The 144,179-nt window shown below is 39.5% G+C and overlaps 1 protein-coding gene across 14 annotated transcripts; it reads left to right on the top strand.

Moving 5' to 3' along the window:
- The first annotated feature begins 37,968 nt into the window (after positions 1 to 37,968).
- On the top strand, positions 37,969 to 120,891 carry DEUP1 (deuterosome assembly protein 1). Of its 14 annotated transcripts, none has more exons than XM_027581433.2 (16): positions 37,969 to 38,171; positions 40,263 to 40,333; positions 53,003 to 53,189; positions 58,166 to 58,337; positions 59,721 to 59,816; positions 67,911 to 68,045; positions 72,095 to 72,208; positions 74,179 to 74,421; positions 82,327 to 82,472; positions 85,651 to 85,756; positions 90,423 to 90,620; positions 93,237 to 93,323; positions 101,595 to 101,618; positions 104,542 to 104,738; positions 110,922 to 111,036; positions 119,924 to 120,891. In XM_027581433.2, the coding sequence occupies exons 4-16, from the start codon at positions 58,200 to 58,202 to the stop codon at positions 120,098 to 120,100; spliced, it is 1,776 nt and encodes a 591-aa protein (XP_027437234.1). In that variant the 5' UTR covers positions 37,969 to 38,171; positions 40,263 to 40,333; positions 53,003 to 53,189; positions 58,166 to 58,199; the 3' UTR covers positions 120,101 to 120,891. The 14 variants fall into 14 exon arrangements, with proteins under 14 accessions (XP_027437234.1, XP_027437231.1, XP_027437229.1 ...); XM_027581435.2 differs by lacking the exons at positions 37,969 to 38,171; positions 53,003 to 53,189 and adding exons at positions 39,014 to 39,114; positions 40,637 to 40,798; XM_027581434.2 differs by lacking the exons at positions 37,969 to 38,171; positions 53,003 to 53,189 and adding exons at positions 39,014 to 39,114; positions 40,634 to 40,798.
- The last annotated feature ends 23,288 nt before the right edge of the window (positions 120,892 to 144,179 follow it).

The raw sequence follows: 144,179 nt of genomic DNA, 5'->3' as shown, positions 1-144,179 counted from the left end.
AACATAACAATTTCCTGGGAATAAACATGGTAGTAATCAAAATCAAAAGCATGAAGAAAAAACTTGTCTAAAAAGTATACATCTGAGAGTTGAACCAAATACAAAGAATCTAGTTTACTTTATAGGGGGTGTTAAGTCTCTCTTAATTTGAGTCTCCTCAAAATCTAGAGAAATTTTTCTTATAGTCAACACTGAAGCAGGAACCAAATCCTGTACTTACCTCAGAAGGAAATTAGATGCAATACTTTTTGAAACAAGGCTTTTAGCAGAACTTGTTTTAAAGAAATGTGCTTAGGATTGTCTACCAACACAATCACTGCTAATGTGGCCTGTTTACTCTACCTCTTCCCTAAAAGTGAATGGTAATGAAGAGTGTCTCATGATTTTCTACTCCATGAGTGCAAAAGAGAGGAAACATATCTTTTATGGGTTTTGTTATGTTTTCATTTTTTTGTTTTATTGTGAAATACACATACATAAGTACATGAAACATATATTTGCAATTTAACAAAAAAAAACCCTATAAAGTAAAATTGATATAGTCACTACTCAGGCCAAGCAATAAAACATTGTGAAGACTCTAGAAGTGCCCCCAAGTATTCCTCTCTCTGGAGGAAACCACTGGCCTCGCTTTTGGAATAAATATTTTCTCATTTTTCCTTGTAGTTTTACTGCAGTAACTTTTAAAATGGGTTACATCATACACATTGTGGCAAAATTTATGTACAACAAAATGCACCATTAAAGAATATAGTTTAGTGAGTTTTGCAAGTGTATATACCTATGTTACCACTACCCCAATCAAAACACAGAATTTCTATCACCCTGGAAAGTTTCCTCATGTCTCTTTGCAGTAAATCCTCTCAGTCCCAACCCCAGACTACCACTAATCCACTTCCTATCACTATAGGTTAGTTCAGCCTCCAACTTTTACATAAATAGAACCATACAGTTTATACTGCTTCTTTCACTTAGCATAATCTATGCCTGAATCATAATGTATGTTATGATTCCTTCGAGTCTTGCTTTTTTGGTCAACTTTATATTTATAAAATTCATCCATAAATTTGCATGTACCTATAATTCATTTATTTTTATTACTGTATACAAACCATTGTATGAATACAGCATAATTTATTTATCCTTTCTGTTATTAGTACAGTTGGGATATTCTATAGTTCCATGGATGACATGTACTGATTCTGTAAGTTGATTTTATATCCAGCTAGCTTGCTAGCCTTCTTATTAGTATAACAACTCCTCTGTAGATTCTTTTGGATTTTCAGTGCATATACATCTTCATATTAGCAGTGAATAATGACAACTTCAATCTATAAAATCTCTATATGTTTTATTCATTTTCCTTGTTTGTGTGACTGCTCTCGTAAGGACCTCCAATACAAAGTTAGATAGAAGTGCTGATAGCAGCATCCTTGCATGGTTCCTGATCTCAAAGGAAAAGTTTTTTATTTTTATTTTTTTTTAATTTTAATTCCAGTTGGTTAACATACAATGTTATATTAGTTTTTAAGTGTACAATAGAGTGACTCAACACTTCCACACATCACCCGGTGCTCATCACGACAAGTGCCCTCCTTCATCCCCATCACCTATTTCACCCATCCCCCCACACACCTCCCCTCTGGTGACTGGCAGTTTGTTCTCTGTTAAGAGTCTGTTTCTTGGTTTGCCTCTCTTTTTTCTTTTCTTTTCCTTTGCTCATTTGTTTTGTTTCTTAAATTCCACATATGAGTGAAATCATATGGTATTTGTCTTTCTCTGACTGACTTATTTTGCTTAATATAATACTCTCTAGCTCCATCCATGTTATTGCAAATGGCAAGATTTCATTCTTTTTTATGGCTGAATAATAAATATATATACTACTTCTTCTTTATCCATTCATCTATTGATGGACACTTGGGCTGCTTCCATAAATTGGCTATTTTTGGCTTGATAGGATGTCTACTATCAAAAAAACAGAAAATAGTAAGTTGGCAAAGATGTGCAGAAGTTGGAGTTCTTGGACACTATTGGTAGGAATGTAAAATGGTACAGCTATTGTGGAAAATAGTATGGTCACTCCTCAAAAAATTAAAAATAGAATTACCATATGATCCAGCAATTTACTTCTGGGTATATATCCAAAAGAAATGAAAACAGAATCTTAAAAAGATATTTGTATCTCTTCGTGTTTATAGCAGTAATATTTATAATAGCCAAAAGGTAGAAGCAACCCACGTGTTTGCTGACAAATGAATAGATAAACAAAATGTGATACACACACACACACACACACACACACACACACACACACAAAATGGAATATTATTCTGCCTTAAAGAGGAAAGAAATTCAGACATATGCTATAACATAGATGAATCTTGAGGACATTTTGCTGAATGAAATAAGCCAGTCAAAAAAGGATAAATACTATATAATTCCACTCATATAAGGTACCAAGAGTAGTCAAATTCATAGAGACAGAAAGTAGAATTGTTGCCAGGAGCTCGGGGACATGTGGAAGAGGGGGCATAGGGGTTGTTGGACAATATTGAATTTCAGTTTTGCTAGAGGAAAAGAATTCTGGAAAACTCAATACCCCTTTTGATAAAAACTCTCAGTAAGGGCGCCTGGGTGGCTCAGTTTGTTAAGCAACTGCCTTCAGCTCAGGTCATGATCCTGGAGTCCCGGGATCGAGACCCATATCGGGCTCCCTGCTCAGCAGGGAGTCTGCTTCTCCCTCTGACCCTCCTCCCTCTCATGCTCTCTATCTCTCATTCTCTCTCTCTCTCAAATAAATAAGTAAAATCTTTAAAAAAAAACTCTCAGTAAACTAGAAATAGAGGGGAACTTTCTCGGTTTGATTAAGACCATCCATAAAAATACCTACAACTAACACCATGCTCAATGATGAAAAATTTGGAGCTTTCCCACTAACATCATGTGCAAGGCAAGGATGTCCCCTCTCATCACTCCTTTTCAAAATCATAGTGGAAGTCCTTTTTTAAGGGAAGAAAAGATATACAGATAGGAAAGGAAGGCATCAAACTCTCTCTGTTTGCAGATGACATGATCATCTGTATGGAACACACAAAAGGATTGGCAAAAAAAAAAAACCCTCCACAATTAATAAGTGATTATGGCAAGGTTGCAGGATACAAGGGCAATCCACAAGAAGCAATTGTTTTCCTATATGCCAACAATGAACAAGTGGAATTTGAAATTCAAAACATGATACCATTTAAACACTAGCACCCCCAAAATGAAATACTTAGGTATAAAACTAACAAAATATATATAAGACCTATATGAGAAAAACTACAAAACTCTAGAGGGAAAAAAACCAAAGAAGAACTAAATAAATGAAAAGATATTCCATGTTCATGGATAAGAAGACTTAATACTGTCATGATGTCAGCTCTTTTCCCAACTTGATCTACAGATTCTATAAAATCCCAATCAAAATTCCAGCAAATTAGTTTATGGATATTGACAATCTGATTCTAAAGTTTATATGGAAAGGCAAAAGACCCAGAATAGCCAACACAATACTGAAAGAGAAGAACAACGTTGGAGGACTTATACTACCTGACTTCAAGATTTACTATAAATCTAGTAATCAAGACAGAGTAGTATTGGTGAAAGAATAGACAAACAAATCAAAAGAACAAAACAGAGAGGTCAGAAATAGACCCCCATAAATTTAGTCAGCTGATCTTTGACAAAAGAGCAATAGCAATACAATAGAGCCAAGATAGCTTCTTCAACAAATTGTGTTAAAACAACAGGACATCCACATGAAAAAGAGAGAGAGAGAGAGAAGAAGAAGAAGAACCGAGAGAGAGAGAGACCTTATACACTTTACAAAAATTAACTCAAGAAGGGTCACAGATAGACCTAAATGTAAAATGAAAAACTATAAAACTCTTAGAAGATAACATAAGAAAAAACCTAGATGACCTTAGGTGTAGTGATGAGTTTTTAGATACAACACCAAAGATATGATCCATGAAAGAAATAATTGGTAAGTCAGACTTAAGTAAAATTAAAAACTTCTGCTCTTTGAAAGACAATAGCAAGAGAATTACAGGATAGGCCACAGTAGGGAGAAAAATATTTGAAAACATCTGAAATAGGACTGTTATACAAAATAAACAAAGAACTCTTAAAACTCAACAATAAGAAAACAAACAACCTGATTTAAAAATGGGCCAAAAAAATAAATAAATAAATAAATAAAAATGGGCCAAATGCCTTATGAGACACTTCACCAAAGACAATATACAAATGGTAACTAGGCATATGAAGAGATGCTCCATAATGTCATCTGGGAAATGCAAATTAAAATGATAAGATACCACTACACATGTACTAGAATGGCTGAAATCCAGAATACTGACAACACCAAATGCTGACAAAGATGTGGAGCAACAGGAACTCTCATTCATTGCTGGTGGGAAGGCCGTACCACTTTGGAAGATTGTTTGGAGGTTTCTTGTGAAACTAAACATGCAATCCAGCAATCATGTTCCTTGGTATTTACTCAAAGGAACTGAGAACATGTCCACACAAAAACCTGCAATGGATGTGTGTAGTAGCTTTATTTGTAATGGCCAAACTTGGAATGTCTGTCAGCAGGTGAATGGTTAAACTGTGTTAAGGCATTGGGATATTATTTGGTACTAAAAAGAAATGAGCTATAAAGCCATAAAAAGACAAGGAGGAACCATAAATGCATATTTCTTAGTGAAAGAAGCCAATTTGGGAAGGCTATATACTGTACAATTTCGGCGGCATGATATTCTGGAAAAGGCAAAATTATGGAGACAGTAAAAAGATCAGTGGTTACCAGGGGTGGGGAAGTGGAGAGATAAATGGGCAGAGCACAGAGGATTTTTAGGGTAGTGAAAATATCTATGATATAATGATGGAATATGTCATTATACATTTGTCCAAACCCATAGAATATACAACACAAACATGAACCCTAAGGTAAACCATAGACTTTGGATGATTATGATGTGTTGATGTAGGTTCATCCTTAGTAAAAAAAAATGTACCTTTCTGGTTAGTGATACTGATGATGGGAGAGGCTATGCATGTGTGCAGACAGGGAGTTTATGAGAAATCTCTGTACCTTCCTTTCAATTTTATTGCAAACCTAAAATTGCTCTAAAAAAGAAAATCTTAAAATTAAAAAAAAAAGTAGTTCTGGAAATGGATGGTGGTGATAATTGCACAACAGTGTGAATGTACTTAATACCACTGAACGGTATACTTAAAAATGGATAAGATGGTAAATGTATGTATTTTACCACATTAAAAAAAATTCTAGGAGGAGGGTTGGCTCAAATAACCTCACTGACTATTACTAGAAATGAAAGTTGGCAACTCACATTTACATTGAATAACTAATTACTCTTTGCCAAGGATGATTCCATGTGCTTTCCATTATTACTTCATATAATTAGTAATAATTTAAGTAAGAGCTACTTGTTGCTTTGGCAAGCAGCCACTCAGCAGTTATGTACTTATGATGTAGGTAGGCATGAGGCTAGGTGCTAGAGATGGAAGAGTACACAGCATGAGCTCAGGGGCATCTGGGTGGCTCAGTCAGTTAAGTGTCTGCCTTCAGCTTAGGTCATGATCTCAGCCCCGCATGAGGCTCCCCACGTTGGGCTCCCCGCATGGGTCTCCCCGCTGGGCAGGGAGTCTGCTTCACCCTCTCCCTCTGCCTCTCCCTTCCTCTTGGGCTCTCTCTCTCTCAAATAAAATAAATAAAATTGTAAAAAAAAAATTAAACCGCACAAGCTCAATTCATGCAAAGGGCTAACAGTCAATGTACTAGTGCAGGATATAGATGCCATTACAGGACTACGTGTCAGAACGGAAGGGGAGGACCTTCCTCTGGCTTGTTCTGTGTTGTAGGCTGCCTGCCAAACATTTACATACCTTATCTCATTTAATTCACCCAACAACTCTGAATTAGGAGTTCTTGTCCCCATTTTCCAAAGGGTAATCTTAAATCTCAGATTTAAAGTACGTGAGATTGTGCAATGGCTAAGGGAGTGGTAGAGCTGAAATGCAAAGACCAAGACTGCTACTCCAAAGGCCAAGTCCTCGCCACACGTGGGCTCCCAGCACAGTTCTATGGATCAAGCTGCCTGGAGGCAGCATTTTACCATGAATAAAGAAAAGAAAACAGTGAGGACAATACAGTGAGTTTCCTATTTAAAAAACAAAACAAACCTGTATTCCATTAATAAGCTGTCCTATATACTGCAACTTGCCCCCTTTTATAGTTTGGTACTAAATGTTTTTATTTTCTCTTATGAACTGATCCCCATCATAATAGATAGTAGTTGTCACTCTTTTTTAGGATCCCAATATCTAAACTCTATTCCGACGTTTGGGAAATTGCACACTTCGTAAATCTTTGTGAGAAGCACAGCCTGCCTCCAAACCTAGAAAATCACTTACCCACCTACCTTGCAGCAGCGAGGACATGAGCCCAGGAGCCCAGGAGCTCCGCTCCGCTAATGCTAAATGTGAGCCACATAAAATCCTCATCATAAATTCTTTCTTCCTTAAAGCAGCCAGAATCCGTTTCTGTTGCTTGCAGCCAAAAACCCTAACTGTGAGAGTGGTTGTTTGTTTTAATACTCTTCTTGACAATCTAGAAAGTATCCATATTAAGCAGTTCCCCCAATTTTGTGAAAAAAAATGAATATTGGTGTATGGAATTCAAAAATATTTAGGAACCACAGCTGTGTATTATAATGCTCTAAGTTGTGCATTCAAAGCTCTATCTAATGAATTAAACCAGAACTGATTTTTCATTTGGACTAGGATAGTGACTAACCATAACTCTGGGTAACCACGTGGGCTGTATTATTTCATTTTTATTATGGCCAGATTGCAACAAGTCTGTCTTCTTAGCAAACAAACCGGATAAACCATGGGTCTATATAATTGTTTCTCAACCGTTGTGAATTGTTTGATCCAGTTAACAATATAGATCAGCTCCTCTTTTTAAAAGATTAAAACAGCATGTAATTAATTAACTAATTACCATATTGATTCATTATATTTACCACTGAGCACAGCTATGGGTTTTTATGAAGCATGATGCCCGACGTGCACAAAAGACACAAAGCTTATGATCTCGATTATAAACCATTCTTTCCATCTCCCCTGAAACCACCATTAGTGGGCCAACCACAATGACTTCTTGTCTGGGCTTTTGTAATTGCTCTCTAGCTGATTTATTTTCTTCTACCCTCGCTCTTCTACAATCCATTTTCCATTGAGGGAGTAGGGCGTTCTTTCAAAACATTAATTGGGTCATAGGGCTGCTGTGCTATAAATCCTTCCAAAATTTTCCAGGATCCTTAACCTTAAATCCAAAGTTGTTAATACAACCTGGAAGGCCCCATGCCATCTGCCTATATACATTCTAACCTATCTCACTCCTGCCCCCGTCGCCTCTCCCCTGTCACAATGTCCCAAACATACTATCCCCTCAATTCCTGAAATGCTTTGATCTCTTGCCTGACTCAGGACCTTCACACATACGATTCCTTCTGCCTGGAATGTGTTCCCTCCTAACTTCATATGGCTAACCCCTACGCAGACTTCCTATTTTAGATTTCACTTCCTCAGAGACACCTTCTCTGAGCACCCCACTGAAGATAGATTCCTGATTTACTCTCTCAACACATCTGATTTTTAATATTTCCTTTCACAGTTCTTATATTTACATGTTTATTTTAGTGTTTGTCTCCTCTACCCTAGTCTGTAAGCATTAAGAAGACAGGGGCGACTGTCTTATTTACCACCTTGCACCCAGCAAAGCTCCTTGGATGGGCTCCTGAAACATTGTTGACTGAAGGAAGGAAGAAATTAGCAAATGAATCCAAAGCTTATAAAATTCCGCATAAAAATGGTGTTCGGGACAGGAAGTGCTAGAAATCACAGAAAGGGGGGAACTCAGCAGGAAGCTAAGGGAAGTCTCTTAGGGAAGGTAGCACTTGAGGGGGACCCCCAAAGTTTGGGTAAGATAGGAAGAGGCTCTAGTCCAGAGACCTCTGGGAGAAGCTTCATTGCTCAAGGCAAGGGGGGTGGCCTGGGGAAAAGGTGGCCTCTGAACAGGAGACAGTGAGGTCTCACTCCTGGATAACAGAGAGTTAGATTTCAAGTGTATAGTGAGGCCATGAATCAATTTCTTATTAATCCTACCTCTTGAGTAAACACATTTAGGGAATGAACCTACTCAAGATATAAACTGCCAGGTGTGTGGTGGTGGCCTGCGGTGGACATGGCATTGCCCAATTCCATGCCAACCCCTCAAAGGAGTGTGCTTGCTCCGTGCTGGAGCCTAGGAAGCTATGACTATACACCCAGCTCGATCTAGAATCCGTCAGGCAGGTAGCCCCATGCCAGGTTTGGGAGGCCGTGAACATGGCGCACAAGGGCCCATAATTCTGCTACTGCTTTTTGCAAACACAATTGTCAAAGCACTTGTTTCTTGTGTTTGGTTTGGTTTGGTTTGGTTTGGTTTTTTGAGGCAGTTGTAGCAGAGATCCCAGAGTCTGGTTATTAGCTTCCTGGTTATTGAAAGGCATGGCACACTATATCCCTTTGGCTCTAAGCTTGATTTTGTAATTGCTCCCTACAAGTTTCTCCCTTCCCACACTGAAACTAGGTAGGGCCTGCGAGACACTGCCCACTTGCAGGGTGTTTGAGGGTATTATCCTTCTTTCTTTCCCTCTTGTTCTTTATCCAGCTTGCTTTCCGGTTTATGGTCCCTATGGGAGTAGAGAGCAGAGAGGTTGGAAAGAAAAAGGGAAAGGAAGGTTCTTATAGGTACTGTTGTAAGATGGCCTTACACTTTCTAGGTCTGGCAGGTGTTTCAACTTGGCTCACTTTCGAGGGTTCTTTAGAGACCTCACTCTCATGGTAGTCTATCACCTGTGGTTTTTCTAATCTGGGCAAATGCCTGCGATTCCTGCACTTTCTTGCTCTCCAAGCTCTAGGGAATGGGTGATCCGCTCAGCTTCATTTCTGTTGAGGTCTCATTGTCCCTTCGGTGTTGTGAACGGAAAAGATCTAGAATAGTTCTCCCACTGACTCTCGAGTTCACACATATGGCCCACACCTCTGCCAGAGGAAACATTCACACATTCCTCTTCCAGAAACTACACATAGAAACTGTGTGTAGCATAGCAGCCGCCCTCCCTCCTCTGCCACTGAAACAGTGTGCGAGCCCAGCTCCAGCCTCTAGTGTTCCAGGATAGGAGCCAAACCATACCCATGCTGGCTCTCTAACTACAGGGGGAACAGCGAGCTCCCACAGTGATTGCCTCACAGCCCCTCTCAATCAACTTGTGCTCAGAGTAGACACTCTGCCCTCTTAGGATGGGGGCTTGAGAGGCAAAGCACTCCAGCATCTTTCTTTCAAACCTTCGCACCAAACCCTCTCTCAATCTCCACCCTGGACCATTTTAAGCCCGTGGTAGGAGTGACTCACCTAATCAGTTCCGGGACATCTCTGCCACCTACTTGCAACTTTCTGCAGTCATCTGTTTCACAACTCAGTGATCAAGTTGTTGCCTCGGGGGATACAAGCATTTTAACATCTTTTTGCACCAGCGTTGATGTCTCCCCACCTCTAACTTCTGCCTTCCTCTGAAAACATTGGTCTTTTTGGACTATCGATCCCATCTTTAGCTCCTCATGTGGATTCCAGCCAGCCCTAAACTAATTAGGAAAATGTTCTCCTGGCCTATTACTGGTTCAGGTTCTTGTGGTCATGAGAAAAACATCCCAAGAGCCATACTGAGCCACAGAGGAGGCAAAGCTGAGACCCGGGGCCCTCATGGTGGCGTGGCTTGGATTGCTGTCCCTTTAAACTTCTTGTTGTAAGGGAAGATAAAGGTCCTTATTATTTTAACTAATTTGAGTCCGAGTTTCTGTTTTAGCAAGCAAAAGGTAGTGATCTATACATTCCCTGTGTCAGGTTGTAAGGCGCGAACCATTCACTATAGAAATATTTGGTAGCAGAAAACATTTGGTTGTGGAAAACATTTGCTGATGGAAACAAATGGAAACATGGGGTGATGGAGAACATTAATGGGCATATGGCAACATCGTTGGTTTCTTCAGGAGAACCAGGGGTGGAAGTCATTTTCCAGGACCCAATGGGCTCCTTTATATTTGGGGGAAGGGAAAAGGTCGAGGAATGCCAGAGGGGCAGACATTAATGAGACTAGAGACAAAGCTTTTTAAAGCAACTTTTGAAGCCATTCTCTTGGGTGACTGTGGTTTTAATGTTCCAGGTGCCTGGGCACTTTTAACAGCACCTGGGCCATTAACATCCATTCAAGACAATTACTTTGCCTACTTTGAAAAAAGTCCACTATGCTTGATTATTTCCTTTCCAGTGAAATTTTTAAACTAAGTTGTATTGCCTTATGAGGCTAATAGGTATTCCCCCCCAAAAATGCAAATGTATTTTATAGAAAGATACCAAATCAACACATGAACTTATGAACTTCATTTTTTTTTAAGATTTTATTTATTTATTTGAGAGAGAGAGAATGAGAGATAGAGAGCACGAGAGGGAAGAGGGTCAGAGGGAGAAGCAGACTCCCTTGCCGAGCAGGGAGCCCAATGCGGGACTCGATCCCGGGACTCCAGGATCATGACCTGAGCCGAAGGCAGTCGCTTAACCAACTGAGCCACCCAGGCACCCTTATGAACTTCATTTTTAATTAAATAAATGTCTTTAGGTGAAGTTGCTGTTTCCAGCCAACAAGGCCCTTTAGTTAACCATTTTGTTTATATTCTATTGGAGGCTTAATTCTCTCAGTTTGGTAAATTATCTATGCATTCTGTGTATTTCTGGGAAGCTTGGGATCTCGTTGTGAGTATTTTGATGTGTTCAATGTGAAGAAATATGATCAGGCTATAAGCAATGCCACTTTGCTCCTAGCTACCTATAGCATCAATGATAAAAATAGACAGGAATGAGATACTTAGGATGGCATCATCTGTACTATGGTTGGAGAAATGATCAATAACCTCTGAACGTCTTTGGCATCTTCCCCTGCCACCACTTTAGTTCAGACTTTCATTATCTTGCTGGATTACTGCAAACCCCCTCAAGTGGTGTCTTTTTAATCTCCTGTCTTTCCCCTCTTCAGTCCAGCCTTCACGCTTTTTCCAGATAAATCTTCTAGGCACACAGCTCCCATAGCATCACTGTCTCACTCAAGAGCCTTCAGGGACCCCCCACTGTCGACCAAAATCAATAGCATTCAGGGCCCTGGTGTTCAAGGGCCTTATAAATATGACCTGAACACACTTTTCAAACTTTTCTCTCAATCTTTCTCTGCATGTATTGTATGATTTCAATCAACTGGACCGCTTGCTATTCCCCGGATATCCCTCATGCGCCCACTTCTCTGAGCCATGGCTGTGATCTTTTTTCTTTGATGGCAGTTGTCTTAGTCTGTTCAGGCTGCTATAACAAAAATGCCATCTGTGGGTGGCTTAAGCCACAAACAATTATTTCTCACAGTACCGAAGTCTAAGAAGTCTGAAGTCTATGAGTTCCAAGATAAAGGCACAGGCAGATTTGGTATCTGGGAAGAGCCTGCTGCATGGTTCACAAACAGTTGTCTTCTTGCTGTGTCCTCATACAGATAGCACTTGGACAGGGTTGCATGAGAAGCAAGGTCCCTCACTGCTTGAGAATGTCCAGAGGTTCCAGTGTGGAAGCGACCATCCAGGAGGGGAGGTGGGCAAGGGAACTCCCAGGGGAGGGGGATTTATGTGACTAGGTGATATGTCTCCGGATGAGAGACCTCTGAAGGGCCATAGCAGCTTCCAGCCAGAAGGTTCTACCTTACCAATGGCCGGCAGATGTGGGGTCAGTTTTCACCTGGTATGCAAAGCAGTGAGGCTCTAAATGGTTAAAAAATCTGCTTGTTTGGACTATTTTTAAAATAATTGGATGTGTAAAATTTTTGAGTGTGGTGTCAGTAGGCTTTTGAACTAATAGATCTCAACCTGCAGGGAAGTAATAAACAACCTACGGGTCAATATCCACAGACCATCTTTGGCTCATTTATACAACATTTTGGGCAATAACTAGCAGTCAGTGCCAAAGCAACCATTTACAAATTGAATTAAGTATTAAACATTTACAATTTAGTAGGAGCTCCAGCAAATGACTTGACATATCCTTTGGAATTATAAACTAGGAAAGAATGAAACTGATTTGATTGGTGATGGCAGTACCTAGGAATGGGGAGAATAAAGTCAGCCTAGGTGTCCCACTCTGTTTTTATTTAGAATTGAAACCATCGCTCACTCTCCCCTTTCTTCACAAATAAATCCATGGGAACTCCATTCAGCATTCAACTCAAGATGCCCAAATCACGTGTTGCTCAGTAGGATGGAAAACAGAGCCCACCCCACAACCCCCATGTGCTATGATCACGTTAATGGTGCCCCCTAGCGGCTGCTGTGTAAAGTTAGTTTCATGAAGGGACTTCCCTCCCAAATGGAGGAGATGAAAATGTTGGGTAAAATGTATTCTTCCATGAGGTGATGCACCATTAGAATTGTTTATGTAATCACAACTTAAAATGTCCCACAATTCACATTATTCCGTCAGAGTACATCTTCTTTGTTTTAAAATTGGAAGCTCCTACAATTTGGACTCATTTTCTACAGTCCAGAGTTGCTGAAAACCTCAATGATTTGTTTGCATATAGGTCCAGAAGCAGAAGCAGAGATGCTTTAAAAAAGGAGAGCTTAGCATTTTAGAAATCCACAAGTCCCTTAAGAAGTTTCTGGGTCATGGGTCACAATAAAACATAAGATTTTGATTACTGCTTAATAGTCCCTGGGATGTTTTCTACGTTCATTTGAAGAGGTAGTTTTAATTGTGTGACTTATGATATGTAGTTTTTGCTCAACAAATATTTATTGAGAACTTGCTATATGCCAGGCACGGGACCCAGAAAATGAGGACATTGCAGTCAACAAGTTCAACGTGACTTCTGCCCTCATGGTACGGGGAATGATGCAGTGGTCATAAAGCTATTCCAGACCTTTGCTTCCAAATTGAAGATTCTGATAAGGTAAGACAAAAACAAAGAGTTTTACTGTCACTTTCTTCTGGTCTGGGCTTCCCTGAAGCTGGAACTGATTGACTCCAGTTGCAAATCCTGCAAGAGAGAAAGTGCTTTTTTTTTCCTTCCTTTTTTTTTTTTTTTTTTAAGGGGATTGATAGCTGCGAAAGATATCCCTGGTTTGAGGACTTGAGTTTAAGCTCCAATTTGCTTCACCAAGGTCCCCGATCAGCCTCAAGGAGGCCAGTTCATGGAATCCCACAGTCTGATTTATCAAAATATTCATTTGACCTTGAAAACATTCTTGTTGATGCCATGCGGTAGAAAACAAATGAAGTATTCGAACAAAATGTTTGCATCAGTGACTCCAAATTGACACAAACTCTGTAGGTTGTCTAGCATGAGAAAACTCTCGAAGGCTCATTTTATTTGGTGCCTGCAGGGTTTTGTTTTTCTCTGCGCTAAAAGATGACAAGCAGCATGTTAATTAAAGAACTGACATCCTTCGATTTACTCTTTTCTCCCTACTTGCCACATTCCTCCTCCCCCAGCTCCCACCCCCACTCCTGCCGTTCCCACAGAAGTGTAAATGAAAGGTTTCACAGTTTTTACATGAATAATTTGGGGGCAGATCCTGTTCTTCTCATCAACCACTTCATAGCAAAGTCAAATTTTGTGCCCTGTTATGTTAAATTTTGATCTTTTTAACATAGGAAAAATCATTTTGATAAAGGTTAATGCCTCCTTAATATTTATACACTTGAACCATACGAAAATGCATTTTGAAATCCTGAAATCTTGAATTAATATGACAACTCGCACAGAGTGTGCGACACTATTTGTAATTCATTAGCACATACTTTACAATATATTAGCATCAACTGTGGAATGCTCTCTCATGGTTCTGGCAAGCCTGTGAGTTTCGACCTACTCTGTTCTCTAGCACTTTAAGGTTTTGACATAGATGTCCAGAGACAATTCCAAATGATTCTTGCAGATCAGGAATACATTAATTTATCCAGCAACCTGCTAGGTGTAATATATTACCCTGAGAAACATGCTTACCTAGCAGCCATCCAGCATGTGTTTGTCTAGTTTCAAGCAGATTTTGAACACCAGACTGCCACAATGGAAATGAATTGTGACATGATCCTGGTAAATTGGGGACTGCATCTGCTTTACAGCACCTGGACTGTGTCCTCCTTGCATAGTGAGTCTGCAGATGATTAACAGTCCCTACAACTCATATCATTTTTAAATAGTACCTCGATAACCCCACATGTATCATCAGTGGCTCTTGCAACAGATGGAAATCTAACAGTGTCATAGATTTCATGAGCTCATTCTTTGCTGATGTTGAAACCCTCCAGAATATTTATTTTAATGACCTGTCCTCCTGGGCATCTGAAAACCAGTCTCTGACTGACAGATATACAAGTGTCTAAAACAGTAATTTAATGGCTATACTTAGTTTGACTTTCCCCTCAAACATTTAAATCCTAGCTCTTAAAAGCTCCCAAATCTCCAAAAATCCTTTGGCATCATAGAATATTCAGAGTTCCCCAGGGCTTCAAAATTTTGTAAGGAGCATAGCACAGGAGTTTGTGTTTAAAAATACTTATAAGGATGTTTCTGGTTTTGTTATCATTAAAGAGAAAGCTGAATCATCTGAGTTTTAGAATTGACAGGCCTGTTACATAATTATTAATCTCTGCAACCCAACTATTTAGAACTGCAGTACAATATTTATGAGCCATTGTGTACTGTGTGTGCATAAGCATATGTGTGTGCATGTGCACATGTATATACACGCACAGATCTTTATGCAAAGCAGGAAAGTACACAACGGGATGCATGAGCATGGCCTTGTCTTTGTGATTGTTGTTGCCTGTACAAGTTGAGTTTTTCCTGCTTCTTCCCCTTGAGCAATGGTCGACAGCTTTGCTCAAAGCCTCATCCCCTCCATGCTTCTTCAACCCCCCAGTACTGTGTCAGGGACTGCTAATTTCTTCCCCATATCCATTTTATCTCCTCTATGGTAATATAATGCTGGATTTTAGCTAGACATATTGCTGCCCACCAAAATACAAACTTTCTGATCTTCCTCACAGCTAGATGTGAACAAATGAACTCATTTTATTTTATTTTATTTACTTTTTTATTATGTTATGTTAATCACCATACATTACATCATTAGTTTTTGATGTAGTGTTCCATGATTCATTGTTTGCATATAACACCCAGTGCTCCATTCAGTACATGCCCTCTTTAATGCCCATCACCAGGCTAACCCATCCCCCCACCCCCTCCCCTCAAGAACCCTCAGTTTGTTTATCAGAGTCCATAGTCTTCATGGTTGATCTCCCCCTCCGATTCCCCCCCCCTCATTCTTCGCTTCCTACTATCTTCTTTTTTTTTTTTAACATATAATGTATTATTTTTTTCAGAGGTACAAGTCTGTGATTCAACAGTCTTACACAATTCACAGTGCTCACCATAGCACATACCCTCCCCGATGTCTATCACCCAGCCACCCCATCCCTCCCACCCCCCCACCACTCCAGCAACCCTCAGTTTGTTTCCTGAGATTAAGAATTCCTCATATCAGTAAGATCATATGATACATATCTTTCTCTGATTGACTTATTTCGCTCAGCATAATACTCCAGTTCCATCCACGTCGTTGCAAATGGCAAGAGTGCATTCCTTTTGACGGCTGCATAATATTCCATTGTGTATATAAACCACATCTTCTTTATCCATTCATCTGTTAATGGACATCTTGGCTCTTTCCATAGTTTGGCTATTGTGGACATTGCTGCTATAAACATCAGGGCACACGTACCCCTTCGGATCACTACATTTGTATCTTTGGGGTAAATAGCCAGTAGTGCAATTGCTGGGTCATATGGTAGCTCTATTTTCAACTTTTTGAGGAAACTCCATACTGTTTTCCAGAGTGGCTGCACCAGCTTGCATTCCCACCAACAGTGTAGGGGGTTCCCCTTTCTCCGCATCCCTGCCAACATCTGTTGTTTCCTGACTTGTTAATTTTAGCCATTCTGACTAGTGTGAGGTGGTATCTCATTGAGGTTTTGATTTGGATTTCCCTGATGCCAAGCGATGTGGAGCACTTTTTCATGTGTCTGTTGGCCATTTGGATGTCTTCTTTGGAAAAATGTCTGTTCGTGTCTTCTGCCCATTTCTTGATTGGATCATTTGTTCTTTGGGTGTTGAGTTTGATAAGTTCTTTATAGATTTTGGATACTAGCCCTTTATCTGATATGTCATTTGCAAATATTTTCTCCCAATCTGTCAGTTGTCTTTTGGTTTTGTTGACTGTTACTTTTGCTGTGCAAAAGCTTTCTATCTTGATGAAGTCCCAATAGTTCATTTTTGCCCTTGCTTCCCTTGTCTTTGGCGATGTTTCTAGGAAGAAGTTGCTGTGGCTGAGGTCGAAGAGGCTGCTGCCTGTGTTCTCCTTTAGGATTTTGATGGACTCCTGTCTCACATTTGGGTCTTTCAACCATTTTGAGTCTATTTTTATGTGTGGTGTAAGGAAATGGTCCAGTTTCATTCTTCTGCATGTGGCTATCCAATTTTCCCAACACTATTTGTTGAAGAGACTGTCTTTTTCCCACTGGACATTCTTTCCTGCTTTGTCGAAGATCAGTTGACCATACAGTTGAGGGTCCATTTCTGGGCTCTCGATTCCGTTCCATTGATCTATGTGTCTGTTTTTGTGCCAGTACCATACTGTCTTGATGATGACAGCTTTGTAATAGAGCTGAAAGTCCAGAATTGTGATGCCACCAGCTTTGCTTCTCTTTTTCAATATTTCTCTGGCTATTCGTGGTCCTTTCTGGTTCCATACAAATTTTAGGATTATTTGTTCCATTTCTTTGAAAAAAGTGGATGGTGTTTTGATAGGGATTGCATTAAATGTGTAGACTGCTCTAGGTAGCATTGACATCTTCACAATGTTTGTTCTTCCAATCCATGAGCATGGAACGTTTTTCCATTTCTTTGTGTCTTCCTCAGTTTCTTTCATGAGTATTTTATAGTTTTCTGAGTACAGATCCTTTGCATCTTTGGCTAAATTTATTCCTAGGTATCTTATGGTTTGGGGTGCAATTATAAATGGGATCGACTCCTTAATTTCTCTTTCTTCTGTCTTGTTGTTGGTGTACAGGAATGCCACTGATTTCTGTGCATTGATTTTATATCCTGCCACTTTACTGAATTCCTGTATGAGTTCTAGCAGTTTTGGGGTGGAGTCTTTTGGGTTTTCCACATAAAGTATCATATCATCTGCAAAGAGTGAGAGTTTGGCTTCCTCTTTGCTGATTTGGATGGCTTTGATTTCTTTTTGTTGTCTGATTGCTGTGGCTAGGACTTCTAGTACTATGTTGAATAGCAGTAGTGATATTGGACATCCCTGCCGTGTTCCTGACCTTAGGGGGAAAGCTCTCAATTTTTCCCCACTGAGAATGATATTTGCTGTGGGTTTTTCATAGATGGTTTTATGATATTGAGTTATGTACCCTCTATCCCTATATTCTAGAGAGTTTTGATCAAGAAAGGATGCTGTACTTTGTCAAATGCTGTTTCTGCATCTATTGAGAGGATCATATGGTTATTCTTCCTTCTTTTATTAATGTATTGTATCTCATTGATTGATTGATGTTGAACCAACCTTGCAGCCCAGGAATAAATCCCACTTGGTCATGGTGAATAATCCTTTTAATGTACTGTTGGATCCTATTGGCTAGTATTTTGGTGAGAATTTTTACATTCTCATTTTATTTTTTTAATTAATTTTTATTTTTTTATTTGAGAGAGAGACAGCACAAACTGGGGAGAAGCCAGAGGAAGAGGGAGAGCAAGGAGCCCAATGTGGGGCTCAATCCCAGGACTTGAGCCAAAGGCAGACGCTTAACCAACTGAGCCACCCAGGTGCCCCCAAAAGATCTCATTTTAGCATTAAGATGTAAAAGAACCCTCCTTGGACTCCTTCCATCCACCTGCTGCCTAGAACACCAACTCAGTGGCTTGAGCCCCACCGCCGTCTTGTGCAAATATCAAGTGAGGTCCACGTGGTGACCTGGAAGGACACTTGTGCTCTGACACCCAGGAGACCTCACCAGTCCAAGGCTGCCCATCTTCAGAGTATTTTATGTAAGGGAGAAATAAATCTCAGTGTTGTTCAAGGCATTGTTTTTTTCTGCTCTTGTGTGCTCAGGCAAACTGAATCCCAACTAATAAAAGTATCCCGGCCATTTCTTCCACACCTGCCCTTGAGGCCATCTGTCTCCAACTCTGCGCCCTGCCATCCACATTACTGTGGTACTCCTGAGAGCTGGTTCTTGCCTGTCTAGTATCCTTGACTGATCATGTGAGGCCCCAAGATCCGATGATGGCCTCTCTGTCCAGCCTCAAGTTGGCCATTCCTCCTCATCTCCAAACTGCATGTCTTAGCAGTACTGAAATGCCTCCTCACATTTCCAGTCTGGGTTTCTTTTCTCAGTCTAGAATGTTCTCCCCATGCTCAACGATTTGAGAAATTCAAATCTCAACTCAAATGCTCAAGCTCTTCTTTGAGATCTTCCCCAAACAGAGCAGACTAATGCATCCTTTCCCCTACATGACCCTGCACTGGGTTAACAAATGGTACTGTGATCCTTTGCATGCCTGTCTCCATGTTAAACTATAAGCTGTTGGGGAATAAGGACTCAGTTACTTCTTCCTTGGACATCTTGTATCAAGCTCAATATAGTCACTCAACATATGAAGCTGAATGTAAAATGAATGAGTGAGTGATTCTGCCAGGGTCGCCTGTTAGGAAGCACTGTCCCCACTTTAAATAACAGCTTCGACTCCTTAGTTGCCTCCGTGACAAAGAGCCTCAATGCTGTTTTTAAACCATACTGGAACTTTATAGTCTCCTATTTTAATGTTTTTGTTTTTGCCTTCTTCATCTTGAATCTTTTTGGGGCTAAAAGTGGCATAAAAGTATAAGTACATTTTATATTTAATTAGTTTTCATAGTGGCCACTGTGTTTTCAGCACCTTACAGTGGCAACTTGGCCCTGCCAAGCATTGAGCTAAGTGTTTTACGTACTTTTTTTTTTAATTAAATTTTTGCCATAACCTATGAGGTGAGTATCATGTTCAATCTAGTTTAAGTGAAAGAAATTTACTGGCTCATGTAGCCAGAAGATCTGACGGTATGGGTTCAGGATCTAGGGCTTGAACTATATGGTTAAAGCACTGTACATATCCCTCCCTACATCTGACTCTGTACTTGTCCCTCCCTACCTCAGACTTGTTCTTTGTCCTTATCCCTACCTCTAACTCCGTTCTTGCCAATATCTCTAACTCTATTCCCCTCCCCATCTCTATCTCTATCCTCATTTCCATCTCAGTCTCTATCTATATCCCATCCCGATCCCTCCTTGTCTCTCTGGAAGTCTCTCGTCACATAGCAATCATGGTGGACATCAACAGACCCAAACTTGTATTGTCCCCCTTAGCAACCCAAACAGCAAGGGAGCATCTTTCCTACAGCTCTGGGAGTGAAATCTCAGACAATTGTCTGACTGGCTGCATCAGGTCATCTGCTTATCCCTGAAGTTGATAGTGATTAGGGAGAAGGGTAATGTGGTTAGCCAGGTTTGGGTCATACCCAACCATATGGATAGGACAGAGTGGGTTCATTCCCTACCTGAACTCCATGTGGAGTGAGTGTCCCTACAGAAAAAAGGAGTTCCAAAAGAAGGTGAAAAACAGCTAGGCAGGCAAAAAACAAAGGGGGGTGGATTTCTACCACTGGCATGCTCTCTCCTTACAGATAAGGAAACTGAACTCAGAAAGAGTATTTTATTTTCCCAAGGACACACAGGAGATAAGTCATGAAGCTGGGATTCAAATCCAGTTCTGACTCTAAAGTCTTTGTCCCCTAACCATTTTGCTGAATTATGTTCTTTTATACAGCACAAAAAGTAAACACTAAGCCTTCAAAATTTAACTGATGACCAGAAATAAAGAAAAAATAATTAATTTGTCTAAATTTGTGAGACAAGGCTAAGGCTGTGATCTGAATTGTCACCTGTATGCCACCCAACCAAGGTAAATCTCCTTACCAAAGAAGTATACTATTCTTTTTATAATTGTCCATAAACAAACAAACAAACAAAAACATTTGGGTCACTTTGTACCTTTAGGAGTTTTATTGTTTCCTTTTGGGGGGAAGCTTTATTCTTTAAACAGGTAGTCCCCACAGAGCTATTTTCTAAATGGTGCTCAGCTTCTTAATGACTTTTCCTAACTAAACATAATCACAACAACCTTAAACTACCCAAATATACATACACTATACTTGTCTTGATATTGTTCTTTTTTCTGTTTGTTTGTTTGTTTTTAATTTAGTATCTTTTTTTTTTAATTTGAGTATAGCTGACACAAAATGTTACATTAGTTGCAGGTGTACAACTTAGTGATTCAAAACCATAGTGGGATATCATCATACATCAGAATAGCTAAAATCAAAATGACAAGAAATCACAAGTGCTGGTGAGGATGTGTAGAAAAAGGAACCCTCATGCATTATTAGTGGGAATGTAAACTGGTGCAGCCACTGTGGAAAACAATATGGAGTTCCTCAAAAAATTAAAAATAGAAATACCATATAACCCAACAATTCCATTATTGCGTATTTATCCAAACAAAAAAACACTAATTTGAAAGGATATATGCACCCCTGTTTATTGCAGCATTATTCACAAAGTCAAGATAGGGAAGAAACTAAGCATCCATCAATAGATGATGGATAAAGAAAATGTGGTGTATATATGTATATGTATATGTAGGGAATATTATGTATGTAACCTAAGCATTCATCAATAGATGAAGGGATAGGAAAAATGGTGTGTGTGTGTGTGTGTGTGTGTGTGTGTGTGTGTGTGTGTGTGTGATATTACATAGCCATAGAAAGGATGAGATTGTATCATTTGAGACCACATGGATGGACCTATAGTGTATTATACTAACTGAAATAAGTCAGTCTTAGCATTGTTGTTAATACTGGTCATGTTTTTTGGTTTCCCTAACACAATACAGGCTACCCTACCTACATACTTTCTATGTTTAATTGCTCATCCATAGGAATCCTAAAGATGTAAAACATGCCATGTGGATATTAAGGGATTTGGGTGCAGGGAATCATCGTAGAGATCATTAAACCCAATCATCTCATTTCACAGATGAGAGAACTCAGATTCAGAGGTTAAGTGGCTTGCCCAAAGTCACTCTACCGGTTTGGCAGAATCTGGGGACTAGATTTTCTGGTGCTTTTTCTAATATTTTACCATTATTCATATTGTGCCATATCTCATTTACCATGCACTATTAGGTCTTCCTCTTGGGTACATACAACCTTCTCTGAAACCCTGTGGGCCAGAAAATTCAAGCAGTAAACATTTGCCCTGGCATACTAGCCATGTGATTAATATAAAGATGAAGCAAATACAGTCAAATTCCAAGAAATATGAAGGTGCCATTGAAAAATGCCAAAGATAGATTTATCGATTTATTTATTGATTGATTGTTTGATTTAAAAATTTTATTTGTTATTTATTTGACAGAGAACAGAAGCAGGGAGAGCAGCAGAGGGAGATGGAGAAGCAGGCTCCCCACTGAGCAGGGAGCCTGATGTGGGGCTCGATCCCAGGACCCTGGGATCATGACCTGAGCTGAAACCAAGACTTGGACGTTCAACCGACTGAGCCACACAGGTGCCTTAAGGGTAGAGTATTTATAGAAATTATTTGAAATTCTTCTGCACAGAAGATTTGTCTCATCTCTCCCATTTATTTATATCAGTATAAATAAATTTATTTTGGGGGGATATTTATTGTCTATTTGGAGTTATATTCCGAAGCTACTTCATTTATTTTGTTTCTCAAATTGTTCTTGTTTTGGCCATTGGGAGTTCTTTCAGTTAATTTCTGTGTTCCTTTGATATATCTTCATTATTGTGGGGTTTAGTTTAGTTTTATATTTTGAGAGCACTCCATTGCTTTCTGCCATTATACGATGTTCCAGGCTCATCTTGTATATGTATCTTTCCTGCTTCAGTCCTAGAATCAGCTCTTTCTCCAAGGATCTATGTTTCTTTGTATTTAAAGGGGAATTAGAAACCAATATATGAGCAGTAGGTATATTCATATCCACTTGGGATGTTCCAGGTGTCATTGATTCTAGGCCCTCTTAGCTGACAAGCAAGGAAACATTTATGTCTATACTAACCTGTGTATACATAAATATCTATAACTATGTCTATATGTAACCATTCATATCTGTATTACGCTAAACATGAGTTCCCACCATACAAATTAAAGACCACAATATAGCCATTTATAAAACAAAACAATATGGCTTTAAAAAATATTTAAAACACAGAAATTCATATTAGGAAATCCAATTATTGTTATTGTGTTGTTAATCTTACTGAAATGACTTCTATGAATTAAGAATACTTTCTGTGTATCTCTGAGTGTCATGTTTTCTGGTTATCCTATAAACAATGGTTACTGTGCAGTTGGCCAAATAAAATTGAGTTTGAGATACATGAAAAAGTACTTCAAACAAACATTAATGAATAAACATTCTGTCATCACGGTGTGGGGCTGCAGCACCTGTTTTAGAGAGATACCAGTGTTTTATCCATTTTAGTGTCACACTTCAATGATCACGTGGAACAACATACAAAGTGAAGAAAAATGACTCCCAGAACCCTCGTTGCTCAGGTCTGTGTGGCAAGACTACTCATCACGTTACCACCATTATGCCTCTTTTTGTTCCCGGTATAAAGCATGTTAGCATTGTCGCTGTTGTGGCTGAATATGAGTTGTTATGCCTATAATAAAACGTGATTCTAGGAGGCATCTGAGTTCAGCATTGAGGGAACATGAGTTGGCCATTTCCAATCGGGAAAAAAAAACCCAAACATTTTTCTCTTTTCCTTTTCCCAGACTAAAATTATGAAAACTCTCAGATGTGTCCAGAAAAAGAAGCTGAGAAATATGTAGCACGAAATCTAGTTCATGGTGCTCTCGCAAACAGGGCTATTTCCTGCCCACATGGTTGCATTTTACAGTGCTGTGATTCCGAACAAGGCTTGTTAGAAACAACTTTTGGCAATTTAGGGGAGCTATCTTCTCGAAAAAATAAATTCACATTATTCTGGTGGAACATTTTGGAATGTACCTGAGAGGTATACTCGCCTTCAGTCTGCGGTGACCTCAACATCCAGAAACCCAAATTATCTTGGAAAGTTTGTAAATTGCTTTGTAAAGAAGGCATTAATCTCATTATTGTGGTGTTGTGTCGAAATTCCTTATGCGGTCTTATTTCTGAACAGACTGGGGGAATTTTCTCAGCTTGACATAACTCCTTAGATGGTAGAGAATGATGACCACTGGTGAAAGGAAACCACACTTTCTTTTTTTTTCTCTTTTCATAGTTAAATGTTTCAGTTGCATTTTCTCACTTTAACTGGGCATAAGTCACTTACCCATTCATGGCTGAATGAAGTCTGCAAACCATGAAGGGAAAAAAATGTTCATTTTTCTGAGAGAGGAATCGACAGCAGTGAGCATTACCCTTCAGGCAAGAAAAAGATAATTTCAGTGTTCATTATTTAAAATTGTGCTGTTGTTTTCTTTTCTTGAAACCTCCTTTTTCTTTGAACATACAAGATGGGGAAACAGCTATATAAATGTTTATTTCCAAGAAAGTCAGCTGAGCATTGTAGAAAGAATGTGGGCTTTGAATTCATGAGTTTGAATCTCAGCTCTACCACTTAATAGCTACATGATTGTTGCTAACTTATTTACCCTCATTGGATATTAGTTTCCTCATTTCTATAGTGGGAAATAATAATGCCTAAAGGGCTGTAGAAAAGATTAAATTAGGTCAGTTATGTATATGATATACACTTGTCACATAGTAAGCGCCTAATAATAGTTGCAATTAGCATCATTATTATTGTTGTTTACTAGTATTATTATTTGTTATATAGCTATTCTGCTATGTTTAAAACAGAGAGGAAAGTATATGGCTACTTCTAGAAACGGATTGGCCTGAGCAAGTTATAAAATAAAGAACTTAGAGAATACTTGAATGATAATCGAATAGTGATAAAGGGGAAGGGAAAAGCTAACTAGAATAATTGGTTGCTAAGGTATTTTTTCCCCAGTTAAAAGTCCATCCCATGGGGTTAAAGGAAGACTTTCTGCATATCTGAATTTCAATGATTCCATCATTCATCCACTCAGAAACTGCTCATTTATATGTAGTGTGAAAGGCACTGCGGAAGAGGAAGGATCAAACAATGGGACCATGCAAGGAAAACGTCATCTGAACCGTAAATACAACAGAAAAAAAAAAAAAAAAAGCTCACCCTCAACAAAAGTTAAGGAATATAGATTAATAAAAATATCAGGTACTTTCTCTCATAGGACTGAAAAAAATTAGAAAGACTAATGACATATAAATTGGCAAAGATATAGAGACACTCTCATTCACCATTTGGGTAAATTGTTACAATTATTTGGGGGAGGAAATTTGACAATATCTATCTAAATTTAAAATGTGCACAGACAGACCAATTTTAAGAATTCATCCTACAGAGGGGCACCTGGGTGGCTCAGTCGGTTAGGTGTCTGCCTTCAGCTCAGAGCATGATCTCAGGGTCCTGGGATCGAGTTCCGCATCGAGCTTGCTTCTCCCTCTTCCTCTGCCCCTCCCTCTGCTTGTGTTCTCTCTCTCAAATAAGTAAATAAAATCTTGAAAAAAAAAGAATTCATCCTACACAAATAATATCCTGGGAACATAAAGATATTTCTACAAGGAGATTTGGTGCAGCATTGTTTACAATTGCAAAAAAGGAAGGAGGGAGAACGACATACTTCTGTTACATATTTCTGGGTGATAGTTACCCCAATATTAGCAGTTCAAAACAACAGTTCTTTATTATCTCACAGTTTAGTATTTCACAGTTTCTGAAGGTGGTGAATTTGGCTGTGGCTTAGCTGGGTGGTTCTAGCTCAGTGTCTATCATGAGTCAAGATGTTTGCCGGGAGCGCAGTCTTTGAAGGCTTGACTGGGACGGGAGGATCTTCTTCCAAGAAGGCTCACTCACATGCCTGTTGGCAGAGGGCTTCAGTCCCTCTCCACACGGACCACCTGAGGCTCTCCCTAGAGCTGCTTGAGCATTCTCATGACACGGCAGCTGGCTTCTCCCAGAGTGAGTGATCTAAGAGAGAGCAAGAGGAAGCTGCCATGCCTTCTATGGCCTCACCTTAGAAGTCACACACTATCATTTCTACAATATTCTACAATATCGATATTCTATCCATTCTAGAATATTCCAAGTCATCAAGTCCAGTCTAAGCTCAAGGGAAAGTGATTTTGTCTCCACTTTTTGGAGGGAAGAGTGTTGAACGATTCATGGACATATTTTAAAACCACCCCAACTTGTCCTCTGGCCATAAATAATTAAAATTATTTTCACACAGAAAATATACTCATCCCCTTCCAAACCTACCCCCATCCACCCCCAAGTCTCAACCCTTTATAGTATCAGCTTAAAGTTCAGAAGCATGTCATGTTAGTTGGATCCAGGTATGGTTGAAGCTTCTCAGGTGTCATTCCTTAGGTGCAGCTCCTCGAATACAGTTCCTTTGATCTCAAGCCCTATGAGCTAAAAAGACAAGTTATCTGCTCACATACATACCCAATATACATATGTGGGACAGGCAAAGGGTAACCACTCTAGACATTCCTGTTTAAAAAGAAGAAAATGGGAGGCCCAAAGCTATCACTGTTCTAAGTCACAATTTAGAAGTTTCTTGATTTGAATTCAGTCTTACTCCTGCCCAGGAATGATTCTCTGTGGCCCTTGCCTCCACATTCTGGGTGCTTGATTACCTCTTCTGATTTATCCTTCCTCTTCCTTGAAAAGTAGCCTGTTTTGAAGCTGTGTAGCTTTCTCAGTAAAATTTTGGATTCCAAATGCCTCATTTCACTGTGTACTATCTCTGTCTCCTTCAGTCTAAGCCAGTGGTATTTCTGTAATTAGAATTATTTTTAGGAACCTGTGGGCCTCCTGTGAGTCTTATTCAGGTCCACTTCATTAGACAAAAGCCACACTCCCAAATCTCTTCAATGTAAATTCTCTCGACCTTGGACTTCTGCAGAACTATGGAAGGACAGCATTACTTAAGGTTCTTTAAAGCTCTGTTGAACAGCTTTCTGAGGCACCATCTTAGTTAAGTGTTCCTGAAGTTGTACGTAAAAAAAGGTATTCTGTAGCTACACCCTCAACCTTATCTCTAGACTATGTCTTCCTGGCAGTGGCCTCAATTTGGTCTTCACTGGGAAGCCATTTCTTCATTTTAGTTTTGTTTGCCATTTGGAAGCATTGGCAATCTTCAAAACTATCCAGTCTGGCTTCTCCATCTTTAAGAATCCCTTCTTTAGTTCCCCACTTTCTTCTCACACATTCTTGTCACTGGCAAGAAGAAATTGGGTAGCACCTCAGCACTTTATCTGGACATCTCTTTAGCTAGATCACCCAGGTCATTAGGTGCATGTTTTACCTTCCACATTACCCCGGGGGACACTAAGTTTTCTGCCATTACATAACAAGGATCCCCTTTTCTTCGGTTTCCATAAAGCTTTTGCTTACTTGCTTTTGAGCCTTTACCCACAGCCTCCCAATGTCAATCAAGCTTTCAGTGATAGTTTCGTTAGGCTTTTCCTAACACCCTTCCTCAAAGCCCTGACAGCATTTGCCCACTATCCAATTCCGAAGTCACTTCCACATTTTTAGATTTTAATATGACAGCACCCAATTTCCAGGTACCAAAAGCAGTATCTGTTATCTACTGCTGTGTAACAAATTACTCAAAAATATAGCAGCTTAGAACAACCATGTAGTATATCACTGTTCCTGTGGGTCAGGAATCAGGAAGCAACTTAACTGGGTGGTTTGGCTCAGGGTCTCTCAGGTGATTATAGTCAACATGTCAGTCAGGGCTGCATTTCTTGGAAGACTTGACTGGGGCTGGCAGACCCACTACCAGAATGGTTCACTCAAATGTATACTGGCAGAGGGCCACAGTCCCTCACTGGCTATTGGCAGGGGCCCCTAGTTTCTTGCCATGTGGGCCTTACTTTAGAGCTGCTTGAGTGTCCTGGTGACACAGAACTGGCTTCTCCTTGAATGAGTGGTCTGGGAGAGAGAGAGCAAAGGGGAAGCTGCAATGTCTTTTATGATCTGTTCTCAGATGTCACACACTGTCGCTTCCGCCATATTCTATTCATTAGAAGTGAGACTCTAAGCCCACACTCAGAAGAGGGGAATTATGCTCCACCTTTTGGAGAGGACTATCCAGAATTAGTGGAGTTATTTTATTTATGAATGTATCTTTTTTAAAAAGATTTTATTTATTTATTTGACAGAGAGAGACACAGTGAGAGAGGGAAAACAAGCAGGGGGAGTGAGCAGGAGAGGGAGAAGCAGGCTTCCCGCCGAGCAGGGAGCCCAATGTGGGGCTCAAACCCAGGACCCTGGGATCAGGACCTGAGCTGAAGGCAGACGCTTAACGACTGAGCCACCCAGGGGCCCCATTTTATGAATGTACCTTAAAACTACCTCAATACCCATTAAAAGTAATGAAGTATGTAAAAAAATAGTAACTTAGAAAAATGTTGATACACCATTAAGTAAAAAAGAACAGAGCAAGTTTTTTTTTTTAATTTTTTTATTGTTATGTTAATCACCATATATTACATCATTAGTTTTTGGTGCAGTGTTCCATGATTCATTGTTTGTTCATAACACCCAGTGCTCCATGCAGAACGTGCCCTCCTCAATACCCATCACCAGGCTAACCCATCCCCCCACCCCCCTCCCCTCTAGAACCCTCAGTTTGTTTTTCAGAGTCCATCATCTCTCATGGTTCGTCTCCCCCTCTGACATACTCCCCTTTTCTTCCTCTCCTGTTATCTTCTTTTTCTTTTTTCTTAAAATATGTTGTGTTATTTGTTTCAGAAGTACAGATCTGTGATAGAGCAAGTTTTATAATATGTATAGCATGATCCTATATTTTGGGAGAAACAAATATAACCTTGCATATGTAGGTATAAACACAGAAATATCTAGAAGCCTACAGACCAAAATGTTGATAGTGCTTACAGAGATCTGGTAGATAGTTGCAAACTAGCCTCGGGGACTGAAAAGGAGTGGATTTTACATATTACTTTGAAAAAAGAGTAATGATTTTTTTTTTCCTCCTTTGTGTTGTTCTGTGTTTTCCAAACTTGCTAAAAGAAACATGTGTTACTTATATCATTAGAAGGTGCATAATTGGGAGAGATTTAACAGTTAGCTATAAATATTGAATTGAAATTGAAAGAGAACCGAGATGAGATCCCACCCAAGTCTCAACATAATGATCAAATGTCCAAGAAGAAACCCAGTTTGTTCCTACTGAAGATTTGATTTGTTAAAAGTTGATAAAAGCAGACATGTAAATTGTAAAAACTAATTTCAATTCTATTTGCAGTACTACACGGTAAATGTTGACAAGATTTTAAGAAAGAGTATGTAACAAATGATTTCTAATTAACACAAAAATATGGAAGACTGAAACATGCTTTACCTATTCTTCCCTCCTAAAACTTCAATACAATGACAGTAAAGGGTTACAAACACACACACACACAGTGGGAGAGAAGAATAGGGGAGAGGGAGGTACAGATAGAGAAGGAGGAGAGAGAGCAAAGGGAGAGAAGCGGAAAAAAAAGACAGTGGTACAATTTTAGCTGGATAACTGCTCTGGATAACTCTCACAATATTAAATGGATAAATCCACCATGGATAAATGGTGATGAACTCCACTGACCACAGGAAGCTGAAATCTAAGCCCACCAGGACTAAATCTAAGAAGCATATCAACCCATGCCAAGGATTTAAAAAAAAAAAGCTCAGGAACTGACTCTACCAAGTACTTCAGAATATGGGAGAACAGGTAGAGAAGAAAACAAGAGGGTTGGTTTGAAAGGCCACATAGGATATAGATTATTACCCAGGTCCTTTCCCCAGCTGGGTAACTGCCTCTTCATGAAGCTGGCAGAAAATCAGAGGTTTACTCTCTGAAGTTGGCAAACCAGAGGTCTCTGGACTTAGTGCATTCAGCAGAAAGAATAGGGCTACCATACCAAACACAGGGGAACTGAATGAAAGCCTCTCCTCTAAACAACCTCTTCCATGGCTCACCTCTTAGATGCTGGCAGCCATATTGAAGGGCAGGATATTGAAGGAATTCTCTCAGAGGAAAGTGATCAGCCAAAGAGGAAAATGAAGGGAAAAAATGAAATGTTGACACTTGGGAGTCTCCCAGCGAAATGGTTGTATTCTGCCCAATCATCCTCCCATGAAGCCCAGTCTTTAATAAGTCCTACTCTGTCTCACAACATAGGGCTTCTTTCTTAAATATGAGCCAAAATAAGAATGATGAGAGATTTGAGGGCAGCTTTTAACATCACAGAGACCAAAACTAATAGAAAAGATAACACAGGTGAAACTGACAACTTAAGAAGCAGAAGAAAAACAGATAATAATTATCTTCAGGGAAATAAGAAAAAGCATTACGTCCATCACACACACACACACACACACACACACACACACACACACACAAATTATGGAAAAAGAACATTTGGAAAACAAAATAGACCACCTAGGGGCACCTGGGTGGCTTAGTCGGTAAAACGTCTGCCTTCAGCTGGGGTCATGATCCCAGGGTCCTGGGATCGAGTCCCCTCATTGGGCTCTCTGCTCAGCTGCAAGTCCGTTTCTCCCTCTGCGCCTAACCCTGCTCATGCTCTCTCTCTCTCATTCAAATAAATAAAATCTTTAAAAAACAGAATAGATCACCTAAAAATTTTAAAATATGACACCAGAAATTACAAATCTGGAAGAAAATTTAGAATGCCTTAATGATGGGTATATAGAAAACTATCAAATGAAAAAGAGATAATTGTTTATTTCAGGGGAAACATAACATATAAGAAAAGAGTATAACAAAATATTGGCTCAGATAAAAATAATGTTTATATGGACAGAATAATGTAAACTCAAAAACTGATCTATGAAAAAATATTATATGGTTATATAGATGGGTGGATGCAGAGAAGTCTGTGGTTGGGGGAGTTATGATTGTCTTCAACAGTGGGGATGACCTAGGTAATATGTAAAATACAAAATTAAAAAATAGTACAATAAACTCATCCATTAAAAAGCTGTGATAGATATTTGTTATTTCTTTTCAGGCTGTCCAGTTTCTTTTGTAAAACATCATATTTGGGAAGTTTACTGCCATATGAGCCCTTTATCCCCAAAATAACCCCCAAATTCTGTTCCAGTGTCCTTGGCAGCTCACCTGGGCCCTGATCTCCACTACCAGACTCGCTCCCTTGAGCGCCTGCCTTCGAAGCGGGCACCTGGAGGAAGGGGCCCCCATGGAGAACATTTGGCCAGTGAGGGGAGTGGCAGAATCAGTCAGCCCCGGAGGGTGGCCACAAGGTTGAGTTTCAGAGCAGCATTGGCCCCAGTGGGGCAAGCGGTGGGAGAACTTTCTTTTTCTTTTTTTAAGGGCAGTCTGTCACATGGCTTTAACCTTTGTTCTTAGAAGCTTAGCACCCCAATGAGCCACCCAATTGTCTGAGTCCGTCTGCTGTTTGCAAGTAACAACCTGAGAACTGCCGAGGCAAATACAGAAGAACAGCCCCCAAACCTCAAATGGTCATCTTGGGAGTGAAAATCACGAGTGGGAAGAGGTGCATCAGGAGACTACTATTTTTTTGTGTTTTTTAAAAGATTTTATTTATTTGTTGGAGAGAATGAGAGCGAGAAGCAGGGGGAGCGGCAGGCAGAGGAAGAAGCAGGCTCCCCACTGAGCAGGGAGCCCGATGCCAGGCTCGATCCCAGGACCCCGGGATCATGACCTGAGCCGAAGGCAGACGCTTCACTGACTGAGCCACCCAGGTGTCCCAAGACCACTGTTTTTTAAGCCTTTGTCTTCCTATTGGGCTTTCTAACCATGACTATTTTAGTTTCTAACCGTGTAAACGTGTAAGTTTGAAAAAATTAAAATTGAAACAAAAGGGAAGAAAACAGAAACAATGAGAACTATCTTTTGGAGAGCATAAATGCAAGACACAGTGCTGCCCTTGTTTGTCTGTGGAGGACATTACTAATTGATAACAGCTCTTTCCCTCTGGGGCCTGGAAACAGACTCACAAACTTTCCCATTATCTATTTCTAGGTATAATGAAGCTGGGTCTTCTGATGAAAACTATTTGCCATTCTTAGCCTAAGAGGAAATACTCAATGTCTTATAGGCCTGGACCTGCATTCCTGAACTTAAGTGAAAACAAGCCCAGAATATGTTTTATGGTATACAGAATTAGAACATATATCCTGGTAGACCTAATTCTGACAAATAGGTTAATTAAAGGATATAAGTCACCACTATAAAACTCTATTATTCCAGCGAAATTGTTACAGTTGAAAAAAAAGCCATTTAGTTTTCTGAACAGGAACACGAAGATATATTTTGAAGCTTTACAGCACTATGATTAATAGAATTTTATTACTTGAGAGTTTTCAAAGTAGTGCACATCTCCTCACTGACAATATTGGCATAACACTATAGAAGAAAAAAATATTTCTTCAAGTCGACATATAGTTAATTCACATTTGCAGATAAGGCTACCATGACAATATGACAATTTATGAGGTTTGAACAGCTTCAGAAAAGGGATTATTGAAAGGAATAGAAAAAGAAATGTTTTGTGAGAGAAAAATAGAATACCAGAATTACCTGGACAATTTTTAACAGTCATTTGCAAGGACTTCTTGTCACTTCTTTTATTATAATTCTTTCTTCCTTCCTTCTTTCTTTCTTCCCTCCCTCCCTCCCTCCCTCCCTCCCTCGCTTCCTTCCTTCTTTCCTTCCTTCCTTTTATTCTTTCCTTCATTCCATTTTCATTTCCACTACAGTGGTTGGTTTATTTGTCTATGATGAAAATGAGTTTCTGTACAAGATCTAAGAAGCATACTTAAATCCATCAAGCAGAGCAGCAGTTAAAAATCTGCTGGCACTTTGGCGTGCCTGGGTCGCTCGTTCAGTTAAGTGTCTGACTTCAGCTCAGGTTGTGATCTCAGGATCCAGTCTCCTTGTCCAGCTCCCCACTCAGTGGGGAGTCTGCTTTTTCCTCTCCCTCTCCATTTGCCCTTCCCCCCACTCGTGCTCTCTCTGCCTCTCAAATAAATAAATAAAATCTTTTTTTTTAAAGATTTTTATTTATTTGACAGAGAGAGAGAGACAGCAAGAGCAGGAACACAAGCAGGGGGAGTGGGAGAGGGAGAAGCAGGCTTCCCGCGGAGCAGGGAGCTTGATGTGGGGCTCAAACCCAGGACCCTGGGATCATGACCTGAGCCGAAGGCAGACGCTTAACGACTGAGCCACCCAGGCGCCCCAATAAATAAAATCTTAAAAAAAAAAAATCTCAGGGCACCTGGGTGGCTCATTCAGTGAAGCATCTGCCTTCGGCTCAGGTCATGGTCTGAGCCCCATGTCGGGCTCCGTGCTCAACAGGGAGTCTGCTTAAGGATTTTCTCTCTCCCTCTGCCCCTCCCCACCACCCCACTCCAGCTGTCTGTCTCTCTCTCTCAAATAAATAAATCTTAAAAAAAACAACTCTTTTAAATTAAAAAATATACCCTACCCTTAAGAAGGTGATGGAGCATATTCTCTATTCCTTAATTGTGGGCCACACACGGTGACTTTCTTCTCAAGAGTCTAGTATGGAAAGGGTTGAGGGCGTAACTTTACACTGGAGAGAAATGACAACACCATCTCAACCAGGTGACCAAGATCAACATCAACATAAATCAGGTTGATAGCAGGTACCCTTTTTTAAAAAAAATTTATTAACATATAATGTATTATTTGTTTCGGGGTACAGGTCTGTGATTCATCAGTCTGACACAACTCACAGCGCTCACCATAGCACCTACTTTCTCCATTGTCCATCACCCAGCCACCCCATCCCTCCCACCCCCCACCACTCTAGAAACCCTCAGTTTGTTTCCTGAGATTAAGAGTCTTTTATGGTTTGTCTCCCTCTCTGGTTTCGTCTTATTTCATTTTCCCCTCCCTTCCCCTATGATCCTGTCTTATTTCTCAAATTCCTCATATCAGTGAGATCATATGATACTTGTCTTTCTCTGATTGACTTATTTCACTTAGCATAATACACTCTAGTTCCATCCATGTCGTTGCAAATGGCAAAATTTCATCTTTTTGTTGGCTGCATAATATTCCATTGTGTGTGTGTGCATGTATACACACAAAACACACACACACCACATCTTTATCCATTCATCTGTTGATGGACATCTAGGTTCTTTCCATAGTTTGGCTATTGTGGACATGATAGCTGGTACCGTTGATCCAATGTGCTAAAAATCGCAGTTTATTTCTGTGATCTTCCTCCCCAAACCCATAATCCCAGTCTAATCAGGAGAAAAACACTAGACAAATTCCATTTGAGGGACATTCCACAAAACCCCTAACCAGCACTTCTTGAAACTGTCAAGATGATCAAAAACAAGGAAATTCTTAGAAACTGTCACAGCCAAGAAATGCCCAAGGAGACCTGGTAACTAAATGTAAGGTGTTATCCTGGATGGGGCCCTGCAACAGAAAAAAAAGGACATTAGGTAAAAACTAAGGGAATATGAGTAAAATATGGACTTTATTTAATAATAATGTACCAGTATTGGTTTATTAATTGTGACAAAAGGACTATACTAACGTAAGATGTTGTTAATAAGGTCTACTGGATGTGGGGTATAAGGAAACTTTTTATATTATCTTTACAGTTTTTCTTAAATCTAAAACTGTTCTAAAATAAAAGACTTACTTTTTTTTTTAAGTCACAACAATAGAATAGCAGAAAACACATCCATCTTGACTTTGGCCCCAAGTGAAGGGAAATTCTTTCTCTGGAAATTTGTATTGTAAGTTGTCCCTACACTTATTTTTCATTCATTCATATTACCTGTATTGTCTGAAAATTTTCCTGTGAAGAATTTAATATAAAGTGGTTTGGGGTTGAGTAGGCCCCCAGGCAACTTCAAAAGCAAATGCAAATCCTCTCTGGAAGAATTTAACCTTAATGTAGCCTCAAAGATGTCTCAGAAATAAGTTCTTCTCCCCAAATTATCTCATAGTCAAAAATCATAAAACACACACACACACAAATAAGACAACATGATAAGAAGTAGCATTGATAGTTCTTGAAATTTTCGAGTTTGGAATCATAAGACACAAAATAAAAAATGACTATGAGTAATATGTTTAAAAAATTAAAAGAGAAGCTTGAACATTTGACACAGAAACAGGAATTATAAAAAGTGACAAAGATGATTTGCAAGTTATGCAAATTAAATCTTTTTATTTCAAATTAAACAAATACTTCTTGAGTACCCACTATAGGCTAGGGCATGAACAGGGTATATTCACATATATTATCTGTTTTATTTTCATAACAATAAATAATTATATTAAAAAATACTAAAGTTGGAAACCTTCATCTTAAAATATTTTTCATTGTTTTGTCTTCTCTCTACTATCTGCAAATTTTTTTCTGATCTATTTTCTAGTTCACAAATTCTCTCTGCACCTGTATCAAACTACTAGTACACACATCTGTCGTGTTCTTAATTATGGTCATTAGTAATTTTTTTTTTGGTTCTAGAATTTCTGTTTGGTTCCTTTTCAAAGATGTTAAGTCACCTTTTTTTAAGACTTTATTTGAGAGGGAGTGAATGGGAAGGAGAGGAAGAGAGAATATGAAGCAGATTGTGCTGAGTGCAGAGCCTGATGTGGGGCTCCACCCCACAGCCCGAGATCATGACCTGAGCCAAAACCAAGAGCCGGATGCTCAACTGACTGAGACACCCAGGTGTCCCGCTAAGTCACTTTTTATATTTAGTCTCCCTAAAGACTTTTTCAATCTTGTCTTTTTGTCTTTAGCCATACTATTCATAGTTTTACAATTGTTTTCTGATTCCAGGATCTAAGGCTTCTGTGGTTTTGTTTCTGTGGTCTATAGTTTCTATTGGTTTTCCCTGATGGCATCTTGTTTCCTGGCCCTGGATTATATTTGAGGATGTTCTGGTCATTGTATTTGAGAAATTATTATTCAGAGTAATTTGAGGTCTAGAATGATTTTAATCTTCACCAAAGAAAATGTCTGCTTGTTTCCTCCAGGTGTCTTAATCTACCAGTCCAATACTGCCTCATCCATGCTCAGAGACTGAGGCTGTCCTGAATTACCCAGGCAATCCCAAACTGGGTTACAAATCGGTGAGGGTACTTATTTATTTCCATCTCACCATTTTCCTGAGGGCAAAGCCCTGTGGGGTTCTGATTTAAAGGCAGAACTCCTTACCTGGAGTAAGGCCAGTCTTTGTCTTTTGTCCTCTTTGCTTCATAGGACCAACAAAACCACCTTTGTAGTTATTCCTTCCAGAGCATCAAATACCTCCCAGGCAAAAGCAGCATTGAGTGCTGGGCCCACTTCTCTAGGTTCTTGCCTTTTTGTAGACTTTGACCCAATGATTTCTCACTCTCATATTAGCTTGGGACTTGAAAATCTTTAACAGAGATGAAATTCTAGAACGAGTTGACTCCCCAGAGGGGGCTCCAAATTCGTTTTCCTCACTGGGACTTTTCACTTTAGCCCCTGCTGTGCCTGATCCCAGGAAATAAGTTATTCCATGAAGGTAGTCAAATCATTTTCACTCTTTGGGTCTGAGTTTCTTTATATAAAATGAAAGGGTTGAACCATGTTCCCTCTATGATTTCTTCCATTTCTATGATTACTTGATCTTTATTATATTAAAATTTCTCCTAAAATATTTTCCCTGGATAAGATGGACTTAGCTTTTCATTATAATGTATATATAATTTTAAACCTTCTTTTGAAGATAAAAAGTAAATATTTCCCTTGTAAAAAAGATGTCAAGCTAATTTATATAACCCTGTATATGCTAAAGTGCACATTCCTTTTCTATGCTGTTATTGCAAGTTTTGCTGTGAAAACTATTTTGTTAATGATAGTTTCTCCATTTTTAAGGTTCAATATATGGCTATGATTATTATTTATTTTATATCATTGGTCCCCTAGCTTCTCCTCCACAGATCATTCTTCTTCCTCAGACATATATGTCTTCTATACTCTCTTTTGACCATTTCTGGTTATATTTTATGTCTTATTCTGGCCTCAGTCTCTTTCAGGACTGAGTTCTCTTGCTATCTCCTACCAGCAGCCTCATCATATCTTCCCCTCCTTTAGACTGGGGGACTTCCTGCTTTCCTCATCCCTTTCACAACAATTTCATCTGAAAAGATACAGTAATAGGTCCACTTCAGGGTAAATTCCAGTCTTTGCAGTTACTTTTTGTTTGAAGGGTGGGGGGCAGTGAGGTGGTGGGAAGGTAGGTCTTTACATTTTGAGCCTCTATTCCTATTAAATTGAGTGGAGTGTTTCCATTCTATATTTAAATTTTCTTAAACTCCATCACATACTTATGCTTTGCAAGCCCTGCCCACACCCATTCTTTCCTGTAAAAATGTGGCTTTAAACACATCTACAGTTACCTATGCAAGTAGGTATGTCTGCTCAAGAAACCTACTCAACCTTAACTTTTGGACAGAGTTTGAGGAGCACTGAATTTAGAGTAAGACGATCTAGGTTCATTATCTTAGCTGCATTTGAACCAGATGTATCATCTTGGACAAATCCATTATCCTGAGGTTTAGGTTCCTATTCTGCTAAAAAGAACTATAATAACCCCTGTTACATATGTCACATGGTACTTCTGAGCATCTAAGGAAATAACGATCATGAAAGTACTTACCAATGGTAAAGCATCCCTCAGCGTGAGTGATATCGGGCATCCTAAAACTTCATTAAATTTTGTTCCTACTTCCATTTTCCCTTCTTCGGGTCATATAAATACATTGACCCATTAAGCTTAGACAAGAATAAAGAATATGACTTAAGGTTTCCAGAATAATGGAAAGTTTCAAGTTAAGATGAAATGATCACTCTCTTCATTCAATCATAATGAGAGCTATGAAACACTTATTAGAACAAATGACCTAAGTTACTTTACACAATTCATCTAGGAAACTTAATCTGTCAAGAAACAGCAAATGGTTTTTTGAAATTCAAATGGAACCTGGATGGAGGGATTGGGGTCAATGTTAAATTGATAGTCATTTTAAGGAGCAAATTAATGTTGATGTCATGAAAGTGCAGTGCAAAGAAAAGATTTTAAGAATTAGATGTTAATCAACTGGATGTTTGAGAAAGAACGCTGTTCCTAAAATTGAGGCAAAAATATTTTCCAAATACAAATTCAAGTGCTTAAAAATATTACCCAAGGTATCAATAGAAAAAATCGTGCGTGTGTGTATACAAGTATATATGCATATATTCTTTCCTGTTCTTTGAAATCAGAACTATGAGACAGAGCGTCCATCATCAATTATTCTTGGAATTCAGTGAAAAAAGAAAAGAATTTGGAATCAGTCACTCGGTTCCCTCCTTCCCCTACTTAGGAGCTATTTTCTTCTCCCTAAAAAGGGAGGCAATCCTGCCTGCTCCGCCTAACTGGCAAAGTTGCGCGAAGGACCAGGGCGCTGTGTGGGATAAACAGGGACAGTTGCTGCTATTAGAACGACCAGAGTAGCGGTGCGCGGAGCAATGGAGTTTGAAACCCCCCAGCTCTTCTGAGGTGAAAGACACCTTGGCGAAGAGAAAGGCAGTTCTCTTTACCCCAAGTCTATTTCATTTCTGATACCACTTCAAACGTGGGTAAGAGGGAGGAGGGCCGGGGGAATTTAAGAAAGTTGGATACAGGGGAGCATGGCTAGCTCAAGAGCATTCGACTCTTGATCTCTGGGGTTGTGAGTTCGAGCCCCACCTTCGGTGTAGAGATTACTTAAAAATGGAATCTTAAAAAAAAAGAAAAGAAAAGAAACTTGGATGCAGACCGCCTCCCCGCCTCCCCTCTTCCTTTATTCAACAAATAGTTCTCCGACCTCTGTTGGGTGGCTGACCCTGGGCTAGTGAGAGCCGCGAAGAGGAAAGGACCCAGAATGCGGTTTCCGGGAGGACGCTGTCTAGAGAGCACACACCGGACGCGTAACTGAGGGACGGAAAGGACCAGCGAGAACCGGGGAGCCCCCCCGCCCCCCGACAAAGCCCCTCCGCGGCGGCTGCCCAGCCCATCCCCCCGCACCCCTCCCGGGCGGCGGCCGGTTCCGGCTGCGTCCCCATGGCAACCAGTGGCGGCGCGGCGCGCAGGCGGCTGGCCGGGTGGGAGAGGCCCTAACGGCCTCGGCTGCCGCGCGGAGGGCGGGCCCGGGTGGCGGGAGCACGGCGGCGGGCGACGGGGCCCCTCGGGGCGGGCCGGGCGGAGGGTGACCCCGGCGTTCCTGCTCAGGGGACCTCAGACCCTTGGGGAGAGCGCGGCGCTGCGCAGGTAACCCGCCCCGGCCCCTGGGACCCGGTCTCGACCCCCCTCGACCTCGCCCCTCGGCGGGGCCTGCCCAGGGCGGGGGCCGGGGACCCCTGCAGGCCGGCTGCTGCGCGGGGGGCTGGGCGTGAACCGTGCGCGCGCCGGCGGGGCGAGCCCGGGATGTCGGGAGGGTAGTGCCGAAGCCGGGTCTCCCTGAGTCAGCAGGTGTAGGTTCTAGCTGTGTGGCCTTGGGCAAGTCACCTAGCTTGTCTGTGCCTCGGCTTCCCTGACGTTAAAGTGAGTGATTGAGGAGAACCTGCAAAATCGGTTTATTCATTTGTCCCTTCTGGTCAAGTTTTCGTTCCCTATCCCTGCTCCTCACCTCTCTGCTCCACACACAATCCCAGAACCTCTCTTTAATTCCTTTAATTTGGAAGTGACGTGAGCCCGGGAGTCTTCCTCCTCGTTCTGCCATCTTGTATGCTATTTAATTGTCTTTAATTCAGTGATTCGGAGGAGTTGAATTTCTTTTCAATACTTTGTCCATTTATCCTCATATATGTTTTTTTTTTTTAATTAAAACTTTGTTGCTGGGGAAAACGTTTTTCTTTCCTTTTCTTTCTTTCCTTCTTTCCTTCCTTCCTTCCTTCCGCCCGCCTTTCTTTCTTTTCTTTTCTTTTCTTTTTCTTTCTTTTTCTTTCTTTCTTTCTTTCTTTCTTTCTTTCTTTCTTTCTTTCTTTCTTTCTTTCTTTTTCTTTCTTTCTTCTTCTTTCTTTCTTTCTTTTTCTTTCTTTCTTTTTCTCTTTTTTTCTTTCTTTCTTTCTTTCTTTCTTTCTTTTTCTTTCTTTTTTCTTCCTTCCTTCCTTCCTTCCTTCCTTCCTTCCTTCCTTCCTTCCTTCTTTTTCTTTCAGCAAGTACTAACATCCAGGTAAACAGGTGCCCACAAAGCCATTGAGGAATTTTAAGATTTATATTTTTAGGCAACTCTTAACCTGTTTGTCCTAAATCTCATGGTATATTTATTCTAACAAAACCCAGAAAAGGCCAAAGAGAGAATTTACTTAAAATAAAGGCGAACTTTTAAGGGACAAGAAAGGAAAGTTTGAGAACATTTAGCTTTAACTCCTCTGCAATAGGAATTCTCTTTACTCATCTCATGTGATGAGCCCTTTGCAAAGTACCTGGCACCAAGCTGTTCTTCAAGAAATAGTGAATGAATGCTCATTTCAGCCAATACCATGTATTTCAACTCATGACTAAGCCAATGTCATAAATGCAGGGGGGGGGGGGTTTAAAAAGGTCCAAATTTCTGCATTTTGTAGGACCAAGAGCTACTACACTTGGAGAAGTGCACACTACGTGGTTTGCCAGTAGCAGAATTTTCTTGCTTTATAGGTGAATAAAGTAAGCGTTTTAGTAATCTAGATCATTTTCTCCCCTAATAGATTAAAAATCAAGAAACAAATCAGATGCAGCACTTTCTTGACATGGAGAACCAAGCCCATAATACAATGGGGTAAGTGTTGATTGAAAATTTTCAGTTTAATAAGTGGGTCCTCCTTAACTGTCCCCAAAACTCCCAGACGATACATGAATTTCAAAATTGAGTATTAATAGAAGGATGTACCAGTTACTTTTGGTGAGGTGGATGGAGGGAAATTCAAGTGATTCTAATCAAGAACCTATGGTATATATCTTTCCAATTTTGACTATGGGTCTCTATTGGAAAATCACCATTTTCCAACTTTTAGTGAGTTTTTCTGGTGGTTTAGGGTGATGGGTGCCCAAACAGACCAATGTGCTCTTGGATTCCCAGCAGCTCCCACCCAGTTTGCTCCTTTCTTGCTGCACTGAGTGTCCCAGGCTTTTCTCCACACTTGTCCGTGAAGCTGAACTCAACCCTTAAACATAGCTTCAGAACAGATTTGGCTCCTACAGACTCTAAACTACAGAAAACAAACTGATGGTCACCGGAGGACAGGTGGGTGGCGAGATGGGTGAAACAGGTGATGGGGATTAAAGAGTGCATTTATCATGATGAGCGCTGGGCGATGTATGGAACTGCTGAATCACTATATTGTACACCTGAAACTAATATAACACCGTATGTTAACTCTACTGGAATTAAAATTTAAAAACTTAATAAAATTAAAAAAAAAGATTTGGCTCCTCAAACAACAATAAGAACTGAAGATTTTACCAAAGGTCTCATGAAGAGATAAGGGCTAGAATTTATACAGCATTCCCCACTGCAAAAAATTAAATTCCCTTTCACAAATATCTGTCCCCACCCCTCCCATGCCACCACGACCACAAAGGTTTCTCTTCCTGTTGTTTCATTAGTCAGCAGGCCACTGGCTAACCCCAAAGCTGGGGGCCAGGCAGAGGAGGGGACAGGTGAGGGGCGAACACGGGAGGGACAGTGGGTAGGAGTGGTACTCTGGTGCCTAATCTTGACTGTGACTGACTTGCACTCATCAAACCTCTCCAGGTGTCTCCCTTTCAGTTATTCTGCTCAGACCATGACTTTGACATCATGCTAAAGGAAAGCTGCACAGGTCTGGGTAAGAATAACGGTCAGTTTTGTAAATCCTGCTGCATACGCCTCCTTACAACAGCCCGGCTAGTATTGTTCTCATTGTATAACTAAGAGAATCGAGTGTACTAGTTAGAGTATAGTCTAAGGTCTTGTAATCAGGAGACCCCGAAATACAGTGGTTTAGATAAGATTGGAGTTTATTTCTCTTTCATGGACAAGTTTTGGGATGAGCAGCCCAGGACTGGGAGGGCAGCTCTGCCATCCTCACTGCATGATTTTTATGTCTGGACCCAAAGTGATGGCTTCAGTTTCCACTGCTGTGCTCCTGCCAGAGCGAAGGGGGGAGGGCAAGAGGAGAGGAGATTTGGTTCCTTTTCGGGATGTGCCCTGGAAATAGCAGGCCTCACTTCTAGCCATTTCCTGTGGGCCAGAACTTCGTCCCAGAGCTACAGCTGGCTAGCTGCAAGAAAAGTTGGAACGTGTGATCTCTAACTGAGCAGCTCGATGGCCAGCTAAAGCCTACGTGACAAAAGGAAGAAGAATGGATATTGGTGGACAGTTAGCAGCCTCTGCCACATTTCTGAGCTGAGAAAGGTAGAAAGAAAGAGAAATAAAGCAGCAACTTGCCCCAGAATGTACAACTGGTTAGTGGAAAGGTAGGATTTGAATTCAGGTACATGTGGCTCTAATCCCTGCATGCTTTGCTCCCCTGGAAATGGGTGGTACTGAGATGTGGGAGCAGCCTGCATACTATCTGTGGCAGAGCCAGGTTAGGATTCGGGACTGAGCAGGTGTTAGGTCCCTGATGTGATGATTGCACTGTGGGCTAAGAGGCAGATTGAAGGTCTCGAACCTGAGGCCTGATACCAGATACCACTTTACTCCTGCAGATCTGAGGCCATGGAGACTGCTATTTGTCTTCATTCATTCTTTTGGGGGAAAAGTGTAGCATATTGAATGCATAGCAAGCACAACACTAAGTCTCTTGGTTTATACAAAGATCGTTAAGAAACAGATGTTAAGGAGCTTAGAATTTAGTAGGGAGTCATAGAGCTTGTTTGGGTACAATGTAACCACAAGCCAGCAGTGAATGAGAATCAGGTTTCCCTGAGGAACTACCCTACTCATCCCAGCAGACATGGGACCAGACATTGTCTACTGTGGTCTACAAAGCATGAAGAGCCAGGCTGGCTTTGCTTCTGTCCTGCATGCTATTGAGATATATGTAAAAATCTAGATCATAAAGACAATAAAACCTCATCAGGTTTTACAGAGGTGTGTTACAGAGCTTATCAAACCATGTCACCTACATACACGGTAATATTTTGTGGTGCAACTTCATCTAACAGATATTTATCTGGAGTTTACTATAAGCCATTGATTGGTCTCAGCACCAAAAGAGAGGAGTGAACAAAACGAGGCCACTCCTCCAAGGGTTAGTGGGAGATACTAACATGTTTCATATGGTCATATGAGGAGAAACAAAGCAGGCTAAGGATGGGAGGTTGAATGGGGTGATCAAAGAAGGGTTCCTGGTCAGGTGGCTTTGGAGCAGAGATTATATTGGGCAAAGAGAGTTCCAGACAGTAGGAACAGAAAGTGTGAAGGGGTAAGGAGAGAGCTTTTGCACAGAACATTCGTTGGGTGAGTCATTATTCTCTGACACCTGGGTTATCACAGGGTTTGATTTTAATCTTAAATCCATGATTTCCCTCAATTATAGGTGTTTGTATTTGTGCCGTAGTAATCAACTTAAACTCCTTCTAATCAAAACAGCCTTATCTGAGTTTGTCCTTTTCATTTGTTTTTAGAGTGTGTGCCCAGAACATAAATAATTACAGAATGAACAAATGGTGTATTTGTATTGGCCTGTTAAAGAGAACCATGTCTAGATTTTGCTTTGTTTCTGTTTTCCTTCTTAATTTCTACTCTTACTAGCTTGTCCTTGTATGATTTATTTTACTTATCTTGTTCTCCTGATTTTTGAGTTGAAAAATCTGGTTCAGTTATTTTTATGATTTCTGAATTTTATGATTTCTTTAAGTTTATCCTGAGCACAGCTCTGCTGTGGGCCATAGTATTAGTGTTTCCACTCTCATTTCCTAAATAGTCTGGTATTTCAACTTTGATTTCCTCTGTGACTAATTTGAGATATTTAAGACATGTAACTTCTGGGGGGCAGTGTTAATTATATTTTTATTATTATTACTTTCTAATCTCCCTACCACCACTATGGCCTATCTGATATTTCAGTTTTGTTAAGAGTGTTCTTATAATCTGTTGCATGATCAGCTGTTAGAAATGTCCTTTGGACTTTGAAAACACATGTATATTCTGTATTGGTGGAGTAAAAAAGTTAAAAAAGTTATATACAGGTCATCAAACCTTTTACTAAGTATGTTTAAATCATGTTTTCAAATCCATTGTTACCTTACTTTTTGTCTATTTGATCTGTCAAATTTTAAGAAAGAGCTTTACCATAATTGTGGTTTTGTCCAATTCTTATATTTGAAACAGTTTTTGTCTTACAGATTTCAGTGTTCTGTTACTTAATGCATTGAGGTTCATGGATGTTATATCTTCTTGGTATATTATAGGATTTAGCTTTATAAAAGATCTCACAAGTGTAGGTTAATGGGTTTTTTGTTGTTGTTGAAATTCTGCTTTGCCTGATACTCATATTGCCATCTCTGCTGTCTTTTTAGTTTACTTTAGTCTGTAATGTCCTGTTCATCCCCTTTGTAACGGAAGTAACTCAGTTTTTTCCTTTCTCTGTAGGGAGAAACTCAGTTCTTCTCTTCTATGTCTTTCTTCCCTCTGTGCCTTAATCTTCACAGAGAACATTTCACTTCTGATGCTTGCTTCTGGTCATCAAATGTGTGAAGGTTTTTCCCCACCAAGCAATTGTCTGTGACACCAGCTGGGTGTCCTACAATTTAACGCAATTCTGACACCGCCTACCTGGTGATAGCATGAGGTCACACGGGTGAAGGGCTCAGCCCCACAAGACTGCGCCTCCTGCCGTGTTAGATGCCAGGAGCAAGCCCAGGCTGCTGCCTGTGCTTTGGACCGCTGTAGATGGCAGGTTCCAGTGCCCCCCACCTAATTTGCTAGAATGGCTCACAGAACTCAGGGAAACACGTTTATCAGGACAAAGGGGAAAGGCTACAGATGAACAGCCAGATGGAAGAGAGGCATAGGGCGAGGTGTGTGGGAAGGGGTGCTTGGCTTCCAGGCCCTTGCCAGGTGGGCCAGCCTCCCAGTATTTCCTGCTTACCAACCCAGAAGCTCTCCGAACCCCGTGTTTTGGGGATTTTTTATGGCGGCTCCATTGTATAGGCATAACAGATCATTAATGGAAGGTGGGGCTGAAAATTCCAAGCTTCCAATCATAGCTTGGTCTTTACAGTGACCAGCCCTCATCCAGGAGCCCACCCAGAACCGTCTCATTAGAACAAAAGGCACTCCTATCACCCAGGAAATTACAAAGGTTTCAGGAGCCCTGTGCCAGGAACCAGGATCAAAGACCCAGATGTTAGAGCAAAAGATGTTCCTGGTGCTCTTATCACTTAGGAAATGGCAAGGATTTTAGCAGCTGTGCACCAGGAATGGGGGCAGAGACGAATATATATTTTCTACCATCTCACACTCTTGTTTTGAATTTTTTTATATCATATTGGAACATATAGTTAGATTTAATAATATACCTCAGTTGGAGAGTCTCTGCCATGAAAAGGAGGATCTATTTATTTATTTGTGCTAATATTTGACCCATTTTGATTTCCCCAAATTTACGAGTCTGATCTAATTTTCTTTTTCCTCATTTTCTCTTAGAAGTTTTACATCCTATTTTATAAATTGTCAGTGGACATTTTTTTAAAGATTTTATTTATTGAGAGAGAGAGAGAGAGAGAGAAAGCACAAAAAGGGGAGGGGCAAAGGGAGAGGGAGAAGCAGACTCCCCACTGAGCAGTGAGCCTGATGTGGGACTCTCTTTCAGGTTTGTTCTTCCCTCCTTCCTTCCTTTTCCTTTCTGCGTGTGTGTGTGTGTGTGTGTGTGTGTGTGTGTGTGTGTGTGTGTGTGTGAGTGAAAGTTTATAGGATTCTTTTTTTATCCTTGGAATTTACAAATTTATCAGGATAACTTTCTAGGTATGGATTCTTTTGCCATGATCCTTCACAGCATTTGGTGAACACTTTTACACTAAAGATTCAAATCTCTTCAACTCAGTGACATTTTCTTCTATTTCTTTGGTTAATGATTCTCCACTCTCTTGTTTCATTCTCATCTCCTAAAAGGGTCCTTTTTCTTTCTCTCGTAATTTCCATTGTCCTGAGGACTTTCTTGAGTTTTCTCACTTTTATTTCAGCACTGATTACGTTGTTTTTACTGCCTCTCCTGGGATCTTTAGTACTGGTAACCATGTCGGGACCATGAGATCAGGACCATGAGATCATGACCGAGCCAAAGTCCGATGGCTAAGGCCACCCAGGTGCCCCTAAAGGTCATTTCTAAATAGGAATTTGATAGGAATAAAATACATTGAGCAATCCTAAGGTCAACGAAATACATTTATAGAGTCCCAAAATGTATGAATTACAGAGTGCTGCTTTTTTTTTTTTTGAAGATTTTATTTATTTATTTGACAGAGAGAGACACAGCGAGAGAGGGAACACAAGCAGGGGGCATGGGAGAGGGAGAAGCAGGCCTCCCGCTGAGCAGGGAGGCCTACATGGGGCTCGATCCTAGGACTCTGGGATCATGACCCGAGCCAAAGGAAGGCAGATGCTCAACGACTGAGCCACCCAGGCGCCCCCAGAGTGTTGCTTTTAAAAAGTTTTTTAAGTTGCTTTAAAAAGTTTTTTTACTTATATAAGTGGATTCCCCTATAATGACTTACTTCTTTAAAATATCTTTTCTAACTGAAACAGAACATTTATCCAGATCTTTCTTTACTGAGTTACACATGTATATAGTTTAAAAAGTCATTTGGTTCCTTATTGCTGTTATCAAAAAACAACAGTCTCCTGTTCCCTCCCCAGTTTTCCATTCCCCAAAGGCAATTCTTTTGGTGGATTCTTTTGGTATTTATCTCCCTATCTCTAAATAACATGCTTTTCTTGCTACTTCTTGATTTTTCAGTTTTAGGCATTATCTGTTGGTGTCCATCATGGTTGTTACTTTTCCTGCCTTCACCACCTCATCCCCACCAGAAAACAGTCCCACACACACATACACACACACACAGTCCCACACACACAGAGTCCCCCCCCATAGTCTCACACACACACACACACACACACACAGTCCCACACATACACACACACAGCCCTCCCACACAGTCCCACACATACACACACAGTCCCCCCACACACATACACACAGTCCGATACATACACATACACACACACACACACACACACAGTCCCACACATACACACACGCACACATACACAGTCCCACACACACACATATGCACAGTCCCCCCCACACACACACAGTCCCACACACATACCCACACTCCCCCCCCACACACAGTCCCCCACCCATACACACAGACAGTCCCACACATACACACACACAGCCCCCCCACAGTCCCACACATACACACACAGTCCCCCCACACACATACACACAGTCCCATACATACACATACATACACATGCACACATACACACAGTCCCCACACACACACACAGTCACACACACACACACACAGTCCCAATCATACACATACACGGTCCCACACACACACACAGTCCCCTACCCACACACACAGTCACACACATACACACATACAGTCCCAATCATACACACACACACAGTCCCACACACACACATACACACAGTCCCATACGTACACACACACACACACACACAGTCCCACACACACACAGTCCCACACACACACCCACAGTCCCCCCCCCACACACAGTCCCCCCCACACACACAGTCCCACACATACACACACACACACATACACACAGTCACACACACACACACACACAGTACCCACACACACACAGTCCCACACATACACACAGTCCCAATCATACACACACAGTCCCACACACACATACACACAGTCCCACACACACACACACACACACACAGAGTCATACTTTGCATTCTTCCATCCTCTCAATACACTGTAATTCTGACTGGATCAACATTCTGTTTGCCTCGTTATGACTTTATAAATGCTCCTCACCTCTGAGCCATAGAGCATATGCCGTGATGACTCTTCCTTTCATATAAAACGTTTTGTCTTCTCCTGGAGTTAAGAACTCTAGTATCTTAACTATAATTTTTAAAAGTTTTCCTCTTCCTGGAGAAATTTCCTTCCAAAACTGTCTTTCTGTTTGTATTTGACCTAGTTGTGTGAACTGCTTTCCTCAAACGTCTGTGATCCCTGACTGCTCACTCCTGTGTAGGATGACAGAGTCAAAGCTGACAGGAAGCTCCAGTGTATACAGAAGGTGCTTGTTGACAGGGGGCTTCGCGGCATGTCATCAGCCTAGTCTTGCTCAGTCTCTGTCTCAGGCTGATCAGATTCTAGAGAACACTCTTCTAAATTCTCCTGCTTAGAGGGTGTAAATTGGGCTGCCAGCACTTACCCCCTCTACCTAGTTGGGTTGCTTCTTGGCTTTCTCTGCTGCTAGCTGCCATTATCTTTGTCCTTGTCGGTTAAAAATACCCCTTTGCTTCATTTTCGTGGGATTTGGGAAGGAAAAATGTTGATGTTCATCCATCTTCAACCAAAAGTCTTACCTTTCTCTACTAAATCTTTACTTTTGATTCTGCAACTTATATCTTAGTCATTGATCTTGTTCATAGAATCTTATCAAACCCTTCCTAAAAATCTGCTGCATGATCTGCCAATTTTTTTAATCTGCCATGAAAGTCATATTTTCAAAGAACCGAGACGGATAATAAAGCATAACCTCTCACGTCTAATTCAGAAAAATCCTTTAAAGCAGTACTCTGTGTGGGCATCTTTCTTAACCTTTTAAGTGTTCTTTCCCTCTGAGATATATTAATTCATACTCACAACTTTACTTCCCAGTTTCTTGTTTAATACAGTTTTAATTATAATTTGTAAAACATTCTAATATAAGTCAGTATATTGGTAGCTTAATAAATTGTAGTAATGTATACTTTTTTAAGATTTTATTTATTTGTGAGAGAGAGAGAGCGCAAGCAGGGGGAGCGGCAGAGGGAGAGGGAGAAGCAGGCTCCCCACTGAGCAGGGAGCCCAACGTGGGGCTTAATCTCAGGACCCCGAGATCATGACCTGAGCCGAAGGCAGCTACTTAACCGACTGACCCACCCAGGTGCTCCTAAATTGTAGTAATGCATTCTTTTTGTACATTGAAAATTCTTTTTTTTAATTTGGTTGATTCTCTTGCCTTCTGAATGGCCCAGTCTATACCCCCATTATTCTCTGTCCACTCTTTATTCCTACCCACACATATTCCTTTCCAGAGTAATCAAATCTGATAAGTTGTACTTCCTAGTTTCTCTGAAGAAGAAACAAAGTGAAATAGACTTGGGGTAAAATCCTGATCTTTTACTTTGAAGGTAGATCCTGAAATGTTAGCACAGTGCTTAGTGTTTATAGGAATTACTGAGTGATTTTGAGAGGGAGGAAGACACTAGGAAGGGGGAGGGGAGGGGGAACGGGGAAGGAAAGAAAGAAAGGAAGGGAATGATTCCTTTGAGAAACTAATTAAGCTGCTACTGAGTTCAGGCAAAGATTAAAAATGCCACCGTGTGGGATATATCCGCATATACTTTTTACAGGACAATGTTTATGAAAGGTTAATTACAGTAGTTACAAGTTACAAGTGATATGTGTAAACCCAGGCCTGTACATTACAGGCTAGGCCCACTGGCCGTGTAAAATGGGAAGTCACCGGAGGGCTTTGAGCAAAGCGCTGGCATTCTCTGACTTCGTGTTTTAAAAGGCTTACCCCGGTTGCTCTGTGGAGAATAGACCACAGCAAGGCAGGAGCAGGAGGGACAGACAAGCTAAGCTGTTGCAGTCATTCAGGTGGGACATGACAGTGATTTAGATCAGGTTGGTAGAGGTAGAAATAGTAACAAATGGGCATATTTTGACAGAAGTGCTGACAGTATTTAGAGATCGTGGATTGGATATGTGGTGTGCAAGAGGGAGATGAGCAAAGGATGATCCCAAAAGCTCTTCCCCCACCGTTTGGAAGGATAAGATTGTCATTCATTAAAATAAGGAAGACTAGAGAAAATGCAAGCTTGGTTTGAGATGCCTGTTACACATCCGGCTGAAGATGTCAAATAATTAGCTGTACATACAAGTCTCCATGCGGCTTTCTGCTTCCCCACCCTGAGGGGTGGGGCTTTTTTGTTTGTGGTCACCTTATGGCCGCAAGATGGCTGACTGCCTCAATGATTACATCTCCTTCCAGAATGGGAGCAGACGAAGGGCAATGGGGAAAAACAAAAGAGCACATGTCAGCATTTCATTTTGGCTTCTTCCAGAAGTCAAAGCCCCAAGAAACAAGGATGTGGATGCAAGTGGTTTATTTGGGGGATGAAAAATGTGGTATATTAGTTTCCTCTGACTGCCGTATAACAAACTCAGTGGCTTAAAACAACCGAAATTGACTCACAGTTCTGGAGTCCAGAAGTCCAAAATCAGTATCACTGGGTCAACATCAAGGTGTCTGGAGGGCTACTGTCCCTCCAAGGAAGAATCTGTTCCTTGCCTCTTCCAGCTTCTGCTGGCTGCCAGCATCCCTTGGCTTCTGGCCACATATCTCTGACCTGTCAAGCCAGCATCTTTACGCCTCCCTCTGGTTCATCTCGATATCCCTTCTCCTGTGTCTGTCACATCTCCCCCTCCCTCTTTCTCAGGGCACACCCAGATAACCTAGGAACATCATTAACTTATGCAGAGACTTTTCTTCTAAATGAAGTAGCATTTATTTATTTATTCCAGAGATTCAAATGTACTCTTTGGGGTCCTTGTTTCAGCCTACCACCTATGGGACTAGGGAAATGAAATAAGGAAGAGCAAGTTATGAAACCAGCTATCACTGAGGGTGACTGGAGCGAAAGCCTAATGGGGAGACTCTGGAACCCAGTCTAAAGCACAGCCCTCAGAGTTATCCCATCCAGGGAGCAAGTGAGTATTTACACACCAGGAATTGACAATCGCAGGTTGAAGATTGCTCCTGGGAGGGCTTCAATTTCCTGTTACTTCTGGCCTACCGTACTGGTGGCAAGGAGGATCCCCAGTGGCAAGAGGAGGGATTCAGGCAAAGAAATGCAGGTTCTGTCCCCTGGAAATCAGACTGAGTGCCCCTAAGTGGTAAGTGTGAGGGCTGTGTAGGCACCAAGGGCAACTGCTCTAGCTCTCTCTGGCTGTTTAATACCTCTCACAGGCCAGATTGTGTTGCATGGCCATGCCTCCAGTCTCCAGTGGAGACTGGCCAATATGGCTGTGTTTTAGGCTGGACACATTTCCACTCTGGGTAACACTGGAGATCTCTTATGGAAGAAAGGAAGGGTGGGTGTTGGGTAGGCACCTAGCTGCATAGGAGATAAGAATGGAATCAGACAAGTGATAAGGATGACTCAGACCCCAAGGTCTCATCACTGGATAGGGTGAGAAGTGATCAGAATTTAGGATATTTATTGGAGGCAGTGCCAATAAGACCTGGTGTTCTGGGGTTTGAGGGAAGCACAAATCTCAGATCGTGAGGGTTTTGATCTTGAGCCACTATAGCAGTGGTGCCAATTAAAGAGATAGGGTGGACTGGAGTGGGAGCAGGTCCATGGTGTGGGGGAGTCAAGTGCTGTTTTGAATATGAGAATTTTGAGATGCTTATAGACATCCTGTGGGAATGTCGATGTTGAATGGTAGTTGGATATAGAAGTCTGGAGCTCAGAACTCAGGCTGCAGAGAGAGACTTGGAAGTTAGAAGAAAACAAGGCGGCATTAGAAGGTTCATTTCCAACATTCAGGAAACAGCGTATTTTCTATTTTCCTAATATTGGAAAAACAGATTTTATCAGTGTTTACCTAATCCTTTGCTGTTGGGATCCAGTGAAATAGCTGGCTCTAGTTTTAAAGAGAAAAAGGGTTAAATGGCTATCCTCGTTTGTACTAATACTGCAGTCTTTCATCAAATAGACCTTTTAGCAAGAGGGAATTTTAATTGTCCTAGAGATTGGCTTATAGAATCCAAGCTAACGCACATGTAGTTTATTATTAATTATACCATGGTTCTCTGTATTAATTTGAAATAATATTTCAGATATAGAAGTTTATGGGGAAAGTGAAGTTACTTTTATTTCTAGATAATTATAAAAATCACCTGAAGAAAGAGGGTTGGTGCTTGCTAATATTTCAACTGTCTTCTTACATCATTCAATCCATGAACCAAGATGTTACTCAGAAGAGGAATAGTCATTATAGAAAAAGTTTTAAGAAAAAGTTTATCTGTAGTATAGGTATTTAAAAGAATGGAGCACTGGGTGTTATACGCAAGCAATGAATCATGGAACACTACATCAAAAACTAATGATGTAAAGTATGGTGATTAACATAACATAATAAAACTTTTAAAACTGTAAAAAAAAGATCTTCCGTTCTTTTTAGAACATAAAAATTGTGAGATTTTAAATTTGTATGTACCTAGAATTCTGGTAAAACACTGATAGGGACTTGGAAGCTATCACATTGCATTTTATTTCTATAAATGTCTTTCTTTGATGATTTTGATAAAGGTTCTAGAATAAGGCCTTGATACAAAGTACATGTAAGCATGCTTTTTGGGAATGGTGGGATTTATACTCCTCCACATCCCAACATTAAGCTTATTATAGATGAGCAAGCAGAATGGACTGAGTATGAGCCACCATCTCAAATAAGCAGTAAAAATAGGCATTGTAAGGCTGCTAAGTCAGCACACATTAATGAGGACAGTAAATAGCCTTTTTTGGACAATGAGAAAAGTGCTTGAGAAAAGCTATTTTTAGCTGTAATTTGGTAACTAATTTTGAACGAGGGCAACAGTGAAATTATGACCGAAGAATCATAAAGTAGTAAGCCTTTCCCTTTACTGTCTTAGGGGGAAGATCAGCTACAGAGCAGGCTGACATCACAGACATGTCTAAGAAATTGGGTTCTGGGGCATCTGGAGTCTCTCCCATTTGGTTCTATTTAAGTTTCTGGTGTGGTACAGTACTTGATATACAGAATAGGGTCTATGAGCCCCCGCAGAAAAGTTAAATTATATTGGTATAGCTATATAGTAATATAACTAAGACAAATAATATGTTGCTACATTTTAGAATGAGTTTCATTAAAATATTTTGGAAAAGTTAAGACCTAATGTGACGGCTCATACTGCCCATTGACCTTTTGGAAACTCGTTTTCTTCATCTTCCATGCTGCGTGACAGTCCTCTCTTTCTCTTCAGCCTGTGCTTTCCTTTCTCAATCCCTCCACTTCCTCCATGATGACTTCCATATTTGTTTTTCGAACCCCCTCTTCTCTCTCTCAAGCTCAAGATCCATTTCTAGTCTGACATCTTTTATGTCCCCAAATGAACTCACTTTGTTTTTTACAGACCTCTTTCTCCATTTCTGTTTTACAGGTTGATGATGGGGAGGCTGCCCCTACATCCCCCTTGGCCCAGAACAATCACTGCTTTATACCTTTGTCCTGGCATAATTATCATTAGGGCCCCTTCGACTTCCAGAATTGTCCTGGTGTGGATAATTGATCACATGGTCACCATGGCCGTCTGTCCGATGAAGGTCTGCCCTTGTAAGAAGCAGCATGTAAGCCCATATATGAAAGGACTTTGGAGTAACATACATGTCCATGTATCTTACTCCAGCTCTTTTTACTCTGAATGACTCTCTACTTTCCATTCTCCTGTCCCCGCAACACACTGGCCACCACTACTGCCATTTATCCATCAGCTTTGTCTTTTGCTCTCTTCATGTATTGTGACTCTAGGCTCCTCAGATTTGTACAGCACCCTGCAAGTCTCAGTGTGCCCCCTTCCTTCTGGTTTGAGACCTCTCTCCTGACCCCACAAACCTTCTCTTAGGAATTGCCCCCAGGGATAAACCCAGTTATCAGGGCCTGGGTTTATATGTCTTAAGTAGTGTGTCAGACACAATCCACCCAGTCCCTAAAGCCGGAAGACTTTAAAAAAAAAAAAAAAAGAGGACTTTTTTCCTTTTCAGTGCCTCCATCAACTTTTCTAAAATTGGAAAAATAAGATCTACTTTACGGGATGTTGTGAGGATCCATAAGAGGAAGAACAGGAAAGTAATTAGCATAGTGTTAGTCAGCGTTTGACTAAAGGAAGAAATGAAAATATGAATGATGTTAGGGCCCAGCTCTGTGAAGAAGGCTAAACTAAGCCTTTTGTATTTCATTTTAAAGTTCATTAGATTTAGGAGCAAATACTAATGCTGTGGAGACCAACTGCTCTTAATTATCTCTGAAAAACTGAAGAAGGGAAGATATACTAGAAGATTAGACTACTGAATTTCAAAAGGAGTATTAAATTTGACAGAAAGCTGAGTTGGATGTAAATCTGAGTTGGGCTAAGTCTTTGGGAAGACTCTGGAAGGGATTCTGGGTGGTTTGTGAACCCAGGACTCAGCATGGATGCATATTAGATCAGCTTTGGCTCACGGGGCTGATATGCTGGTGCATCAGGGAGCATATAGGCAGAATCTTCCTTGGGTTTTGCCGTAATATTTTACAGGGCTTTTTGTGACATTCTTATGGGGGGGAAAAAAGAGAAAAGATTGTATATTTAATTAAGTGGATTAGAAACTGATTATAGGAAAAGAAATTATCACCAGATCCCTCTCACTCTGAAGGGCTTGATAGTGGAATGCTCTAGACCTCTGTCCTCCCTCCTGTCTTGTATGACATTTTACAGTCACTTGTAGGGGAAAAAAAAAACACATTTATATATGAGACAAGTAATGCTTATCAAATCTGTAGCTGACACAATACTGAGAGGTATAGTGAATATATTTTCTGACAGAAACAGGATCCCAAAACATAAGCTCCTTGAGGAAGGCTTCTGTTATAACCCATCCTGTCCAAGTTTGTATTCAGTACCTTTCCTTTCTAGTCCCCGAAATGCTGCACGTATTCATCAGTCTCGTATTGTACCTGCCTTGCAAGTGTCTCTACGCACAGGTCATGTGCCTCTGTCTTCCCAATTCCTCACACAGTGGGCAGCAGTCGCTAAATGAATGTTTGCTTCATTAAAGAACCAGTGGTGACCGCACATGTTGAGAGGCTGAATCTATCACTCTGAAATGTAATAAGGATAAATATAAACCTCTGCCCTTAGAGCACTGCCCCCCTCCAAGATGAAACAAGCACAAGATAGTGGCTTTGTTTGTAGCATGCATGAAAAAGGTGTTTGGACAAGAATAAAATCACCTTGAAATGGTATCATATACTGCTTTGCCCTTCCCCTTCCCAAATTCAAAGCTAAGGCGATCTTCATCAGCTTGAATAAAAATACATAGCACCTACAACAAAGGATGTGAGAGTCCCTGTCTAAACTGGTTAGACTCTACCTGGGGTATTCTGTTAAAGTTCTGAGTGGGACATTTCAAGGAGGAAATCAACATAGGAACTTGTTCGGTGGAGAGCCACCAGGATTATGAAGGGTCTGAAAATCTTACCATAGTCATTCACTTTTTCATTCATTCAACAAATGGTATGTTAAGCGTCTAGTATTTTCCAGGCAGTATACTAGACAGTGAGTGGTGGAGGAAAAAGAAATCCCCATGGGCAATTGGAGGAAACAAAGATACCTGTGGAAATAAATAAAGACCACCCAAATGAGAACAAATAAAGCCTATTTATTCAAAGCTTGCTATAGAAAGGGAGTCAGCAACCATCACTTACATTTGGCAGAGGCTCGAAGGCCGGATGGGAAAGCTTTGCAGTAAACAAAAGAGAAGGCTTTGGGTATGCTTTCATTAGATGGAGGCTATTACTGGGAAGCCGGAGGCAGGATTAGTAGAAGCGGGGCATCCCATGTGATTAGTCTGGGGAGCCTAATGGGCTTTCTCCAGTTGGTCCTGAGTTGGAAGTGGGGGCAAAAATTAAGGAAGCTATCAGTCATTGACCGAGTCCCGACCGTTCTAGGACTATTGCTATAGAGGTTGTAGGTAAGAGTCTGTTATCATATGTTCTGGCCATTGTCTGTATGAATGTTCAGTATCTACTAGTGAACACTGAGAAAACTTGGAAGAATCTGGGGTGACTGATAACTGTATTTGACATTGATAACTGTGTTCAAGTACTTTAAGGTCTACTGTGTTGAAAAGGCATTTATTCTGCATGGGCCCAATGGATCAAATTAGAACTAGTGGGTGAAAAACAGTTCAAAATAAGAAAAAACTTTTAAAACTCACTGCTATCTAGATACAATCTCAGACAGTGTTTACCTGGTAAAGGAGAAATTCAGACCTAGGCTGGGTGACCTCTTGGCAGTGATATTGTGAAACAGATCACAAGCCTTGGCATGCACCAGAATCACTTGGTATCTTTGTTGGCAATGCAGAATGGCCTCTGTTCTAGACCTGCTGAATCTGATCAGTGGAGCATCATAGATGATTCTCTTATGAAACATTGTGAAAGACATGCAAACACTGGATGGGTAGCTGGACAATGTGACTTGTAAAAGTTCTTCCACCCTGAGTCTAATATCCCAATTTTTGCATGCCATAGTCATAATCAGTAAAGAAACCATTTGCTTGTTTATTTAACAATATTGATTGAGTAGGTTCCATTATGTCGCACTCTACTTTCAGCCTATGTTTTAATTCCATTAGCATGGTGCGTTCCTACTTGCTGAGGAGATAATGATGAAAAGAGCTCATTCGTTCATTTTTCAAAAATTTATTGAGCATCTGCTATGTGCTGGAGCACTGTGCTGAGCTCCAGGGAGATGGTGATGAAAAGGCCCGATATAATCCTTTTTCTTTCAGAGCTTACAATAGCAGAAAAAAATAGAATATATTTATAGCAAAGGTGATACATGTTGTCATGAAAAGAAAATGGTGTGAAAACGATTCTTTTTGTTCTGCTGTTTTTCCCCACGTCCTAACTCCAATTACAATTCGATCAACTTATTTATAGAGGAATTAGTACTTCCTTTCCTCAGGTTTGTTTTAGGTTTTAAGTAAAAATGGAGAGCCTTTGGGCCTTAGTCCAGGAATGCTAGAAGACTTCAGAATGGCACTTTGTACTTAAAAGCTCTCCGCTGTCAGAACTGATGAGTCCACTGGTGAATAAACCGATCAAAGGGACATCCTTCGTTCAGGCTGACTGGGCATTTTAGAAAGTGATTCTGGAAAATCTGAGTTCTTTGGATTCTAATACCTCTTCCTAACCCTACTGAAATGGAGCTAATTTATGTTATATTTTTCAAGTGAGTTCTTATTCAAAACATCACATCTTTTGCTGTGTGGTACACAGAAAGGAGCTAAGGATGGGAAGCAGCTGCCTAGGATCTAGACCTGGGTGTCCCACTAATTACTGTGTGACCTTGACCTCTCTGGGCCTGAGGTTTTTCAGAATGCTAAACGATCCTTAATTACCTCTAAAATTCTGATTGGGTGAAACTAAATGGAGAAGATATCATTTCTCACCTGCCTTTTCCTCCTGCCTTCCTCCCACCTACACAAATATATTAGAAGCCCCGTCACCACCATTGAATGGATACTGAAATAACTCGCTTTCTAATCTGCACATGCATGTGTTCCTTAGGCTGAAATCTGAGGCTTCAACATCTGCCTGCATATCCAGCTTGAATAACTGGACTTAGTCCAGGCCACTGTGAAATACGTCAGCTTCTTTGATGGAGAACCCTGCCCTGGGAGCACCCAGCAATCTGTCCTCACAGCAGGCACCTCTATAAATCTAGCTATTACCAAGGGCTTTGTTTCAATTATAAATAGACCCTCTGAGACCCAAGATATTGCCCCTTATCCAACTAATAGTATCCCCATTATCTAAAGACTTACATTATTCTGCCCACACCTGCCTGATCAGATTCCTTCCAGAGGGATACCAGCCAGATGGCGCTAAGTTCCCCCCATGAGGGGAGGGGCACTGTCGCCCAGTTAGTACCCTTGAATCGGGTCCTTCCTAGCCTGGGGTTGCTCTTCTATCCCTGATAGGCACGGTTGGAGTCCCAGTTTGCCTGCCATCAAACTTATTCAAGCTGTGACAGACATAGGTACACGTACATTTACACAGAAGAGCATTGAACCATTTTTCGTAATTCGAATTTTCCATAGAATCAGCCCACTCTAAAATTGTTATTTTATTTATTTACTTTTAGCTAACTTTCTTTATTGCCACCTTGTTTCTGACATAATCTGCACATGTGTTTTCATTTTAGGACTTCCTTGTCTAAGCCAAAACATGCGCTACCACCTACACCAAGAAGAGAATAGAAGCAGGGGCTTTATCAGTATATTGCATTATATTATGACAGCAACCATACTTTAGACAATGTCATTTAAAAAAATTTAATGTATAGTCACTGTTTACTCTGAAATTAGCTTTTAGGTTTAGTTTAAAATTTAACCTCTGGCTTTCAAACTTCTTATTTAAGTAATTGAGGAATTTGAGGGGCAATAATTTGAGGAAATTTTTTGAGGAAATAATGATCACGCTGTTCAGAGCAACGGAATCATTTTTCTTGTCCTCATATTTCACTCTTTTAAAATGTGTTTCACTTTTTGACCATTGCCAGAGCTTCTCCTTGTGAGGCTGAACTTCAGGAATTAATGGAACAAATTGACATCATGGTAAACAACAAAAAATTGGATTGGGAAAGGAAAATGCGGGCTTTGGAGACACGATTAGATCTTCGGGATCAAGAGTTGGCAAATGCACAAACTTGCTTGGATCAGAAAGGTCAAGAGGTACTGAATATATGTGTTAATTGTTAATTCCTCAGACAGTTATAAATAATATTTTATCAGGATATGTTTTTCGTTATGTATACTTTTTATCAGGCATCAGTGGTAGCCTTTATTGCTTGGAATTCTGTCATAGTGTGCTAAATGTGTTCTATCAAATAAGTGACGATTGGAGCCTCGACCCATCAAAATTCGCTGACGCAGACAAACACAATGTGTCAATGCCATCTAGAAAAGTAAACAGACATTCAATATATATGTGAAATAAATATGGTTTGCAAACAAAGATGTCAGTGCTTTTGCAGCTGTAGAAACAAAGTAGTTGTCCAAACCGTGTCTTTGGAAATGGCTGAGTTCAAGCGCCTCTTCAAATCTACTAGGAGAATATTTCCTGAAAGAAGTGAAATGTCAAGATGTGATTGCAGGACAAGGGAGAAAAGAGTTCAGTGAAGGGTGTATGTGTATATATGTGGGCACCCTCTTAAAAGGAGTGCCCCCAGCCCCTGCAAGATTGCTTACAGCACGTCAGTGACTAGAATGTATGAGTGCTCTCAGGCTTCCAGAGGAGTTCCAGAAAACCATATACTTGACCTAATGCGGACTTTTGTGTCTGTGAATTTTTCTTCTGGGCGAGGCCTAAGAGCAGTATTTGCTTTAATCATAGACTAAACCATCATCAGTCAACTCGTTCTTCAGCCATCTCTCTACCTTTGTTGTTCTCCCAATAGAACTTGGCTTTAGACATCGTTAACTGAGTTATTTAGTTATCGGCGTCTGGCTGCCCTTCATAGTAGAGGCAGGTCATCAGACCTAGGATATGTAAGGGACTGTTCTCTTGCTTCCATATCTGTGATGACCCAGGTGTGTACACAGGTACCTCCCGCGCTTTTTCAGCAGACAAATTCTGCAAGCCAAACCCCTGAGAACTCCTCGGACACATCATTCTTTTCTTTTTAAAACGGTCTTCTAAAAATGTAGCCATTACTCCGTAGTGTCACCAGGGCAGAGCTCTGTTTGAAGGCAGTGGAGCCCCAAATAAAGCCGGACTGGATCCGCAGAGGCCCTGCCTGTGTAACAATGACATGGCTGCCTGAAAAGGTAATGCAAAGTAAATTCTAAGCCTTAATTTAAACTGTGATGGAGACACGGGTCTTTTGTCAAACATCCACACTGCCCTGTCCTAATGTGTACCCAGTGGAATGGCACCAGCAGTGTGGGGCTTTGTGACTTTAATTATTAATAGCTATTTTAAGAACTGCAGTACCAATATTTATTCTTGTTTGGGGACAGCAGTTTTATTTAAATCATGCTCATCCTTTGCACATTTTCTGCTTTGGTCAGGCAAAATTTAAGAAAAATCAAAATTAAGTTTTATTCTTGCTGCAGGTGGGGTTACTTAGACAGAAGTTGGACAGTCTGGAAAAATGTAACTTAGCGATGACGCAAAATTATGAAGGACAGCTGCAAACCCTAAAAGCTCAAGTAAGGAAACTTATTATAATTTAATCTCATTTGATGATTTAACACATTTTGATATATGTTTTCACATATAAAATTATATCAAATTTATGTATTTATAAATTGTATTAATTTTATTAAAAAAGATTATTTTCAATACAAGTAAAATTCTTATATTTTAATGACGGGTTATATGTTTGACCCTGTCTTTCACTGTTTTATTAGATTATTTCTTTTATTAGACTGTCAGCTCTTTATCCCTTTAACTGTTAGCATAGTGCTAGACTATTACCTTTCTACTTATCAAGTGACTTGCTAATTAATTATATGATAATAGTTAGCAATGTGAACAACAAAAATAACTTTGCTATTATGAAATAGATAACTGAAAGGACAAAACTGGTCTTTATTACTTTGATACTGGTAGGGCTGTTTCATAAATGATAGGTCTTCTGAATAGAGATACTGATTTCTTTCTTACTTATTCCTCTACCTCCTCACTGTGCTGGCAAGCCAAAAGTTTTCTCTCCCTTACCACAAATAATACATAGGGCAGTCATTATCTGTGCATCTCAGATCTAGTGGATGTTATGTCTTGCTTTGCTTAATAAGTGAATCAATGGGAAATACAGTTTGATTATGGGATTTTTGAAGTGCAAAGATTTCATAAGTGATAATACAATTAAATGAGCCTAAAGTAGTTAATTCTTTCTTAAGTACCTTCTTAGGGAGGTCATCAGCCATTAAGATTGGATTTGAAACATTTGATGCCACTTAATAAGTATAATCTTCTAAGACTAGCTAGCTCTTAAATTTAGACATTTTGCCTGCAATTCAAATAGCTGCCACTAGATGGTAGCTCGAATTAGGAAACAATGGTTTTTCCTAAGACTAAGCATTTAACGCTTAACTCAATCAACCTTGTTTTTTTCTGTAATGATAAAGCTCTAAAATAGCAACATGTATAGTAAAGCACTGTATTGTTCGGTATAAACAGAGACACCACAATCTGGAATAAGTTTGAAAAAAATACAGAAATGGAGATACAAATGAATTACCATCTCAAAATTATATTTAATTAGTTCAATCACTGCTTACCAGATCTTTAATCTCTGGGTTTTTTTCACGTCTGTTGTTAAAAAGTTGTGAGACTTGTTTACAGGTGCTGAGCAGTCATGTAATATAGGAATCCCTGCCGTTTGATGCTTTGCAGCTCTATTTTATTACTTGGCTGCTGGCTAACCAACAAATATCCTTACGGCAATTTCACAAAAATGTGTTCTGTGGAATGCTAATATTGAGAGTTTTGGAAATGCTGTTTACTTCTCTGCTCCTGGACATTTACAGTGCATATTTGCATATTACAGGCTGTGAAAAGTCTTGCTTTAAACAAATCCATTTAGCTTCTTTAATCCATCATTTTTCAAAACATATTTGACCATGGAACTCTATTTTTTAAGCTAAAACCTGCTTATACTGTAGTACAGTATTACAGTGTAAACACTGTAAACAGGTGTTTCATAGAATACACTTTGGAAACACTACATTGTTCTTGAGAGAGCAGCCATCTGCTTCCACTGCAGTTTTCTGCTTCTCGTGTTAAAAGAAAGGAAGGAAGAGTGTTAGGGAAGGAGAGCAGAAGAGAAGGAAAGAGGGAAGGAGGGCAAAAGAGAGAACTGGTTTGCATAATAGCTTATAATATGTCATTCTTCTAACCAGCAAATGCTGTCTTGTAGCAAACATACTTTGGTTGCTGCTAGCTCACTCTACTGATTCCTTCTTTGAAATTCCTGGTTTATTTACTATTTCATTTTCCTAAAATATCTGAAGGATACACTTTACCACACTCTTCTTTGAATAACTTAACTCTGTCAGAACTTTCTCATAGAAATTGTTTCCTTTTTGAAAAGATAGCATTTTCTTTTCCTTCTAACCATTATGAAACTAGGATTAAATTGTGTATATATTTGAGATTTTCACTTCTGGAAAGATGGAGTAGGTGCATTTAGATCCTGCAAATTAAAATTAGAAAGCTTGGACATTATCTATAAAATGATATATGAAGATGCTGAGAGTGGAGGGAGGAAACAGGCCAACTAAGACCTTGGTACCCAAGGAGTGACATAGTGGTGAGTTCCCTGGGATTTCTCTTTGCCTCTTTTATCCCAGTCTGGGTTAACAGAGAAGCTGACAACCCAGACGCTCCAAAGGGCACAAACAAAAAGAATCCCAAGGAATGCCTGCTTTCTGCAGCCAAAAGACCGAGAAAAAGACAGCCTAGCAACATTATACACTTTTAGATAATAACTGCTGTACTCCAGCCAAACACTACAGAAAAAGATTTCAGCCCCAAACCCATCCCTCCCCTCAGCACAGGCTGAGTAGACAGCCTCTCTCTCACCAGCCTGTAATGAGGTAGTCCAGGCTCCCCAGCCTGGGTGGTGTGAGAGAAGACTTGAGTGGAGAGCCAGGAATGTCATGACCACCAAGTTTTAACAAGGCCCTCCCCATCCCATGGTGTTAGTGGAGGCCATATGGAGAGCCAGGACTAGTATGCCCATTTGGTGGTGATGAGGCAATCCCCTCCTCTCTGAATGGTATCAAGGGAAGCCTAATAAGGAGTCAGGATGTTTACCACCTCTCGGTGGTAATGAGGCCACTCGCCCTCACTACACTTTCACTGAAGGACATGTGAGAAGCAGTAACAAGTCACCTACACCCCTCCAGTCAAGGTGGTATCAGTGAAGACTAGTGGGGATCCTGAACTCCCATTCCCACTCAGCAGGGATAAGGAGCGCCTCCCTTGGGTTACCAGCTGAGGCCAAGAGCTGAACTCCCCCTGCCCACTGGCAGTGATGAGGTAGCATCCCACTTTCCTTGCCAGAATGCCATCAGAAAAGGACGGCTGAAACACAGTCCCTAAAGGAACTCTAGTGTCTCATAGCACAATACCCAAAATGTCCAGGTTTCAATAAAAAATCACTCATCACACCAGCAATCAGGAAGATCTCAACTTGAATGAGAAAAGATAACCAAGAAATGCCAACACTGAGCGAATATAGATGTTAGAATTATCTGACAAGGATTTTAAAGCAGCTGTTATAAAAATGCTTCAGTGAGGAATTACAGACATACTTGAAACAAATGAAAGCTTTAGCAAAGAAACAAAACTATGAAGAACAACCAGTTAGAAATCTTATCTCTGGAAAATACAATAACCAAACTAAAAAAAAAAAAAAAAAAATCAGTAGATGGGCTCAAAAGTAGAATGAAGAGGACGGAGGAAATAGTCAGTGAACTTAAAGATAGCAGAATAGAAATTACCCGATCTGAACAACCAAGAGAAAACAGACTAAAAGAAAATGGAACTAAGGGACATGTATGACTCTAACAAAAGTTTGGAAATTTGTGTCATCAGATTCCCAGAAGGGAGAAGAGAGGGGGACTGAAAAAGTGTTCAAAGAAGTAATGGCCAAAAAGTGTCAGAACTTGGTAAAAGATATAAACCTACAGATTCAAGAATCTGGGTGAAATTCACACAAGATAAATACAGAGAAACCAACAAGACACATCGTAGGCAAAGTTCTGGAAACTAAAAGACAAAGACAAAAATCTTGGAAGCGGCAAGGAAGACATAACACCTTCCCTATAGAGAAAAATCAGTTGAGATAACAGAATTCTCCTCAGAAACCATGGAGGCCAGAGGATGTGGAACATTTTTCAGTTGCTGAAAGAACATAAATGTCAACCCAGAATTCTATGCCTAGAAAAAATATCCTTAGGAATGAAGGGAAAATCAAGTCCTTCTCAAATGAAGGATAACTAAGAGAATTTGTCACCAATAAACTTACCTTCAAATAATGGCTAAAGAAAGTTCCTTTAGCGGAAAGGAAATGGCAAAGAAAGAATCTTGAGACATCAGGGAGGAAGAAAAAACAATGGAAAGAGTTAAAAAATGGGTAAATGTAATACTATCCTTCTCTTTGAGTTTTCTAAATTGTTTGACAGCTAAAGCAAAATTTATAACAATGTCTAATGCGGCTCTTAATGTATGTTGAGGAAATACTTAAGACAATAATATTATGAATGGGTCAGGGCAAAGGGACATAAAGAAAAGTAAGACTTCACAGGGCGCCTGGGTGGCTCAGATGGTTAAGCGTCTGCCTTCGGCTCAGGTCATGATCCCAGGGTCCTAGGATCGAGTCCCGCATTGGGCTCTCTGCTCAGCAGGGAGCCTGCCTCTCCCTCTGCCTTCTCTCTCTCTCTCTCTCTCTCTCTCTCTGTCTTTTATGAATAAATAAATAAAATCTTTTAAAAAAAAAGTAAGACTTCTGCATTTCACTTGAACTGGTAAAATGTTGACACCAGTAGGCCGTAATGAGTTACATATATATAATGTAATACCTAGAGCACCAATTGAAAAAGCTATTCAAATGGATACATTAAAAAACACTATAAATAAACCAAAATAGAATTCTAAATAATGCTCAAATAACACTGAAGAAGACATAAAAGCTAAAATAGAGAAACCAAGAACTGGAAAACAGAAAAGAACAACAAGAGTAAGGCTTAAGCTCTAATATATCAATGATTACATTAAGGGAATTTTCTAAATACATCAGTTAAAAGATGGAGATTGACAGAGTAAATTAAGAAAATATGACCTAACTATATGTTCTGTTCCAGAAACTCACTTCAGACATAACTATATAGGTAAGTTGAAATAAAAAGGTAGAAAAATACCATGCAAATATTAATCAAAAGAAGGCAGAAGTGGTGCCAAGATAATACAGTGGAGAAAGAATAGTCTTTTCAACAAACAGTAAAGAGACAACTGAATATCCACATGTAAAAGAATTAAGTCAGACCTAAACCATAGACAAAAGTTAACTCAAAATGGATTAAAGACCTAAATGTAAAAACTTAATCTATAAACTCTTAGAGAAAAACAAAGGAGTAGATCTTCATGAACTTGGATTAGGCAATGATTTCTTAGATTTGGCACCAAAAGCACAAGAAAAATCAGATGAACTTAACTTCACCAAAATTAAAAAACCTCTGTGCTTCAAAGGACACCATCAAGAGAGTGAAGAAACAACTCACGAAGTGGGAGAAAATATTTACAATACATATATCTGATAAGGGACTAGTGTCCAGAATAAAAAAAAAAATAACTCATACTAGTCAATAATAAAAAGCAAATGACCTAACTTTAAAATGAGCAAAGATATGAATAGACATTTTTCCAGAGAAGGTATACGAGTGTCCAATAAGCATATGAAAAAAATGCTCAACATCATGAGTCATTAAGGAAATGCCAATCAAATCATGAGATACCCATTCACACTGACCAGAATGGCTATAATCAAAAAGATGGACAATGGCAAGTGTCAATGAGGACATGGAGAAATTAGAACCCTGTACGTTCCCAGTAGTACTGGGAAATGGTACATTTTGAAAGACAGATTGGCAGTGCCTTAAAAAGTTGAACTCAGAGTTTCCATATGATCCAGCAATTCCATTCCTAGTTGTGTACCCAAGAGAAATAAATATATATATCCACACAGAAACTTGTACACAAGTGTTCATAGCAGCACTATTTGTAATATTCAAAAATTAGAAAGAACCCAAATGTCCATCAATTAACGAAGGGTTAAACAAAATGTGACATATCCATGTGACGGAATACTATTCAGCCACAAAAAGGAAGGAAGTATTGATCCATGCTACAACACTGATAAACCTTAAAAGCGTTATGTTAAGTGAAAGAAGCCAGACACAAAAGACCATGTAATATATGATTCCATTAATATGAAATGATCAGAATAGGCAAATCCATAGAGACAGAAAATAGATTAGTAGTTTCTAGGGACTGGGGGCAGGAAGAAATGTATAATCATTCTAATATTCTGGGGTTTCTTTTTGAGGTAATGAAAATATTCTGAAATTAGGTAATATGATGGTTGCACAACTTTGTGAATATACTAAAAACCAATGAATTTTATATTTTAAAAAGTGATTTTTATGGTAGGTGAATTTTATCTCCATTTAAAAAAAATTTTTTATTATTATGTTAATCACCATACATTACATCATTAGTTTTTGATGTAGTGTTCCATGATTCATTGTTTGTGTATAACACCCAGTGCTCCATGCAGAACGTGCCCTCTTTAATACCCATCACCAGGCTAACCCATCCCCTCACCCCTCCCCTCTAGAACCCTCAGTTTGTTTTTCAGAGCCCATCATTTCTCATGGTTCATCTCCCCCTCTGATTCCCCCCCCTTCATTCTTCTCCTCCTGCTATCTTCTTTTTTTTTTTTTAACATATAATGTATTATTTGTTTCAGAGGGACAGGTCGGTGATTCAACAGTCTTACACAATTCACAGCACTCACCATAGCACATACCCTCCCCAATGTCTATCACCCAGCCACCGCATCCCTCCCACCCCCACCACTCCAGCAACCCTCAGTTTGTTTCCTGAGATTAAGAATTCCTCATATCAGTGAGGTCATATGATACATGTCTTTCTCTGATTGACTTATTTCACTCAGCACAACACCCTCCAGTTCCATCCACGTTGTTGCAAATGACAAGCTTTCATTCCTTTTGATGGCTGCATAATATTCCATTGTGTATATATACACCACATCTTCTTTATCCATTCATCTGTCAATGGACATCTTGGCTCTTTCACAGTTTGGCACTCTATATCTCCATTTTAAAATGATATGAGAAAAAGAAAGCAAGTGACTAATATTAGATAAGTAGACACGATCATTCATAGCTTTATTTGTAGTAGCCAAAAACTGGAAATAACCAAAATGTCTCAATGAATGGTCAAGGAAACCGTGGTTCCATCCATACCATGGAATAATACTGAGCAATAAGAAGGAATGAACTATTGATACAAGCATGCATCTTCATGGCATTACGCTGACTGAAAAAAGCCAATCTCAAAATGTCATATACTATTTGATTCCATTTTATAACATTCTCAAATGACAAAATTATAGAGATAGAAACAAATTAGTAGTTGCCAGGGGTTAGGGGTGGGAAGATGAGAGGTATGAGTGTCACTACAAAGGCAGGGAGGTCTTTGTGCTGTTGGAATGGTTCTGTATCTTGATTGTGGTTGTGGTCACACAAATCTACATATGTGAAGATGGCATAAAACTATACACATGTATTGTACCAATGTGAATTTCCTGGGTTTAATATTATACCATATAATTATACTGTATAATTATTTCAAAATTCAAAATAAAATCAAAGAACTTTCATAAATAGTTATCTAGAGATTTCTTTACAAATGTTGATGGACCAAGCTGCTTTTAATTTATTATTTGAAGGTATAACAAGAAACAGAAAAAATAGCACTAAGTTAAAAGAATTATTGGAAAGGGGCACCTGGGGGGCTCAGTCGTTAAGTATCTGCCTTTGGCTCAGGTCATGGTCCCAGGGTCCTGGGATCGAGCCCCGCGTCGGGCTCTCTGCTCAGCGGGAGGCCTGTTTCTCCCTCTCCCACTCCCCCTGCTTGTGATCCTGTTCTCGCTGTGTCTCTCTCTGTCAAATAAATAAAAACAAAATCTTAAAAAAAAAGAACCATTGGTAAGAAAAAGATTGTAGCAATTTGATACTTAAATTTATTTAAACTCAGATCAACATGAATAAGTAGTTTATGCTGTTTGTATCTTTTAAATTCAGTATTCAGTTTTCTTGAATAAAATATACACTTGTTATTTTATAGAATTTACTGAAATTGAAATTGTCAACACAAGATGGCACTAAATAAAAGAAAAAAACTTGGTTTTTAAAACTTGTAAGCTTTGCTACATACGGTTAAGACAAAGCTAAACAAAATATTTATCGGGAGAATCATTTAACTGTGCAGTTAGTGAAGTCCCAAATTTACATGAAAACCGAATGGTGTTCAGCTTCAATAATTTAGGTTTAATAATTGGTCGTGTCTTCACTAATCAGAACATTTAAGCATTACCGCATTTTCCAGTCATGACTTAAATCTTCAAAGAGGTGCCCAAGAAAAGAACTCTCGTGAATTCGAGTCAGAAACACCAGCCACAGTGAGACTTTAGCCTTCTCTCTTACTTCCAGTTTTCCAAACTGACGAATAGCTTTGAGAAACTGAGACTGCACCAGATGAAACAAAGTAAAGTTCGGCGAAAGGAGTTACCACACCTCAGAGAAGAAATACCCTTTGAAATGAGCAATTTGAACCAGAAATTAGAGGTGAGCCGTCTGTACTTTCTTAGTGTCTTTCATGCGTGGTCAGGATCGATTTCTGCAGCTGTGGTGGGCTGGCCGTCTCCGCTGAGCACCATGGCACTCACAGCTGTGGTAGCAAACACCATTACAAATCAGCTTCTCATTCACTGTATTTTCTTAGGGCACCTTCCCTTTAGGCACTTAGCGAATTAATACATCACTTTGATTTATGCATCTTTTATACAGATCAGCATTTTTGGAGAGCCAAAAAGAAATAGAGTTCAAAGAAACTGCAGATGTTGAGTGAAATTGAAGGACATCCCTGGGGTCAGTTAAATTGAATATCTAATAAATCTTTTAATGGCTATTTAACTATTAGGTACTTAAATCCCAAAGAAGCCTCATAACAGTTTTTGGAACAGGGCTTGGCGTTTCAGGGTTTTTTTTCTTAAAGACGTAGTGCCACTCCAAGAGAGCCACCATATATCACCCAGAGCTTCTGAGATCTGCATCCCTAAAAAGGCTTACTATTCACGGATGCACTTATTTTTATCCCTTAACTTCCCAACCTTGGAAAAAACAAACCCGCTATTTTTCTTCCCTGTGCTCTTGAGCACTCCTGCTAGAAGTCATGTAACAGCAGATGGATTCTACTATAAATTCCTGTTCTCTAACCTGAGCCCAGTTCCTAGGGCTTCCATTATCGTTCATTAATTGACCTCAAGTTAGCCCACTCTGTTCCTTCTTTTGTTCTCAAGCCCTAAACCCCAGCATCCCTCTCACCATCACCAGCCAATGAGTTCCCTTTCTTCTTTTTAAGATTTTTTATTTATTTTTTGACAGAGGAAGACACAGCGAGAGAGGGAACACAAGCAGGGAGAGTGGGGGAGGGAGAAGCAGGCTTCCCGCTGAGCAGAGAGCCCGATGCGGGGCTCGATCCCAGGACCCTGGAATCAAGACCCGAGCTGAAGGCACATGCCCAATGACTGAGCCACCCAGGCGCCCCAAGTTCCCTTCCTTCTACTTCTCCAGTAGATGATGGCTGGCCTCTCCCAGTCACCCGGGCAGATACTTAGGGATCTTTGGTCAGTTCCTTTCTCTTACCCCTTGTATTCCAGCCCAGATTTGCCCCTTTCCCTGGTGTCCTGCCTCTTATCTCCTTCCTCCTCTACTTGTCATTGCCTCGTTTGATTTTCATCATTTTACTCTTCAATTCACAGACCTTCTCAGACTTTCCCTCCAAAATATCTTTAAAAGAAGAAAGAAAATCTAGGATCGTAGTCCTAAAACCAGCCCGTTGCAAGAACTTTGCTGGAAAGCTTGGGTTTTAGCTTTTAAATTCCTGTATTCTGAATAATATATGTTTTTTTTAAATACAAAATTACTACTGCTTAATAAAATTGACTCTGCAGGAAAATGCACCATGTGTAACCACCTGGCTCTTATGGTGGTGTGACCAGACTGGCTTCAGAAATATCCTGGTCTCATAGAAGATGCCCAAAGATGTGCACTGTGATGCATATGCCTTCACTGAAAATGCAGAGATCAAGTCACTGATTAGCCTTTTGATTGACTTCTCATGGGGTTTTATGGGACAACCACAGTCATGTAAATTGTACAGCCAAAAAAAAAAAAAAGAAGTCCTGAAAGTAATATTAAATACTTTTTGTGAACATTTTTATATTTAGGGAATGAAATATTTACATAAAATAGATTTCATGAATTTATAGATGAAATTAGTAGCAAAATATGAGCTGGGGCACCTGGGTGGTTCAGTCGATTAAGCGTCCGATTCTTGATTTCAACTCAGGTCATGAAATCGGGGTCATGAGATCGAGCCCCATGTCAGGCTCCATGCTGGGCATGGAGGCTGCTTGAGATTCTCTCTCCCCCTCCCGCCTCTGCCCTGCCCCTCCTCTCTGAGTAGGAATAAGAACAAAAACAAAAAACAAAAAAATCTATATATATAGATATAGATATTTATAACCTGATAGGTTTGTACTTATATAATAATCTTTAAGCACACTGTGTAGGGAGTCTAATCTGTATAATTGTGGAGACACTTCATGTACCTGTTTTTACTTAGAGCCATATGAAAAATTAATGTGTAAGAGATGGGCTGTCCCAGTTTTAGTCTACATCTAAGCATGTTTTTCCTTTGGGACAAATGTTTATTCACTGGTATAGTAATAGAGAAGTGGGAAATAGCATGTTGATGTGGAAGAACATGACAGTTTATAATTTAAAACACTTCCTGACTGACTCATTTATTTGCCTTGTGATACAAGCAAGTTGTTAGTCTCACAGAGATTTCATTTTTTCACCAATAGATGGGGTTAAAATACCTTATACGTGACATTGTGGTTATGGGAGAAAAAATACACGTATGTATACATTTAGACGCACACTGAAGCATTTAGGGGTGAGAATACATGAGGTCTGGAAGTTGCCTTAAATTAGTCCAACAAAGAAAGGGTGGCAAGAGAGGCAGAATGGAGATGGTTAGGTTGATGGTGGTCAAACTGGGTGACGGGTACACGGGAGTTTTTTAAATCTCTACTTTTATGTAAGTGTGAAATGTTCATACTAAAAAGTTAAAGCCATCTTACAGGTGGAGGTTTGTAGAGTCCCTGACCTAGAACCATCACTAAAGAAAAGTTAGTTCCATCTTCCAGTATTTAGTAAAGGGATTAAAAAACATATATAATAATGGACTTCCCCTAGAAACTCTAATCTTAATGACCCTGACCCACTCTCAACCTTGATCCAGAAAACCTTTTCCAGCCATGGAGAACTTACTCTGGAGGTTTAGGCAAGTCTACAGACTCTCCAGAACCTGGCGGGGGACAAACTTCAGTCTCTGCAAAAATCCTCATAAAAGTCCCTAGGTCTCTGTATGGTCCCATAACTACTGGATATATTGTGCTGGCTTGAAACCAGTCTTGAAACCAATACATCTGTAAGATCAAGAAAGCCAGGACTGTTGTGAGCACCTGCTGATGTCTGTGACCCATATTTCTAGCCTGCTTGGCCTCATTCTTGACCTCATTTCTACCTGTTGTAGAATTTGTAAAGAATTGAGGTTACTGCCCCTGCCTCCTCTTAAAGCATGCTGGGAAATACTTATTTTCAAGATTGAGATTGTTGGGTGGTGTTGCTAAATACTAGTATTAACTGAAAGATATGAACCGTGTAAGTCAACCTTGCCCATATTTTGACTTCTGACTCCAGACTCCCTCCAAAATTAAAAGTAAACAGGAATTTTAAAAGTCTGCATTGTACTAATTTGAAATATTAGCTATTTTGTACAAGAGCCTAGTTTTGTAAATTCGTCACTATTATTGAAGACCCTGTTTTCGTGTACCTAATTTTAAATTGTTGAATGTCAGAATCAAAGTCAATAACTTTATATGAACTGTTTCCATTTATCTTAATAAATATGGTCTATTTATCATAAGGTATTATCATATATTTAAAAGGGGCCTAGCCACATTTTTCCAACCTTATGACCACCCCTCAATTTCAAGTCATCTTTAATTACTGTAAGGGGCCTCCTAATTTATAGCTTTCCTTGAATGATTGATTCCCAAAGCCATATCCTTTCCTTGTGTTAAGTTGTGAACATTCATGTTCTACGAATATACTACTTTGAACAAAAACTTGTAGAACCGAGTATGTTGTATCAAGCTCATTCCACCACTTCTTCCCCAGGGTAGCTCTGCTGGTATCCTAAATTAGATGGTTGTTCTGTTCCCCAGAATGAGTTGATTTTGGCTTTACCTTGGACAGTAGCTTTGAAAACCACAAGGGACAAAGTCACCAAATCAGTCCAAGCCTTATCCCATAAAAACAAAAACGAAATTAAGGATACAGGTTTGGTGACAAGAATCGGAAGCTGTATCTAGTAATAAATCCAAGATGAGTGATTCAGTATTTATTTTGTTCTCCAAATGGGGAAAGAATGAATGTAGTTGTTTAGAATGAAGGTGTACAAATGAAAGAAGCCTTACTCATTGTGCTTTTAAGTGAATACTTTTCTTCAATTTATGTTTGTCCCTCCACTTTTTTAAAAGGAATTTAGAGCAAAATCAAGAGAATGGGACAAGCAAGAGATACTATATCAGACTCATCTGGTTTCTTTAGATGCTCAACAAAAATTATTATCTGAGAAGTGTAATCAATTTCAGGTACATTACCTAATACTATCCTCTTAGAAAAAATTAGAGGTTAACTATTACTGTCTTTATAATCAATCTTATTGCAGATGGAAATCCCAACCAAGGGAAAATAACCAGAGTAGGTCTAACACTGGGTAAAGTCGCAAGTGCATGAAAATTTGTAATGGTGCATTTAGTCTACATGTCTCAAAGGGTGGTACTTTTAAAAGTACCATTGCTATTATATCATTAAATAACGTATGTTTTTGCATGTCTATGGGCTAGTCACTTAGAAAGTCTAAGATTGCTTGGTTCCTGACCTCAAGAACCTTACAGCTTAGAGGTAGAGATAACAGATGTACATATTTACAGATAATTAATGGCAAGCAAATGGGAGATCCTTTTAGAGTTCAGAAGAGTGAGGGAAAAATTTGGGCTGAGATAGTGAGGAAATACCCTCCAGCAGGAGTAGGACTGAGGCTAGCCCTTGAAGAATGGATGTATTTTGAGAATGTATTTTGGGTGGTGGAGCAAAATCACTGAAGCAAGAGAGCAAAAGGCAAATTCTGGGTTTAGAAAATGGGCCCATTGGTTGGGAGTCCCTGTGGAAAGCGAGGAATGGTAGGAGATGGTAAGCCTGGTGAGTTGAATACAGATTATAATAAGCCTTAAAATCTTGGCCAAGGATTTGGAATTTTTATTAAAGCCAGTGAGAAACTATGGTTTTTGTTTGATTTTGGTTTTGTTTCTTATTTTTCATTCTTTACGTTACTTAAATTACCTAAGTTATATATGTTCTCTGAATCTAACAATACAAAATAATCCAATGTAAAATTAATAGCATCATCTTCTCCATTCTTATCAATTTAATACAAACACTTAATAGGTGTTTTTCTTTCCATACTTTTTCTTTTGTTTGTACAAACATGTAAAGTATGTATTTGGGGGAAGTTGTATATTTTTTCCTTTTTAAAATTTTGTTGTTTTAATAATTGTCCTTCCTCATGAGTATTCTTTCAAGTCATTACCTAATTCTGCATAATATTTAATAAAATCGTTTCTATTACCATATATATCATAGTACATTGTACCTATACCTTAATTCTTTCAATCATTTCTTTATTGATGAACATTCAAGTTGTTTCTAGTTTTTTTGCTATTGTAATACTGTAACAAATATCCTTGTACATACATCTTCAAATGTTATTGTTTTTCTTTTGTTAGATTAAAAATCCTAGAAATGATTCTTGAGCCAAAGAGTATTTTGTCCATTTAAATTTCTTAAATAAATACTAGCTAGCATATTACTTCCCAAAAGGTTATAGTAATTTCCATTCGTGAACAGTCTGTGGGGTACTCATACTTTCACCAACATGGAATGTTATCAGTCTTTTGATTTTTAGCAACTTGGACTGATAGCAGAATGGCTTGATTTGCTTTGCATTTCTCTGACTACTTGTAAGAGCATCTCTTCCTATCCTTCTTAGTCTTTTCCATTTCCTTTTCTGTGAATTGCCTGTTTATAAATTTTGTCAATTCTTCTTTTGTGTTGTTTCTCTTTTTCTTATGAATGTGTAGAAGTTTTTGTACATTAAGAATTATTAACCCTTGTTATATGTGTTGACAACTCTTTCCTACAGTCTGTCTTTGTTTAATTTTGTTTATTTTTCATCCTATAGACTGTTTCAACTATTGTGTAATTGTATCCACGATTTTCCTCTTCTGAACATTTTTTTCTTGTTTAATAAGATTTCCCTACTCTAAGCCCCCTCCCCTACTCTATGTCTGCTCTGAGGTTCTACAAATATATTTTCTCTTTACATCATCCGAAATTGAGGTTTTAGAAAAAAACAGAAGACTGAATTACAAAGAGCGAAGCTCCATTATAAACATATCGAAAAATAATTCTCCCAAGTCTTTTCTCTCATTCTTAAATGTTGTTTATGGAAGCTTATATACGATGTTCTCCGTTTCATCGACACAGTCTTAATTTTTCTCAGAAACAGGCACAAAGTTACCAAACTCAACTCAGCGGTAAAAAACAGTGCACAGAAGACCACAGCTCGGAAGATCCTCAGTTGATGTGTGACCTGGATCACAGTTGCGAAGCAAGTGAAAGAGATGAGTTCATTATTGAAAAACTAAAGTCAGCTGTGAGTGAAATAGCATTAAGCAGGAATAAGTTACAAGATGAAAATCAGAAGCTCTTACAAGAACTGAAGATGTACCAAAGACAGTGCCAGGTGATTCTTTATTTTACAACTGATACCATCCACGAGTTGTAGAAATCGTGACTGAACAGGTATATGGATTAGAAAGCTAATTTTCTATTCCATGTGTAAATTCAATTCCTAGTTCCTCTTAGTAAGTAATTCTCACTTGATGAGTAAATTCGGCAATCCCATAGATGCTATTCCCCACCAGAGTGAACATGAGTTCTACAGCAGTATCGAATGATGCATGATCAGGCTAGAACAGTGCTCACAGACCCCGGGGCCTAACACCTGTGGCCCTCTGGCCCCATGTCGCCTGTGGCCCCACGAATCTCTCTGACCCTGGGCCTCCTTGACTTGCAGGATTCCTGCATTGGAGATCCAGGAGATCAGTAAGGGTTCAACAATCTGATTACCTCAGTGAGAGGCACGGAGGTCACTCCCTGGGATTTATCACCGTTCACTTTACCATGATCATTTGCCAAGTAGCCTGGAGTTCGGGGGTTTTTTGTTCATTTGTTTGTTTTTAGGTAATCTCTACGTTGGCAAATACGATTGCTGGTTTTTCTAAGCATTAATTTTCTTCTTAACCCAACAGTCTTGTCTGTCTCTTCCTTCCTCCCTCCCTTCCTCCTTCTTTCCTCCTCCCTCCCTCCCTCCCTCCCTCCCTCTCTCTCTCTCTCTTTCTTTCTTTCTTTCTTTCTTTCTTTCTTTTTCTTTCTTTTTCTTTCTTTTCTTTCTTTCTTTTCTCTTTCTCACTCTTTCTTGTTTACTTCTGCATCACAGGAAAGTAATACAGCATACATCAAAATTGGTCATTACCAATTTCTTTACTAAATACATATTTCTTATTCATGGATATCCCAGTTAGTTGACACATTCTATAGTTTTATCCCCCGTTTTAGTCTTATCTCCCACCTACAAGCATTCAGCCTTTTTCTACCAACTCAAACATGTCAGCTGGCCCATTCTCAGTCCTACTCTGTCCCTTCCTCATGCTGAGATATACTTCGGAGGCCACTATCTGAGCAGACTTCCACTTCTCTAAGGTATTCCTCGGGATCTTCTACCACTTAAACTCCCAGGGTCATTTTTTCATCTTCCGCCAACTCCTCGTCCTCCCATCCTGCAGCACTATGTATGGGACTAGTTCTTTTATTTCTTTCTCTGCCAACATCTACTCCTCCATGTTCCTCTTTCTCCATGTCTGTAGGGGGCCGAACACAAGGCTCCCAGCTTCTCCGCTTCCATGGCGTTTCTAAGAGAGGGACACTCCTCCATCCCCAGATCCAGCTTCATGTGGGGAGGGGGGTGTTATTCTAATACAAATCAGAATATAGATGTAAACAAACAAAGCAAGCTAAACCACAAATCCTAAGCGCTGAACAAGCCACAAATTGTCTAGAAATAGGGGAGATACTGATGGTGTTTTCTCCAGCTTTGCTATAACGTAAGTAAGACTAGCCCTTACTCTTCTACTCGAGAGGCTGTCAGGTGGCTTCCGTGTGTTCAGTTTGCCCGTCAGCCTACCTGGTCCCTTCTGAGGGGCTTGCAGGGGCTTGCTTCTGAGGGGCTTGCTTCTGAGGAGATTTTTCTCTCAGGGGCTTCCTTTTCCATCTCCTTGGGCCTGGGACAACTGGTCATGCCTCTGGCGTTTATTTCAAGACATTCTGCTGCTGTCTTTGTACTGCTAGAGTCTGCACCAGAATCACAATCAATAAGCAAGTAGAGTGTATTTGTGGGTCTTTCCCACATTTTCTCCCCTGGGCTTTAGGTCATCCAGCACAGACTGAGGAGTCGGTCCTCTTTGTCCCTTTTCAAGGTCTTTTTGGTTCTGGTCCCCAGAAATCTATTTTCTGTTCTGTTCTCTTTAGTTTGCCCTAAACGTATTTCATGAGTGAGCCCAGTTATGAAGTCTGTTTGTATGCTTCGGTGAGGCTCAGCTTCTTCACTAACATCAGTTCCTCTTAATCTCGCCAAAAGAATTTTGTTTGGACCTATTACAGCATCCAAGAACATCCTCATTTATAGGCTGAGGTTCAGCTTTTGGTTCTTTGGCTCACTTGTAAAACAGAAGTGGCTACTCTTATCCTGTATTCTAGAAAGAGCCTCTGTTTCCCTCTCTTCGCAGCATGACTGACTTTCTCTGTCATGCTTTCCTTGACCAGCCCCATCTTTCTGCTTCTCAGAACTTTATCTTTTATATTTTTCCAGGAAGGAAGTTGGAGAATCTGGTTAAAAGAAAGAGTGTTGCAATAGAGGAAGAGTGTACATTGAGAAACATTAATAAATTAACATTCCCCGTTCATAATCTCTTCCCTCTCTCCAAGTGAATGCCTTAAATGAATACTTCTCACACTGGCACACCTACTGATAAGAAGAGAGAAAGTGCAACCAAAGAGTCTGAACGTGTAGCAGGAGGTTAGAGGCCTCAGACTACTTGAAGGCCAAGGCTTCCCTGTCCTTTAGCAATATCATTTAATCGATTTGCCCTCCTGACCCAGGTCCAACAGGATATGACTCATCCTCCCGCCATGTAAGGGCTTACATGCACGCACTCCTGAGAAGGCTCCTTAGCTCGTCTGGGCTAAGGAAAGTCCATGTTATCCACTTTGACTTTTCCTGATATATACGTATATCAACATACATAATAATTTATTAATATTCCTGAATATATACTAACAAAATAAAAACCCAGCTCCTCATAGAAGTCAATCAGTTGTGAAATATTCCTATTGTTATTTATACCAAAGTTTATAAAATAACAGTATTAGTTGCCCCTAATCGTTACGACTTTCCTTTAAATCAGTGATTCTCTAGTGGAGTGACTTTGCTCCCCAAGTGACACCTGGCGATGCTTGGGTATATTTGTGATTGTCACAACAGGGGAAAGGGATGTGATTGACATCTAGTGCGTAGAGGCCAGACATACTATTACACATCCTAAAATGCACAAGACAACCCCCACAACAAAGAATTATCCAGACCAAAGTATAGATAGTGCTGAGGTTGAGAAACCTTGCTTTAAGTTTTGAAATATTATTTTACTCATATTCTTCACCAGTTTTCTACTCTATTTTATGATGTTTTTCATAGTTAATGATACATTTTTTTTTTTAAAGATTTTATTTATTTGAGAGAGAGAGAATGAGAGATAGAGAGCATGAGAGGGAAGAGGGTCAGAGGGAGAAGCAGACTCCCCGCTGAGCAGGGAGCCCGATGCGGGACTCGATCCCGGGACTCCAGGATCATGACCTGAGCCGAAGGCAGTCGCTTAACCAACTGAGCCACCCAGGCGCCCGTTAATGATACATCTTAATATGACCGTTATTTTTATTTATATAGCAATTTCTATGAGAATATTTGCCAAAGTTATTTTTACAGATTTGTATTCACCAAACAAAAATCATTTAGTTATTCTTGGATCTAGAAACATTATTAAATTTAAACTAAGAATCTCCATTTTATATTTTACAAAAGAATCACATGTATTAAAAAACAAACCAAATTATTCTGGAGTATGCTTGACACATAAAAATACGTTAAAGCTTTAATGAAAAGATCTTTAAGAAGTACTTTGGTTCAGAAACTTCAAGGTAGCTAACAGATAAGATTTCTATGACCAAGGAAACACTACTTGTTTTTGATGTGTGTAGAAGACAAATGCTGAAAATAATGCTTTCATTTGGCCTTTTCCCTGTTTTATTTCCAAATGTGAGCTATGTTTCATTCTCTTGCTTTAAAGCAAATGCGGAATAAGAAGATATCAATTATTTACTATTTGGTAGCTGATTTGAAGGTTTACAGGTGAATTTCTAACTAAACAGATGGGCCTTAAACTTGTTGTACAAAATTTATATTTTACCAAATGGGAATCATTGGAGGTAAATAATCACTTAGCCAGTGCATATATTTAGAAAGAAGTTTCTCTTCTCTTTTTGCAAAAACCTGTCATGTGACAGTGCTCCACATCTTGCACATGAATTTAAAAAGACAACCGTTTCAGTTTGAATTACTGTCACTTGTTGTATATAAAATTCTCTTTAGTTTACAACACACTTGAATGCCAGATGCATCTGGATTTTCACATGAATCACATCTCACTTGTCTTTCCACAACTCTGAAATGTGTCAGTATAGGTATTAATTGCATCGCACATATTTATTTACTGTACTATACTATACTCACATGTTTTAAATGTGCAGCATTTCCCATTGGAGGTTAATGACAAAAAGAAATTGTTCTGCATTTTTCTAATACCTCTGCCCCCCGAAATTGACCTTTTTGTTTGCTTGTTAATGGGTCAGTAAGGTACTAGAGCCACACTGTGCAGTGAAATATAATGCAAGCCATAGATACAATTTAAATTTTTCTAGTAACCACATCAAAAGAAGTCAGAAGACATGGGTGAAATTAATACATAATAGTAATATATTTTACTCAATCCATCACATATCTAAAGTGTTATCATTTCAACATACAATCAATGTAAAAAGTTATTAATGAAATAATGAGATATTTTCCATTTCTTTTCATACTAAGTCCTCAAAGTCTGGTGTGTATTTACACTTACCACATATCTCCCAATTTGGAAGCCAAGTAGTCACTGGAAATACTTGACCTGTGTTTAGATGTCATAAAATTTACAGTTTAAAAAAAGTAGATTTACAGGGGCTCCTGGTTGGCTCAGTCGGTAGAGCATATGCAACTCTCGATCTTGAGGTTGTGAACTCGAGCCCCATGTTGGGGGTCGAGTTTTTAAAAAAAGGTAGGTTTATGTACCTAAGTTGTTCCAAACAAACTTGAGAGTGTTTTAGTCACTGAATCAGGTACCACAGAGTCACTTTCCTAAATATTTGCATCCACAGTGACAAATAATTAATTTGGCTTTTATGCAAAAGCTTGCCAATTTTAAAGCTACATCTAAGTTAAACAAATTCACTAATTCTGTGTCAACTCAGTATTATTAACATTGAATTCAAAGGCATATTGCATAAGTCAAAAAACAACTCTCAATTTATCTATATCAACAAAGCTTCTTTTCTCATACTTTTATAGTCAATTTACATAATTCTGTCAATTATAATTAAAATATTTTGTATATTCATTCATGTTAGAAAAACGTGTCAAATCATTATTATTGATTTATATTATGAAAAGTTTCAATTTTGACATAAATTCTCTTACCGGGGTAGCTAGATCACAAATAAGCTTTTTTTTCCTTAGTGACATGGTATCTCCAAATATCAGTCTTATAGGTATTCTTTTCTAATGACAGTAAAGAAATAAACTATTATTATCATATTTTACAGAATTTTAATTAACCCTAGTCCATGGTGACTCTGCATTTCAAATTGGCCCGAAGCTAGGTCCTTCTTACTCTCCCCTTCCCTGAGTGAAGGAAGACCTAGTTGCCCACATGCAGCTTCAAGTGGGGGCAAATTTGCAAGGCAGAGAACCCACATGGCACCTTCTTCAATTGGCCAAAGTAATGGATGACATTCACATCAAGTCAATTTGTTTTTCTACTTGCGAATCTATTGTTTCACATTTCTTTTGTTTATTTTGAAATTTTAGGCTCATCTGAAAAACCTCCACTGTTTGAAACAGGGACTTTATCCAAACACACCTTCATCCAAACAAGTTTATTAAATCACCTATTGGAATGTATTTATCCTCTTATTTCCAAGTCAGCCCAGGAACTTCTGGGGCTAAAGTATCACAGCAAGGTCCTTCCCCAAATCCAGGTCTCTAGGTCTCCTGGAAAATGTATAAATTTAAGGCTTTGGTTAAAAAAAGAAAAGTTTCTCTGGGAACCCATATGTCCTATACTGTCTGCATAATTATATTTCTAGGCTCTGTGAATTTTGGGGTAAGAATTAATGAATAAGAAAACATATGCCCAAAGCTTGTACATGAAATTTTAGAGCAGTGTTATTCATAATGGCCAAAAAGAAGAAACATCAAATGTCCAGCAACTGATGAACTAATAAACAAAAGTGTGGTATATTCATACAATTAAATATTATCCATCACCAAAAAGGAATAAAATATTGATCCATGCTGTAACATGGATGAACCTCGAAAGCATTATGCTGAGTGAAAGAAGCCAGTCGCAAAGACTATGTCCAGAATGGGTAGTTCCATAGAGACAGAATGTACATTCGTGGTTGCCAGGGACTAGGGGGAGGGAAAATGGGAAGTGACTACTGATGGGTATTGGGTTTATTTTGGTTGTGATGAAAATGTTCTGGAATTAGTAGTGATGCCTGCACAACTTCGTGAACATACTAAGTCCACCGAATTATATCCTATAAATGGGTGAATATTATGGTATGTGGATTATATATAAATCTGTTATTGATATATACAGAGTTATTGAACAAATGATTTTTAAAGATGTCTGTAGTGTTTCCTACAGCCTTTATTAGTAGAGAAACCTCCTACCCTCGTAACACCCCACCCTGTCTTTGCCAATAAACTACAGGGCTGTTTCACTAATGTTGCATGAAACAAATTATTTTTGCATTTTGAATGTTCCAAAAGACCTGGATTTGTCTTTTCTAAAATCTGCCACTTGTAAGCTCTGTGACTCTGGACCAAGTCTGGCCCTCAATTTTCTCATCTACTAAAAGTGGCAATGGATTTGATGACCTGGGTCAGGTACACTTAATAAATATTAGTTTCCCTGCCATAAGTCAGTAGAAGAAACCCGATGATTTGAAAGGACTCTGCCATAACCTCTCTCCCAGAGAAGAGCCAAATACTGCTGGAGAAAATCACTCATCGGGTCATGGTCACAAATCTCAAATGAGTACTCAACACTGCCAGGAATCCTCTTCTGTTGCTCCAATCAGCTGATTCTCCCATTTCACTGCAGGCCATTTCAAACCTCCTCCACTCTTAAAAACCACTCTCATGGGCACACCTGGGTGACTCAGTCAGTTAAGCTCTGCCTTCGGCTCGGGTCATGATCCCAGGGTCCGGGATCAAGCCTGCATCAGGCTCCCACTCAGCAGGGAGTCTGCTTCTTCCTCTGCCCCTCTTTCCCCAACCCGGCCCCCATGCACGCTCTCTCTCTCCCTCTCTCTCAAATAAATAAAATCTCTAAAAAAAAATCATTCCCTTGCCCCCATCTCCCCTTCTCCTTCTAGTGACATCTTTTTACTTCACAAGGAAAATAGAAGCCAACAGAGAGCTGCTGTCTTCTCTCTCCATATCCAGTTGCATATACTTGTCTACATTCCATCTTCCTTCCTTCTTTCCTTTTGCTTTAGGCAATTCTTCTACTTGGGCCTTTGGATCCACTCCACCTACCTTCCCAGGAACCAACACCATTACTGTTACTCCTCCTCTCTCCTGCCTGGACCCTTCCCAACAGCTTTTTAAACTTGCGCAAGCCTCTTATCAACAGAATAAAACACTGGATTCACAGGATTGCTGGTGTTTCTAGTTGCCAGATAAAGTAGGGCTATTACTGGGCAACAGTGGAGCGGTAGACCACGGTTTATAACTCACTGTGCAGGCCAGCTTTGAAATTAGATTCTTCTTGGCTGTTGTCTTTAAGTTGGGCATTACTGGCATTAATCCAAATTTTACACTAATATTTTTTACATACATTTATGATTCCCTCAGATTTACATACAGTGTGCCTGGATTTGTGTGATTAATGATTACTCCTTATCACTAGACTATAAGCCCGCTGAGAACAGAGTCTATGTCTATAACTTCAGCGTTGAGCACATAATGAGGACTCAGCAAATATTTGTTGAGTAAATGAATGAAGGAATGAAATTCTGTAAGACAGAGCCAACCAAGGACTCGACACCAGTTAATCTGGAATTAGGCTGGTTCATAGAGGTTAAATGTTTTTAAATATATTGTAATCATGATATCCAAATGTGAGCCCTGGACCTGTTTGATGTTTTTATGTAGGCCATGGAAGCAGGACTCTCAGAGGTGAAAAGTGAGTTACAGTCACGTGATGATCTCTTGAGAATTATAGAAATGGAACGATTGCAGCTGCACAGAGAATTATTAAAAATAGGAGAGTGCCAAAATACTCAAGAAAGTAAAAAAAGGTATATTCTTATTCTCAGCAGCCTGAGAGAAACGGTTCAAGACACGATGTCTGAATATCTTAAGAGTTTTATATTTAAAACTAGAATTAAAAGTCTATGTGTTTTGTATTAACATGCTGTTAATTATTGGATAACATTTGGTATTAAAAATAAAATCCATGATTATTTCATCTTCAAAATGAATGTTTACTTACCTAGGTAATTGTATCATATTCTGACTTATGGATACTTATGTATCACAGTGAGTCAGATATTTTCTTGGAACTTTTATTTTTCAGGATATTGTAAAAAAAAAAGTAGTATAGAGCTGATATTTAATTGTATATATTGATAAATAAGATTTATTCCATATTTTCAAATGCTTTTATTTTGATTGTCTATAAACCTGTTACTAACTTTTTCACTTGTAAATGTTGTATTTCTTTTGGTCTCCATACTCACTACCTTGTCAGTTCCATTAAGGGTTTTGTTAGAACAGATTTTTTTCCTCTTTTAAAAATCAGACAGATATTGTGTATTCCAGAACCACAAGGGAAATGGAACTGCTAAGGATTATGAAATATTTATGCTTGTGAGTAGAAAGTCTGACTGTTCGAACCATTCATTGCTGTTCAAATTCTCGTTGGAACTTGAATCCTTCGGCCAATGATAGGATTTTAAAAACTGACTAACCAAGTGGTAAGGGATATTTTGTTGAAAGATGATTACCTTGTTTTAAAGGCAATGATTATTTCTTTAAAGTTGTAGGACCTGCTCGAATTTTTTTGAGCTCTACACTTAAACAAATGGCAAATTTAGCTTCCTAAAAATGACCTATCTTATGTCTCACAAAGGACAGTAGAATGCCTATTAGCCAGTCAGCATTATAGAGTGCTCCATATGCAAGCTATAGATCATCATCAATGATGATTAATAAATCTATTGGGAAAATATGAGGCGCCAGTGTGGTGAGTTGATGAGAAATGCCTTTGTACTAAGGATGTATATGCCTAAGAACATAAGAAATATCCTAGAAAAGCAAACCTTTCACGCCATGTGTAGCTGTGGTTTTATGGAAGAGCATTGTAGTACTTTCTGTGGATCTGTCTCACCAGGCCAGTGCTAAATTCCAGACCTTGCCAACTTTCCTTCAAGACATGACTTCATCTAAAATCTCACAGTTATTCACATATTTGGCCAATACAATTCTGTTGTTGTGCCTAATGCCATTCTTTATTTAAGTTGGTGTCTGTTTTGGTCTCCAAACTGTAGTTTTCTTATTTGGAGGGTATTCCTCAGTTCTTCTATTCTGAGATCTGATGGAAAGACAGATAATTTATCATTTCATAGCTTCCATTGTATTTCAGACTTTGGGCCTAGTCTTAGCCTTCTTCTTTCCCATTGAAAGTTTCTCATCCTTTTGGTTTGTTCTCATATGAAGGTGATTCTAGCCTCTTTACTGGTTGGATTTCTTTTCTTTGGACTCTGTTTCTTCTTTCCAGTTGTATTAAGGTGAAGTAGCCCAGGCTCCTAAGTGCAGTTTTATACACGTAGCATAGTAATGCTTTTATTCATTTTCAGAACCTTTCTCAATAATGCTAAGATTTTGTTAGCTTTTCCTTTTCCTTTTTCTTTAGCTACAGAAGCACCTTGGGCTGATACGTTCTGAGAGTTACTAAAAATAATTCCAAAACTCCTTTCCTACATGACAAATGATAATTCCTTTATATATTATTATTAGCATGTTATATTAGCATAATTATTTTCTCCTTTGAACTTGTCCACATTGATGTTTGACATTTGTTCCAGTCGCTCAGTGAAATTTACGAGACAATCATGAGGTTGTTTTTTTGTTGTTGTTGTTGTTTTGTTTTTTCCCAATCAGTTCAGCATTCCACTCCCTGAAATTGCTTAGGAAGAATTTAAAAATAGGAAATGTCATTTTTCACCCCTTTCAAATAAAAGCAAATAAGAAAAATTTAAGACTGATTCTGAAATAATGTTGGAGGAGAATATTGGATACAATGCTCACACTATATTACTGAATAGGAAACAAAAGTGGGCTGAAAAATAATGTGTGTTGTACATTCTAACTGTATGGAAAACATGTATGTATTTATACACACATACATAGAAAAAAAGACAATTAATATACACAAAAGTGCCAACAATGCTTTTTCTCGATGATAACATTATAGCAGCATATACTCTGATACACTCTGTTTTCTATAGTTAACACATATATTTGATAATCAGAAGAAAGGCCACCCGGTCTAGATACAAGTACCTCGAGATATCACTATAAATTTACACCTTTTAAGAGATCCCTTTATTTTCAATGTTTACATCAGTTATTTCTCTATCATTGCTCAGATTTTGTTTTGTGTGGTTTAAGTTTGTGATTTATGGAACCTTTTAAAAAGTTCTTTGGAAATCTGAACTTGTATTCACTTATAGGTAGACACATTCCTCAAAACGCCAGACTTGACTAGATTAGTCAAGTAATAGAATGCTTGACAGCATGCTACTGTCCTTGCCTGGCTATCTTTATTTTCTGTTTTAATGATTTTTCATTTATCAGCTTTCCTGATCTAGAAGTGAACCTGCTTGTACTTCTCCAAACTTCCTATAGAAATTGTACCTTTTATACTAGTTTCTGCTTTTCCCCTCTGGTATCCATATGTGCTGGCAATTCCATTTTATAAATTAAGCAGCCAAAGAACAGATGTATTTGAGCTTTCTCTGGGTAGACTGTCAGATTTAGTCACTTCGGGTCACTTTTATGGAGTAGTTGCTCCCCTCAGACTTCTCCTGACATGGTTCCTTTCCATGATGTACAAGCAAGTTAGATGTGTTTCCTTTTTTTTTAAGGGGTTCCCAAGCTATCTTATTATAGGAAACAGTCTTATATAAAAATCTTATCTACATATGCAAACCCAGTATTCTGCCAATTTTCAAGACATAATTGAAATTCCATATTAATTGCTACCTTTTGTTTTTCGCTCAAACCGTTTGCACTCAGTTAAATATGTAACTACTTAGGGGATCTGAATGTATTAGAATTTGCAATCTGGAACTACAAATGTTTCCAATAAAGTAATAATCTATCTCTGCAACCTACAATAGTGTAAATTAACAATATAATCATGAGAGTTTACCAAGTTAAGGTTAATTTTTATTCACATTATTTAATTTGTAGACTTGAATCATCTTATTCACCTTCTACTAAAGAACCAGAAAGGAAAAGGAAAGAGCTGTTTTCAGTGACCCTAGATCAACCAAATCATGAAAAAGAATTGAACAAGGTATGGAAAATAATGGGCTTCATTCTTCCAGGCAGATCTGAAGTCCCTGAACACAAAAGGGGGAAAAAACCTTCCTTCTCATTCCCTTCTTTTCCCTTCTGTATTTTCCCCTAAGATAATAACCTACCAGGCTGCTAATTCTGACATTTTTCTGCGTGATGCTGTAACAAACACAAACCTTAGGTCTTCATTGTGCCATTGGGAGACTCTGGCTTCACTGCAAGTACCTTATGGCGAGAAGTATGAGAGCCCAGATTCAGGCCTCCAACCGTCTAGGAGGTACCTAAGCTCGGGGAAGTTGCCTGTGCAAGTTGCTCAGACTCATTTCTAGGATGGGGGTGGGATCCTTAGCACTTGCCTCATACAACTGTGATGAGGCTTAAAGGGGATACCAATAACCCTGCTACTTAAATAACACTCCCCATGGGCCAGGAGGGGCTCTCTGAGGGCCTAACAAATCTCAGCTCATTGATTCCTCACAACCACTTTATAAGGTAGGTACTAATATTATCTTTTTTTTTACATTTGAGGACATTGAGGCACAGAGAAGTTGGGTAATTTCCCCCAATATTACACAGCTACCGGGCAGCAGAGGTCAGGTTCAGATCCAGGCAATCTGACTCCAGAGCTCATACTCTTCCCTTAAGTTAAAATCCATTTAAAAAACACATGTAAAGAGCTTAGAACAGGGCCTGCCTAGCTCAGAGGAGGCGCCTAGTGAGTGAAGGCTGCTACTGTTATTGGTTACCTTTTGTCACTGAGCACCTAACCCATGCCACGTAATCTGCCAGGACCTAGGAACACAAGGATGAATAAACCTGGGCCCTGTCCTAGAAAAACTGTGGCTTTCAACTCTCTACAAAAAGTATATTCTCTTCTCCCTCTAGCAAAATCCAGTAGGGGCTTCCTTTCCACGAGCTCACCATGGCTACTACCCACGTCTCTGGTCTTTAGGTTTGAGGATCACACCTAAATATTCAATGCTATATGATCTAAACCATTGTTAAAAGTAGGGAAAACCTGGGCATGGCTTCCAATCATCACCTATCCCAGCACAGCGTCTGACATACAAAAGTGAAAATAAGTATTTGGAGAACAAATGAATCAATATCAAGGTGAAGGTCTCCCATAATTGTATCGGCTCATAAATTCAGTGGCCGTTTGTATAAAGTCAACATATATTTATTGAGCATATATTAGGACTACGGCTATTCTGCTTGTTTCTGTAGGAAATGCAGTGATGCAAAAGACAAATCCTGTCTCCCACAGAGTTGACTGTCAGGTAGCTTTAAATTAGGTGTAGAAAAGTTGTTATGAATTAATGATCATTTTCCTTTTGTTTTTCACATGATCCCATGAAAATGATTTCACTGCTATTTAAACATATAACTTTAAAAAACTGTTTCTTTGCTGGTATCCCCAATAAAGGCATTATGATACAAAGGTTGATTAAGGCCACCTAAAGTATAGTTACACCATTCTTTTTTTTTTTAAGATTTTATTTATTTGAGAGAGAGAATGAGAGAGAGAGAGCACCATTCTTAACCTCATAGACTCAGTAACACTTTGAATAATAAGGAATCTACTGACATTGCACAGTTTCAATATGGAAGGAGAGAATACTAGACACAAATTCTCTTCATAGGCTCTTAGAGACCTCTAGGTAATGCACTGCTGTGCAGAAAAGGTAACAAATGAATTGTATATAAATAGCTTTAGCTCCCAGGAAGTGTTTGTGGAGAGTATTTTCGTTCTCTTGTAATAAAAGCAACAAGAACCATGTATTAGGAATCTTGCAAGTGTTTTATTTTTTTCTCTTTTTCAGTGTAGAACTATTTTTGTCATGTACTTCATGATAAAATTGGCATTTTTAATAAAGCCAAAAGTCATTTAGAGCTCGATAAATTAATCTCATTTAGAGGGAAGCTTTGCAGTAGAGTGTGTTGTTTTAATATCTAAATGCTCTGAAAATAATAAAAACAGTTTACTCCTTTTTCATAATAGTATATTCATTTTCTTTACATTTTGAAAGTTCCATTTTAAGGGAACATGTTAACTACACAACAGGGATGCAATCAGCAAAATCCAAACTGGGACAAACCACAGAAGAACGCTGTTGTTTCATCAAATAAATTGTAAAGAAAAAAATGAGAGGGAGAAGACTGGAGATGAAAGGAGACTTGTAACACTGTCCTCAGGGTGAGGATATTTGTACTCCTCTCTCCCAGTCTTCTCTTTTGCTCTTAGGAGCTGGATAACTTGGGCCCAGTCCATTCCCTTCTCTGGGAGTCTTTTTTTTTTTTCCTCTCTCTCTCTCTCATCTGTTCAGTGATGGGGTTGGTGTTGGACTATGAGACCCCTAAGGTCATGTCCAACTCTGAAACTTTTTTTTTTAAAGGGGCAGGGGGAGAGGGAGAAAGAGAATCTTAAGCAGGCTCCATGCCCAGTGCAGAGCCTAACATGGGGCTCGATCTCAAGACCCTGATATCATGACCTGAGTCAAAATCAAGTCAGATGCTTAACCGACTGAGTCACCCAGGCGCCCCCCCAACTCTGAAACTCCAAAAATATTAATAATAGGAATAGAATCACCTGAGGGGTTGTGGTATAGAGCTGAGGACAAATCAGGTTTTCCTTCTGGACATGCATCCTTTCCACATTAGGTCATCCCACGCTAGCTTTTTCCACTGTGTGAACAACCTTCCAGGGTTCGGCTCATAGGGGTTAATAGCACGGTGGGTAAGGGCTTGGAATCAGACTGCCTATCACCAGGAATGTGACTGTGAAAAGTTATGTACTTAACTTCTCATTCCGCAAAGAAGAGAACAGTTGCAGGGATTAAATGAGATGATGTATGTAGACTACGTAGAACACACACAAACACACACAAAAGAGGGGCTTTATAAAGATATGAGCCAGTCCCCATATTTAGATCCCAATTCAGATAAACAAAAAACATTCATTACAGTCCTGATACATTTTTAAATTTGAATACTTCCTGGATATTTGATGATATTGAGGAATTGCTAATATTTTTAAGATCTTATATTGGTATTCTGGCTATGTTAAAAAAAGAAAGAGTGCCCTTATTCTTTTACAGATAGATCCTGAAATCTTTAAAGATGAAATGAAAAAAAATCAATTGTAGAAGTAAGTGCCCTGGGGAAATTCATATAAATCTCTTTGTGGATGGGCTCCGTTAAACTCTCCAACCTTATTTCTCACAACACATCGAGCCCTGGCCACCCGAGACTCGTCTTGCTTCGCTGGGCGTGCGTTCTCTCGCCCCCAGAGTCTTCCCTACACTCTTTACCCTGGGTCCTTCTCCATCCCTGCCTTCCATCTGGCTTCCATTCATCCTTCAGTATTTGTCTGATGGTCCCCCACCTCCCAGGAAGCCCATCCTGACATCCCCAGGCTGGGTTAAGCACCCTCCACCACATACCACTGATGTTGATTGCTACTCTGTGTTGTAACTGTTGATTTTTGTTTCCCCCAATGGACTATGATTTTCTTGAGATTGCTGACTGTTTACTTTATCTCCAAATCTCAAGAATTAGAGACGGTGAATGATTTCTAGAAATGTGGTAAGAGGCTGGACCAAGACAGTAGTAATAGAAATGGAGAGCACAGGAGAGATTTAGAAGAAGTTGAAGTGCAAGGGACAGAATTTGCTGCCTGACTGCATTTGGCATGACAAGGGTAGGGAGGGGCCCACGGTGATCCAGAGGCTGCTGACAGGGGAGGCCTAACCTGGTTAAGAACAAGAGACTCCACAGGCTTAAGGGGTGGGAGGTGATGCATTTTCAGACACACATTAAGTTTGAAATTTATTACAACATGATACTGAAAAACATAGTGTTTAGTCATAAACAGTACATACAATTTAGTCAAAAAGGCACTGAATTTAAAGCTAAGAGTCCTAGGTTCTAGTCCCAGCCTCTGCCAGTTAATAGCTTTATGACCTTGAGCAAATCACTTAACCTTTCTAGGCCAGTTTTATCTCCCTAAAAACATGCTTGGTCCGTCCGCCTCTGGGTAGTGGGTTTAAGGCTCTTCCACCACACATTCTGCAGTGGTCGTTTGACAGGTATAAAGTTCTAGAACAGTGTCTATAGTTGACAGTAAGGAATTATGCACTTAAAATTTTAAGAGGGTAGATCCCATGCTAAGTGTTCTTACCACACACACAAAAAAATTTAAAGCAAAAAAGGGAACACAAACTTTTGGAGGTAATGGGTATGCTTATTATATTGATTGTGGTGATAGTAACATGAGTGTATGTCCAAATTCACCAAACTGTCTACGATAATTACGTGCAGTTTTTGTATCCTAAGTATCCCTCAGTTATGCTGGGAGGTAAGTGCTTGATAATATTTTCTTCACCTTCCTGTCAAAGTAGTTATCAAAGTAGCATCAGTAGTAAATGATGATTTGCATACAATAGAAAATAGAAGTGAGAAATGGAATTTTGAATTTGAAAGGAAAAAAGTTAAATGAGTCACTTATTGTAAGTATCTGTTTTTAATTCAGCATTGATCAGAAAAGGAGGGTAAAGAGGGGCCTGCCAAAGATTTAACATAGGATAGGAAGACTGAACACAAGCTTTAAGCTGCTTGATAAGTAAAAAGATTTGTTAATATTTGCCGGAATGTCTCTGCTGCAGATAAGAAGCCAACTCTATCAGGAGGAAGAGTACCATGGCTCTGAGCAGGAAAGAATGAGGAACGAAATCTCTGACCTAACAGAGGAGCTTCATCAGAAGGAAATCACTATAGCAACTATCATGAAGAAAGCTGCCCTTCTGGAAAGACAGTTAAAAATGGAGTTAGAAATAAAAGAAAAAATGTTAGCAAAACAGCAGGTACGCAAGCAGGCAGGACAGCCCTTGTCCGGGTCACTGTCTTGCCCAGTGCAGACCGTGGTTTTCCTCGATGACCAGCAAAGCACTGCATTTCTCGGTGTTGCGTCTGAAACTAGCCTCACAGAAATGCTTGCTGGAGCCACATAAAGCCTTTACAAAATATGCAAAGTGTCATCAAAACAGAAAGAGGGCAAAAGTGACGACACAAAATAATTGCATTAAATCTCATCCTAACATTTCCTTGTGACCCATATTTTGATCACCTCCCACAGCATGCTCTAGTCAAAGATTTCTTCCTGAATTTGTGTCCTGTAGTTCCATTAATATTTTTGTCTTTAAAAAAAAAAAAAAGCCTCTATTCCAGCTTTTTGTGGATACTTCTCACCCCTATTTTATGTATTTATTTTGGGATTTTTTTTTTAAGATTTTATTTATTTATTTGAGAGAGAGAGCATGAGAGCGGGTTGAGGGGCAGAGGGAGAAGCAGGCTCCCCACTGAGCAAGGAACCTGATGTGGGGCTCCATCCCAAGACTCCAGGATCATGACCTGAGCAGAAAGCAGACGCTTAACCGACTGAGCCACCCAGGCGCCCCATATCTTGGGGTTTTAAAAAAGGATGTTGAAACATGAAAATTAGTCCGTATTTACTGAACATTGATTCAATGCACAGCATGGTTCTTGGTTAAAAAAAACAGCAATTATACCATTCTACTGTTAAAATCCTGCAAGTAACTTCAAAGTCCTCCCTCCCTTCCTTTTTTCCTCCTCCCTCCCTTCCTTTCTTCCTATTTCTTTTGAAATTCCCTCAATCCCTTACTCATCATCAAATTGGTGACCTGTTATTAAAAGCATAGGGGTTATCTGTTTTTTTTTTTTTTTTTACTCCAAATCGAGAGGCTTTGAGAGCACCATTCCATAACTATAAGCATTTGAGGGTCACTTCACCAAAAAGATGGCTATTTAAATCCTGTCTATTATAAAAACGAGAGTCAACCTTTGTCCAATTATAAACCTTAAACTGTGATTAATTTGTACAGTACAGAGGAATACAGCATAGGTGGGATAATAGCATAGGCTGTACCTGTAGAGGAAAAGATATTTTTTAAAAAAATTTTATTTATTATTTATTTGACAGAGAGACAGCAAGAGAGGGGACACAAGCAGGGGGAGTGGGAGAGGGAGAGGCAGGCTTCCTGCAGAGCAGGGAGCCCAATGCAGGGCTCCCTCCCAGGACCCTGGGGTCATGACCTGAGCTGAAGGCAGACACTTAATGACCAAGCCACTAGGTGCCTCTAGGAAAAGATATTGAGAGGTGTTAGCAGTGATCTGGGTAGTTGGATTACGGATGCTTCTTATTTTCATCTTTATACTTTTCTATGTTTTTAGATTTTTGTTAAGAATATATTTTGGGGTGCCTGGGTGGCTCAGTCGGTTGGGCGTCTGCCTTGGGCTCGGGTCATGGTCCCAGGGTCCTGGGATCGAGCCCTGCATTGGGCTCCCTGCTCAGCGGGAAGCCTGCTTCTCCCTCTCTCACTACCTACTGCTTGTGTTCTCTTTCTCTCGCTGTCTCTCTCTCTGTCAAAGAAATAATAAATAAAATCTTTTTAAAAAAAGGAGGATATGTTTTGTAATCTATGAAAGTAAATCATTTCAAGGGAAGTGTTTTATATAGAAATGAGGCCTATATGATAAAAGAGCAGATATTATGTCTAAGTACTGTCAAGTAGAAGAAATCAGGGAAAAATAAATACACTAGAAGAAATGAAATAGTCACCAAAAAGAAAGAGGGTAGTTTGGCAGACATATTAGAACAAAATTAAATATAAAAGTTACATTTGCATATTGTAAAAATTAGGTAGTGAAGAACTCCATGGGCAGTGTTATTGGAGCGTTTTTTTTTTTTTAATTGTGATTTCTCGGGGCGCCTGGGTGGCTCAGTCGTTAAGCGTCTGCCCTCGGCTCAGGTCATGATCCCAGGGTCCTGGGATCGAGCCCCACATGGGGCTCCCTGCTCAGCGGGAAGCCTGCTTCTCCCTCTCCTACTCCCCCTGCTTGTGTTCCATCTCTCACTGTGTTTCTCTCTGTCAAATAAATAAATAAAATCTTTAAAAAATAAAAATAAATTGTGATTTTTCTGGTGCTTATTTGCATACAGTAGAAAATAGAAGTGAGAAATGGAATTTTAGAATTGAAAAAAAGGTAAATGAGTCGTTATTGTTGGTATGTGTTTTTAATTTAGCACTGATCAGGAAAGGAGGGTTAAGTGAGGGCTGCCAAAGAGAGAACTGAATGCAAATACTGATTTAGGATGACCATGCCTAATCAGTGTTTCTCTTCACTACACTTAGAAAACATTTAGGTTAGGGCACCTAGGTGGCTCAGTCGTTAAGCGTCTGCCTTTGGCTCAGGTCATGATCCCAGGGTCCTGGGATCGCGTCCCGCATCGGGCTCCCTGCTCAGCGGGGAGCCTGCTTCTCCCTCTGCCTGTCTCTCTCTTATGAATAAGTAAATAAAATCTTTAAAAAAAAATTTAGGTTAATAAAATTAATTTTAATACAATTATGAGCTTTTATTACGTATTTTACATTCACTTTTACCTACCGATCTGCTTTCAGGTCTCAGATATGAGATATAAAGCTGTCCAAACGGAAAACACACACCTGAAAGGAATGATGGGAGATTTAGACCCCGGACGGTACATGGTAATAATGCTGAAATCATTCAGTAAATGGAACTGAGAGATTACAGAGTTAGTCAGGATTTACCCAGACCTTATTTACTAAGCATTTCCTGTGTCAGGCAGAGAGGGGTTGGGTGGCAAAGTATCTTGCACTTGGATTGAACTTAATTTTTATCCTCAGGCTGGAACATTTGAATTTCGAGTTTTCTCCTTTGCTCTTTTCTTGGATTGGGCTAAATTCTGATCGTTTCCTCCAACATGCTACTTGCTTGCTTTTGCTCCTGCTGTTATCTCTGAAATCCTCCATCCTACATGGCCTGACTCACATGTCAGCCTTACCCTTGATGAAGCCACCCCTGAAACCCCAGGCAGAGTGAATTGGTCCATCCACACTTGGTCTGTATTTTGGTCTCATTTGTTTGGTAGCCTGTCACTTCCCGACTGGATGGTGAACAGGGACCATGTTTTATTCCTGTCTGTTGCACCAGCACCTCGAAATGTCAGGGGTATAGTAAGTGTTCACTGGATGTTGATTGAATATAAGGGAGGATGAACAAATGAATGACTGAGGATTGACCTTGTGGTTTGAACCAGTGGCTCTATAGATTAACACAGGGCAGCTAAAACAGGCTCTGTGCCTTTCATTTCCCTTATTCAATATAGCCCTTGAAGGTGGGTTTTTATATGTAAATAGGAGAACTTTTATTTATCAAACTAAGGAAATACCATTGTTACTTATTTAGCATTTATTTGCTCTGAGAGAAAATTCTAAAATAAAATAATGTTCCTGCCACTGAGAAAATGGAGAAGTTAAAAGATGAACATGGGTGGTCACTTCAGTTTCCTCAGCTATGACGTGAGGAAGTTGGAGTAGGGGTTCTCCATGATGCTGTATTTCTGTGAGAGTAGGTTCTCGTTCCCATAATGGTAAGTGTTCTAGTGTCAGAGAGTTAGAAGCATTCTTCAAGCATTCTGCCTTCTTTGGCCCCGATGACAGATTCTGTGATCGGAGGACAGTTGGATAAAAAGGAAAGTATATATGGTTTCCCTATCTGTTACATAAAATCTGTGTGACATTTAGGACTCTTATTTCTAAATGCTTGACACACAAAAATTTAAATTGGGTCCTGCCCCCATGAGTATCTTTTTTTCCCCTCTCACAGAATGGTTTTTGTGTTATTTTTCTTTTTATTTCAAACTAAATGTTTTTCGGTGTGAATTCTGCGTCATCACAGCCCACACTGAGCCTGCTTCACACTGGCTTGGATAGGCATTTGGCTTTCTTCATTGATTTGTTTTTTTCAAGAAATAAAACACATAAAGATATGTAAAGAAGAAGCTAATTGTCCCACTGCTATCTCCAGTCCCAGGTTGGACTCCAGAGATATCCAGTGCTAGCAAACCAGTGTGTAGCCTTCTATAACTTTTTTCTGACTCGTGCACACATCTAGAAGGGATGAGCTGAGTGTCCCTTTATGGAAATAAGTGTATAATAAGTACATTATTCTCAACTGCTTTTTAACTATATATCATGGACATCTCTAGAAGACAGGAGGAAAACATCTTTTTTTCCTTCATTTCTTAGGAAAATCAGTATATACTCATGTAGAATATATAGAATTTTTAATAAATTGCATCACACTAGTGATTTTCATGCAGTCTCTTTTTTCTTGCTTTTCCCCTTCTCCTTTGCTCTGTTTCTCCACCCACCTCAGACCCCATCCACCGGATAACACAGGTTAACTCTTCAGTATGTATCATGTTGTACTTTTTCATATCTATGAACTCACATGTGTTTGTGTGTATGTGTGTGAATATATATACATATAGGTATGTAGTCATATACCTATTTTGGGGTTTTACTTTTTTAAAAAATTGGATTTACATTATACACACTTTTCTGTGTCTTATTTTTGTTCACTCAGCAATATCCTTTGCAAATCCTTACAAAGCAACTGGTTTAGGTCTATTTCATTTTGTATAATGGCTTAATAATAACACATGATGTGAGTGTATCAAAATTTATTCAACTGTTTTTCAGAACCAATTCATTTCAAATTAATTCAACTCTTTCTAGATTTTTGCACAAATAAACAATACTGTAAAAAACACCCTCATACATATATCTTGGAACAGCTTCCTAAGAATGGAATTGCTGGGGGCATCTAGGTGGCTCAGTCGGTTAAGCGTCCAACTCTTGATTTTGGCTCAGGTCATGATCTCAGGGTCTTGAGATTGAGCCCCAGGATCTGCGCTGGGCATGGAGCCTGCTTACGATTCTCTCCCTCTGCCCACCTACCCTCTCTCTCCCTTATAAAAAGAAAAAAAAAAAAGGAATTGCTGAATGGAAACATATGCTTTTTTTTTAAAGATTTATTTATTGGAGAGAGCACACAGGCAGGAGGGGCAGAGGGAGAGAGAATCTGAAGCAGACTCCGTGCTGAGTGTGGAGCCCATTGTGAGGCTTGATCCCATGACCAAGATCACAACAGAGCCAAAACTGAGAATCGGATGCTTAACCAACTGCACCACCCAGGTGCCCCTGAATGCTTTAATTTTAAAACATTTGTTGTCAAATCATATTTCTCCCATCTCGCTATGTGCACACCTTTTTCTTTCCTCCTTAGCAGCAAGAGGTTTTATTACTCTTTTAAATTTTTGTCAGTCTGATGGGTGTAAAGTGATTTCTCAGTAGTACTTTAATTTCTACTTCCCTGGCTACAGTGAGATTATTTTTGTATATTTATTGGCAGTGGACTATGAATTATATTCTTTGCTCATTTTTCTATTAGGATGTTTTTTTCTTGTCAATTTACAACAGCAATTTCCTAAATTTATTGTCTATAATTTTATTTATATCTTTTTACCATACAAAAAGTTTTCAACTTTTATTTGTCAAGGCACCTGTGTCGCTCAGTTGTTTAAATGTCTGCCTTTGGCTCAGGTCATGATCTCGGGGTACTGGGATCGAGTCCTGCATCAGGCTCCCTGCTTGGTGGGGAAACTGCTTCTCCCGCTGCTTCTACCTGGTATTCCCCCTGCTTGTGCTCTCTCTCTCTCTGTCAAATAAATAAATAAAACCTTAAAAAAAAAACTTTTATCTGTCAGACACATGTATCTTTTTGTTTACAGTTTCTGAATTTTCTTCCTGGCTGACATGGTTTTTCCAACTTCTTGACAGTATACACTGTTTGTTAGAGTGTCTTCAATGACTTTTACATTTTTTCATCTAAGTCTTTAATCCATTTGAATTATAATTTTACATATGATATAAAACAAGAACCCAATTTAATTTTTATGTGAAAGTTAAGTTCAGTTTATCCAGTTTTTCCAGATAATTTCCTGTTGGGTTTTATTTGGAATCAAAATAAGTTTACATATAACTTTAAAAGAATTGACACTTTGGGGACGCTTGGGTGGCTCATTGGGTTAAGCGTTTGCCTTCGGCTCAGGTCATGATGCCGGGGTCCTGAACCCACATCGGGCTCCCTGCTCAGTGGGGAGCCTGCCTCTCCCTCTGCCTGCCGCTCCCCCTGCTTGTGCTTGCTGTCTCTCACTTTTTCTCTCTCTCTGTGACAAATAAAATCTTAAAAAATAAAAAGAATTGACACTTTTATAATAGTAAGTTTTCTCAATCCAAGAATATGACGTGGCTTTCCATTTCTTCATATCTCAGTTTATGCTCTTCAATAAAATCTTACAATTTTCTTTGTATAGGTTCTGTACCTTCCTTTTAGAATTTATGCTTAGGTGTTTTATAATTCTTATCACTGTTATAAGTGGGATATTTTCCTCTTTCCATGTAAGAACTTATTGCTAATACAGTAAAAAAGCCAGACTGTCTTTTAATTCTAGTGGGCATTTTACTAGGGGTTCTTAGGGTTTTTTGAGATATACAATCACTTTAACAAAAATAGATAACTTCAACTCTTCTTTTCTACTGTTCATATCAGTTATTTTGCCATACTGCATTTGCTAAAACCAAGAGAATATGAAATAATAATAGTGATTGCTGACAAAACTGTCTAATTTCTGACTTTAGATGAAATTGTTTTAAAGTTTTACTGTTTAGATAATATTTGTTCTTGGGTTATGGTCTTAATTCTTTTTATTCTTTTAATTAATTCTTTAATTCTTTTATTCCTAGTTTACTCAGAGTTTTTAAGATTTGCTGCTGGCTTTTATCAAATACCTTTTCAGCATAGATGACACCATGGGGTTGTCTGTTGATTTGTTGACGTATAATAGACTATGGTTGACACATTTCCTGATAGTGACCCATCGTTGAATTTTTGGAATAAACCTTCTTGGTCATTGTATTCATTTGCTTTGGCTGCCATAACAAAGTACCACAAACCAGGTAACTTAGAACAAGAGAAACTTCTTGTCATACAGTTCTGGAAAGAGAAGCCCCAAATCGAGGTGTCAACAGGGCCACGCTGCCTCTGAAACCTGTAGAGGATGGTTCTTCCTCACCTCTTGATAGCTTCTAGTGATTTGCCAGCAATCTTTGGCAATCCGTGGCTTAGAGGTACATCATTCCTGTCCTCTGTCTTCACAAGGCATCCTCCTTGGATCTGTCTTCACATGGCCTTTCTCTGTTTCTCCATATTGTCTTCCCTCCATGCGTGTCCTTCTCTGTGTCCAGATTTCCCCTGATATTTGTAGAATACCTGTCGTACTGGATTAGGGCCCACCCTAGTGACCTCACTTTCACTCGATTGCCTACGTAAAGATCCTTTTTCCAAATAAGGCCACGTCCTGAGGTACTAGGAGTTAGGACTTAAACATTATCTTCTTTTTGGTGGGGGGACAAAATTCAACCCCAGTCTTACTTTAACAATTTTGACATATTCCTGGATTCTATGTGACAATATTTTCAATACTTTCTATATAATTTGTAAATAAAATACCTTCTCCCCTTCTGTAGGTTGCCTCTTCACTCTCTTGATTGTTTCTTTTGTTGTGCGAGAACCTTTTTAGTTTGATGTAGGCCCACTTGTCTATTTTTGCTTTTGTTGCCTGTGCTTTGGTGTCATACACAACAAATCATTGCCAGAACCAATATCAAGTGTCTGTTGCCCATCTGTCTTCTTCTAGTTTCAGTTTCAGGTCTGATATGTAAGTTTTTAATCTATTTCAAGTTAATTTTTTTGTGAGTGGTAGAAGATAGAGGTCCAGTGTCATTCTTTCACCTGTGAATATCCAGTTTCCCAACATTTATTGAAGAGACTGTCCTTTCCCTACTGTGTGTTCTTGATGCTTTTATTAAAGATTAGTTGACCATACTGTGTGGGTTTATTTCTGGGCTCTCTATTCGGTTCTCTATCTATTGCATGCCACAGTCACCACAGAATGTTTTCATTCATTCATTCATTCATTCACTCATTCTGTAAATATTTATTGAATATGCCTACTGTGTATCTGGCAGTATGCGAGTGTTGTGAATAAGTCAGACAAGGTCCTTGAATTCGTGAAACTTAATATTAGTAGAAGGAGACCATATATTACCAGATACAGACAGTTACCTGGATAATTACACTAGAGAGTGATAGGAAGGCTCAGAATTCAGGGACCCTGATAGGGGTTACCTAACCCTGTCTTGGGAGCAATAAAAGGCATCTGGGGAGCAGTCAACCAGACGGATTGGTGGGAAAGAGTCATGGTGAGAGAATAGAATGTACAAAGACCAAAGATGAGAAAGAGGGAAACTGGGAGAACCGTGTAATAACAAAGAGCTGCTACTCATTCATTGAGTGTTTATCACATACATGCCTTATAATCTGCTGAATGCTTTACATATATCAGTGTCTGTCTATATCCCTATAACAAGTATATGGTGGTTGGCTGTGACAATCTCATTTCACAGAAAAAGGAATGAAATCTTTAGGTTTTTAGGCAAGTTTTTATCCAAGATCACATAGGTTGTAAGTTGGTTTGAATAACTCTAAATGCATGATACTAACTGTTATAAAACCCTGTGGTTCTCTCTGTTTCTTCCGTTTTATTCACTGGCTCCCCACCCTCCTGTTCCTGCCTCTACTCGTTCCCCAAATGTTGCTGTTGGCTTTTGCTTCTCCTTAGAGGCTAGATCCATCAACGACTCCAAGTTACTTCCTCTGCTTTACCCAGTGGCTTCCAAGCTCTCTCCACTTCTCATACACGACATGCTTTTCTAACATAATCTTTCCTTGTGTTATCCTTCCTTTCAAGAACATGTGCTCAGTTTCCAATAGGAAGTCAGAACTCTTCATATTCCATTGCTTCCTTAATCTGGCTCTCCCACTTTGTTTCCCTTTAGTGACTTACACAAATCCTCTGCTAGAGCTAGGCCTGTCTTAGCCTTATCTGCATATGTGATAGTCCTTTCTCATGCCCTTTCTTGCTTCCAGGCCTTCACACGTGCTTTCCTTCTAGCTAAAAATTCCCTTTTCCTACTTCACGTAGCCATGCCCTATTAATGTTTCAGGTAACTCAGCATAAATTTTACATGTCATACAAAATCTTCTTTGATTTTCCTCTGCTCTGTTAAGTGTCTGTCCTTGAAACCATCATAACATCCTTTACTTAACATCTATCATAGTACAATGGTAAAATTGCCTATTTCTTGTCAGCTACCCAACCCCTACCCAGTAGGCTCATTGAGGGCAGTTATGGTCCTAGTTTACCATTGTACCCAAGCACTTAGTACAATGCCTGAATGCAGGAGGCAGTGAAAAAATATTTTGTTAGATTAGTGAATGAACAAATCAATGAGTGAGTGAGTGAGGGAATGAGTGAATGAATCCATTATATGCCCTCCACCTGAATGCTTTCCTTTCCTTTACCAAAGTAAAGACATAGTTGTACTTTACTAAATCCTACCAGTCCCTTCAGACCTAAATTAAATTATATCTCTTCCATGAATTCATCTTCAATTACTCTAGGCTCCATTTACTTCTTCTTTCTTTGACTTTCTTTAACAGGTATAACAATTTAGCATCAAGTTTTGAATTGTCTTCTTTTATTTTTTAATTGTTTTTGTATGTCTTGTCTCATCAGTCATAGACTCCTTGAGGGAAGAAGTGTACTATATTTTATACTTCTTCATACAGGGTTTGGTATAGGGTAGGGCTCAATGAATATTTGTGGATTTATGGGTCTCACCTGTAGTGTAAGAGGCATGAATAAATTTTCATGGAAATTATTGCTCACGTCATTAAGGAGATTGCCAGAGCCTTGTTTTATCTCACCTCCTACATGATCTTAGTCCAGTAGTTGTCGCCATTCATTGTTTCAGAAAACATTTGAGTTCTACTTGGTGTAACATAATTTAATACATAATTACACTTTATATGAGTCACTATTTTTTTCATACATGTTAATTTTGTCTACTCAGTTTTATTGTATTTTCCGTGAAGGCAGGGTCACTTTTTCATACTTGATCACCTCTGTAGCACTCAGCACATATATATATGTATGTACAGTACGTATTTGTTTAAAAATTGGTTAATTGGATATCATAAAATGGAATGCCACTGATGAATGGCCCTCAGTGTGATGCCTTATTAAAATAGTATTTAATCACATACACTTTATGTAGGATTGTAATTCATATAGATAGTTGACTTTATAATTGCTCCCTTTTATTTTTTGTATGTGAAGGTTTGGTATTGACTTTGATAATTGAAATAGTCAAGCCGTTCCCCAAAGTGAAAGATCTCAAGTGTCTATTGAATTAAAAAAAGAGCAAATATAACTCGTTGTTCTTTAAGAGTATGCAGTCTAGGGGCGCCTGGGTGGCTCAGTCGTTAAGCATCTGCCTTTGGCTCAGGTCATGATTCCAGGTCCTGGGATCGAGCCCTGCATCGGGCTCCCTGCTCGGCGGGAAGCCTGCCTCTGAACCCTCTCCCACTCGCACTGTTTGTGTTCCCTCTCTCGCTGTGTCTTTCTCTGTCAAATAAATAAATAAATAAATCTTAAAAAAAAAAAAAAAAGAAAAGTCAGGGAGGAACCTTAAAAATCTTTAAAAAAAAAAAGAGTATGCAGTCTATTATGTGACTTATCTAGCATTCATTATTTGAAAGATTTCACATTAAAGAAAACTATCTGTTATGTGTTAAAATCCCATGAGATAGTTAATTCTTTCTGAAATAATTGGAATGGATAAATAAACATAGAATTAAAGAATGGGCACTGAAATTTTACCTCAAGCAATAAGAAACAAAATATTTACATCATTATTTTTAGGTTTTCTGAAATATGTGGTATTTGGATAATATTCAAACAATAATTATTTGTTTTTCCTTTCTAGACAAGTGAAATAACTGATATTAAGGTAGGCATTTCAAAATCACTAGAACTTCGTGAATTTTCTGCTTGACTAACTGTGAAGCACCCTGCTTACTCACACTTAGGGAAAGAAAGTTTTAAAAAGGCCCTCTCCCAGAGGTAGGAGTAAGAGTGGGTCCTGCACTCGGTTATTACCCGTTGCATGCTTGGGGCTGTGGCAGCTCGCATTTTCCTCGGCAGAATCCACTAACCACCTGGTATGTAAGTTCTCCTCAGGTCTCATGAGCTGCTTAAAATAGCAACAGAAGTATCTCTGAAAAAGATGTTTTCCTGGATTTGTGCAAGAACGATTACATAGAGACAAGTGTGAGGGGTTGACCTTTATTCTCCTCCTGGGTAGCTATTGAAAAAATCAAGTTTATCATGATAGTTTTTTGTGATTCCATATTACCTTAGACCCATAAGTGTATTTAGTAAACTTTCCTTCATTTAAGAAAGGTATCATAAAATCAGATTTAATCAGAACTCAGAATTTATGGTAATTTTTAACTGATTTGCCCTTCACTATCCATAAAGTTTGCCAAATAAAATAATAACCTAAAAAATTAGTACCCTCACAAGTATCTAATCCATCATTTACATATTAAAAATTAATATACTAACCATAAAACATGGTTAAAGCTGGTCCTTCTGTAGAAATACTTTGTTAGACTATTATTGTTGAATATACGTGAATTTATAAAAAGAAAAAGTGTACATATAAAGTACTATTACCCAAACACTTCAGTAACTCAACTGGCCTCATGTCAAAGCATGTAGGCACTAGGAGGTTTTGCCATTTCAAGAATGAAGCAATGGGTTAAAACTACAAACCCCTAAAATTTGGGGGAAAAATTTGGAATAACAGGGCTATAAAATAAGCCATCAGAAATACAGAGATAGAATTTAATTAGTGCCTATTTTCACATGATAACCATCTAGTGGAGGATTATTTCCTGAAATTACTAGAACAATATTTAAAAGAAACATGAAATGAGAAAGTCCTAAAATGTTATTGTCAAGGAAAATAGAATATGCTTTTAAATATAAATCATGTAAATACATCACCTGTGTAATTTTTTCAGGTCATGTTCACAACACTTACTTAATTATGGTGCATGTAGAAAATTATGGAGTCTTTAAAAAATTATTCCTCTCATTCTTAATTACTTTAAACCAAACGGGGCCAAAAAGAACCACAGATGAAATCTAATTTTATAGAAAAAGCTTAAATAAAGTTATAACTGAGCAGCAGACCATCAGGAATTATATATTTTGATGAATAGGTTTTTTTTTTTAGGAGTAAAATTTTGGATATTTTCCATGACCTTTCTTGGCCAGATCTGCTCAAATGAGTTATTTTCCTTAAGAAGGGCAAAATTTTATAAGACCACCTCCTTTATATGTATTGTAAATCTGCTCTCATTTTAGAATAAACAATCCTTTCTCTTGTAGCACATAGTACAGATTACTCTTTTATCTGCACTGGTGTATCTCAAATGAGCAAATGTGAAGGCATACTAAAGGCAAGGGCCTACCAAGCAGAGAAATACCGTGAAAGGTCCTTCTTTTCCAAAGGGCACCTTGATCAATAGCTGTATAAACACATAACCCTTTCTGTATTGTTTTGGGGGAATTTGCCCTCCTGGAGAATTTTCTTTCATTCTAAAGGTTCATGAGCTTCTATAACACATTAGGCAGTAAACAGAAAATGTAGTAAGCAGGCTTGGCCTTTGAAGCAAAAAAATAAAACAAATAAGTAAACATTTTTAATACCTAATATGTATACATTTCTATACTTATTTGTCAATCCTGATACTAATACGATAGTATATGAGTAATTTAGAACATGCAGTTCCGTCAAAAAAAAAATTGTAATGACTTATGGGGTGCCTAGCCCATGAAATGTCTTCCATGTCAAAGCCTTATATTTAGAAATTTCAAAATAAAAGTTCTAAGCCATTTTCATCTATAATCTTATGAGCTTTAAACCACAGAAGTTTGGAGCTTCAAAAATGATACTTTATCCATGTTACGCTTTTTGTGCTAGAAGCGTATTGTTAGAAGTATTGTTGAATCAGCAACTACCTGACTCATAGATACCTACATCATAGGACCAGAAAGGACTACGTAGACTCATTTAAAGCGTTTTCATGAGTTTTCTTGTGAGACTATATCCTGTTTTTTTAAAACTTTGCGAGAAGAAAAGTTTAGACTCTCCCTAAGAAACTTCTTACAGCATTTAATTCAAAAAGCATCAGAAATCTTTGTTCTTGCTCTAAACCACTCATTTTGTGATTTAAACATGTTTCACATTCTCTTCTTAAGACACGTTAAAAATTGGGTGGCACATACCAGATAGTAAAACTTCATCATGGAGCCACACTCCTCAAAACTGTGGTACTGGCCCCATCTCAGCTGTGAGATCTTTGCTTTAAAATGGTCCAGAAGCAGACTCTAGTCTATATGGATTTTGTATATAATTTGTTGCATCACCCAACAGTGGAGAATCAGTATATGATTTTCTGTAATGACATGTGTTATTGTCATCAGAGAAAAAGTCTTTCAAAATTGAAATGTATGTTAATTCTGGTTCCATTATTAACACCAGAAGGCATACCCTATAAACATGAAAACTCTTTAATCCAGCCAATCTGTTCTGGATACAGAATGCTAATGCATACGTGAGCATGGACACTAGTCCATGAAAAGCAATGCTTTTCTTGCGAAGTGTTCAGTGGTACCTGTCACTGGGTATCTGTGTCGTGAGGAGGTGAGAGCGGGAAGGGGCTTTAGGAGGTACACAGGAGTAGAGCTATATCTTTGGACTCCAGTGGAAGACCCCTTCCAACAGACATGTCTAAACACACAGAAAATATGCATCACTTATAAGGAACAGTTTTTCAGTGATTTTGTTTTTTATTCTCTAGAGTATGGATTTTACTAACAGGGAACATTCGAGGCATACATCTGTTAACAAACTGGAATATGAGAATGAAAGGCTCCGAAATGATCTTGCAAAACTTCATGCCAATGGCAAATCAGCATGGGCTAACCAAAATACCTATGAGGAAATGGGACTGTACACCTATCAAAACCAAATAAAAATGGAAAAACATGAAGATAGGTATGTTAACTCCCTTATATAAGGACACAAATGTATGCACATTTAATAGAAATGTATTTTGAAACAATTCAAAATAGAATTTTATAAACTTGCTCTTCAGTTGTTTAAATTTTATTTTACAGTGAGAATGCATAGTATAGACCTGTTGTTTTATATGAAATTCTGTGCTGTCGATAGCTTTCGAAATCTAACAGGGAAATGGGTAGTGTTAAAGTGAATTTTCATCACTTCAGACACTTCTTAGACACTGATGTGGCAACAAAATATACAAGCAAATATTTTTTAATGTCATAAGAAAAACTAGATTTTCATATGTTACATATATTGTTCAAAGTAGAAATACAGGACAATGTCACTTCCGATTTAACTTCAGAATATACAATTTATACCGACACTCCAGCAGCAGCAACAAACCAGTGGTCACTTCCTAGGGAAAGAATTGGACAAGGGGTACGAGGTTTCCTCTGAGTGAAGAGAAGCATGTGGAGAATTAATATCTGCTATCCACATGATCCCCTTTTAAAGTGTCTTAGTTCAAAATTTAAGTAAACATGTCAACTCTAAAATCAGACTAATTTATTCAACTTTAATAAAATATTTATGGAATCAAATCTGTCTCTGGAGAATTTTCATTCTTTTTCCAGACTTGGAAAATTCTCAGCAAAATAAACAAGTTTCTTTTCTAGCAGGACAGCTCTGAGTCATTAATATGTTAGTGTACATTGTGAGGTTCAAGAAGGGCTGTGGTGTGCAACACTTCTCAAACTTATTTAATATCAGATTTATTGACATTTCGTGGTGCCGCGAAATGGTAAATTGATAGGACCCAACTTCCGTAAAACTTTTGCTCAAGAACTCATAATACTTAGCAGGAAAATCCTGCATACTGTTTTCATATAATGTAATATTTACAACCTTGGGAAATTTACTTAACCTTTGTGATCCTCAATTTCCCATTGATAAATAGGGATAATAATTACAAGTTTTTTTGTGAGAATTAGAGAAGAACACATAGTTCCATGTAAACCATGCATTTCCATAAATGTTAGCTATTCTTATTGATGTTATTATTACTAACAAAATTTTTAGCATAATAATATGAATACTTCTTCAACAACTCACAGTGCCTAAAAAGTCAGTGTTGATGGCCAAATGGCTGAATCTGACATTTCCTCGGAGATAGTCCTGTGGAGGAGGGGTGATGCCGGCCTCATCTTTATAACTAAGCATGCCCAGTTCTGCAGGTGGCTAAATCCGTAAATCCATGGGACATACCAAAAAATATATCTGTTCAACATTCTTGCGGATGTCGTGTATGTCTCTCCTACCTCTATCACCTCAGCCCTGTATGTGTTAGAGGATATGTCCTAATCCGATGCAAGAAACAGCCAGCATTCAAAAGTGCTAAATTAATGACCTTTCTTCAAGTAGTTCAGGAAGGAAATGAGGACAGACTGGCTGCTACCCTAAAAGACAACTGATGGGAGCATTCTGGCCGGGGCTTGGGGCGGGGGGCGGGGGGGTGTGCGGATGGAACAGGTCACTGAGGCAGAGCCATGGGCCAGTCCTCCAGTGAATGTGTCCATGCCTGCTGGCCAGTAGAACCGAAAATCTGTCCAAAAGGGGGCTCGTTTTGATTGTGGCATAGAAGTATTTTTTCTAATATAGAATAAACCCTTCTCAAAGGGCTTCCCTACTCTACAGATTTATTTCTCCGTGGGTCAAATCACGAGCCCGTGTATACAGTTTTTTCCTTGTCAAGAGAAAAGCAGGCCCCTAAAGGTATGATAAAGGGTCTTCCCATAGATGTTAGTCAGGACTGGCCTGTATTGAGCCCCCATTAGGGGCGGAACATTGTTTCCTATTCTTGCTTGTTGGGAATAACTTTGAAAGCCTTAGATGAAGGTGCCAGGAGTTGTTATTTAAAAGGCAGTTACTCTGCCTTTTATTGTTTATAAAAAGTAATTTTATTGTTTGGATTGCCCCCTTTTTTCTTTGTTGGGCGGCACAGAATGTGTTAAAAGTACCTAACAAAAACAAGACCATAGGGGACACAGAAAGCAACACAAGAGGTAAAATGCTCAGCAGGAGATTATCTTAATAAGCGGTTTGGACTACTATTCCTGCTGCAGAGCCTGTGTCCTGCCAGTCTCATCTTTTGAAAGTTTCATTAAATTTGTTTTAATGCCTTGTCTGATTTCAGTGTTCTCCAGTGACCTGATTTTTAAAAGAAACAGCATTTCAAATGTTCTGAATAAATTATTACCATGTAGAACTCGCTATGGGGAAAGTGTTGTTGAGTTACAAGGACAGCGGGCTCAGCAGTGGGGAGGGCTGTAAAGTACATGTCTATTAATTTTAGCAAGTGAAAAATGAAATGTTCCTTCTTTCCCTCACAGCACAGCTCAGTGAAGCCAAATAGTAAAAGCTATATATATTCATTAGGCATAAAAATCGTTGGAAAATACGGAGTCGTATTTACATAGCGATGGCTAATGCGGTGAGGTCTCATTAAACTGTTTTAGAAAGGAGAAAGCTTTTAGGTAAAATTATATGAAGATAGTGTTCCACAAACATTTTTTTTAAGATTCTATTTATTTGTCAGAGAGAGAGAGAGAGCACAAGCAGGGGGAGCCGGCAGGCAGAGGGAGAAGCAGACTACCCACTGAGCAGGGATCCTGATGCGGGGCTCGATCCCAGGACCCCGGGATCATCACCTGAGCTGAAGGCAGATGCTTAACTGACTGAGCCACCCAGGTGTCCCCCACAAAATTTTCAAGTCTAATTTTTAGCCGCTTCCTCCTTTTAGCTGAGGAAGATTTGCATAATGCATTTTTATTTTTAAATTTTATTTAAATTCTATTAATTAACATATAGTGTATTATTAGTTTCAGAGGCAGAGTTCAGGGATTCATCAGTTGCATACAACACCCAGTGCTCATCACATCAGGTGCCCTCCCCAATGCGCATCACCCAGTTACCCCATCCTCCCACCCGCCACCCCTCCCGCAACCCTGTTTGTTTCCTATGGTTAAAAGTCTCTTATGGTTTGTCTCCCTCTCTGATTTCATCTTATTTTATTTTTCCCTCCCTTCCCCTGTGATCCTCTGTTTTGTTTTTTAAATTCCAATATGAGTGAAATCATATGATAATTGTCTTTCTCTGATTGACTTCTTTCGCATAATACATTTTTAAATAATCTTTTATCCACTCGGAAGTAAACCAGTTTTTGTTGTGGTTTCATTCCTATTAGAAGTAATAAGAAGTTCTTCATGCTCATCCACTTAAAATGCGAAGCATTTTAGGATATTCCAACAGATTTGCTTTCCGATAAGGAAGTTATTCAGCACTTAAAAAAAATTATGAATAAGATGTAATTGAATTTGGTGAGGATGTATTGAATATTTTTAAAGTTTTTAAGTGTTAGAGTTTTGAAGTTTAAGGATAATTTACAAGCTAATTTGGAATAGTGGTATCCAGAGCAATTAACATATGACGAATTTTAATGACAACTCAATTTTGTAATAAGTGGGGTTTCATCTCTATATATGATACATATGTAAAAGCCAATGTATTGTTTTAAAGGTTACATCATGTACTGGAGAGAGTTTAGTGATCACAAATATTAATCATTAAAATTGCTTCAAATTTAGTTTAATAAATAAAAAGATTCTAATACTAAGAAAACCACAAAGTCGGTAGGTTTGTCATAACTACTCTCACAGAATCCCTCGTCAAGGAATGAATAGTCATCTAGAAGCAAAAAAAGTAAGTTGAGAAAATTTTGTACCAAGGTGTTACTGAATAAGGAGCAAAACATAACAGGCTGAACAGTTGTGGGCCAGGAAAAATGAGTAGTTCATAGACCGGGGAGCATCACATGGAATGTTAGAAGGTGAGGTTGGAAGCAGGCAAATTAGCACTTGTGAAAGGATCCTGTTCCATGCTGAGGACATTATCTTGTAGCCCAGGGAAAATTAACAGAGGGCCAGGAATGGACGTACAGTCAGACAACTCTGAAAACTGCAGACAATTGACTCCAAGGTCTCAAGGGGGCAGAGTTCTGCTCCCAGCAACAACTGGGTCCTGCCCTCCTGGCCGAAGTAGGCAGAGGCCTTGGATGAGGGCCTGTGGAAAAGCTAACTGAAAAGACCAGCTTGTGAGAGGAAAAATAAAAGCCTTTGGAAATAACTTTTAAGATAGCTTTTAAATTGATAGACTGAGCATTTTTTTGCAAGGTGGTTTTATGAAGTATTTGAATAGCTGCATTCTAGAAGAAGAACTTTTCAGATATAAAGACGATTTAAAGCAAAAGGATTTTACTCCATAATGGAGCCTTCCCTTTCAATCTCTACATTTTATGGCTCTTACAGTAAAAAGCATGTTCATATATAAGTTTTAAGAATTAACACTGTAAAACTGTATCGATATATCCAAAGCAAAATGGATAGTTGAGATAATTCTGTAGAAAATTCAGGACAAATAATACTTTCCCTGAAATCTTTGTATAATTGAGATTACAAAGAGATATATATTTCTTGAGTCCCTTCTATAATTATCTTATTTTTTCCCACTGTGCTTTGAAGTATAGATGGTAGCCTCAAATTAAAAGGTTTAGCTGGAGACTCTACACACATGTACTCTGCAATTGTTACAATTCTATCTGAATTGTGAGATGTTTCATCTTAACGTGCACATCATAAGCCATGTTATTTCAATTTAATTTGCTGTTCTGTTTCCATGGTTATTATGGTTTGGAAGAATGGATTTAAAAAAAAGATATATTTCAAGATAAGTAAAAATGGAAAACATGTTGTGTTTGTTTTTATGTCCTAATTTACAGATGTCTCACTTAACTTTTATTGTTATTTGTATGCATCGCTTTGAAAATGTTTACATAATAGGAAAAAAGCCTATATAGATAGATAGTCTTTGGATAAGAACAGAGAACAATAATGTGAATTTTTTGGAGCTGCGTGTAATTAAAATATGAAGGCTTTGAAAATGGTAAATCAATACCTGTGGAGAATTTGAATAATCAGTAAAAATGAATAAATAATTTTAAGTTGAAGGGATTCTTATGTTTTCATGGGCTTTGATGATTTTGATTAAATTTCAACCCCAATTTCATGAATTAATGTTCAGAAAGACATTTATTTAGTCCCAAATAGCTCATACTATTAGGATGTTTTTATATAAAATTTTACTGGAAATTGGTTTGGGTTTTTGTTTTGTTATTCACTTGTTTAGTCAGCATACCAAAATTTAAAATCTCACTGGTATTTTATTCAGTCTCATCTTCTACCTTATATTTTAGCACACACAACCAGTTCTGTACTATACCTTTCATCCCAACCGTGGAGTTCAATTCTCCCAAGAACCCATTTTTTATCAATGAAAAAATTAAAGTCACAGAAAGATATAGTTTCCTGCTCAAGGTCAGTGTCATACAACTACTAAGTGTGGAAGAGTTTAGCAGATGATATAAATTGAAAAAATGTTACAAATTTTTTTTAAGATTTTATTTATTTGAGAGAGAGTGAGAGAGAAAATGCATGAGCAGGAGGAGGGGCAGAGGGAGAAGCAGGCTTCCCCTGGAGCAGGGAGCCCGATGTGGGTGTCAGTCCCAGGGCCCTGGGATCATGACCTGAGCTGAAGGCAGACGCTTAACAACTGAGCCACCGAGGCATCCCAAAATGTTACAAATTATTAAGCCCTATAGGAATTAGAATTACTGTACAAGGACTTGTTCTAGCATAAAAAAAAAAAAAAGCATAATTCTTTTAAGAAAGCCAGCAAGGTTAAGTGAAATAGAGAATACAAAAAGAGGATTATTTAGAATTGTCAAGGGCAGCAGTGTGAGCTGTTTTGAGATTCTTCCCAAACTGGTATCGTGTTATTTAATTAAATGGCAAAGAGATCTGAAAGTAAAACACAGAAAGGGATACAATATAGGCAATAAGAGTAGAAGAATATTTTTAACAATTACCAAGTTTCCTGTTCACTATTAATCATTAGAAATGACTCATCTGGAAGATGATTTTCAAAGAGACACCGAGATAAGAAGCCCAAAGCTTTGTCCTGCTTCCCCTCCTGTTAGACATCAGAGAAATTTAAATCCTTAGCTGCATGAACAAGCAGTGTCCTTGGTAGCGGTAAACGAGGACCATCCTTCTCTTCTAGACTTAGCCAAGATCGTGAACCAAACCGAAGTGTGATGTCTCCACTACCACCCATGCCATTTCAAACCAAAGAAATGACAAGTCCCCTGGTTAGTGACAACGAAGTGTTCCCACTGGTGAGTTGCTGGTTGTTGGTTAATTTTTTCCTTGAGGGAGTGATTACTCTTACACTGATATCTATATACTGATGTATACAGAGTTAAAAAAAAAAAAAAAAAAAACAACATTGTTCCTTGGATAGGACTCCAAGGTGGGTCTGGAGTCATTTGGCCATGCCTTTCCATAGAAGGAAAAGAGATCCATAATGTTGCATGAAGTATTTCAACCTATGGCTCTTCACCTCTAGTGCAGGCCGGCATTACTGGTGATGCTTTTTAAAAATCCAAGTGCTTAGGACCCATCTCTAGACACTCCGTGAGCCCTCAGTGATCTGCCTATTTTAGAGAGCTACAAGTGATCTTTTATGACTGTTTAAAAAAAAAACTTTTTTATTGACTCTGACATACATACAGAAGTATGCGCAGATCAGAACTGGACAGCGTGATGAATTATCACAAAGGGAGCATCAGGTAACTAGCACGCAGGTAATAAACAGAACGTTGGTGGCACTCTGGAAGCACCTCTCACATCCCCTTCCCATTACTTCTTCCACTTGCTCCCAAGGTAACCACTATCCTGACCTTTAATGTCATGAATTAATTGTGGCCATTTGTAAATTTAATGTAAATGGTATCATACTATATGTGTTCTTTGTGTCTGGCTTCTTTTGCTCAACATTATTTCTGAGGTTCACCATCCACATTGTTTTATATGGCTGTAGTTGGTCCATTTTTGTTTCTCTATAGTATTCCATATATATAAATTCTACATAGAATGAGACTACAATTTATCCATTTTACTGTTGGCAGGCATTTGACTTATTTCCTGCTTGAGAATATTACAAATAATACTGTTAAACACATTCTTTTATGTGTCTTTTGGTGCACATGTATACACATTTCCATTGGGTATATTCCCAAGAGTGGAATTGCTAGGTCATGGGATATGCATAAGGTCAGCTTTAGGAGGTAATGCCAAACTGTTTTCCTAACTGTTTGAGCCAGCTAATACCCCAATAAGAGTGTTCTTCTTGTTATATATTCTTTCCAACACTTGGTATTATTGGTCTTTTAATTTTCGCTTTCGTGGTCAGTGTGTAGTAACTTCCTGTTGTGGTCTTAATTACGTATCTGGTGAATAAAGCTGAGCACCTTTTTGTGTATTTATTGGCCATTTTGATATTCTCCTTTGTAAAGTGTCTGTTCAATTTCCTTGCCTAACTTTCTATTGGATTGTCTTTATTCTCATCTATTTGTAGGAGTTCTTTATATATGCTGGATATAAGCCCTTTGTTAATTATGTATATGGCAAATATCTTCTCCCACTCTTACTTGCCTCCTCACTTAATAGTATCTCTTGGTAACCAGAAGTTCCTAATTTTAATGCAAACTTATGAATCTTTTTCTCTATAGTTAACATTTTTGGTATCCTATTTAAAACTTGGCCTGTCCCAAAGTTATAAAAATACTATCCTATGTTACCTTCTAGAACCTATGGCTCTTTACCTTTCATACTTAGATTTACACCTGGAATCAATTTTTGCATGTGGTGCAAGGTAGTATTCTCAAACTGTTTTCCCATGAAAATATTCAGTTGAATTTGCACATGTATTCTAGTCCTGCAGATTTTATTGAATTTTTTATATACAGAATCAAAATAATGACAGTTTGTTTTCTACTTTCATATATTTGTACCTTCTTATTTTCTTTTTCTTGCTTTATTATACTAAGGCCTCCTGTAAATGTTGAGTAGGAGAAGTGGTATAAGCAATATCCTTCTTGCATTCTCAGTTGCAAAGAGAAAGCTTTCAATATTCCACCATTGTGTCTAGGTATTTTGTAGATTCCTTTGAAAAGATTAAGGAAATTCCCTTTTATTCCTAGATTGCTAACTTTGTTCATGAATTAATATGGAATTTTATCAGATGCTTTTACTGCTTCTTTTGAAATGACCAAAAGAAAAGAAATGACCGTATAATTTTTCTCTTTTGCTTGGTTAATGTGATGTTTTTTTCTTGTTAACCCAACGTTGAATTCTTGGAATAAACTCCATTTGATAACTGCATTTGGTCTGTTCATATTGGCTTAGAATTTTTGCTTTGTGTTCACTAGAGAAATTAGCCTGTAATGTTCCTTTGCTGTCCTTGTCAAGCTTTAGTATCAGATTATGCTGAGCTCATAAAACAGGTGGGAAAGTTTCTTAATTTCCTATTCTTCTGTTTCTTCATTTTCCTTGACTCTCTGCATTGGTTTCTATGCATAAAAGAGCCACCTCTCCCTGTCTTAAGAAAGTGGTCTCATGTAGGTTAATTTCAGTCTTATATTTTTCAGTTCTTAAATTTTCATTTGATTCTTTTTTACATTTTCCATTTCTGTGCTGAAATTTTCTGCCTTATGATTTAATTTCTTGAACACAATAATCACAGGGTTTCTTAAAGTAGATGTCTACCTCAGAAAGTAAGTAGTGTTACTCTTAGCAATTACTTTCACTTGTATTCAAAGTATATTATGCAATTTTCAGCACCTCTCCATGATATACTAATATCGGATACAAATTATAAACAATGACAACAACAGAAAATGTTTAAACTGATGGGGTATCCCATTAATACTTTCCTGTTTTTCTGAATTCTATCACCTTCTTTTGGTAGAGACTGGAAGTAAGATTTAAGCTGCTGTGGAAGGAGAAGACTTAAAACCATTAACTTTTGAAGCGTTAGAGATCTCTAAAGCCTTGAAATGCTCTCTTGTGCTCATCTCAACATAAAATGCCAGAATTATTTGAACAGAATAAAATTTCATACCAATAAAGTAACTGAAATAAATTTCCTTATTTAAGCTACAGGAACAGCTAGGGGGATTTAGCAAATTCTGTATCAACAAAATTTGGATCTTTAAGGACTCCGAAGTAAGCATATACTCCAGTGAAACCAAACATGATGAATTGTTAAATGCCATATGGTTCTAATGTCAGATGATTTTAGCATTTTAGGATCATTAGTCTCTGCTCAAATATCACCTCATCCAAGAGGCCTGAGCAACCAACCTACAGTAGCATCTCCCTCTCTTTTCCCTGACCCCTCGTCCTGGTTTTTATTTTGTTCATAGCATTTCACCATAAAACATTTTATGTCTGCTTGTGTGTTTGCCTCCCTCCTCTAGAATTTAAACTCCATGAAAGTAGGGACATTTTCTGTCTTTGTTTACTGTTGTAATCCCAGCACCTAAAATAGTGTGTAGCACTAGTAGGCACATTAAAAGCATACCAGAGTATCTGTTGTAGTAACTTAATAAACACTGGACTTCCTTCTATCTCTAAAATTCTGTGTCACTCCTTTGAGGAAGTTCATAAGCCCCAGAGTCTCCAGGAAAGAAAATTCTCTACTGTTTTTGGTCTGGGCATGGGGAACTTAATCTGTGATGTTCCCTGAAAGACATGGCCTAGCTCACTGTTCTGGGTCCCGTAGTTTCCCCCCACGTCTGCATTTTAACTTCTACAATAGTACTGTTCCTTCTAAGACCAGCAGCAACCTTCTACTTGTTAATTAAATATGCCTTTAAGAAGTCATCTTCCTTAATCATTTTTTCTTGAAACTCTCATGTTCTCTGGCTTCTATGACCCTATTCTCCACTGATTTTCCTGCTGCCTTTCTGGTTACTTTTTCCCAGTCTGCTTCCAAGCTTCTCTCTCCTATAGCCGTCCCTTAAATATTAATATTCATCATTCAGTCATAAAATAAACATGTATTATAAGTACCCAGCTTATGGCAGGTTCTGTTCTAAACACATCTTTGATGAGACAGACAACTCTACAGTCTGGTGAAAGAGAGGAACTACCCCCCCTCCAGTGGATGAACGGATTAACAAATAGTGTTACAGACACAAAATGGAATACTATTCAACCACGAAAAGGAGTGAAGTAGAGATACATGCTACAATGTGGTGGATGAACCCCCAAAAGACTACGCTAAGTGAAAGCATTTAGCCACAAAAGGTCATATATTTTATGATTTCACCTATAGGAAGTGCTGAGAATAGGTAAATCATAGAAACAGGATGCAGACTGGTGGTTACCAGGGGCAGCACGGGAACAGGGAATGGGGATCACTGGCTTTGTGGGTTCGGTTTCCTTTCAGGATGATGAAACTATTTTAGAACCAGATAGAGATGGTGGTTGCATAACATTCTGAATGTACTAAATGCCACTGAATGGTTCATTTTAAAATGGTTTTATTTGTTGTGCATTTTACCTCAAAAAAGGGGGATTGATGACTGGAAACAAATGAATATATAAAAAATATCAAATAGTGATAAATTTTATGACAAAAAGAAAAGCCGGTAATGTGATAGGAAGTGATGGGAGTGTGAGGGATTACTTACAGTTGACTGGCCTGGAAAATGAAGAGGGGACCCTGAGGAGACCTAAATTATGTGGAGACCTAAATTAACAACAACAAAAAATGATCCAAAGATCTGGAGGAAGAGGGCTTCAGGCAGAGGGAGCCCCTGGTGCAAATCTGTAAGGCAGGAACAAGTTTGGTAAGTTCGAGAACCAGTCAGGGTGCGGGGGTGGAAGGCTCTGGAGCCAGGAAGAGAGAGAGGATGGAATGAAATGGAGACAGAGAAGTAATCAGAGGAAGACCAGATCTGTAGAGACTATAGGCCAAGGGAAGGAATTTGAGTTTTGTTTTTAAAGTATCTTTTAGGAAGACCCTTTTGATTGCCAAATAAATAATAAAAGATAGAGGGGCAAAGGTAGAAGTGGGTAGAACAATTTTTGGGCTATTTCAGTAGTCAAGGCAAGAGATGATGATGCTGGCTTGGTAGCGGTGGAAATAGAGCAGCACGTGGGATCCGAAATGTTGTGGAAAACAGACCAGACTTGACAGTGGGTTGGCTCTGGGGAGAGAGAAAGAGAGGACTCAGAGATGAGTCCTAGGATATCAGCCTGAGCATTGGGTGGATGCTAGCACCACTTTCTGACATGAAAGCCTAGGGGAAGGAGCAGGGTTAGAGGAGAAAATCATGATTTCTAGATTGGGCACTTAAATTCAAAAATGTTTATTAGACATGCAAATGGGGATCTCACATAGGTGTTAAGATATGTGACTCTGGGATTCAAGGAAAAGATCAGAGTTGGAAACAAAATATGGGAGTAATCAGCACGTGGCTGATATTTAAATCTGTAGGACTGGATGAGAATACTTGGAAGGGTATAAATGGGGAAACTGCCCTAAGACAAAGCTCAGACCATAACATTTAGTGGTCCAATGGGAATCTTCAAGGAGAGGAGGAAAGATTGATGGCAAAGGAGGTGGGGCCCATGAGTAACGAGGTTCATTTGCAGAAACAGCCATCAAGAAGATACGAAGGAACAGAATCCATGGTATAGGTAGAAGTAAGAGTCTCTGAAACAGAGTATGGCCTAAAATATGGCTACAGGTGCAAAAGGTTTGGAGAGATGAGGGAGCTCCCTCCCAAGAAAGAGGCAAGGTCACCAGGTAATGAGTGAGAAAGTGAATATGCCAGGGAAGTGCAATAGAATGGTCAGGCGGTGTTACCATCTCACATTTGAGGTCACGGACTTTAAGTGAAAGCAGTCCCCACAGTAATACAATTCCTCCTCCGTCCACCTGCCTGAGGATGCCGCTGCTCAGGTGCAGGCATGGCTCAGGCAGTTTAGTTAGGTCTGGGTTTTGCCGAGTACCTAGGACAGAGACAGGATACAGGTAAGTGCCCCGGGGTGGGCGGGGCGGGGGGGGGGGTTGTGGAGACAAGTTGCTGAATGGTTATAACGATGGATCTGGAATATAAGCAGAGTTAGAAGGGAATGAGTGACATGAGAAAGTGGGAATACTAGACTAAGCTGGAAGGATAATGGGTTGGGTTGCTGAAAATCTTGATTAATAAATAATGCAGTTATCATTGCTGACAATGTCAAGAACATGAACATGGCAGTGGGTGCCTGAAATGAAGTTCTCTCCAAGATTCCATTTTTGAATTGCTTTTTTTATTTGCATGTCTTAGATGATTTCAATCAGACTCACAGCTTTAATTATCTATAACTTTGAAATATCTCTGATCCAGACCTACCTTTTGAGATCTGGACTGATGATATATCCCATTTTCTATATGACAATCTGTTTGAGTCCCAAGTCACCCCTAATTCAACATTATTTAAAATCAAATGCACTTTCTTCATTCATATGTTAATCCAAAAATTTTGTTTAAAATGTACTCTGTGCCAAAATCTGTGCTAGAACCTGGGGAACCGAAAATAAATAAGACCTTACCCCTAATGGGCCCCTTTTACTGTTTTATTTTTTCTCAATAAATGGCACTGATGTCACCCAGTCATCACTCAAGCCAGAAGTTAGGAAGTCGTCCATCTGTGATCAAGTTTCCTAGAATCTGAGATGGAGATTCTTATGAAAGTGATTTATTGAAGGTAGTATTCTCGGCAGAAGGAGAGTCAGGGAAACAGTCTAGGGGAGGCGAGAAAAGCTAAACAAGGATGAGGTCTCAGCTAGAGATTAGCTTGGCCTGGTCTCACCAGGAGCTTGGAGCATGTACTGCAGGACAGAGTCGGCTCCCCTGGAGACAAGAAGTCTGGCTTTTTGTGCTCCACGTCAATCAGTCCTTGCCCCTGAGAGGAGAGGGAATGGGCTGAGGGGAATACTGCAACTTCTCAGATGAGGCAGTCAAAATATTTGCAAAGCTCCAGCCCAGCCAAGGGCAGGTCTCCAGAGAACCAACACCCACAGTAGCTGGAGGATAGCTGCACCAGCCCGTTGAAGGGAATCTCCGTAGGGCACCATCAGCATCCGCTACAGGCCACCTCTTGAACCCCTCAGATCCATGCTCTCTTCCTGGGGTTCATTCCATTCAGGCCTATCTTCTCCAAGCTTCTGGCTGGCCATAATTTCTGGGAAAGCTTATAAGAGGAGGGTTAGTGCAACAAAATACAGGCCTTGATGCTGCAACTGGTCTCAAGGACTTGACTGATAGTCATCATCTTGTCACCCATTCTAAGGCTCCCATGCCCTTGTCAGGATGTGGTTTGCCATTTACAGTTAAAACTGGGCACGAGGGTATTTAAAGAAACCTCAGTGGCTCACCTGAATATCAAACATATTCCTCACTGCCTCCATTATGTAGCAGTAGTCTTTGTGATGATTAGGGCCAGGTACCTCTGCCGGGGTACCTTTTCTGAGCCTCTGATCTGTTGGCACAAAGAGCCCAAGGTGGCTGGGTACCAGCCAATGCTTTAAGTTTAGTGAAACTCTTACGGGTCTCTTGGTGGAGGCATTTCCCTCTCTGAGACCCACCACCTGTACATCAACAGAGCCTCAAGATACAGAGACAGAAGGTACAAATTCTCCAAGTGGGTCACCAGAAATGATAGAGTGGGGCCATTCCTCCATCCTCCCTTTTGTTCCCAGATTTGTGTATTCTACCTGTGGGAGACACAGTAGCATATAATAGCCATTGGTTGAAAGTCTATACCATATCCTGAAAACGGTACCCCATCCTCACAGGCTATAATTTCCCAGCTGACAATGCCCCAGCCCTGCCTTCAAGAAGTCTATCAGGCTAGCCTCCTCTAGATGGTGCTGTATGCAGGAAGACCAGTGAATGCCATGGTCATGTCCCACTGCCATACTCCTCTGCTGTAAATTAGGTTCCTTTACTTTTAATCAGGATCCCACGTCAATAAATCGGTCTCTCTGTGAGCTCTCAGGGAGTGATCAAGGCCAAGGCCCTTCGGGCAGGAAAGGCAAACCCACAGAATACATGTCAGTGCTGGTAAGGATAAAACATTGCCCTTTCCAAGGTGTAAGGGACCTGGTGTAAACTAATTGCCACCAAGAGGCTGGCTGGTCTCTTTGAGGGATGGTGCCATATCAGGAACTCCTCAGCTTTGGTCTCTATTGCAAGCAGATGAGACACTCAACAGCAACGGTTAGCTAACTTAACCTTGGTGAAAGGGAGACCGTGCCATTGAACCCGTCTGTAATTTCCACTGGAGTGGCCAAGGACAGAGCTTGATCCAGTCATCCTATCCACTCCGTAGATGCTCTGCCTCAGCCAGGGCTCAGTAGCATTGCAGGGACTGTTCTGTGAATAGTATACAGTTTTCTGCTACAGATGGTGTGGACTTGCTCCAGAATCTTAAAGGCCTTCAATGCAACTTGCCTAGTAAATTCGCCAGAGGCTACACAAGGCAATTTTTTTCTATCAGAGATTCTTCTAGTATGGGATCTGCTAAGTCATCTGGCATAAATTAGGACTTCACAGGTCACAAACCGTTAAATGAGCAAGCACTTCCATATTAGCACGAAGTGTGTAACGGGGCGCTTACCACTGAGGCTTTGTCGGCTCTAATCGGACAAACGAGCTACATTCCAGCATTAGGGCCTTCCCCATGAGGAAGCCGCTCGAACCCCGACGTGCATCATGCTGCCAGCCCTCCTCACCTGGCCAACTCCAGACAGCAATTAGCTCCCTTTTTCAGCCAATCCTTAACTGTTTTTTTCCTATTAAGCTTTTCTTGCCCAAGTCTACTATAATCTTCACTTTAGCTTTTTGGAGTTGCCTATTTTCAGATGAATACCTTTGGTTTTACAAATTGGTCGAGTATGTTTTAGGCAAGTCCCATGGTAATTTTGTTGTCCCTGCTTTTGCAGCTGGACATGGTAATATTCATTTCTGGAACTTTCGAATATAATGGTGCTGTGATGTTTTCGTTCCTTGAGGATTTCACGAGCAGTCACTGTATTACAACAGCCTAGGTTATTTCATTAAGAATTGAGCCGTCTGACCATGCCAGGGATGAAGCATGCCTGGAAACAGGAAGGTTTAGAAGGCTTTGTGTTCCTCATCTAACATTTCTTTCTCTCTTTAGTCTCCCCCAGATATAGTCTTCCCAGCCTCTTTGGCTGCACAGCATTTCCTTCTGGAGGAAGAGAAGCGAGCAAAAGAATTTGAGAAACTTCTAAATACACATATTGATGAACTGCAAAGACATACAGAATTTACTCTTAATAAATACACCAAGCTCAAACAAAATAGACACCTATGAGCTTTTAAACTCTTTTATTTGCTTCCTCACCCCAAGAAAAAAAGCTCTGGCAAAATATTTACAAAGCTGAATAATGAAACTGAGAAATTTTGTTCTGTTTTCTTAAGTAAATCATTTCTGTTAGGCAGCTAGAAAATAGTATTTTGTTCGATAAAGCTGTTTGTATTTCTACATTTACATAGTAAATTGTTTGGCTATAGAGTTACGATAAAATAAACGTGACTACTCCAAAAGAGATTCGTTTCCCAGTCTAAGGAATATTGTGGAATTCAATATGGGTTTTTTCCCCCTCTTGAATCATGTACACTGAAAACCCATTTCCTCTGTAACAACACAAAAGGAGGGAAAGGGAATGCTGCATTCCAAATATCAACGCATCATCAAGTGCAGCTCAGTTGTTCTGGGTTTGAAAACTCAAGGATTTTTACAAAAATGAAAAGACATTATTCTGAGCTATATCAACATCCTAAAATGTCTTTTAGAAAAAAAAGTACAGCTTTACTGGTTCCATCCTTGTAATGTCTCTGTCTTAACACAGTAAGACATGGAACGTGCTGTTTACATACTTAACATATATGTGCCAGCCAGAGATGAAAGCTTTCCTGTTAGCGCTAATTACTTCACGGACATGAACAAGATCAAGAAGATACGAAACATTACTGTCGTGGCATTCCTCTTTGTGATACCTCTGTTTTTAATACAGTAAAGGAATATGAAATTCTGTGGACTGAAAACATAAATGCCAAATCTGTATACAACAGTAATAGCATGGTAGTGGACAATAAAATTCAAGTTACAAACATACAAGCATGATAATCCATTCTTCTTTCTTTAAAAATGACACTTATATTAAGATTATGAAAAATCCCTCTCTGGTTACTCAAGGTAAGTCCTACAGCTTTTATAGTTTTCTTTTTCCCTTCGAAAAGACTGAATCTCAACATACTGAAAGATGAAGTCATGATGTCTTTAGATAACAAGTGTCATTGTCATGTGAAAAATGCAGAGCCCTGTTCCCTGTAGGTGATGGGACTGTGTAGGTACAGCTCTTGCTATTTGCAGAAAGCCTTCACGTAGCAATACTCATTTCAACTCAAAACAAGTCTGTGAAGTCAGCAAGGCCAGAATCCTTGTCCCTGGGAATCCAGCTGTTAAGAAACTTCCAGAATCAGGGTAATCAAGGGAGTCCGAGATGCCTGGCTTCTAATTACTGGCTCCAACTCTTACTGCCTCCCAGTATCACCTTTTGTAAGCAAACAGATGGTGAACAAGGCTTATCCACAGAAGCCCTGTTTCATGACAAAACATGTGAAGGGTACAAAGCCCTCCGTGTACCCAAAAAAGTCTGAATGAGGAAAATAACAAAAGTTACGGTGCTGTAAAATTATTTGGTAATTTCTAGCCTGGACACAAAATATTTTTCAGTGTTATCTTTAGAGGATGGGCAGAAAAAGTGTATGTTAGGAAAAGGGCATTCCATAAACAATTCTAAAATCTTTGTATCCGTAATGCAAATGCAAACAATGCAGAAGCTTAAATACACATGTCCTTTATAATCCCCTAAATCTGAATGCCACTTCATTCTCTTCAGGGTGGAGACATGATTAAAAATTGTGTGCTGAAATAAAGATCTAGCTACAGCGTTCTTAGAACTTAGCAGAGTCAGGAGAGCATGAACTTGGAGCACGTCCAGGACTAACAGGGAATCTGCTCCTCTGGGTTATTATTTCAAGTCCCTAAACAAACTTCTTTTAAATCACTAGTTCAGCATTGCACTTAATACCGGCTTTCTTAAAACAGTAGTTTTCAATATTTTTTGTTTTTTGCTTAACAGCAGGATTCATTGTTCAAAAGGAATCAAATGCTAAAGCCCAACATAAATATAATCAAGATAAAAAGCAAGCCAGCCTTCTGTTTGCATGCTGAGAGGAGGGAAGGAGGGAGCGCCCCCCAGCCCCCTGCAGCTCACACTCACTCAGTCCTTGGCCTCTCCCACCCTCCACAGACCAAAGGATTCCCTGGAGCAGTACCCGGGTGGGAGGGCTGGGAGGAGAGGCAGATGTGCTCTGTATCACCTCCGCGCACAACACGTTTTCCTACAGAAACCGTGTCACGGATAACGGTGATAGCCTCCTCCCTTCTACAAAAGCCGTTTTAGCCCATGATATTTAGCTACAGCATGATGGGAGGAGGAGAAGGAAAGGAACAGGAGAAAGACCCATGAGGCCATCTAACACTGGACGTTGGCTCAAGGAGGAAGTGTGACCTGACAACGTTTGCCTCATGACGGCTTAGATATACACTTTCACTTCTCAGTTACTCAGGAGCCTATTAAGTGGTTCTGGGAATTCAGCAAATTTGGGGGAGGGAGGGTGGGCTGCTGGAACATCAGAGGTAACCCCCAAATTTCAGTGAAGACAATAGACAACTCTGGATTATCTGTCACCAGAGCTGCTCTGGCTACGGGGAGCTGGGAATGGCCCTCGCGCCAGCATCCCGAGATGCAGCCCCACCAGGCCTGTCTCCTCCCACTCTGGGGGAGCAACCAGAGACGAGCACTTTAGAGCCTGCCTCATTAGAGAGGCCTGCCCTGGCGGTCAGTTTGTCCAGGTCCCTGCTGTGCCTCAACCACGGTTAGCCTGACCCGAGCAATCTAGACTCAATTATAGTTTCAACAGGGCTGTGGCGTTATCTCTTCATCTCTTCCGCATCCCATTATCTCCACTAACATCAATCTCCTCTTTATCTATGTGCTTCCTGTCTCTCCAATGGGCCCCAAAGATCCTAAAAGAGTGGAGTTTTCTTAGGCTTCCCTGCCTCCCCTGTGCTCCTAGCACAGGTCCTGGTCATGGGAGGTGTTTCGTAAGTAGTGACTGATGGGCGGATTGAATCCAGACAAGGGGGATACCTTCAGCAAAGGCAATGAGTAGAGCAAATTCGAGGCAATTTATGGAACAGTGACAAAACACAAGCTGTGTGAAATTGTCAACTGCAGAAGAGTGCTCAGACTGTAAGTTTGTCTAAACGCTGGTGGATGCGAGGGGAAACTTCACTCCTACTGGACCTCACATAGGACCGTCTGAGTACACATTCCTTTTATGTTTCAGCTGATGTCTAATAGGACTCTGATATAAAGCATTAGCCATAGTGCTTAACGCTCAGAGCAAATGAAACCCCGAGAATCCTAGGACGTGAGCAATATGGTAGAAAGTGTGAGAGGGATTTGGGCCCAAGGACTTAAAGCCCAGTCAGGAACTGAAACTCTGCCCAGCTCTTCCAACCCTGTAGCCCAGAGTGTCACCAGGAGCTAAACTTAGACTGATAAAAGGTTCTTCCCTCCTACAATGAGGCTGCACCGTGGCCCAGGGATGACAGGGAATGGGCCATGGGCCTACTGGGTCCTGGCTGAGGGCAAATCCTGGGGGAAGGTTTTTGTGACCTTCAGGGAACTCTCAGGGCACAAGTGAGGCCAAAATATCAGCACGAGTCACAGAAGTCAACCAGGCAGTGTTCAGAAGCTGCCACTCATCACCAGCCAACATGGGTCAAGAGGGGTCAGTCTTATAACAAGGATAAACATGAGTCAGAGTCAGGCAGGCAATTACTGTGATGGTGGCCGACACAGCAGAACTGCTAGGTAATCCAGAATCACAAAGTTCCAACAGGGAAGGCTTCAGTAAGGCCAGGCATAGACTGAAGAAGGTGCCCAGAGCCATTAGCTGGCCCCATGACCGGACTAGAAATTCTTAGGTCTTAAAGGTTCTCTCGATGGTTAAGACAGCTTAGATCTGTTGGAGGCAAATGACTCCCCATGCCTTGGCCCAGTGACCTCCACAAAGGTTCCATTTCCTTATCTGTAATCAGTCATAATACTACTATGTCCGAAAATTTTGGGGGGTTGAAGGAGGTAATATATAGAAAACAGTTAAGAGCCTGGAACAGAGCGAGTACTCAGGAAATGCTAGCTGTTACAGCCTTTATTGCCATCCTTGCCCTCTGAGGCAACAGGTCTGAGCTCAGAAGACAAAATACATCCTCAAAGAACAATGCCATCATTTATCCAGGACCATGTGCTAGGCACTATAATACAAATTAAACTTATTTCATCATTAGCAGTTTTATTAAGAAATAATTTACATGCCATAAAGTTCACTCGTTTCCAAGGGTATAATTCAGTGATATTTCACTAAATTTACAAAGTTGTGCAATGACTACCACAACCCAATTTGAGCCCATTTCCATCACCCCAGAAAGATCCCTGTGCCCATTTGTAGTCACTGCCTCTCCCCACGCCCAACCCCAGGCAGCCGCCGACCTGCTGTCTCTGACACTTACCTGAACATTTCCTATAAACAGATTCATATAATATGTGGGTGTTTGCATCTGGCTTCTCTCATTTAGTATTTTTTTTTGTAGTTCATATTTTAGCATGCACCAGTATTTTGTTCTTTTTTTATTGCTGCCTGGTATTCAGTTGTATGAATAAACCATATTTTGTTTATCCACTTCACCCATTGATGGACATTTGTTCTTTCCAGTTCGGGGCTATTCTAAATAAAGCTGTTATGAACATTTACCTACAAGTCTGTGTGTGGACATGTTTTCCTTTCTGTTGAGTCGATTCCTGGGAGGACAATTTCTGAGTCACATGGTATATTCATTTTTAGGAGAAACTGTCAAATTGTTTTCCCAAGTAGCTGTACCATTTTACGTTTCCACTAGCAATTAGAAGGATTCCAAGTCTCCATACGCCCTCCCACACTTGTTCTTGTCTTTATACTCATTTCAGTGTGTGTGAAGTGCATTCTAGTTTTAATTTACATTTCCCTAATGACTAATCATGTTGCACACTTTTTGTGTGCTTATCAACCATTCATATTTTTTGGTGAAATGTCTATTCAAATCTTTTGTCCATCTTATAATTATTTCTCTTCTTATTGAATTATAAGAATTCTTCATATATTTCGGATTTAAGTCCTTTATCAGACACATGATTTGCACAGATTTTCTCTGAGTCTGTGGCTTTTCATTTTCTTAATAGTGTCTTTGAAACACATAAGTTTTTTATTTTGAGGTAGTACAATTCATTTTTTTTTATGGATTGTGCTTTTGGCATTGTATTTGAGAAATCTTTGCCCAACCCAACATCACAAATATTTTCTCCCATATTTTCTTCTGAAAGTTTTATAATTTTAAGTTTTACATCAGGTTTGTGATCTATTTTGAGTTAATGTTTTTGTATGGTGTAAGAGTCTTGATCTGTCTTTTCTTTTTTTTTTTTTTAAGATTTTATTTATTTATCTGACAGAGATAGAGCACAAGTAGGCAGAGGGAGCAGCAGGCTCCCCGCTGAGTGCGGAGCCCAGTGGGACAGTTGACCCTAGAACCCTGAGGTCATGACCTGAGCTGAAGGCAACTGCTTAACCGACTGAGCCACCCAGGCAACACAAGATCCATCTTTTCAAATGTGGGTATACAATTGTCCCAGCCTCATTTGTTGAAAAGATTATTCTTTCCCCCATCAAATTGTCTTGGTACTTTTGTTGAAAACTCAGTTAGTTGAGGGCGCCTGGGTGGCCCAGTTGGTTAAGCATCTGCCTTCAGCTCAGGTCATGATCCCAGGGTCCTGGGATCGAGTCCCACATCGGGCTCCCTGCTCCCTGGGAGCCTGCTTCTCCCTCTGCCTCTCTCTCTCTCTCTCTCTCTGTCTCTCATGAATGGATAAATAAAATCTTAAAAAAAAACGCAGTTAGTTGACTGTAAATAGAAATATAAGGATATGTGTGTGTGTGTGTGTGTGTGTGTGTGTGTGTGTGTGTGTGTGTATACACAGAGAATATATATATTCTGGACTCTTAATTCTGTTCCATTGATCTATATGTCTACCCTTAGGCCTGTACTATATAGTCTTAATTATGGTGGCTTTGTAGTAAGTTTTGATATTGAAAAGTGTAAATCCTCCAACTTACAAGATTTTTTTTAAAAGATTTTATTTATTTGAAAGAGAGAGAGGAAGAGAAAGAGAGAGAACACGAGCAGGGGGAGGGGCAGGGGGAGAGGGAGAAGCAGACTCCCCGCTGAGCAGAGAGCCCGATGCAGGGCTAGATCCCAGGACCCTGAGATCATGACCTGAGCCGAAGGCAGATGCTTAACTGAGCCACGCAGGTGCCCCTACAACATTGTTTTGGTTGTTCTGGACCCTTTGTATTTCCACATAAGATTTAGGATTAGTTTGTCAGCTTCCTGATTTTTGCAAAAATAGGGCTGCTGGGATTTTGATAGGGGGGTTGAAATGACAATTCTCTCCAAACTGATCTATACTGAATCTCAACTTGGTGAGAATTACCATCTTCATAAGAGAATTGCTGCCTTAGGAGTCCCAGGATGATGCTCATAGGGAAACCCTCTTGGGAAGGCACCCAAGGATAGATGCTGCACTTAACAATTTAAACAGAATATCTTTGTCCCTTGCCTGTCAAGGAGGGGGGAAACAAAATGCCCTAGGACCTAAGTGGTTAGAGGAAACTACACTTATTTTGACACTGACAGCTGATAACTGATAATCAAGACTTCTGCGAGGTCACAAGAGCCTGATGTGTGACTTCCTAAACACAGAAATGATATGGAAGAACCCACCAGAGATAAAATTTATTTAGCTCTGTGTGCTTCACACAAAATAATTCAGTTTTTCACTTATTTCGCCAATATGTCTTTTGTGATGGTGGCGCCTGGGTAGCTCAGTTGGTTAAGCAGACAACTCTTGATTTTGGCTCAGATAATGATCCCAGGGTCCTGAGATTGAGCCCCGCCTCAGGCTCCGCGCTTGGCAGGGAATCTGCTTGAGGATTCTCTCCCTCCCTTTGCCCCTTCCCCCCAACACTTGTGTTCTTTCTCTCTCTCTCTCAAATAAATAAATCTTTAAAAAAATATGTCTTTTATGGTGAACTACCTAAAAGATATGGTGAACTGCTTAAAAAATTATTATATAAAATGAGGCCAAAGGGCCAATACTAAGACTACATTATGTTGTACTTGAGGTATGCACAATAGATCTGTCTTCATCAGAGAATTTTATACATTAAAATGATAAAATATAAAATAACTGAGCTAACATTCTCCCCATTTGGTATGATCTCTTTTGGGCTTTTGTTTCTGAAAACATTATAGCTTTGAAATTCTTCATTTTCATCAGCTTGAGGAAAATCTTCCAAAAGTCAGTACTGTTTGAGCTCAAACAATATCCAAACATATCTCTTGGCTGAGATAAATTATTTGATGAGTCATTCCCAAATGATTTTGATGGATAAAATTATGAGTAACCAAACTAAAATAGCTCTTTGGCTTCAAATACAAAGTTTGCTACATACAAAGTTTAATTTATAACCAAAGGTTTTTATATCAGCGAGAGTTGAACCCAAGAATTTTGGGAATATATACATATGTGTGTGTATGTGTGTATGTAAGTATATGTATCCAGTGTATACACACACACACACACACACACACATACATACACATAAAGCTCTGAAAATAATCATCAAAAATAAGATGAGAGAAAACTTTTGGAAGCGAATATGTTTATGACATAGGTAGTGATGATGGTTTCATGGACATATACTTAACCTCAAATTCATCAAATTATATACATTAAATATGTACAGCACTTTGTATGTCAATCATATCTCAACACAGTGTTTTAAAGACACAAACATGAGTCAAGAACATGTCAGAGCCTGAGAAACATACACATAGTTATGTCACTATTTTTAATATTGAAAATATGAGTACTTAAGAAAATATAGGATTTAATGGCCAAACATAATTGCTTCATTTTGGAAACTATGCATTTATTTCATTGAAGATATTATGCTAGATGGATAAGGCACCCAAAATTTTGAGTCTGTCGTTTAAGCCACCCAGTTTATAGTACTTTGCTATATGACCCCTAGCAAACTAATACACTCATATATCCCAAACTTGGAGCTGAGAAAGCTGACAATCTTGAAATGGCAAGGGACACAAAAAAGCTCCAGCAAAGCCTGCTCTCTCAGGTAAAAGGGGCAGCCTAGCAGGGCAAAAAACTTTTACACAATAATCACTCTGGGGCACCTGGGTGGCTCAGTCGGTTAAGCATCTGCCTTCAGTTCAGGTCATGATCCCAGGGTCTTGGGATCGATCCCTGCATCAGGCTCCCTGCTCCATGGGGAGTGTGCTTCTCCCTCTCCCACTGCTGCTCCCCCTGCTTGTAATCTCTCTCTCTCTCAAATGAATAAATAAAATCTTTAAAAAAAATAATAATCACTCTAATTCAGCCAAACACCCCAGAAAAAACTGTGGCCCCACTCTCACCTCCACAAGCAAATGTAGACAGAGAGCCTAGATTTCCACCCTTGTCCCAAACCCCCTACTAGAGTGTCAGAGAAGGTTGAGTAGGGTGGCAGAACTTCCATCCCCGCCAGCAGGTGATGAGGGATTCCCCTCAGCAGTTTCAGTGAAGACTATATGGGGAGCCCCCATGAAGCAGCAACAAAGCAACCCTTCCCCTCCCCAGTAGGGTGATACCAGTGGAGGACAGGGAGAGCAGGATACTCACCATGCCTCAGTGGTAATGAGGCCACCCTTCCCCAACAGTGTCACTGGAGTCCATGTAAGAGGCAGTAGTGAGGCTCCAACCAGGGTAGTATCAGCAAAAGACTACTGGGGAGCCAGAACTCCCACCCCACTCAGCAATGATAAGGAAGCCCTCACCCGGCTATTAACAGAGCCTGAGTCAACACCTGGACTTTCAATACATCTGGAAGTAATGATGCTCTACCCCATTTCTCTGCTCAAAAGTTATGAGAACAGGCCTACCAAAATATAGCATTTAAGTAAAATCCGGAGTCTCACAATATAGTGCCCCAACATACAAGTTTCAATCAAAACTCACTTATATCAAGAATCAGAAAGACCTCAACTTGAGAAAAGACAATCAATAGAGGACAACAGCAAGATGACACAGATGTTAGAGTTATCTGGCAAAGATTTAAAGTAGCCATCATAAAATGACTCAGTAAGCAATTGGAAACATGCTTGGAAAAATGAAAATATAGGAAATTTCAGCAAAGAAATGGAAGATATAAAGTGAAACCAAATGGAGGTCTTAGAACTGAGAAATACAGTATCAAAAATAAAACTGGGTGGATGGGCTCTAAAGTAGAATAGAGGAGACAGAGGAAAAAAAATCAATGAACAATAGGAATCACCCAATTTGAACAGAAAGAAAATAGAATGGAAAAAAAATCAACAGAAAAAAAAAATCTCGGAAATGTGTAAAACTATAACAAAAGACCTAACAATTGTATCACTGGAGTATTGAAAGAAGAAGAAAGTGCAGGGCTAAAAAAGTGCTCATAGAAATAATGCCTGAAAACTTCCCCCAAAGCTGAGCAAACCCCAAACAGGCTAAACCCAAGGAAATCTACATTATGACACAGTATAGTCGAACTTCCAAAAGCTAAAAACAAAGAAAAAATATTGGAAGCAGGAAGAAAGAAACAATACCATATATATAAAGAGGAAACAATTTTAATTAAACCAGATTTCTAATCAGAAAAACATCAGACCAGAAGTAAATGGCATAATATTTTCAAGTGCTGAAAGAAAGAACCATTAACCCAGAATATTATACCCAGTAAAAATATCCTTCAGGAATGAAGAGGAAATCAAGACATTCTCAGATGAAGGAAAACTAAGAAAACTGGTCACCATTAGAATTAAGGAAGTTCTATAAACTAACTAAATAAATGGATGGATGGATGAATGAATGAACGACACCACCAAGCAGAATACATATTCTTCCGAAGCGCCCTCACAACGTATGCCAAGGTCACAACATGAGTCATCAAGCAGACCTCAACAAATTTAAAAGAAACAAATTAATAGACAGTATATTCTACCACTAGAATCAAACTAGATATTAATAACAGAAAGAAACTAGAAAATAAAAAATAGGAAAAGAAAGAACTAAAAATCAATAACAGGAAAATCTCCAAACAGTTGAAAACTAAACAACATTCTAAATAATCAATGGGTCAAAAGGGAAGTCTCAAGGGAAATTTAAAAATATATACAGAACCATTTGAATGGAAATGAAATGTAACATAAAATTTGTGAGAAACAGCTAAAGCAATGACAAGAGGGAAATTTATAGACTAAATGAACACATTAGGAAAGAGAAAAAGTCTCAAATCAATCATCTAAGCTCCTCTCTCAAGCATCTAGAACAAAAAGAACAAAATAAATCCAAAGGAGAGAGAAAGAAGGAAATAAAAATGATAAAAGCATAAATCAATAAAACTGAAAGCAGAAAAACAGAAAAAATCAGGGAAACAAAGAGCTGATTCTTTTTTTAAAAAATCAATAAAACTGATAAATCTCTAGCAAGATCGACAAAGGAAAAAAAAAAGAAAGACACAAATTACCAATACCAGGAATGAAACAGGGGACACACTGAAACTGCAGAAATCAAAAGGATAATAAGGGAATGCTGTGAACAACACTATTATGAATGCTGCAAACACAAATATTTATGTGACAACTTAGTTGAAATGGACCAAGTCCCTGAAAAACACAAACTGCCACAACCCACCAATATCAAATAGATCACTTGAATAACCCTAAAACTGTTGAGGAAACTGAACTCATAATTTTAAAACTATCAAAAAGAAATCTCCAGGCCCACATGTTTTCACTAGAAAATTCTAATAAAAGTTTGAATAAGAATTAACACAAATTCTACACAATCTTTACCAGAAAATAGAAGATTTCCCAATTTATTTCATAAGCTAACATTACCATGATCCCCAAATTAGACAAAGACAGTACCAAAAAGTGCAGGCCAGTATCCCTTGAGAATATAGATGTAAAAATCCTTAACAAAAGATTAGCAAATAGAATTCAGTAATATATAAAAGGAATTATACACCATGATTAAGATTTATTCCAGGGATTCAAGCCTGTTTCAATATTCAAAAATCAGTGGATTCTGCCTAAAGACATACGAAGACTAAAGAAGAAAAATCCTATGTTCATACCGACTAATGAAGAAATACCATTGACAAAATTAAACACCATTTCATGATTTAAAAAAAACTCAGAAAAACAGTAATAGAAGGAAACTTTCTCAACTTGATAAATAACATTTACCAAAAAAACCTATGGATAATATTTTACTTAGAGGTGAAAAAATGCTTAGGACTGCAGCAAGTATGTCCATTCTCACCACTTTTACAAACACAGTGCTGGAAGTTCTAGCCAGTGTGATAAGTGAAGAAAAGAAAAAAGGTACCCAGATCAGAAACGAAGAAATAAAACTTTCCCTATTTGCAGATGACATGATTGTCTGTAGAAAGTCCCAAGAAATCTACAAAAGAAGTCTTAGGAGTAAGAAGTGAGGTCAGCAAGCTTGCAGGACACCCTAGAAACATACAGAAATCAACTGTATTTCTATATACCACCAATGAACACATGGACATTGAAGTTAAAAATATAATATTATTTACAATCATTCAAAGAAATGAAAGTAGGTGTAAATCAAACAAAACACATGTAGGACTTGTATACGGAACACTGAGAAAGAAGTGAAAGAAGATTTTAAAAATGAGAGTTCTAATGACGGACTGGAAGACTCATAGGAAAGATCTCAGTTTTCCCAAAATCAATATATAGGTTTACACAGTCCTGTCAAAATATCAGCAAAATTTTTTTGGTAGACTTAGACAAGATTATTCTAAAATTTATATGGAAAAGCAAATGAACTAGAATAACTAAAGCAATTTTGAAAAAGAGTAAAGAGGATTCAGTCTATCCAGTTTGAAGACTAAATATATAGGAAAAGTAAGCAAGACATAAGACATGTTAAGTCTCATACTTTATACAAAAATCAACTTTTTTTTTAGTAATTAACAAATTGTAAAATTATACAAAAATGGATGATGGACTTATATGTAAAACTATAAAATTTTTAGGACAAAAACAGGAGAAAAGCTATGGGACCTATAAGCGTTCCTACACATGAAGGAAAAGCAAAATCCATAAAAGGAAAAATTGATAAATTAGAAGTCATCAAAATTAAAAACATTTGCTCTGCTAAAGGCCCTGTTAAGGGAAAAAAAAAAAAAAAAAAGCTGGAGGGCCTGGGTGGCTCAGTGGGTTAGGTTAAGCACCTGGCTCAATTTGGGCTCAGGTCATGATCTCAGGATTGAGCCCTGCTTGGGGCTTGGTGCTCAGAGGGCAGTCTGCTTCTCTCCCTCTCCCTCTGCCTCTGCCCCTCCCCCTGCCCACACTCTCACTCTCTAAATAAAATAAATAAATCTTTAAAGAAAAGGGAAAAAAAGCTACTGGGAGAAAATATTTGCAAACCACATATCTGAAAAAGAACATCTAGAATGTATGAAAAGTTCTCCAAACTCAACAGCAAAAATTCTGATTAGAATATGGGTGAAAGACATGAAGACACATTTCACTGAAGAGAATATACAGACTGCAAATAGGCACATAAAAAGATGTTCAACATTATTGGTCATTAGGGAAATGCAAATTAAAACCACAAGAAGATATCACTACACATCTATCAGAATTAAAAATTAAAAAATAGTGACAACACGAAATGCTGGCAAGAACACAGAGAAATTGGATCACACTGCTGGTAGGAATGTGAAGTGGTACCGCTACTTTGGAAAACAGTTTGGCAGCTACCATATGATGTAGCAATTGCGCTCCTTGGCATCAATCCCAGAGAAGTGAAGACTTAATGTTCTCTCTCTCTCTCTCTCTCTCTCTCTCTCTCTCTCTCTCTCTCTCTCTCACACACACACACACACACACACACACCTAGCCATGAGTGTTCATAGCAGCTTTATTCATAATAACCTCAAACTGGAAATAACATAGATGTCCTTCCAGTGGTGAGTGATTAAAGAAATAAATGCAAAACGAAGTTCAGGGGAGAGAAATTGGCTGCAGCAGCGGGAGCAGAGAGATGCGGTGTCCCTGGCTGCGAAGGTGGAGAAAGGGGACTACAGAGCCCGGGAACTCAGGCAGCTTCTAGAAGCTGGAAAAGATTTTCAAAGAGAGTTGGAATCTTGGCAGCACTGGACAAAGGGAAAAGAAAATTACGAACTGGTCTTGGCAGAACTGGGCAAAGAGAAAAGGCAATTGCTAATGCAGAGCCCTGTTTCAAGTCAGCCTGGAGCTACAGTGGGCATTGCCCTCCCGGGACTTCGGGTCGGGGCTGAGCAGCAGCGTATTGCCGCCCCTCGAAGGGCGCCCTGGTGGTGCTCACACCCACATCTGTCTGGATAGCTCGCGGCTCGAGACTGCAGTCGGCAGTCTTAATCTTCCCATCTTCCCTCGCCTTGACCCAGAGTGGAGAAAATATTTTACTGAAAAGTGACTTTGTAATGTCAAATGCCAAAGCTCCTATCATTCAGTGTGGTACAAACTGGGACTTTCAGAATTTTGGTGAACTTTTATATTTTGTGCTTCTTTAAAAGAAGGGTACAGGTAAGTGAAAGCAAAACGGGAGGGTAATGGGATGATGAGAGCTTTGGGAGTTGGGTTCTCTAAGGAACTGATGATGCTATACCTGTGATTGTAACTTTGTTGTTGTTGTTTTTGAAGATTTTATTTATTTGAGAGAGAGAGAGAGCACGAGCAGGGGGAGGGACAGAGGGAGAAGCAGACTCCCCCCTGAGCAGGGAGCCTGATGCGGGGGCTCAATCCCAGGACCCTGGGATCATGACCTGAGCCCAAGGCAGACGCTTAACCCACGGAGCCACTCAGGCGCCTCTGTAACTTTTTTTGTTAACACAGTTTGATTTTTAACTCTAAATGAGACTCTGAATTGGATGGTCACATAAATTCACCCTAAAGCCCCCAACTAGTTGGACTCAGTATTATCATGTCCACAATAGACTTTTAAGAACCATTTATAATACTCGGCTTTAAAAAATGAGGGTGCGGGGCGCCTGGGTGGCTCAGTCATTAAGCATCTGCCTTTGGCTCGGGTCGTGATCCCGCGGTCCTGGGATCGAGCCCCGCGTCGGGCTCCCTGCTCAGCGGGAAGCCGGCTTATCCCTCTCCCACTTCCCCTGCTTGTGTTCCTTCTCTCGCTTTGTCTCTGTCAAGTAAATAAATAAAGTCTTTAAAAAAAATAAAAAATGAGGGTGCTTTTTTGAAATGTGAACTAATAAACTTAAATAAGTTATATTCATACTTGCTGTTTATAGAATTGGTATCAGTGTAGCTTTTGAGTTTATAGCCAACATGGTATCCTGAAATATTCTTTTTTTTTAAGGTTTTATTCATTTATTTGAGAGAGAGCATGAGCAGGGGGAGCAGCAGGTAGAGGGAGAGGGAGAAGCAGGCTCCCCGTTGAGCAGGGAGCCCAATGTGGGGCTTGATCCCAGGACCTCAGGATCATGACCTGAGCGGAAGGCAGATGTTTAACCGACTGAGCCACCCAGGTGCCCCCTGAAATATTCTTCAACTCATAACTAGTTCTCCTAGCCTCAATTTTAAAAGAAAATCCGATAAGACTAAGTTACCAACCAATCTTAAACATCTTCTATAAACCTATGCCACTATAAACAATGTTACTAAATGCTATTAAAAACAATTCTTTGTTATTATTATAAAAAATAAAAACAATTCTAAAAAAAGGGGGTACATCCAAACCATGGAATAGCAGTCAGCAATAAAAAAAAAACCAACTGATTCATACAAAACCTAGAGGACTCTCCAGGGAATTATGCTGAGCAAAAAAATAGCCAATCCCAAATGGTTATATTTTGTTATATAGCGAAACTTTCTTGAAATGACAAAATGACAAAACCAGATTAGCGGTTGCCCTGGGACAAGGAGGGAGCAGGGCCAGAAGGGAAGCAGGTGTGGCTATAAACAGAGCCCGTGAGCATCCTGCTGATGACCTGTATCGTGACTGTACCAACGTCAGTATGCTGGTTGTCCTAGGATACTGCACTACAGGTTTGGAAAAGTTCATGTTGGGGGGAACTAGGTAAAGCGTCCACAGGTTCTCTCTCTGTCACTTCTTACAACTGCATTTGAATCTACAATTATCTCACAATAGAAAGTCTAATTTAAAAAAAAAAGTAGCTATTCTTAGCTCTCCATCTGTTCAAAAACAGATGGCAGCCTGGGTTTGACCTACAGGCTGTAGTAGTTAATTGAGTTTAATGCAAACACCAAGAAACCCTATATATGTTCATTTAGTGGTGTTTTAGATGCTAAAACTTTAGAGATCTAAGCACAATCAGAGGTCTTAAAAAATGTGTTTTCAGTCCCTAGTTCTTGTAACTACTGTAGTGGTTTTCTGGAGGGAGGCGTCCACTGCCACTCCTAACTTGAAAGGGATACAAACAGTGGGTCTGTAACCTCCTCTGGATTTGGTCTTCAAAAGCCTCTGTTCGTGCTTTCCTATCAGCATCATGAGCTCAGGTCTGCTAAGCCAGTTACCACGCGTCCATTTGCTTTCCTTCTCCATCTTACCAGGTTTCGTTCTTCTTAACTTTGCTCACTTTCTCTTCATCCTGGGAATTCCGTTTTCCTTCATTGTTTTACCATGAGGAGGGAGCAGGTGCTCAGCTCACCATCATTAACCAGAGGTCTTTATTCAAATAATCATAGTCTGAGCCAACGCATCAGGGACTCACGTGGTTGTAAGGGTTTAGCATGACATCTGGGCTTGTCATCATTCCTACCCAGTGAAGAACTGGGACGTGGGCATATGCCCCAGCCCATGGTATTTCGGGCACATGGACTCAAATCATCATGCTGGACGTAGCTGAGATTAGTTCTTATCATTACTGCACGTGGTTAGACTAGAAGGCGGGGGGGGGGGGGGGTCAAATCCTAAGCAGAACTTGAAGGAGGAAGTACAGTAAGATGTCCTTATTTGGATGTGGAATTTTCTTCAAAATCCTTTCTTTCTCCTGCTTTTTGTTTTGTTTTACTAATACCAATATTTGGGGCCCATCTTCAACTGCAGGCTGGAGTCCTAATCTTAGATACTTAATCAGAATCTATGAGGGTGCTGCAGGAAGAGATAGGAGATTGAACCAGTAATCTCTATAGACCTTTCTGGAAATATGTACATTTATAGCTTTATGGAAATATCCTCTGAGTTCCACATCGCAAGTTTACACGCCAGCCATAAGCTACGTGCCAGCCTGGGGAGATGCTCTGTTGGGGGAGAGCTTCAGAGTGGGGCAGAATGATGGTGGGGGGCAAGAACAGCTAAGCACAAGGCTCCTGCGGGCTGTTCCGGAGTGGCTCAGCCTCTGTTGTGGGTCTATCAGGATGATATACATCCTGCCTCAGGCTATGCCACCCACTGAAATAAGGGGAAAGTTAGGATACAACATAACACAAGGAGTACATTTCCTCAAGGTCACGGCTCTCCGAGGATGTTTGCATGAGGGGATTAGGAACTGCAAAGAACTACTTGTGTTATCTGTTCTGCTTGACATTTTGCAGGGTTGACACTTTATCGATGTTTGCATTTATATAGAAAGCAAGGATTTAGAGCTTGTTAAGTTTTGCCATTTTGACAGATAAGATGGTATTCTAATATTATTTAAACAGAAATACCTTTGCTTATAAAGTTGCGCTTTTTCCCCCCCTTGGACTTGCTGGCCATTTGTATTTTTCTTTTGTGAACCAAGTGTTCTCTCACTTATTTGAAAATATTTACTGGTCACCTCTGTTAGCTCCTGAGAAAATAGGGTTAACAAGACAAGTTCCTTTCCCATTTCACTGAGCTCATGATTTAGAGGAAGTAGATAAACGTTAAATAAGTAACACAATTTTTGTAAATGTTTCTGAAACTTAAAACAAAAGCCAAGAATTTGATATATGAGTCAGAGTTATTTTATTATGTGTGGGTCTTCTAAACTTTATCTTTTATTCACTTGCTCTGTCATGGGCTGAAAATGGTGAACAAAAGTCTCCACTTACTAGTATGTTTCTGTCTGTCACCCCTTGTACTTCTCATAATTTCTGTTAAGAAAAACTTGATCATTTTACCTGGTGCAGCCACTGTGGAAGACAGTATGGAGGTTCCTCAAAAAGTTAAAAATAAAACTACCCTACCACCCAGTAATTGCACTACTAGGTATTTACCCAAAAGATACAAAGATACTGATTCAAAGGGGGTACATGCACCCCGATATTTATTATCAACAATAGCCAGACTATGGAAAGAGCCCAAATGTCCATGAGCTGATGAATGGATAAAGATGTGGTATTTATGTACAATGGAATATTACGGAGCCATCCAAAATAATAAAATCTTGCCATTTGCAACCACATGGATAGAGCTAGAGTGTATTATGCTAAGCGAAGTAAGTCAGAGAAAGACAAAAACCATTGATTTCACTCATATGTGGGGTTTAAGAAACAAAACAGATGAACATAGAGGAAGGGAAAAAAAGAGAGGAAGGCAAACCATGAGACTGTTAATGATAGAGAACAGACTGAGGGTTGATGGATGGAGGGAGGTGGGTGGGGGAGGGGCTGGATGGGGGATGGGTATTAAGGGTATTAAGGAGAGCACTTATTGTGATGAGCACTGGGTGATGTATGGAAAGGATGAATCACTGAATCGTACATCTGAACTAATATTACACTGTATGGCTAACTGCAATTTTAAAACAATATATATATACATATATATGGAAATTGTTATAAAAAAGAAAAACTTGTACATATTCCTAATTTTTAGATCTCCATCTTGAATTATATACTCTATCATTCTTTATCTCTTCTATGCTTTTTGCTCCCATTCAGCTTTAATAGTGAGGTTGTGAATACTGCTTTCTTCTAGTTTCCCAGACAATTTCATGTTCTCCTGTCTCTTGATACAAATATTTAAGGCTGTAAATTCTCCTCCCAGCACTGTTAACCATATTGTCATTTTCTGCATGTATCACTGATCTACTTTTTGCCCATCCTTCTACTTTCAATGGTCTCAAATCACTTTAAAATGTATCTTTTTTATATGATGAATACTTGGGTTTTCCTTATAATCCTATTTGAGACTTTTTCTCTAAATAAGTATATCCAGGCCACTTATATTTACAGAGACAGCTCTTTGGTTTTGTTTCTGTCATCATATTTTACACTTTTTATTTCCATCGATGCTTTAGAATAATTTCCAGTATGTGACTTACTTCCTTTGCTCATGTATGTGTTTGATCACTTTAAAGGTTTTTATTTTGTCTTACCTTTAACTGGTTACCTTAATTTATTAATATCCTTTTCACTAGTGTCTGTCTAATGACACCATATAAAAATGATGACAGGGCACCTGGATGGCTCAGTTGGTTAAGCATCGGACTGTTGATTTTGGCTAGGTCATGATGGCAGGGTCATGAGATTGAGCCCTGTGTTGGGCTCCATGCTGTGTGTGGAGCCTGCTTAAGATTCTCTCTCTCTCTCTCTCTCTCTCTCTCTCTCTCTCCCTGTGCCCCTTGCCTGTTCATGCTTTTCTCTCTCAAACATAAATAATAAATAAATAAATATGACAAAATAATAGTATGCTTTTACTTCTTCATACTCCCCCTTCCACTAAATAAGCTGATTATATTATTTCTACTTATTCTTTCAGTACTTACCCTTATACTTTAAATTATAAACTTGAAATAATTTTTACTCCTAATCAAAGCAGGAATTCAGAATACTTATGCCACTTCTTACCTTCTCCTCCTACCTCCAAGTTCTGTTACACCATTTTTGTATCCATAACTTCCACACTTGATCCTTCTTCATCTCACAGCAAATTCTTCTGCTGTAGTTCTTCCATTTATCTCCTGATTGTTTGGACTTTATCCTCTTATAGCTTCTTCACAAAATGGTCATGAGAGATATATTCCTTAATTTTCCCATGTTTGTGTGCATTACATACACACAGAAGTGGTAGTTTGATACATTCTCTTACTGGAATGGACACTGGTCAGGAATATGTGTCTCTGTCGTTCATTGGTGTATTTCAATGCTCAGAACAGTACCTGGCGCCTAGTTGTACTATAAATATTTGCTAAATGAATATACAAAGAAAAACACAAAAGTGGTCTTGGGTAGGGCTTTTTCCTCCTGAGAATTTTGTCAGCATCAACCTTCTAGTGCTAAATGCAAGAGAGGAGACATCTGAGGCCTGATTTTTACCTCTGTAACAACTTACTTTTGGTTCTCAGCATCTGACCTTGAGGTGCCTAGGTGTGGTTTTTTGTGTGTTTATCTTGCTTGGAGTTGTTGAACTTCTTGAATCTGTGGGTTTATATTTTTCATCAAATTTGAAAAACTTTAAGCCAATTTTTATTAATGTTCAGTGTGTGCTCTTAAAAAATATTCATTCTCTGTTGAGTGAAAAGATCTGTATTTATCTACTAGATCAAGATGATTAATTTTGTCATTCAAATCTTCTATCTTTGCTCTTTTCAGCTGGTTCCTCCATTTCTGAAAGGTGTATCTTAAAATCTGCAACTAAAACTGTTGATCTATTTCTAGTGCGTCCATGGTCACTTGCTTTATCTATTTTGAAGCTATATTGTTGGCAACATACATATCCATGATCATATCATTTATTATTACTTTACTAGTATATGTCATCCTTTGCCCCTTATGGCACGCTCATTTTATAATTGTTTTCCTAATGTTAAAATTGCTGCCATGGCCAGTCTGAGAGGACTGTGTGAGGCAGGGAATTTCAATGTTTCTAGAAAATCTGGGTAGATGAATGAATGGGAAAAACTTCAACTGAGCCAGTAATGCAGCTAGAGGCAGCGGTATTTCAAGGTGGAGGGCCTTGCAAAAGGAGTCCACGATGGGCTTTATGCATTTACTCCAGTCCACAGGAGTTGGTGCCTTGTGAGTTAGGCCTAATCCCAAAAGGCTTAATATGCTTTCTCAGAGAATGGAGGTGATCAGCGTTGTGGACAGCTGTGCTTTGTTTCAGTTGGAAAAGGAATATTCACAGGTGGAGACAGGTGTCCTTCCTAGGAAGGTTCAAAGATAGACAGCTTGCATATAACAATGGGGAAGTCAACAACAAGGGAAGGAGAGAGATCCTTACCCATGGCAGTACTGCGCATCCCAATGCTCACTCTGGTCTACTTTCCTTAAATTATTACTCAACAGCTTAAGGGATTAAAAGCTTTTTGAAAAGACTGGCTCCTTTCCAGAGGACTGGCAGGCAGGGAGATAATACAGATGACCCAATTGAAATACATTGAAGTCAGAGACATTTTCCTTATACAATAATGAGAAAATACTCAGAATAGAAGAGGACAGACTGGGTACTAAACTGCACAAAGCCCCATAAGAAAAATTAGGCCTGATAGAGCAGGTGAGGCGAACCCTCCAGACATAAGTGCTCTTCCTTGATCTTGGAAGCCTGAGGGAAAGTGGGACAAGAATCCAGAGGATGTGCAAACCCTCACCCAATTTGAGTACAGATATCCTGAAAGAGTCATGAGGAAACTACTCATATATTTCCTTGATCTTAAGATTCTGTACCTCATTTTTTCATGCTTAACCAAGTCTGTGGCAAATACTGTAGAGAACACAGAATTAGAGATGGCTCCTAGGGGGAAGAATTGCATTCAAGGTAAGGCAGACACTTCAATAGACGAGTGGATAAAGAAGGTGTGGTCCATATATACAATGGAATATTACTCAGCCATCAGAAAGGGTGAATATCCAACTTTTACATCAACATGGATGGGACTGGAGGAGTTTATGCTAAGTGAAATAAGTCAAGCAGAGAAAGTCAATTATCATGTGATTTCACTTATTTGTGGAACATAAGGAATAGCAAGGAGGACATTAGGGGAAGGAAGGGAAAAAGGAAGGGGGGGAAATCGGAGGGGGAGACGAACCATGAGAGACTATGGACTCTGAGAAACAAAATGAGCGTTTTAGAGGGGAGGGGGGTGGGGGGAATGTGTTAGTCCAGTGATGGGTATTAAGGAGGGCATGTATGGAGCATGGAGCATTGGGTGTTATGCACAAACAATGAATCATGGAACGCTACATCAAAAACTAATGATGTACTGTATTGTGTCTAACATAATAAAAAAATAAATCTCATTGGAAAAAAAAAAAGTAAGGCGGACACCTTTAGGAGGACCACATGGGACATTTTTAATACAGGGCTATATACACGCACATATAATATGATGGTAGACTTCCAAAAAGAAATCTAAGAGCCACAGTTCCAAGAGATTTCCTTCTTTTTCTACCTCCAACAGGTAAATAATGATGTGAGATCCTTTGGGCGGGAAAGGGAGGGACGATCATTCCTTCCATCTTCCTAACAACCCTGATCAGGTGTCCCCATCTCCAAAGTACAGGTGAGTCTGACGGCACACTTCCTATTTCCTCATGAAGGAGGCATGGAGGAAAGGTATTGGCTGCTCTGTTTTGAACTGTCAGGCAAGGAACGAAAGCTGGTAGCTTCAGAACCAGGAGAAACACAAATACATCTTGGCATTGTGATTTTTTAAAACACATCAAGTGACACCTTTTAAACCAATGACAATTATTTCTATTCCTGTTTCTAACCCGATTCCTCTTTGGGAATTTGCTCTTCAAGAAATGTTAGGCTGGGTAATGAGGGCTCTGAGAGCCAAGAGCCCAGATCCTGTTGTACAACCCCAGCATGACTTTCTGTGAAACTCCTAATAAATCATTCAGTTTTGCCTTGAAGCTGCTGAATAACTTGGAATAATGTGAGAGATGGTGTCTCAAATCATTACTGGGGCACCCACATGGGAGTACTATTTACCCTGGGAATTGTTAAATTCTACCCGCAGTAAATTGGCATCTCCTCCTGGCCAGGAGGTGGTTCACATCAAAGTTGTGTTAACTTTTAAAAGGCCATTTTCAGCCTGCTTTCACCAAGCCTGTCTGGTAATTGCCTTCTCTTGAAAATCCAGATCAAATTCACTAGGCCCCCTGACAGACAACAAAGAGGAAAACAGTGAGTGAAAATAAGAGCCAGGAGCACCTAAAGGATCTGTTACACAGTGGATGGTGTTGTGTCAGCCCGGCAAGGAGAGCCTAGGGAGGCAGGCCTTGATGTACGTTCTGTGAAGTTTGACAAGAAGGAAAGGAATGGCCACTTACTGAGCATCTACAACGTTTCAGGCGCGATGTCATGCTTTTTCCCTATTTCTCCTCCCAACATCCTCCACATAGTAAAATGAACCTTACTTGATCGATGTGGGTTAACTGCAGCTCAGGTTATGGGACCTGACTGAGGTTTATCTGACTAGAAAGTGGCTGAGTTAAGAGTTCCCAGAGCACATGCTCTTCTCACACCGTACCCCAAATGTCCTAGGCAAGAATGCCCAGATGTTGTAATAAGGAACCCACAAAACAGATATCTCTCCTGGATTGCTACGGGGTTGAGGGTCCTGGCCCAGCGAGCAACAGATGAGACACTGAGTGGGCTGTTAGATACCAAGTGGACAAAGCCGAACTCACGGCCTGTTTGAGATGGCATCCGAGGCTGCTCATGACCACTGTCCAGTAAGGACTGTTCACACATACCTGGGCAGGAAAGGTTTCTTTAGACGGGGAGAGTGGTGAGAAGGAAATCAGTATTTATTGAGAGGTAATAGATCTTAATGATGAAGAGCATGGATGCTGGAGCCAGACTGTCTGAGCCTTAATCTCATGTGCTGTCTTGCTGCAAAACGACCCAATGTGTGTGTGCACAAGAGGATGGCTGGGGGTGGGGGCAGCAGAGATGGATGAACAAGAGTGGCCGTGTGCTGGCTTGCAGAAACTGCTCAATAGCTCCATGAGGTATGTCGTATTATTCTATTTTTATATATGCTTGAAATTGCCCATAACAAAAGTATAAAAATAAAAACAAACAAACCTGGGCTTCTCCACTTACTTGTTGTCAGACACTGAGAAGTTTCTTGGCCTGCCTCAGTTTACTCATCTGTACAACTGAGTATTAACAGTACCCACCTCCTAGGGCTGTATGAGAAATATGTGAGTTAATATGTGTAAAATGCTGAGCTACCATTACTATTCATAGAGTAACCACTATGTCCCAGGAGCCGGACCTGGCTTTACAAATTTACTGTTGCAATTGATTCCTCCCATCAACCCTATGAGGCAAGATAACCTCCACTTTCACATGAGGAAGTGGACTCAAAAGGGGTTCCGGCAGCAAAACCTGCATAAAGACCCAGGTTTGCTCAATAAGCCCCGTTTTCTACTAGATGGCCCACTTCCCGAGAAGTGACTTGACCAGTTATTTACAGACAGGGAAACTGAGACTCGGTGGGATTCCACTGTTCTAAGCGTAGGCTGGGAACTAAACACAGACCAGGCGATCACGCGACACATGGCCCGGGCTCTTTCTAGCGGAGTGGATGGGCATTCCTTGCCCCACCCTCAACAGCCACTCTTGGGACAGAAGGGGGCACAGCTCCACATCTCAGTGGCCCTGTGGCCGCTGTGAAGAACAGGAATGCCTCCTCTTTGCTCTGCACCTGAATGAGCAGGTCCCTGAGACCATGGCCTTCAGCCTTTCCCAGACCACAAACACTGGGGCTTGGAAGAGAACCAAACAAGGGAGAGAAAAATAGAAACTTAAGAAACACTATAGGCTAGCAGCCTCTGCATTTGATAAATATTTTAGTAAATCTCTTCCCGGGGCCATAAAAGTCACCTGAGTGGGCCCAAGGCCACACAGCATCTCCCCCTGAGACCAGCTCTCACAGAGGGGCCCACAGAGCTCTGTCAGCCCCACTGAGGTCCAGGAATGCGGGGCATCAGCTGGGGTCCTTCCTTCCAACAGCTTCTTCATCTTCCTGAGGAACTCGCTCCAAGAGGCCCCACGTCCTCAGTAACCGCCTGAGCCATCAGTGAGCAAGTCATGTAGCCACCGTGATTAGAAAAGCACTTCTCTCCCCACAAACCTCTCTGTAATCAGCAATGATGAGCGGACCAACACCCTCACAATAGTCATCATGAATCTGACTTCCAAAAAGGGGTCACT

The sequence above is a fragment of the Zalophus californianus genome, chromosome 11 (assembly GCF_009762305.2).
Source record: "Zalophus californianus isolate mZalCal1 chromosome 11, mZalCal1.pri.v2, whole genome shotgun sequence".
In the NCBI taxonomy this organism is placed as follows: Eukaryota; Metazoa; Chordata; class Mammalia; order Carnivora; family Otariidae; genus Zalophus; species Zalophus californianus.
This window is presented reverse-complemented; position numbering and strand designations above follow the sequence as displayed.

What these genes read in the sequence shown, in the direction of transcription:
- DEUP1 (XM_027581430.2), top strand. Translation starts at nt 40,287, where the DNA reads ATGCAGCACTTTCTTGACATGGAGAACCAAGCCCATAATACAATGGG. An exon ending in ATGAAAAAGAATTGAACAAG is followed by an intron (nt 85,757 to 90,422) that starts GTATGGAAAATA and finishes TCTCTGCTGCAG; the next exon opens with ATAAGAAGCCAACTCTATCA. An exon ending in TAGACCCCGGACGGTACATG is followed by an intron (nt 93,324 to 101,594) that starts GTAATAATGCTG and finishes TTTCCTTTCTAG; the next exon opens with ACAAGTGAAATAACTGATAT.